Source organism: Muscardinus avellanarius, assembly GCF_963383645.1.
Source record: "Muscardinus avellanarius genome assembly, chromosome: X".
Lineage (NCBI taxonomy): Eukaryota > Metazoa > Chordata > Mammalia > Rodentia > Gliridae > Muscardinus > Muscardinus avellanarius.
Window position 1 is genome coordinate 126,133 of NC_137792.1, and position 142,790 is coordinate 268,922.

Genomic DNA, 142,790 nt, shown 5'->3' on the forward strand with positions numbered 1-142,790 from the left:
CCCAGTGAGACCGTCAGCCTTCAATAGAGACCCTCGGCCTCCGTTAGAGACCCTCAGCCTCCTACTTAGACCCTCGGTCCTGATCGCCCCTCGGGGGCCTTTGCCAAGAAATCCAGGTACATCCGGGTTCCTTAGGAATGCCCCGCCCTTGTTCTCTGCTGTATACTACTCCACGGGTGGTCTACGAAGCCCCCTCCCCGGCCTCCCCTCCCCGGCCTCCCCTCGGCGGCTTTGCACACGGCCCGCCCCGCCCTCCCCGCCCCCGGCCTCTTGCTTCACGTCGGGAGGAAGCTGCGCGGGCGGCGCCGGCTCCGAGGGAAATAAAACTTTAAAACGAGGAAGCTCCGGCGAGGCCGCGTCCGTCCCTCCGTCCGCCCCTCCGTCCGCCCCTCCGTCCGCCCCTGTGCCCGTGGGTCCGGCCGGGGGAGGCCGCGGGCGGAGGCTGCGTCGGCCTCGCCGGTGGAGGCCGGGTCTGAAGGCCGCAGGCGCGGGGGAGGCTGAGCTCGTCCGAGGTTGTTGGGGTCATCCGGGTAAGTGGGGGCGAACCCAGATTTGGGGTGGGGGCGGGGTCAGAGCTCAGGGACCCCGCGGGAATGCTGGGAATCGGCTTCGGAGGCCGGGGAGACTCGAACCCGGGTCCGGTGTGCGGCCTCCGCGCCCGGTGTTATGGTTTCCGGTACAAAAACAGGTCCCGCTGAGGGGCCGAGAGTCTCTTTTATTTAAAAATAAGAAAATGAGGTCTCGCTGGGGGGCTGAGGGTATCTCCCTCTCTCTCTCTCTCTTTTTTTTTTTTCTGAAACAAGGTTCGGCCAGGTGGGCCGAGGGTCTCTGTGCTGAGCGGCGGGTCGAGGCTGGCCTCCCCTCTCGGCCTCCCAGGTGCTGGGGTTAGGGTTAGGGCTTGTCTCCAGGCTTTAAAATCTTTGCTTGAAATAAAACTGCTCAGGATTCCAGGACCTGGGGTGGACCTGATGACCGATATGTTTTTTATTATTATTATTATTATTATTATTATTTTTAATTATTTTTAATTTCATTTTGTTTTATTTTTAATTTCTTTTTAAAAGTAATGTTTTAATTTCTTTATTTTTATTTATTTCTTTATACCTAACTTCTTGATGTTTCATTTCTTTATTTTTAACTTTATTTTTTATTTTTTAATCTTTTTAACTTTTATCGTCTTTTATTTATTTATTTTTAAATTCTTTATTTACTTATTTTTAAATTTATTTATATATTTATTTATTTATTTGTTTTTATTTTTTGGTGGCCCTGGGGTTCCTGGAAGCCCTTCTACCTCCGGGCTACACTCCCAGACCTATTTTATACTTTTTTATTTTTGGAAGCAGGGTCTCCTAAGCCGGCGCGGCCGGCCTCGAACCTCTGCCTCCCAGGCGCGGGGATGACACGCGAGGCCGCCGCGCCCGGCTCCATCTTCCATTTATTTTTCACATTTTAATAAATTCTGGGCTGGCCGGGTGGGCGCCTGGGAGGCTGAGACTGGGGGAAGCGCAGGTTCGAGGCCAGAGACCCTCAGCCCCTCAGTGGGACCCTCGAACTGACTGACGGGCGAGACCCCGCTCCACCTAGCAGGACCTGAAACTTAAAAATAAGATGAATAAAAGTAATTAATCAAATAAAATAAGTTAAATAAATAAAATAAAATAGAAAATATAACAAATTAATTAATTAAAACGAAACAAGTAAAATTAATAAAAATAAAATTAATAATAAAAATAAAATTAATTAAATAAATAAAATAAAAATTTAAATAAAATAAATTAATTAACGAAACAAGTAAAATTAATAAAAATAAAATTAATAATAAAAATAAAATTAATTAAATAAATAAAATAAAAATTTAAATAAAATAAATTAATTAAAACGAAACAAGTAAAATTAATAAAAATAAAATTAATAATAAAAATAAAATTAATTAAATAAATAAAATAAAAATTTAAATAAAATAAATTAATTAAAACGAAATAAGTAAAATAAATAAATAAATAAAATTAATTAAAAGTAAAATAAAAAAATAAAATAAAATAAAAACATAAAATAAATAAAATAAATAAAATAAAACACCACGAGCGGCAGGCATAACTCAGAGGTCGCGTGCGCGGACCAGGAGATGAGTAAATAGGACCCGGTTTTGGGTTTTCCTCCATCACTGTGCTGAGTAATAAAGACAGAGGAAGAATGACGTCAGAGACTCAAAACGGGAACTCGAGGCCGACTTCCCCAAAGCGCCAGAAAAAGCAGAAACAGAAAAGACACCTCAGCAGCGGGGCGTCCTCATCCGGGCATTCGGGAGGCAGACGCTGGAGGACAGCGGATTAGAGGCCGGCCTCCGCCACTGAGCGAGACCCTCGGCGACTCGGGGAGACCGATTTCAAAGTAAGGAATAAACAGTAGGGCCGGGGGTGGAGCTTGGGGGCAGGATGCCCCTGGGTCCCATCCCCAGAACCTAAATAAATTAATAAATTAATTATTAATAAATAAAGAAGAAATAAATAGGGCTACGGGTGTGGCTCGGAGACAGACTGCCCTGGGTTCCATCCCCGGTGCCGCAGAAATAAACTTAAATAAATAAAAATAGGTAAAATAGGAACCTATTTTATTGTGTAAACGATAGAAATTAATTTCGAGCCCGGCGCGGGGGCGCACGGAGGCGGCGGCGCGAGGGCCGCGGGTTCGAGGCCGGCCTCGGCGGCTCGGCGAGACCCCGCCTGCAAATGAAATTAAAACTGGGTCCGGGGTGCGACCTGGAGGCAGGAAGCCCCGGGCCACAAAATACGCGGATTAATTAAAATAAAGTAAAACCATCTGTCTCCCAAGGCCTCCCTGACATCATTTCCTCTGCTAAGCCCCGCCTCCTAAGGGCCAGTCACTTAAGGCTCTCGCCGACGGCACTTCCGCCCACTAAGCCCCGCCTCCCAAGGCCGGCGGTGACGTCACTTCCTCCGGCTTAGCTCCGCCTCCAAGCCCCGGTCACCTCCCAAGACCTCCAATCATGTCACACTCTCGCTCTAAGCTCCGCCTCCTAGGGTCTGGTCACCCTGCGAGGCTTTCCCTGACGTCACTTCCGCCCACCAAGCCCCGCCTCCTAAACGCCTGCTGTCTCCCAGGCCTCCCATGACATCACTTCCTTTTACTAAGCTCCGCCCCCAAGGCCCGGCCACCTCCCAAGGCTCTCACGACGTCACTTCCGCCACTAAGCCCCGCCTCCCAAGGCCTGTGGTGATGTCACTTCCTCCTGCTGAGCCCCGCCTCCTAAGCTCAGTCGCCTCCCAAGACCTGCGATGACGTCACTCTGGCTCTAAGCTCCGCCCCTTAAGGGTCTCCCCACCTCTCTAAATCCGATGACCTCATTTTTCCTGCTAAGCCCCGCCCACTCCTTAAAGGCGCAGCCGCCCTCCCAAAGTCCCCAAAGGCTTCGCTCCCTCTCGTTAAGCTCCGCCTCTTAAAGGGGCAGCCGCCTCCCAAGAGCGCCAATGACCTCACCTCCTCGCCCTGAGCTCCGCCTCTTAAAGGCGCAGCCGCCTCCGGATAGCACCGAGGCTTCAACCCGCGGGCTTCGGGGGCCATTTCAGAGTGAGACCCTCGGCCCGGCGCCCTCCTGGGAGCTTTGTTGTTGATATTGTTGATTTATTTTATTTTTTACTGGTGAAGACGGCTGCAGGGAGGCCCCGGGACGGAGGACTTGAACCCGCCTGTCGGTGCAGGGCGCCCGCGGCCGGCGCCATGCGGCTCCTGCAGACGCTCCTCGTCCTCCCGCTGCTCCTCGCCCCGAGCCAGGCCGCGCAGGGTGAGTTCTGGAACCTTCGCCAGGGCCCAGGCGGGAGGATCGCGGGTTAGAGGCCGGCCTCAGCCGCTGAGCGAGGCCCTCGGCAACTCAGTGAGACCCGGTTTCAGAATAAAGCATAAAACATAGCGCCGGGGGTGCAGCTCGGAGGGGACGTGCAAGCCCGTCATCCCAGGGTGCTCGAGAGGCCGAGACGGGAGGATTCCAGGTCGGAGGCCAGCCGCGGCCACTTAGCAAAGAGACCCTCGGCCACTCAGTGAGACCTCGCTTCAAAACATAAAATTTAAAGAATTGCCGGGGGCGGAACTCGGGGGCATTTTATGTCCGAGCGGCACCCCCAGCCCGATTTTTTTATTCTTTGTTTTGAAGCAGGGTGTCACTGAGTTGCCGAGGGTCTCGCTAAGTAGCTGAGGCCGGGCTCGAACCGCGGTCCTCCGGTCTCAGCCTCCCGAATGCCCGGATGACAAGTGCGCGCCACCGCGCCCGGCTTTAAGGTTTTTTTTTTTTTTTTTTTTTTTTTAATCGGAGGGCCTATTCTTTGCAGATGTGTCGTCCACCTTGACCCCGTCCACCTTGACCCCGTCCACCTTGACCCCGGCTCCTGGCCTGAACATGACATTTGACCCCCGGACGCTGACCCTGGCCTGGAGCTGCGCAGCAAACGCCACCAACGTGACGTGTGTGTTGATCACCGAGCAATTCGGAGTCAGCACCATCCAGGTGAGGGCGGCGCGGGCCCTGGTTGACCCGCTCCTCAGCCTGGGACTCGGGAGGCCGAGACCGGAGGATCCCGGGGCGGAGGCCGGCCTCCGCTACCGAGCCCAGAGACCCTCAGCCCCTCAGCGGGACCCCGTTTCCAAAGTAAAATGAAATAAAATTGGAGCCGGGCGCGGGGGTGGGCGCGCGCTCGTCATCCCGGCATTCGGGAGGCTGAGACCGGAGGACCGCGGTTCGAGGCCGGCCTCGGCTACTCAGCGAGACCCGGTTTCAAAATAAAGAACAAAAAATAGGGCTGGGCGTGCAGCTCGGAGGTCGAAAGGCCCTGGGTTCCATCCCCAGACTTGCAAAAAATAAATGAATAATATATAATATATATAAATATATGTAATATATGTAAACATAAATATAAATAATATAATATATATAAATATAAGTAATGTAAAATTAAAATTAAAATTAAAAATTAAATAAAATAAAAATTAAAATAAAATAAGATAAAAGTAAAATTAAAAATAAAATAAAATAAAAGTAAAAAAAAATTTAAAATAAAATAAAATTTAAAATAAAATAAAATAAAAATAAAATAAAAATTTAAAATAAAATAAAATTTAAAATAAAAATAAAAATAAAATAAAAATTTAAAATAAAATAAAATTAAAAATAAAATAAAATAAAAATAAAATAAAAATTTAAAATAAAATAAAATTTAAAATAAAAATAAAAATAAAATAAAAATTTAAAATAAAATTTAAAATAAAATAAAATAAAAATAAAATAAAAATTTAAAATAAAATAAAATTTAAAATAAAATAAAATAAAAATAAAATAAAAATTTAAAATAAAATAAAATTTAAAATAAAATAAAATAAAAATAAAATAAAAATTTAAAATAAAAATGAGATAAAATAAAAATAAAGTTAAAATTAAAAATAACAAAATAGAAATAACGAAATAAAATAAGAATCTTATTTTCCTCCCCCGGCCGCTGGTCATTTCCGTTTCCGGTTCCGTTTCCCAGCCCCGGGCCGGCGAGTGCGCCTGCGCCTTCAGGCCGGAGCCGCTGCACCGGGGGGCGGAGCTCGAGCTGCGCGCGGTGGTCGCCGGGAGGACGGTGCGGGCGGCGCTGGAGCACCGCAACCCAGGTGGAGCACGGTGCTCTTACTTCTGCTATTTCTTCTCTTTTGTCTTCTGCTATTTCTTCTAGTTTTTCTTCTATTATTTCTTCTACTTTTTTCTTCTGCTATTTCTTCTAGTTTTTCTTCTAGTATTTCTTCAACTTTTCTTCTACTGTGTCTTTTTCTACTTTTCCTCTACTCTTCCTATTTTCTTCTATTGTGTCTCCCATTTTTTCTCCTACTTTTCTCTTACTACTTCTTTGATTATTTCTCCTTCTCTTTCTTCGATCTTTCTTCTACTGTTTCTTCTGTTTTTTCTTCTGTTTTTCCTTCTTCTGCTATTTCTCGACATTTCCCTTCCAGTGTTCCTTCTGCATTTCTCCCGCCATTTCCCCTGTGATTTCCCGCTGTCCCTTCTCCTCCACGTCTCGCGTCCATTTCTCCCTCCTCCGCAGGCGTCGAGGGCTCGGCCGCCCAGAACCTGAGCTGTTTTATCTACGAGGCCGATTTCATGAACTGCAGCTGGGCCAGGGGCCCCGCGGCCCCCGGCGACGTCCAGTATTATCTGTACATCGGAGACAGAAAGTAAGGACCGCTTTTATTTTATTTTATTTTATTTTATTTTTTATGTGTGTGCTACTGGAGACGCAACCCGGGGGCACTCTACCTCCGAGCTGCACCCCCAGCCCTATCTTATATTTATATATTTTATTATTTTATTTTTATTTTTATTTATTTTTTTTGTGGGTCTGGGGCTGGAGCCCAGGGGCATCGGCCCCAATTTTTTATTCTTTATTTTGAAACCGGGTCTCGCTGAGCTGCCGAGGGCCTCGCCAAGTAGCCGAGGCCGGCCTCGAACCGCGGTCCTCCGGTCTCGGCCTCCCGAAGGCCCGGATGACGGGCGCGCGGAATCCGACAGGAGGAAGAAGGACCGCGAGTGTCCCCACTACGTGCGCGACGCGGGGACCCACCTGGGCTGTCACGTGAGCGACCTCTCAGACCTGAACTTCCACATCTTCTTCCTGGTGAACGGGACCAGCGGGGAGACGCGGATCCAGTTTCTGGACGTATTCACGACGACCAAGCGCATCGGTAACAGCGACAGAGGGCCCCGAGCTGCGCCCGCGGCGGGGACACCACCGAAAAAAGAGCAGGAAAATAGGTCTGGGGAAAGCCTCTGGGTGCCACCCCCAGTAACACCAAAAAAAAAAATAATAATAAAAATAAGAATTGGTTTTTGTTAACAGGGTCCCACTGGGTGGCTGAGGGTTTTTTGGCTCAGTGGCTGAGGCCGGCCTCCGACCTGCCAGCCTCCCGTCTCGGCCTCCCAAGTCCTGGATGACAGGCGAGCTCCACCACAGCAAGGCCACCCGAGGGTTGAGACTCCCTGACCCCCCTGGGCTGGGACACATGTTGGACAAGATGTTGGGGTCAAAGTGTGAGGGTCAAGATGTTGGGGTCAGAATGTTGGGGTCAAGATGTTGGGGTCAGAATGTTGGGGTCAAGATGTTGGGGTCAAAGTGTGAGGGTCAAGATGTTAGGGTCAAGATGTTGGGGTCAGAATGTTGGGGTCCAGCTGTTGGGGTCAAAATATTGAGGTCAAGATATTGGGGTCCAGCTGTTGGGGTCAAAATATTGAGGTCAAGATATTGGGGTCAAGATGTTGGGGTCAAGATGTTGGGGTCAAAGTGTTATGGTCAATATGTTGGGGTCAGAATGTTGGGGTCAAGATATTGGGGTCAGAATGTCGGGGGTCAAGCTATTGGGGTCAAAGTGTTAGGGTCAAGATATTGGGGTCAAGGTGTTAGGGTCAGATTTTTGGGGTCAAAGTGTTAGGGTCAAGATATTGAGGTCAGAATGTTGGGGTCAAAGTGTTAGGGTCAAGCTGTTGGGGTCAAAGTGTGAGGGTCAAGATGTTGGGGTCAAAGTGTTAGGGTCAAGATATTGGGGTCAAGGTGTTAGGGTCAGGTTGTTGGGGTCAAAGTGTTAGGGTCAAGATATTGAGGTCAAAGTATTGGGGTCAGAATGTTGTGGTCAAGATAATGGGGTCAAAGTGTGAGGGTCAAGATGTTGGGGTCAAAGTGTGAGGGTCAAGATATTGAGGTCAGAATGTTGGGGTCAAGATGTTGGGGTCAAGTTGTTGGGGTCAGAATGTTGGGGCCAAGTGGTGGGGGTCATGGGGTCAAGATGTTGGGGTCAAAGGGTTATGGTCAAGATATTGGGGTCGAGGTGTGAGGGTCGAGCTGTTGGGGCGCCCCTCCTGAGACGCGGGTGTGCCCGGTGCCCGCAGAGCGCATGAGCCCCCCGCACGACGTGAGCGTGGGGTGCAACGCCTCGCACTGCCGGGTGGCGTGGGAGCAGCCGAGGACCAAGACCCGGCTGGGCCGCCTGGACGTGGAGTACCAGCTGGACGTGCAGAGGCAGGTGGGCGCCCGCGTCTGCGGCCCTGACCCCGCCGCCGCTTTAGCTTGGGCCGGGGGTCTTGGGGATCGAAGCTGGGGCGCCCCGCCTCCCAGCTGCGCCCCCGCCCCACTTTTCTCCTGTTCTTTTGGGAACGAGGTCTCGATGGGTGGCCGAGGGGCTCTGCGCTCCGGGGCCGAGGCCGGCCTCCACCCCGCCGGCCTCCCGTCTCAGCCTCCCGAGTCCTGGAAGGACACCCGCCACTGCGCCCGGCTTGTTTATTTATCAGTCTGCTTATTTACCTACCAATCTATTTAGTTATTTTGCTATTCCGCTAATTATGTATTTAAACATGATTCTGATATTTTTATGTATGTTCAGTATATTGTGTATATTATATTAGGCTAGTCAAGTACATTATGCAAATATGCAAAAATGTGCAAATTAAATGTTAAGGAAATATATTATGTTTATATATTTTTTCCCCCTCCAGAATGTTGAGCCCAGCAGTCACAACCCACCGGTAAGTGAAAACTGAAATTTCTGGGCCCTGCTGACCCCTTAGGAATCCCCATAAAGGGGGGGGGGTCTCTGGCCCTTGGTGGAATCCTCGCGGGGGGGTCCCCTCTTGCTCCTGACTTTCTTGAGGTATTTGTAAAAATTTTATCGCCATCTAATGTTTCCGTTCCCTTCCTCTTCTGTCCTGTTTTATTTTATTTTATTTTTTATTTATTATATCATTTATTTTCCTAATCTGATCTTATTTTGTGTTTATTTTATTTTGTTTTATGTTATTTATTTTAATTTAATTTAATTTAAGTTTTTATTTCGCTTTGTTTTTTTATTTTATTTACTTTAATTTAATTTTTTATTTCACTGTTTTATTTCATTTTATTTCATTTTGTTTCATTTCGTTTTGTTTTATTTTTAATTCTTAATTTCACTTTTTAATTTTATTTTTTATTTCACTATTTTTATTTCATTTCATTTCATTTTATATTTTATTTTATTTTAATTTAATTTTTTATTACACTTTATTTTATTTTGTTTTATTTTATATTTTAAATTAATTTTTATTTCACTTTATTTCATTTTATTTCATTTTTGTTTCTTTTGATTTTATTTAATTTTTTATTTCACTTTATTTTATTTTATTTATTTCACTATTTTTATTTTATTTATTTTATTTTAATTTATTTTTATTTTTATTTCACTTTTTTATTTTATTTTATTTATTTTAATTTAATTTTCTTATTTCACTTTATTTCATTTCATTTTATTTTATTATTTTTTTTTTGCGGGTCTGGGGATGGATCCCAGGGTCACTCGACCTCCGGGCAGCCCCCCCTGCCCCGTTCTTCATTTTGACACCGGGTCTCACTGAGTTGCCGAGGGTCTCGCTGAGTGGCGGAGGCCGGCCTCGAACCGGGGTCCTCCGGCCTCGGCCTCCCGGGCTGCATTACCTTGCGTCCCTTGCAGATCAGCGTGGGCAGCCCCGCGCGCACGCAGTTCTCCTTCCCGAGCCCCGCGCCCCGCGCCCCGCAGGCCGTGCGGGTCCGGGCGGCCGACGCCAGGCTGCGGGCCTGGAGCGCCTGGAGCCGCCCGCAGCGCTTCGGTGAGTCGCCGGGTGATGGACAGGGCGAGGCCACGCCCCCCGCAGGCCACGCCCACAGCCCCTGAGGGGGAGGTTCCACAGGGCGGGACAAGCTCACGACCCAGGCCACGCCCTCACCCCTAGACCACGCCCTCAACAGCTCCCGTCAAAGCCTGAGGCCCCAAACTGGCTGGCCACGCCCACCTCCCAGGCCACGCCCTCTTCCCAGGCCACGCCCTCTTCCTAGGCCACGCCCTCTTCCTAGGTCACGCTCTCAAAAGCTCCCTTTACAGTGTGAGGTCCCAAAGGGCAAGCCACGCCCACCTCCTAGGCCACACCCTCACCGACCAGGCCACGCCCACCTCCTAGGCCACACCCTCACCGACCAGGCCACGCCCACCTCCTAGGCCACACCCTCACCGACCAGGCCACGCCCTCAACAGCTCCCGTCAAAGCCTGAGGCCCCAAACTGGCTGGCCACGCCCACATCCCAGGCCACGCCCTATTCCCAGGCCACGCCCTCTTCCTAGGTCACGCCCTCTTCCCAGGCCACGCCCTCTTCCCAGGCCACGCCCTCTTCCTAGGTCACGCCCTCTTCCTAGGTCACGCTCTCAAAAGCTCCCTTTACAGTGTGAGATCCCAAAGGGCAAGCCACGCCCACCTCCTAGGCCACACCCTCACCGACCAGGCCACGCCCACCTCCCAGGCCACACCCTCATCCTCTAGGCCACGCCCACGCCCACCTCACAGGAGGCCACACCCTCATCGTCTAGGCCACGCCCTCAACAGCTCCCTTCAAAGCTGAAGTCCCAAAGGGGCTGGCCACGCCCACCTCCGAGACCAGCCCGGTGTCTAGGCCACGCCCCCTCACACACCCTCTCATCCGAGGCCACGCCCTCCTAGGTCACGCTCTCAACAGTCTCCTTGAAAGTGTGAGGTACCCAAGCCTCTGGCCACGCCCACCTCCTGGGCCACGCCCTCTTTGGGGCCACGCCCACCCAGGCCACGCCCTCTCCTAGGCCATGCTCAAGAGCTCCCTTTAGAGCTTGAGGTGTCAGAGACGTTAGCCACGCCCACCTAGGACACGCCCTCAAGGCTCCCTTTAGAGAACAACGTGCAAAGGTTAGTCACGCCCACCGCCAGGGCCACGCCCACCTCCGAGGTCATGTCAGTCTTGGAGACACGCCCACCTCATAGGATACGCCCTCAAGACTAGCCACGCCCACACTCACAGACCACGCCCATCTCCTGGGCCCTTAAGAGCGAGGTGCCAGAGGTGTTAGCCACGCCCACACGCAGAGGCCACGCCCCTCCCAGGCCACGCCCCAGGAACTCTCTTTAGAGCGGGAAGCCCCAGAGGTGCCAGGCAGCCCACCCGAGGCCACGCCCACCCGAGGCCCCGCCCACCGAGGCCCCGCCCCCAGCCAGGAAGAGGAGGGAGCGCGGGCCGGTGATTCCAGCCCCGGGGAGGCTGAGACCCGAGGACCGCGGTTCGAGGCCGGCCTCAGCCGTTAGAGGCTTCCAAATAAAGAATAAAATATGGCCGGGCGGAGCGAGGGGGAAGAAGCGGCCTGGGCTCCGGCCCCGACGGCAACAATGATAATGACGATGTTAATAATAATAGTAATAATAACAACGACGATAATAAACGGGGCTGGGGGCGTGGCCTGAACATAGACGGGGGTTCTTCCCGGTACCACACACACATATAATAATAATAATAATAATAATAATAATAATAATAATAATAATAAATAACAATAATAAATGGGGCTGGGGGCGTGGCCTAGACAGACGGGGATTCTTCCCGGTACCACACACACATATAATAATAATTAATAATAATAATAGTAATTAATAATAATAATAATAACAAACGGGGCTGGGGGCGTGGCCTAGACAGACGGGGATTCTTCCCGGTACCACACACACATATAATAATAATAATAATAATAGTAATTAATAATAATAATAATAATAACAAACGGGGCTGGGGGCGTGGCCTAGACATACACGGGGGTTCTTCCCGGTACCACACACATATAATAATAACAATAATACTACTAATAATACTAATACTAATACTAATAATAATAAGAAACGGGGCTGGGGGCGTGGCCTGAACATAGACGGGGGTTCTTCCCGGTACCACACACATATAATAATAACAATAATACTACTAATAATACTAATACTAATAATAATAAGAAACGGGGCTGGGGGCGTGGCCTAGACATACACGGGGGTTCTTCCCGGTACCACACACATATAATAATAACAATAATACTACTAATAATACTAATACTAATACTAATAATAATAAGAAACGGGGCTGGGGGCGTGGCCTGAACATAGACGGGGGTTCTTCCCGGTACCACACACACATATAATAATAATAATAATAATAGTAATTAATAATAATAATAATAATGACAAATGGGGCTGGGGACGTGGCTTAGACATAGACGGGGATTCTTCCCGGTACCACACACAGATAATAATAACAATACTACTACTACTAATAATAATAAATAATAATAATAAATAATAATAACAAATGGGGCTGGGGGCGTGGCCTAGACATAGAGGGGATTCTTCCCGGTACCACACACATATAATAATAATAATAATAATAATAATAATAATAATAATAATAATACATAAGTAGAAACAAATAAATAGCAAACACGTAATATAGAGGAATGAATGGATAGTAAAGAAAGGTAAATAAATTGTAAATATGACCCAGCCGCCCCGCGTGTCCGCAGGCTCGGAGCCCGCCCGCGCCCCGCCCGCGCCCGCGCTCGTGGCCGCCGCCCTCGGGAGCGCGCTGCTCCTCGGCTTGGCCGTCAGAAGGTGCGCCGCCATCGCCTTCCCCGCCGCCATCGCCTTCCCCGCCGCCATCGCCTTCCCCGCCGCCATCGCCTTCCCCGCCGCCATCGCCTTCCCCGCCGCCATCGCCTTTCTCGCGGGTCTCCGGGAGCGCGGTCCCCCTGAGTGGCCGAGGGTCTCTGTGCTGCAGCCCGGGAGCCTCCTGCCTCGGCCTCCAAGGAGGCTGCCGGGCTCCAGCCCTCGCCCCCGTCTCCCCAGGTTCGCGGGATCCCGCGCGTTGTTCCCCGACGTCCCGCACGTCAGAGACAAAGTCACCGAGGAGCACCCGGTAGGCGGAGGCCGGGGATGGAGGCCGGGGATGGAGGCCGACCGGGGCGGCCGGGCCTCCGCCATCTTGTTTGTCCCGTAGGTGGCCTGGGAGGATCTGGCGCCCGGAGGCGGGAAAGGAGAAAACGAAGAAATCCTGGCGGTGAAGGAAATTTCCTGAGATTTCCCCCCAGAATGCTGGCGGCCCCGGAGAGCAGGGACCCCGCCTCCATGTTGGAAGTTTTCTTGTTTGTTTGCCGCTGCTTTTTCCTTACGGTAGCACCCACCCGGGTTGAGATTTTTTTTTAAATTTTTATTATTATTTTTTTTTTTAAAAAAAAGTTTTTGTAATGTAAAATAAAAGAAAAAGTAGCAGAAGATGACGCTGTTACCAAATAAAGAATAAAAATAGGGCTGGGGGCGGAGCTCGGAGGTCGCTGCCCCTGGGTTCCAGCCTCAGACCCCCGCCCCCCCAAAAAAAATAAATAAATAAAGAGAAAAAGAAATAAGCCGCTAGGTTGCAATTAACTTTAAAAAAAAAAAGGTTAAAGTTAAAAAAAATAAAAAGAAATAAAAAAGAAAGAAGAATCGCAAAAAGGAAGAATTAAAGGAAAAGAGGCCGAGAAGTGGACAGGATCGTCCTGGCCCCGCCCCCAGTGACCTCACTTCCGGCCCGCGCTCGAATGCCCTCACTTTCCAGGCCGGCTCAAAACGGCTTCACTTCCGGGTTATGCCTCCCATGGCATTACATCCGGGTCACTCCTTCCGGTGACCTCGCTTCCTCCCGCTCGGTTCTGCCTCTTAAAGGCCCCGCTACCTTTTAATGGGGGGGGGGGGGCATTTTAGAGTCCCCGAGGGTCTCCTTTATTTTTTTATTTTTATTTTTGGCAGCCTTCACAGGATCGCGTTTCTGTAGAAACACAAATATCACACAACCGCGTGTTTATCCTGAGAGGAAACGCGCGCTCTCCCCGCCCACCCCTCTTTCTTTTTATTTTTTTTCCCTCCTCTCAGGAAAAAAAAAAAAAAATCCTATTTTTAGCTGATTTCTGCTTGAGCTTAGGAAGTCGGGGAAACAATTCCGAGCCTGGTATTTGGATAGCGCGTTAATGATTAAATAAATCCCTAATCTCCGACTTCAGGTCCTTAGGAGGCCCAGACGGGAGGCTGGCAGGTGGAGGCCGGCCTTGGCCGCGGGGAAAGAGACCCTCGGCCACTCAGCGAGACTCTGTTTCAAAATCTAAATAAAGCCGGGCGGGGGCGTCGCTCGGAGGAAGAATGAACCTGGGTTCCATCCACAGTACTTGAAATAAATAAAAATAAAATAAAACAAAAATAATGTTAAGTTTAAAAAAATAAATGAAATTAAAAATAAATAAAATGGAGATAGCAACAGGAGCTGGGAGGTTGCATGGCCCTGGGTCAGAGAGAAAGAAAGAAAGAAAGAAAAAAAAAAAGCTCCGATTTCAAAACATTTGTAGATAAAGTGGACCAGGAAACCCCCGCATCTTTCAAAACACTTCCTTCGGGTCAAGAAAATAAACAGAGATAATTTCCGCGGCTTGAGGGTCGGGTTTGCCATCGCCCCGGCGGACCCAGGTGCCCGGTGTCGCAATTCTAAAAGGCCGCCCATCTTGTGGGGGAAGAAATAAATTAAAAAATAAAAAATAAAAAATAATAAAATTAAAAAAAAAACCTTAGCCCATCTTGTGGGGAAATTTAAAAATAAAATAAAAATAAAAAGTAAAAAAATAAAAATCTTATTTCTGGCTGGAAGGATAAGCACAGGAAAGAAAAAAAAAAAAAGGTCTCGCTGGGGTGCTGAGGGTCTCTATGCTTATAAGAACTGAGGCCGAGCACTGTCCCTGGAGTCCACCCGGCCGCGCGCCGCCATTCAGTGAGACCCTCGGCCACTGAACGAGACCATCAGCAGCTCAGCGAGACCCTCGGGAAATTAACGAGACCCTCAGCGACTTGTTGAGACCCTCGGCAGCCTATTGAGACCCTCAAAAAATTAATGAGACCCTCAGCCACTTAGAGAGACCCTCCCCAAATTATTGAGACCCTCAGCAACTCAGTGAGACCCTCGGCAAATTACTGAGACCCTCGGCCACTTAACGAGACCCTGGGAAACGTAAGGAGGCCGTCAGCGACTTATTGAGACCCTCGGCCACTTAGCAAAGCCCTTGGCAATTTATTGAGACCCTCGGCAACGCAGCGAGACCTTGTTTCCAAATTTAACATTATTATTAATATTAATATTAATATTAATATTAATAAAACAGGGCCGGGGTGTCGCTCGGAGCCTCAATGCCCGCGAATCCTCCTCTGCCGAGTCTTAGCGCGGAGCCCGGCCCTGGTGGAGGTTTCCGGGCCCCCTTGAAACCGCCCATTGGAGGTTTCCGGGCCCCCTTGAAACCGCCACTCTTTATATATATATATTTATTTTTTCAAAGCAGATTTAATTTACTATGGAAGGAAGTTGCTCAACCCGGTTCCCGGAGCGAGCGGCGATTGTTGCCAGAGGAGCCGGCTGGGGAGGGCGAGGAGGGGAGCGTCTCCTTGAGAAAAAGAAACATTATTGTTATTATTATTGTTATTATTATTATTATTATTTGTTTTTCCAAGGAAAGACGCCCGCCTCGGTCTGGAGGACGAGCCTCGCCGGACACCGAGGGCGGGAAAGGAGCCAAGACGAGCCGCCCAGGTCAGGGCCCCCAAGCTCTTTTTAATTCTTAATTTAAAAAAAATTCCTTAATTAATTAATTATTTAATTAATTCAATTTTATTTATTTATCATTTTATTGTTTATTTATTATTTTTATTTTATTCTTATTTTTTTACTATTTATTATTTATTTATTTTATCATTTATTTATTTATTGTAATTACTTATTCAATTTAATTTATTTAACTTTACTTAATTCTTATTTTTATTATTTATTATTTATTTAATACATATTTAATTTTATTTAATTTATTTAACTTGTTTCTTATTTTTATTTTTGTTTATTTATTATTTATTTAATTATTAATGTAATTTAATTTATTTAATTTTATTTAATTATTTTTTAAGGGTTTCCTTTTATTTATTTATTTTTTCTTATTTTTTATTTTTTGTGGTTCTGGGGGTAGAACCCAGGGACTTTTCTACCTCTGGGCTATACTCCCAGACCTATTTTATATTTTATTTGGAAACAGGGTCTCACCGAGTTGCCGAGAGCCTCACTAAGCAGCCGAGGCCGGCCTCGAACCTGTGCGATCCTCCTGTCTCAGCCTCCCCAGCGCGGGGATCACAAGTGTGCGCCACCACGCGCGGCTATATTTAATTCTTATTTTTTTATTATTTAATTTGGAAACAAGGTCTCGCTGAGTAGCCGAGGGTCTCTTTGGCCGAGTGTCCGAGGCCGCCTCCGCCCTGCTCGACCTCCTTCATGCTTTTAGACGGAGCTCGAGGTCAGGGCGCCCTGGGACTCAGGGGTCACAGGGAAGCGAGTGACCCCGGGGTCTGGGCTTCTCAGGGGTCACAGGTCACTCTCAGGGGTCACAGGTCACAGGGGAGCAAGTGACCCCGGGGTCTGGGCTTCTCAGGGTCACAGGTCACAAGGAAGCGGGTGACCCCGGGTTGTTAGCTTCTCAGGGGTCACAGGTCACTCTCAGGGGTCACAGGTCACAGGGAAGCGGGTGACCCCAGGGTCTGAGCTTCTCAGCGGTCACAGGTCACTGTCAGGGCTCACAGGTCACAAGGGAGCGAGTGACCCCGGGGTCTGGGCTTCTCAGGGGTCACAGGTCACAGGGAAGCAGGTGACCCCGGGTTGTTAGCTTTTCAGGGGTCACAGGTCACTCTCAGGGGCACAGGTCACAGGGGAGCGAGTGACCCCGGGGTCTGTGCTTCTCAGGGGTCACAGGTCACTCTCAGGGGTCACAGGTCACAGGGAAGCAGGTGACCCCGAAATGCTCGTTTCCTGGGATCCGAGAAGGAGAGGAACCAACCTGGGGGTGAGCCCCATATGGACTAGTATACAGCCAGGAAAAGGGAGCGGGGCTGCGGAACCGCGGGGTGAGTGAAGGGAGATCCTGTTTCCAAGTAAAGAGACCCTCGGCCACCCAGAGAGACCCTGTTTCCAAGTAAATAATAATAATAATAATAGATCCTCAGCCAGCCAGTGAAACCGTGTTTCCAATTAAATAACATCAACAACATCAATAATAATAATAGATTCTCAGCCAGTCAGTGAGATCCTTTTTCCAATTGAATAATAATAATAATTAATAATAAATCCTCAGCCACCCAATTAGACCATTTCCAATTAAATAATAAAAACAACAGACCCTCAGCCACCTACTGAGACCTGTTTAAAATTTAATTTTAATAATAATAATAATAATAATAATAATAATAATAATAGAGACCCTCAACCACCTAGTGAGACCCTTTCTTCACCCCCTGAAATAAAGAGACCCTCGGCCACCCAGTGAGACCTTGCTTCCAAATAAAATAATAAAAAACAGTGTCGAGAGGAAAATTCCGGGCCGGGCGGGGCTGGCGGCGGTTCCCGGATTCCGGCCGAGTTTCCCTGTTTTTCTTTTTCTTTTTTTTCAATTTTATTTTCTTTTTTCGTCCTGAGCCCCGTCGCCAGCCTCATATTACTTTTATTTGGAAACAGGGTCTCGCTGAGTGGCCGAAGGTCTCTATTACTTGTAAAAAAAAAAAAAAAAAAGAATAAAAAAGTCCCAGTCGGGTGCCGAGGGTCTCTGGGGTCGCATCTGAGTCCGGCCTCCGTCCTCGGCCTCCGGGTCATGGCGCTGCTGTGGCTCCCGCTCTTCCTCGCGTCCGCCCAGGGTAGGTGCTGTTTTCTAAATTTTTATTCCGAAACAGGGTCTCACTGGGTGGCCGAGGGTCTCTACTCAATGCCTGAGGCCGGCCTCTAACTTCCGGCCTTGGCCTTCGAAATCCTGTTTTTAAATTTTTAATATCTAATTTATTTTCAGGCCCAAACCCACCCATTAAGAACCTGAGGATGGACCCCGAGTCGCGGAGGCTGACGTGGGAGGTCGGCGCCAACGTGTCCGGGGTCGCCTGCGAGACCTCGCCCGGCGGCCATTACCAGACGGTGAGCCGCGTCGAACGCGGTGAAGGCCCCGCCCACTTTACTGCCGATTACATCATTTAATTCTTCTTCCTGGCTGCATAATATTCCTCAGCAATCTCCTTCTTCCCGGCTGCATACTATTTACTTGTTGTGAAATACCTAAATGCGGCTAGATATGTAAAAAAAGTCTGTTCCCAGCAGCCATCTCGGCGTCTCTGCGTCCTCCGCAGGCGACCGAGAACAAGTACTGCTCCTATGAGGAGCTGCTCCCGCGCTGCGAGGTCACCAACTACACGGTCTCCGTGGAGCAGCCTCCGTTCTCGGCCTCCATTCTCTTCCCCGAGCCAGGTCAGGCAGGGGGAAGGAAGTCCGCCTGTGACGCGAGTCTCCACTTCCGGCCCCTTTCCCGGGAAATGATGCGAGCCCGCCCTTTGTCCGGGCCACGTAATATTTCCCCCGTCCTTCTTCAGGGCTGCATAATACTCCTCGCCTTTGTCACAAATATCCACAAAAACGAGCTGTCTGTGGGCCCGGGATCCGCGCCCCTGGGTGACGTCGCACCTCGGGGTGGGGGGTGACCCCCAAAGGTGACGTCATTTTCCCATCGGCAGCGGGGGACCCCGCGGCGGGCGCTTCCGGGCTGCGCTGCCGGGTGCAGGACGCGGTTTTCCTGACGTGTACCTGGGCGGTGGGCGGCGCCGCCCCCGCCGACGTGCAGTTCCGCGCCTTCCGCCGGGACCCCAGGTGCGCGGCCTCCCCGGGCGGCCTCGGCCTCGGCCTCCGGGCCTCCAAAATGTCTGCCTTTTTTTTTTTTTAATTATTTTTAATTTCCCATCTTTGCAGAAGCGAGTCGTTCCGCGAGTGTGGACATTACGTCACGAGCCCGGGCGGCGTCAACACGGGCTGCCGCTTCCGGGGGGTCTCGCGGGACCCCGGCGTCGCCATCGTCCTGGTGAACGGGACGGGGCGCGGCGCGGCGGTGCCCTGCGCCGAGTTCGCGGCGCCTCTGGGCGACATCGGTGAGGCCGAACCCGGCAACATGGCGGACCCGGCCCCCGCCCAGGCGCTTTGCCCTTCTTCGCGACTGCGTACTATTCCTCGCCTTTCTCCGTCCTTCTTGGGGGCTGCGTAATATTCCTCCCTGTTCGCTGCCCTTTCCGGGTGCATAAAATGACAAAGCGCGCGCCGCCGACGCGGGGTCCTTTTATTTTATTTTTAATACGACATTAATTATTCCCGGCGTCGCCCCCCCCCCCAGAGGACCTGGCGACCCCCAACCTCACCGCGACCTGCAACGCGTCGCTGTCCGCCATGCGCTGGGCCGCGCCCGCCTCCGCCTTCGGCGGCGACTTCGAGTACGAGCTGCGGATCCGGAGGGTGAGGGCGCCGGGGCCGAGGACGAATGGAAAATAAAATACAGGCCGGGGGGCCGGGTTGTAGCCTGGCACCAAAAATAATAAAAATAAAATGTAAATGAGAATTAATAATAAAATGAAAACTAACGCTAAATTAATAGCTCATAGCAAAAGAATGTAATAATAAAATAGTAATGAGAGAGCCCCTCGGCCCCTCAGTGAGACCCTGTTTCCAACCAGAAAAATAAAATAGGGATGGGTAGGGGGTGTCGCTCCGCATTGCTGCGAGCAGTAAAAATGAAACAAAAATAAAATAAAAGTGTCCATTTTTATTTGCAGAACCCGGGGACCCACGAGCTGATCGAGGTGAGACGCGCGGCCCCCTCTGAGGACGCCCGCGGCATTTCCGTAAATCCTGAAAAATCGGGTTTGTGCCCCCAAAGCGGCCAGTTAGAACGCCGGAAGTCCAGGCCCCGGGGGATGAGTTTTTTATTTTGTAACCAGGTCTCACTGGGTGGCCGAGGGTCTCGTTCATTATTATTTTATTTTATTTATTTTGTTTTTGTTTTTAACTCTGGGGTCTCTTTTATTATTATTTTATTTCTTAAAGTTTTAGGGGATGAGTTTTTATTTTGTAACCAGGTCTCACTGGGTAGTCGAGGGTCTCGTTCATTATTATTTATTTTATTTTTGTAAACTCTAGGGTCTCTTTGATTATTACTTTATTTTTTAAAATTTTTATATTACTTTAACTCCTGGGTGTCTTTGATTTTTATTTTAAATTTTTTCTGTTTTTAACTCTAGAAAGTGCGGACCTGCTCCTTCCAGCTGCCCAACCCCGGCTCTTCCTTCACGGTGAGAATCAAAGCCAAGTCGCTGAGCAGAGACGCCCAGAGCGCGTGGAGCGTGGCCCAGCGCTTCGGTGAGCAGAGACCCTCGGCACCCGGCGGGGACCTGCCCCGGCATTCTTATTTAATTTAATTTAATTTTAATTTTATTCTTTATTTTATTATTTTATTTTTATTTATTTTATTATTTTTATTATTTTATTTTCATTTAATTATTTTATTTTTATTTTATTGTTTTATTTTATTATTTTATTATTTTATTTTTATTTATTTCATTTTATTATTTTATTTCATTATTTCATTTTATTATTTATTATATTTTCATTTTATTATTTATTTTATTTTAGTATTTTATTTATTTAATTTTATTATTTTATTTATTTACTTACTTATTTATTTATTTGTTGTGGGTCTGGGGATGGAACCCAGGGGCATCAACCTCCGAGCTCCCCCCCTGCCCTATTTTTTATTCTTTATTTTGAAACCGGGTCTCACTGAGTTGCCGAGGGCCTCGCTAAGTAGCCGAGGCCGGCCTCGAACCGCGATCCTTCAGGTCTCAGCCTCCCGAATGCCTGGATGACGAGCGTGCGCCGCCACACCGGGCATTATTTATTATTTTAACTTATTTTTTTCAGTAATTTATTTATTTATTTATTATTTTTTAAGTATCACAGGCCGGAGGCCATTTTTGGCCACTTATAGCAGAGACCCTCGGCCACCTCTTGAGACTTTCCTTTAAACAGAGCGCGCGCCGGCCGCCCAGGACTTGAGAGTCCGGCCTGGGCGCTTTTAGCAGAGACCCTCGGCCCCTCCTCGAGACTCTGTTTCCAACCCCGTGACGCGGAGCGCCGCCATCTTTGCGCAGGGTGCGGCCCCGCGGCCCGAGGCTGGTGGGCTCCGGCGACGGCGGCGGCGGCGGCGGCCTTGGCGGCCGCGCTGGCGACGCTGCTGCTCTGCAGACGGTGAGCGCGGCCCCTTTAAGGGACATCCGGGGAATTGACGCCTCCGGGCGCTCGCTGAGTGTGCATCCGGGCATCCGGCGCCCTCCGGGCGGGACCCGCCAGCATCCGGGCATTCACTCATCGCGTCGGGCGCTTCCGGCATCCGGGCATCCGCCGCAGCTTAGGGGCGGGGCGGCGGGGGGCGGAGGGGGGTGCATCCGGGCATTCCGCGCGCCCCGCTTGCATCCGGGACCTTTGCTCATCCGGGCACTCGGCCTGCTTTCCCGCCAAGTTTGCAGCCAGGGTCAAACCCGGGGGCGTTTTACCCAGTCACCCCTCACCCTAATTTATTTACTGTTAAGTTTGCAGCCGGGTCCCGCCGGGTGGCCGAGGGTCTCGACGCGGAGGCCGGCCTCCAGCCCGGGCCTCCAGCCCGACCTGACCTGGCCCTCCCCCCAGGTTCTCCCCGCTGCGGAGGGTCTGCCCGCCCATCCCCCGCGTGCGAGACCCCGCGCCCGGCCAGGCCCGCGCCGGCCCGCTGGTAGGGGAGGCCGGCCTCGCTGGAGGAGGCGGGGAGGCCGCGGGTGGAGGCCGGGGAGGCCGGCCTCGCTGGAGGAGGCGGGGAGGCCGCGGGTGGAGGCCGGGGAGGAACCGCGCGGCCCAGCGTGGGGGGCACGCGGCAGGATCGTTCCCCCTCCTGGGAGTATAAAAAGGTTGAACTCGGAGATCGGGTCCCACCGAGTGGCCGAGGGTCTCTGCCAGGCGGCCCGCAGAGTCCTAGGTGACCGACGTCGGCTGACGGAGCCGGTGTAGACCGACCGGGTCGTTCCGGCCTCGCAGGTGCCGTGGGAGGCCGAGGACTGCGCGGTGGCCGAGGTCCAGGAGCTGGAGCCGGGAGGCAGCGGCCGGGCCGCCCCGTCCTGCTGAATCGGCTTTGTCTAACGTAATGGCCGCCGCGGCCTCCGTCCCTTCGCTTCGTGCTCCTGGGGCCGCAAACACGGACGTTTAATAAAAGCTCTTCAGAGCCGGGCGCGGCGGCCACGCTCGGAACCTCGCTACTGGGGAGGCTGAGACCGGAGGACGCGCGGGTTCGAGGCCGGCCTCCGCCGCCGAGTGAGGCTCTCGGCCGCTCAGTGAGGCGCTGTTTACAAATAAAGTATAAAACGGGTCTGGGAGTGCAGCCCCGAGGAGAAAAGCCCCTGGATTCCATACAGTAAAAAATAAAAATTAAAATTATATATATGTTATATGTGTAATGTAATATAAATAATGTAACATAATATATGAAGTAATATGTAATATATAAAATAACATAATATATGAAATAATATATAATATATAAAATATGAAATAATATATAATAAATAAAATAAAATAATATAATATATAACATATGAAATAATATATAACATATGAAATAATATAATATATAATATATGAAATAATATAACATAATATATGAAAGAATATATAATATATAACAATGTATGAAACAATATATAATATATAAAATAACATAATATATGAAACAATATATAATATATACAATAATATATGAAATAACATATAATATATAAAATAAAATAATATAATATATAACATATGAAATAATATATAATATATAAAATAATATAATATATAATATATGAAATAATATAATATATGAAATAATATATAGTATATAATATATACAATAATATATGGAATAATATATAATATATTAAATAAAATAATATAATATATAACATGAAATAATATGTAATATATAAAATAATATAATATATAATATATGAAATAATATAATATAATATATATGAATTAGTATATGAGAGATTGTAATATAATATATGAAATAATATATAAAATAATACATATTATATATGTACATATATATGTGATGCGTACATGTATAAAACTATAACAAAAAAATAATAAATTTTAAAAAAAATCAAAAAATTTAAAAACCTTTATTCAAAGAGGGTCATAGTAGGTCGCTGAGGGCCTCCCCCAAGTGGCCGAGGCTGGCCTCCCGTCCCGGCCTCCCGTCCCGGCCAAGCCAAACACAGGGAAATGGGCTCGGGGTACGTGGCTCCTGGATTCTTTAGGGACAGCAAAAATAAAAATAAAAAAAGGGGGGGGGATGAAGGCCGTGACCTCTGACCTCCTGGTTGAAGGTCGGGCGGATCCCGACCCCTGGATGGACCCAGAGACATCAGGACACGACGCTTCCTGCTAAGGTTTTTTTTCTAATTTCCCTGCGGTCTCCGTTCCAGTTCTGTTTTAATCTCAAAGGTCTCACTGGGTAGCCGAGGGTCTCTGCCAGGTTCCCAGCGCGCACCCACATACACGGCGCCGTCTTTTCGCCCTTCCTGGGGGGGGATTTTTATTATTTTCTTATCAAAATGCCCGAAAATAAACATAAAAAACACAGGAGATGCTAGTGCGTCAGTACGAACAGGAGACATGATTCTTCGGCTTTAAATAAAACTTAAAACACGAGGAGGACGAGGCGGACGCGGCCTAGGAGGGTCTGGGTCGGTGGGTCGGTGGGGCCTGCCCGGCGGGGGCGCCATCGCCATGAGGTGGGAGCCGGGCAGAGACCCTCGGCACCCGCTCGGGACCCCCCACGGCACCTTCTGGAAGGAGGCGCCGCCGTCCGTGGTGCCCGTGTACATTGTGTCAGCTGCGAAGGGCACAAGGTTAGGGGTCATGACCCCAAAGTCGGGTTGTGACCTCTGCCCCCACACTCCCCATGGTGCCCATGTATATTTTGTTCACTGTAAGGGCAGATGGTTAGAGGTCATGACCCCCGAAATCAAGGATCAGGGATCAGGGGTTGTGACCTCTGTCTCCACATCCCCCCACGGTGCTCGGGTATATCACTATAAGGCAGGTTAGAGGTCATGACCCCCCAAATCCGGGGTCAGGACCTCTGCCCCACACCCCCTATGGTGTCCATGTATATTTTGTTCACTATAAAGGCACAAGGTTAGGGGTCATAACTCCAAAATCAAGGGTCAGAGATCAGGGGTTGTGACCTCTGCCCCACACCTATGGTGCCTGTGTACATTTTGTCTGGTACAAAGGGCACAAGGTTACAGGTCCTGACCCCTGAAAGCAGGGGTCGTGACCTCTGCCCCCACGCCCTCCATGGTGCCCGTATATATTCTGTCAGCTGTAAAGGGCGCAAGGTCAGGGGGCATGACCTCCCTGGGAATCAGGGGTCGTGCCCCCTGACCCCGCCCCTTCACCCCCAACCCACACTCGCCTCCCTTGGGCCGACTGCATCATCATGCGCCTGCGCACCGCGCCCAAGGGGTAGGAGACGAACGACCCCGGCCACCGCGGGCACCGATGCGCGGTCAGCTAGCTGACCACGCTGTGCGTCTTCGTGGGGTCAGGGAGCAGGCCTGGGGGACGGGGCCAGAGGCCGGATGGAGGACAGGCCCCGGATGGGCGTCCCCCAGAATAGACGGACCCGGGCATGAGGGATTGTGGGAAAGCCACATGGTAGAGACCCTCGGTCACTCAGTGGCACCTTTTCTAAAAATAAATAAATAAATAAATAAATAATAAGATAAAATTTAAATTAAATAAAAAATTAAAGGTTAAAATAAGATAAAATAATAAAATAAAATTTAAATTTAAATAAATAAGATAAAAATAAAATAAAATTTAAAGCAAAAAAATAAAAGTATTAAAATATATAATCATAAAATAAAATAGGAATAAAAGTAATAAAATTTAAGTTAAAATAAAAAAGTTAAAAATAACAAATAAGATAAAAATATACAAAATAATGACAAAATACAATAAAAATAAAGATGAAAATAAAATAAAAACAAAGATAAAGTAAAAATAATAAAATAGAATAAACATCATAAAAGTAGAAGTAAAAACTAATAAAATAAAATATAAAATACAAATAATAAAATTTAAAGTACAATACAAAATAAAAAATTAAAATAAAATAATAAAATAAAGATTAAAAATAATAAAATTTAAATTAAAAAAAGCAATAAATATAATAATAAAATTAATAAACTAAAATTAAAGTAATAAGATACGATTAATGTAATAAAGCTAGGGCCCCCGTCTGTCTCTATTCTTTTTTTAGTCTTTATTTGGGAACGGCGAGCGGAGGGGTGCAGGCCGCGAACCGCGAGCCTCAGGCCTCGGCCCCGCGAATGCCGGGAACAATGGCGGACGCCGGCAATGGCCGCGGATGCCGGGAACGGTCGCGAATGCCGAGACGCTCGGTCCCGAGCTCGCGCCTGCGCACCAGCCTGCCACTGACGGGCATCACCCGGTTGCCTAGCGACCAGGTGGCAAAACCGCGCGCGCACTCCGGCGTCCGTGAAACTTTTCAACGCATTCGTTGCCTCGGAGACGCCGCCCGCTTCGCTGAGAGAAATTAAAATGTAAAAGGCTCCCGCGGGCGCCCACGAGGCCAGAGGCCGCGAGTCCGGGACACGGGGCTTTGAAAATTCCCGCTCAAGGTCGCGGCCGCCGCGCACGCGCAGTCCTCTGAAAGCGGCGCGGACGCACTGCGCAGGCGCCGCACCCTGCTCCCGGCCCCGCGCAGCGGAAGTCGGCGCGGCGCGGACAGAGCGCCGGGTCCCCGCACTTCCGGCGGCCGCGTGCGCTCCGGCCGGGAACCCGCGCCCCGCGCTCAGCGTTCCGCCACCCGCAGCCGCGGCTCGACGCGCTCACTGGGACATGGCGGCCGCCACGCCCCGGCCTGGAAGTGCTTGGCGAACGACACGCCCGGCCCATCATGGCGGCGGCTCGGCCCCGCCCCCGGCCGCGCTCATTGGCTGCAGTAGTCACACGCCCCAAGTGCCTTCCTCACATGGCCATTGGTTGCCTCCCGCGCCTCTGTCCCGCCTCCCGGCCAAGGCTGTTCACTGATTGGTCCCGCCGCCCGCCGATCAGACTAGACTCGGCCGCGCCCCCGCTCTCCTTGTCGCCCTTCCACTGGTCGCCGCACACGCCTAGGTCCCGCCTCCCAGCCAGTGCGCCACGCTCATTGGATGGGCGGCCCGCCCGTCAATCTCAGCCCCGCCCTCCCTGTGCGCGCCATTAGCAGCATCGCACGCGCACGGCCCGCCTCCCCGTCGTCACTCTGCGCTGATTGGCTGCGTGGCAGGCTCGCGCCCCGCCCCCGCTAGCTGGAGCTCCGCCCCGCCCTGCGACTCCTGGCCCTGTGCCCATTGGCCGCGCCCCTCTCCCCAGCCCCGTGGCATGCTGGGAGCCGGCCCCCTGCTAGGCTTAGGGGGTACCGAGTCTGTGGTGACCCTGACGTGGCGTCTGAGTGGGCGGGGCCCCGCAGGTCACCTCCCTCTTTTGGGGAAAAAGCTCCATGACCTTTGGCTTCCGACCTTTCACCTTCCCCTAAGCTCAGCACACCCTACAGAAGGCTAGGTCCCGGGGTCACCCTGCCGGTGACCTCTGCAGCCTCCTTGACCTCTGACCCTCGGGGTCGTGAGGTGACCCTGCCTGACCCCCTGGGGGCGAGGTACCGGAGCTCCGTGATTGAGGCACTCACAGGAGGAGGTCCCCCATGGCGGGCCGAGGGGCTCTGCGGGCGCAGGCGGAGGGAGGCATGTCCAGGCCCCGGCCGGTCTTCCCCGGGCCCCCTGGGGTCCTCGGCCTCCACCTGGAGTCCGGCCTCCACCTGGAGGCCCCCGACCCGGCCATCCGGGGCCTCCTTTCTACACAAGAAGCGTCGCGAGCTCCCCAGGCGGCTCGGAGAAAAGGGAAAGTGGAACTGAGACGAGGAGCCATGGTGGTCGGTCCTGGCCCGGGGAGGCCGAGTCCGGAGGCCGGCCTCCGCCGCAGAGAAAGAGACCCTCGGCCCCGCGGCGAGACGCGACTGTCCAAAGCCACGTTTTATTCCGTCCTCAGCGACTCCCGCGGGGAGCTGTGTCCGGGGCATGGGCGGAGGCCGCCGGGCCTCCGGGGTGGAGGCCGGCCCGGATCAGGAGGCCGCGCGGGCGGCCAGCAGCAGCTCCAGCCCCGGCGCCGCCTGCACCTGCCCGAAGCCCAAGCGCGCCAGCAGCCTCCGCACGCCGGCCTCCGCGGCCTCTTCATCCTCGGCCTCCGCCTCCGCAGCCTCTTCATCCTCGACCTCCGCCTCCGCAGCCTCTTCATCCTCGGCCTCCACCTCCGCGGCCTCCTCCACCTGCAGTAGCCGTTCCAGGGCGCGGCGCCGGCCCGACCGGGCCCCGAGCGCGTCCACCAGCAGCAGCCCGCAGCCTGCGGGACGGACGGACGGACAGATGGACGATGGAGGCCCGGGGAGGGGGCAGAGGGGGTGGGCGGGGGGCGGTGGACATGATTGTTGAGTGACTGATGGATGGAGATGGTGGGTAATGACGTGATAGTTGACTGACTAATGGACGGAGATGATAATCGACCGATAGATGGATATGATAGTTGACTGAGCAATGGATGGATGTAACTGACTGACTAATGGACGGAGATGGTAGTTGACTGACTAATGGACGGATTAGAAGGTAAATCAACAAATAGGTGAATGGATTAAACAGACGGATAGGAAAACAGATCAACGGATGAACGAAGAAAAAGATAAATGAGTAAAAAGAGAAGGATGGAGGGATGAATACGGAAAAAGAAAGGAAGACAAGTCGATAGCTAGATCAGCGGACGGATGGGAGAGCGCCGAGTAATCGATGGCCCAGGGCCGACAGACAGGCGGATGGACCGATCCCGGGCACACGGGTGGAGCGGAGCAGTAGACGGCCGAGAACAAGAGAGGGCGGCGAAGTGGAGCCATAGACGGCCAGGAAGAGGGGCGGCGGCGCTGACCTGGGCTGGAGGCCGCGGCCACGCGGCGCAGCAGCCGGCGCACCCTGCGGGCCGGCCAGCGGTGCGGGAGGCCGGACAGGACGTAGAGGTCGGCCTCGGGGAGGCTGTCCGCGAAGACGTCACCTGCAGGGCGGGGCGGAGGCTCGGAGGCCGCGGGGCGGAGGCCGGCCTCGACATGGCGCCCGCCCGGCCGCGCCGCCCGCAGCTCACCCGCCTCGAAGGCAACGGCGCCGCCTCCGGCCTCCTCGGCCTCCTCGGCCTCCACGCCCGCCATGGCCGCCGGGGCGTCGAACACGCGGAGCCGCAGCCCCGGGAGCAGCCGCGCCAGCGCCCGGGCCAGGCCGCCGGCGCCGCCTGCGGGGAGGGCGTGAGGGCGGGGCCAGGGAGGCCACGCCCCCAACAGCGCCCCTCCCACAGGGCCCGAGGGCGGGGCAGGGAGGCCACGCCCCCAATCACATCGCCCCTCCCACAGGGCCCGAGGGCGGGGCAGGGAGGCCACGCCCCCTCGTCTCCACATGCACCTCCCACGGGCCCTGGGGCCGGGACCAGCGCGGCCACGCCCCTCTGCGTCACCGCGCAAGCGCAAGCCTACCTCCCACGTGACAGGCCGTGCGGAAGCGGGACAGGTCGAAGGTCACGGTGATGCTGCGCGCCCACAGCCCGGCGAGCGCGTGCGCATGCGCGGAGGGCGAGGGCGGCTCCGGGGCGACCAGGAGGGGGGCGGGGCCGCTGGGCGCCTGCCGGGCACATCCGGGCACCTTCCAAGACCCGCGCTGGGGCCTGCTGTGCACCAATAGCTTGGCGCCTGCTGTGTACCTCTGACTCTGTACTCTTATAAATAGGCGCCTGCTGTGTACCCCTGACTCTGTACTTTTATAATTAGGCGCCTGCTGTGTACCTCTGACTCTATACTTTTATAATTAGGCGCCTGCTGTGTACCTCTGACCCGGCCCCTTCTCTATACGTTAGGCGCCTGCTGTGTGCTATTGACCGGGCACCTCCTACATCTGACGCCTTATGTACACATTTTGGCGCCTGCTGTGTACCTCTGACTTTATGCTTTTATAACTTGGCGCCTGCTGTGTACCTCTGACCCGGCCCCTCCTTTATACTCTCAGAGCCTTCTGTATACTTGCGACCCGCGCCTCAGCTACTTAACGAGACCCTCGGCCACTCAGGGAGACCCGGTTTCAAAATAAAGAATAAAAACTAGGGCAGGGGACCCGCAAAAAAATAAAACAAATAAAATTAAAAAGCCTCCCCCTTCCTCCCGGGGCCGCCGGGGCGGCTGCCTCAGTCTCCCCTTTCGCGGAGGGCCCGGTACCTGCGTGCGCGCGGCCGCCCCGGTCAGGGCGGCGTCCGGCCGGGGGGCGTCGAGCTGCAGGACGAGGGGGCGCAGGGAGTCCGCGCCCGCCAGGTAGGCGGCGGCCAGCGCCGAGTTCTCGTAGCCTGCGGGACGGCAGCCATGGTCAGCACTGTCACCCGCCCGCACTGTAGCTCATCATCCGGTCAAATAAATACCATTTTATATTTTGATATCTATTATTATTTAATATTAATTAATATTAATTAAATTTAATATCACATGTAATATTTAATATTATTTTAATATTATTTTATAAATATTAGACACGGAACCCAGCCCCTTCTGACCTACACCCCAGCCTTAAAAAAAAAAAAAAAAAAATATATATATATATATATATATATAGATGGCAGGTCTCACTGACTGGCCGAGGGTCTCTGCAGCAGAGGCGGAGGCCGGCCTCCACCCCGCCGGCCTCCGGCCCCGGCCTCCCCAGCCCGTCCCGCCCAGGCAGGGCCCCGCGCTCACCCGCTGGGCTCCGGCGCAGCAGCCCCAGCGCCTCACAGGCGTCCAGCAGCCTCCGGGCTCCGGCCTCCGGGACCCCCAGGCGGGCGGCCAGCGCCGGGGCGGGCAGCGGGCCCCCCAGGAGGGCGTCGAACACCTGCAGCCGGCACGCCGCCAGCAACGCCTGCGGGGGGAAGACAGGCATTTACTGTGTGGCAAAAATATTTATTTCTTATTTTCCTAGAAAATTAATTTTTATAAAAAAAATTTATTACTTTTTTATCTGAAAAAATATTTATTTTTTGTTTTCCCAGATAATTAGTTTTTATTAAAAAAAATTTAGTAATTTTTTAATCTGGAAAAATAAAAAAAGTAAAGATTTTTCCAGATAATTGACTTTTGTAAAAAAAAAAAATTTTTAATTTTTAATCTGAAAAAATGTTTATTTTTCTAGATAATTTATTTTTATTGACAATTTTTATTAATTTTTTAATCTGGAAAAAATATTTTTTTATTTTTCCCGAGAATCATCTCCTATAAAAGAATTATTAATTTTTCATCTGGAAAAACATTTATTTTTTCCACATGATATTTATGAACAATTTTTTAAAACTTTTTTAATCTGGAAAAAATATATTATTTTTCAGATAATGAACTTTTATTTAAAAATTATTAATTTTTTTAATCTGGAAAAATTACTAAATATTCCAGATCATTCTGACCAAAAAAAAATTATTTTTTTTAATCTGGAAACAATGAGACCCTCACCTAGATGGCCGAGGGTCTCTTTATTTTAAATTTTTCTTTCTTTTTCTGGGGCGCTGGGGATGGACCCCAGGGTCCTTCGACCCCCGAGCTGCACCCTCCGCCCCGTCTTTTATCGTTTCTTTAGACACCGGGTCCCACTGAGGTGCCGAGGGTCTCGCTCGGCAGGCGAGGCCGGCCTCGACGCGCGGTCCTGAGTCTCGGCCTCCTCACCTGGGCCTCCCTGAAGCCGTCCATCATGTGCAGCAGGCGCGCGGGGCAGGGCGGCCGGGCCTCGGCCTCGGAGGCCGCTTGGGGGAGGCCGGGGGCGGAGGCCGCGGCGCCGGCCCCGTAGATCTCGCCCAGCTTCTTACAGAAATGGTTGAGCGGGAAGCCGACCACGTTGAGGAAGTCGCCGCGCACGGCCTCCACCAGCATGCCGCCCAGCGCCTGGATGCCGTAGCCCCCGGCCTTGTCCCTGGGGGGGGGGGGGAGAAATTTAATTTTCGTTTTTTTGGGGGTCCCGGGTCCCCCCCCCCCCGATCTCCCAGCGGCGCCCCCGGCCCGGTTTTCCCTTCTTTAGCTTGACGCAGGTCCCGCTGAGGTGCCGAGGGGCTCGCCGCGGACTCACATGGGCTCCCCGCTGTCGATGTATTCCCACAGCAGCTCCTCCGACAGCTCCGAGAACCGCACCCGCGTCTCCTCGTAGAACCGCCACACCTGGGTCTCCAGCCCGTGCTCTGGGGGTCAGAGGGCGCGAGGTCAAGGGGCGCGACCCGGGGTCAGGGTGCGGGGAACTGCACCCGCGTGTCTCCTCATAGAACTCCGACACCTGGGTCTCCAGCCCGTGCTCTGGGAGGTCAAAGGGCCCCAGGTCAAGGGGCGCGACCCCGGAACTTTGACATCTGGGTCTTCAGCCCTGCTCTGGGAGGTCAAAGGGCCCCAGGTCAAGGGTTATGACCCTGGACTTTGACATCTGGGTCCTCAGCCCTGCTCGGGGAGGTCAAAGGGCCCCAGGTCAAGGGTTATGACCCTGGAACTTTGACATCTGGGTCTTCAGCCCTGCTCTGGGAGGTCAAAGGGCCCCAGGTCAAGGGTTATGACCCCGGAACTTTGACATCTGGGTTTTCAGCCCTGCTCTGGGAGGTCAAAGGACCCCAGGTCAAGGGGCGCGGCCCCGGAACCTTGACATCTGGGTCTCCAACCCGTGCTCTAGGAGGTTAAAGGGCCCCAGGTCAAAGGGAGCGACCCCAGGTCAGGGTGCAAGGCACGAACCGTTGGCCTTCCCGACCTGCACGCGCCCCACACACCCAGCGCGTTCTGGTGAAGAGAGGCATATTAGACACCAGAGAAAAAGGAGAGCAGGGAACCACTAGAGAATGGCTCGGCTAACGAGGACGCCGGGAGGAGCGGCTCGTGGACGGCCATCCGCTCCCAGGATCTGGGAGGCCGAGACCGGAGGATCGCGGGTCGGATGGAGGCCGCCGGGGCACAGCAGAGACCCGCGGCCGCTCAGTGCGACCTGGTTTGTCAAGAAATAAAAATGAAATATGGCCGGAGCTTGGAGGGAGGCGGCCTGGGCTAGGCGCAGAGACCCTCGGCGGCTCAGGGAGACCTGATTGCTCAATAGATAGAGTCAATAAAATAAGATGAAGTAAAAATAAAATAGGGTAAAATAAAGTAAAAATGGGATAAAATAAAACGGGATAAGATAAAATGAAGTAAAAATAAAATCGGGTAAAATAAGGCAAAATAAAATAAAAATAGGATAAAATAAAATAAAGTAAGATAAAATTTAAATAAAAAAAGAAGATAAAAAAGTAAGAAAGATGAAAATAAGATAAATAAAAAAAAAATAAAATAGAGTAGAGCCCGCGTTCCCTCCCCGGGACCGCGGAAGCCGTTACCTGCGTGTCGGCAGCGCACGAGCGCGACCCCCGTGAACACGCTGTGCTCCTTCCCGCTCAGCCTGCGACACACGCGGCCGTGACCTGGAGGCCCGGGGCGGAGGCAGGGAGGCCCGGCCTCGCCCCGTGGAGGCCCCGCGGGGTCGGCACCTGGACAGCATGCGGTAGGCGTCCTGCTTGTCCACCGGCTTCTCCAGGATCAGCCCGTCCACGGCCTGCGGGACGAGACCCTCGGCCTCCATTAGAGACCCTCGGCCTCCATTAGAGACCCTCGGCCTCCAATAGAGACCCTCGGCCTCCATTAGAGACCCTCGGCCTCCGACAGAGACCCTCGGCCTCCAATAGAGACCCTCGGCCTCCATTAGAGACCCTCAACCTCCAATAGAGACCCTCGGCCACCCGGCAAAGCCTCCTCTGCACGACACCCCCAATAGCCCAGTTTTATTTTTCATTTTGGAAACGGTCTCACTGAGTGGCTGAGGGTCCCGAGCTCAGTGGCGAGGCCGGCCTCCAGCCTCAGCCTCCAGCCTCAGCCTCCAGCCCCCCCCCCCCAGGCAGCCTTCGTTCCTCCGCGTCAGGCCGGCCGGGACTCACCACGATGGTGTCGGCGCCAATGACCAGGTCGGGCGTCCGCAGGTCCTTCTGCAGAAGACAGACAGACAGAGCTCAGCCCGGGCTCGGGAGGCCCAGGCCGGAGGCTGGCAGGATGGAGGCCGGCCTCCGCCACCTGGCAAAGAAGAGACCACAGCCACTCAGTGAGGCCTTGACTCCATTAAGTAGGGCCGGGGGTCAGCTCAGAGGGAGAGTGTCCCTGACAAACTGAAAATAAAGTGTAAAAAATTAAAATAAAAGTGATAAAATAGAAATAAAGTAAATAAGATAAAAACAAATAAAATAATAGAGATAAAATAAAAATAAGAACGAAAATACGATAAAATAAAAACAATAATAAAATAATGAAATAAAATAAAAATGGTAAAATAAAATAGAAAGAAAACAAAATAAAAATGAGATAAAATTTAAAATAAATAAAATAAAATGTAAAAAATAAAATAATAAAATTAAACTAAAATTAAGTTAAAATAATAAAATTAAATTAAGAATAAATAAAATTAAAATAAGTAAAATTAAAGTAATAAATAAGACTCATAAGATTAAATTAAAATTAAATGAAAATAAACGAAAATTAGAGTAATAAATTAATGTAGTAAAATGAAAATAAAATAAAAATAAAAAATAAAGATGAAATAAAAATAACGAAATAAAATAAAAATAAAAAATAAAAGAACGAAATAAATTGATAAAAAATAAAATAAAAATAATATAAAATAAAAAACCAAAAAATCAAATAAAATAAAATAATGAAATAAAATAAAAAATAAAAATGAAATAAAAGCAATAAGATAATTAAAATGAAATAATAAAAAGAATGACATGAAAAAAAAGAAGAAAAGGAAAATAAAAACAGAAATAAATAAAAATAAGGAAATAAACTGCCGACTAGCTCACAACGCCAAGGCACGTGTGAACGCGTGCGTGCGTGACCTCGGGGTCAGGTCAGGCCGGGCGCCGCCTCCCACAGTGCCCCGCGCTCCTCCCACAGTGCGCTCCTCCCACAGTGCGCTCCTCCCACAGTGCCCCGCGCTCCTCCCACAGTGCGCTCCTCCCACAGTGCGCTCCTCCCACAGTGCCCCGCGCTCGCCTGGTGCACCCTGCGCGCCACCTCCAGCGCCTTCCCGGCCGCCGTGTCCATGGCGTAGTCCTGCGGGCGCGCGCGCGCCTGGCTCAGCGTCTCCTTGAACCTGGACGGCACGGCCTCGAAGCGCAGGCCCTGGGGGGGCGGGGGGAACGGAAATATTTTAAGAGAATCTCACTTAAAATATTTCATTGTAAAAAACTTCATTAAAAAATATTTCACTTAAAAAATATTTCATTTAAAAAAATATGTCCCGCTAGGGTGCCGAGGGTCTCTGCGGCGCTCGCGGTTGAGCCCGGCCGGCCTCCCCCCCCCCCCCCCCCACAGCCTCCGGCCTCGGCCTCCCACTTATTATATATGTATTTTTTTTTTTTTTTTGAGCGTCTGGGGCCGAAATCCAGGGGCATGCGACCCCCCCCCAAGCCGCGCCCCCGGCCCTATTTTTTATTTTTTATTTGAAGACCGGGTCTCGCCGAGTTGCCGAGGGCCTCGCTAAGTAGCCGGGGCTGGGCTCGAACCGCGGCCCTCCAGGTCTCAGCCTCCCGGGTGCCCGGATGACGCCCGGCGGGTCTCCCGGTTCTTGTTCCGAAGGGATTAAAATAGGAATGACGGGGGTCCATGGCGGGCGGCCGGAGGCTGAGACCGGAGGACCGCGGGTTCGAGGCCGGCCTCAGGCACTCAGCGAGACCCCGGTTCAAAACCAAGTATAAATAACACGGCCGGGGGCGCGGCTCGCAAGCGGAACGCCCCTGGGTCCCATCCCCAGAACCAGACAAAAGGAAATAAAAGATAAATAGTAAATAAAACGAAATAAAATTTAAAAAGTTGAGTAGAAATACAGTGAAATAAAAATAAAATGAAACAAATTAAATGAAATTAAAGAAAATGAGATAAAACACAAACACGAAATAAAATGAAATGAATGAAAATTAAAACATATACATGAAATAAAAATAAAATACAATGAAATAGAATAAAATAAAATGAATAAAATGAGGAAATAAACAAAATAAATAAGATATATAAATGAAATAAAAATGAAATGAAATACATAATATAGACAAAATGAATAAAATGAGAAAGTAAACAAAATAAATGAATAAAATATATAAATAAAATAAAAATAAAATGAAACAGATAAAATGAATGAGAAAATAAACAAAATAATAAAATATATAAATGAAATAAAAGTAAAATGAGATAGAGAAAATACATAAAATGAATAAAATAATAGAATAAACAAAATAAATAAATAAGATATATAAATGAAATAAAAATTAAATGAAATAGATAATATAGATAAAATGAATAAAATGAGAAAATAAACAAAATAAATAAATAAAATAAAAATAAAACAATTTGCGCGGAGTCCCGCGCTCAGGAGGCGTCCGCGCCCCGCCCCCCCCCAGGGCTGCACCGACCCGGGGTCAGATGTCAGAGGTCGTCCCCGGGTCAATCCCCCGCGAGCCCCCCCACCCCCGCCGTTCCCGGGCCCGGGAGGCCGAGACGGGAGGCCCGCAGGGTGGAGGCCGGCCTCCGCCCGCGAGGCCAGAGACCCTCGGCCGCCCGGCGGGACCTGTCCGCGGCCACGCACCGCGCTGCTCAGGATCTCCCGGCGGCGCGGCGAGGCGCTGGCCAGGACCACGTGACGCCGCTGCAGCTCGCGGAGCACCGGGCTCAGCACCATGGCGCCGGGCGGAGGCCGGACACGCCCCCGGGAGGCCACGCCCACCCCGGCCCGGCTAAGCCCCGCCCCACGCCGTGCGCGCTTCCCGCCGGGACCACGCCCCTGAGCGACGCTGCCTAGGCAACAGCAGAGCGAAGGCCCCAGGAAAGGCCACGCCCCTCAGGCCAGAGCAAAGCCACGCCCCTTGGCGGCGCCCCCTAGGCAACAGCGCGTTAAGGGCCCAAGAGGAAGCCACGCCCCTTTAGTTAAAGCTAAGCCACGCCCCCTCCGTAGCGCTTCCTAGGCAACGGCGTTCGCAGGCGGCAGTAGAAGCCACGCCCCCTGACGCTGCTACCGTGGCAACCGCGGCCGCGCTCAGGCCGCCTCGGGAACGCCCCCCGGCCCAGACGAGGCCACGCCCCCTCCGGCTCGCTGTATCCGTGGTAACAGAGCGCGCCGCTCGCGCCCTTGGCAACGAAGCCCCGCCCCCCGCCCTGGCTGCGCGCGCAGCCCCCTCCGCGCGTCCAGCCCGCGCCCGCCGCGCCTGCGCAGTGGCGCTGTGCGCCGAGCCCGGCGTCCCGCTGCCAATGGGGTCCCCGCTGTGCCACGGGGCGCCCGTGGGGGCGTCTGGCGGTGCATTGTGGGGGATGCGCCGGCTCCGGGGGTGCGGGAGGCCCCCCGGGGAGGCTGCGTGCAGCCGGAGGCCGGCCGAGCTGCCCCTCCAGCCGGGATTTATTTAATTTTATTTATCTTATTCTTGGAAAGAAGGTCTCACTGAGTGGCCGAGGGTCTCACCGAGCTGCTCAGGCGGCCTCCACACAGAAAAGGCACCTCCGGACATTTTTACTTTTCATTTATTTATTTTTTTAATTTTTTAATTTTTTTCTGTGGTCCTGGGGGTGGAGCCCAGGGACTTTCTACCTCGGGGCTACACTCCCAGACCTATTTTATACTTTATTTGGAAACAGGGTCTCACTGAGTTGCCGAGGGCCTCACTCAGTAGCCGAGGCTGGCTTCGAACCTGCGCCATCCTCCCGTCTCAGCCTCCCAAGCGCGGGGATGACGAGCGTGCGCCACCACGCCCGGCCGGCCTGCTGTCTCTTCTGTGCATAAAGAAAAAAATATTGTCTGTTCAGGACTCGCGAGGCCGAGAAGGGAGGCTGGCAGGTTGGAGGCCGGCCTCGGACGCTTGGCAGAGAGAGACCTTCAGCCACTCAGGGAGACCGTTTTGCAAAAAATCCAAAAATAAAATAGGGCCAAGAGACCCTCAGCCACTCACTGAGACCTTTTTATAAAATATAATAATAAAAAAATGGGGCCAGGAGACCCTCAGCTACTTACTGAGACCCTTTTAGAGAATATAACTTAAAAAACTGGGCCAAGAGACCGTCAGCCACTCAGTGAGACCCTTTTACAAAAAAAAAATATATAATAATGAAACAGGATGAGACCCTCGGCCCCTTCGGGAGACCCTTTTGAACAAAAATTAAAAAGCGAAAATAAACGGAGCCGCTTCCTCTGTACCCGGGCGTTGCGACATCTTCCGTCCAGACGTGAGGCCGCCGCGGGCCTCGGCCTCTGGGGAAACTGAGTCAGGGGTCCGGGCCGGCCCGAAATTCGGTCCTGCGGGGAACCTGAGGGGTGGTAGAGTCATTTCAGGGTTTGGGAGGCTGAGGCCGGAGGCTGGCGGGCCGGAGGCCGGCCTCGGCCACTGAGCAGAGACCCTCGGCAGCGCAGCGAGACCCTGTTTCACAATAAAGAATGAAAATAGGGCTGGGGGTGCAGCTCGGAGGTAGAAAAGGCCCCCGGGCTCCATCCGCAGACCTGAAATAACAATTAAATTAGAGAAAAATAAAGGAAAAAAGCCTATTGCCGAGAATAGATTTAAAAATAAAAAGAGCAGAGACCCTCAGACACTCATTGAGACCTTTTTTTTTATTAAAAAAATTCTAAATTAAAAAAAATATGAGCAGAGACCCTCAGACACTCATTGAGACCCTTTCCCCCCCCCTCAGGACTCTTTTTTTTCTAGACTTAAAAATAAAATAGGAGCGGAGCCCCTCAGCCTCTCAGTGAGACCCCCTTTTTTATATCCTGGGGTGCAGCTCCGGGGTCGGAGGCCCCGGGTTCAATCCCTCGTGAAACACACAAGAATCACGCGCATGTCGGAAACAAAATAATGGTGCAAATTTCACCTTAAAAAAAAAAGAATAAAACCGAAAGGAAACATGCACTCAGCTAAAAATAAAAACAAGACAAAGTTTCCCCGTTCGGGTGCTTGGCTGGGTCCTCCCGAGTGGACTGAGCACCAGCACCCTGCCGCGGCTCGGGCAGCACCGCCGGTGGCGATAAGCTTTAATTCTATGAATTAAACCCGGGGCCTATTTATTCTTTCTTTGAAACCAGGTCTCAGTGGGCCCTGAGGGTCCCTCTGTCCCAGCCTCCCGAGTCCTGCGATGACACAGGGTCTCGCTGAGCCGCCGAGGGTCTCGGAAGGTGGCCGGGGCCGGCCTCGAACCGCGGACCTCCCGTCTAGGCCGCGCGGTGAGCGGCGCGCAGGTTCCCGCGGCTGCAAACCCAGCGCGCGTGCGCAGCCCCGCGCCGGAAGCCGGGCGGCCCCGAGCCGCCGAAGCGGCCCCGGGCGGAAGCCGGGGGGCGGGACCCGCGTGCGCACGCGCAGAGCCGTCGCCGGAAGTCCCGCCCCGCAGAGGGCGGGGCCGCGGCGGAGGAGCCGCCGGAGAGCGCCGCGCTTCCCCGGCTCCCGGAAGCGGAAGTTCGTCACAGGGGGCGGCGGCGGCGGCGGGTCGCGTCACGGGCGCCTGTGGCGGACGCGGCGGCGCCGGGCAGGGAGGCAGCGCCCGTCGGGGAGCGAGGGCCGCGGCCGGAGCGCGGGCCGCGGGGCGGCGGCCGGGGACGCAGGAGCCAGCCCGCGCCGGTAAGGGCGCCGCGGGGCCGCGGGGCGGCGGCGGTGGGGGGGGCAGGCGGCGGGGCCAGCGGCTGGGGGTGAGGCGCCTGCGCGGCGCCTGGGGGCGGGGCCAGGGCTGGGGGCGGGGTCAGGAGGATGGAGGGTAAGGCGCCTGCGCGGCGCCTGGGGGCGGGGCCAGGGGCTGGGGGGTGAGGCCACTGCTCTGTTCCTGGGGACGGGGCGGGGCTGTGGGGGCGGGGCCCGGGCGAGTGAGTGAAGGGTGTGAGGGCGGGGCTCACCCTGTGGGCGGGGCCAGGGTTTTGCAGGAGGGGCCATAAAGTGAAAATTCCAAGGGCTGTACTGCGTGGGTGGGCGGGCGGGGCCCGGCGACTGGAAAGCGAGGCGCTTGCGCTGTGCTTGTGGGCGGGGCCAGAGCTGTGTGGGCGGGGCCAGGCGGGTGAAGGTGAGGCGTCTGGATGGTCCAGGGCGTCCTGGGCGGGGCCTTGGCTCTCCTGTGGGAGGGGCCTGGCGTGTAGAAGCTGTGCCTGTGCGGGCGGGGTCCGAGATCTGTGGGCGGGGCCAGAAGGACAGGGCGCGCTGTCTGTGGGCGGGCTCAGGAGCATAGGAGCTGAGCCTATGAGAGGGACTAGCACTGTGTGGGCGGGGCCAGAGGACATGGGGCGTGTCTGTGGGCGTGGCTATGGCCGTGTGGGCGGGACTCTGGCTGTGTCTGGGCAGATCTAAAAGGGTAAACGGGAAGGCATCTGAGCTGTGCTTGTGGGCGGCGCCCGGGCTCTGGGGGCGGAGTCAGGCTGCTGAAGGTAAGGCGCCTTGCTGTACCTGGGGGCGGGGCCAGGGACTCTGAGGGCGGGGCCAGGAGGCTGGAGGGTTTGGAGCCTGCGCTGTTCCTGGGGGCGGGGCCGGGGCTGTGGGGGTGAAGGGTGTGAGGGCGGGCCTTCCCGTGTGGGCGGGGACAGGGTTTTGTGGGCGGGGCCGTAAAGTGAGTCTTTCGAGGGCTGTACTGCGTGGGTGGGCGGGGCCAGGCGCCTGAAAGGCAAGACGCCTGCGCTGTGCCTGTGGGCGGGGCCAGAACTGTTTGGGTGGGGCCAGGCGGGTGAAGGGGAGGCGCCTGGGCGTCCTGGGCGGGGCCCCTGCTCTGCCTGTGGGAGGGGCCTGGCGTGTAGGGCCTGCGCCTGTGGGCGGGGCCAGGAGCGCAGGAGCTGAGTGTGCGGGGGACTGGAGCTGTGGGCGGGGCCAGAGGACAGGGGCTGTCTGTGGGCGTGGCTACGGCCGTGTGGGCGGGACTCTGGCTGTGTCTGGGCGGGTAAAGGGGAAGGCGTCTGAGCTGTGCTTGTGGGCGGGGTCAGAGCTGTGTGGGCGGGGCCTGACGGCCCAGGAGCCCGTCTGGCTAATGGGAGGAAGGGCGCGGGGCTGTGTCCGGTCTGTGCCTGTGGGCGGGCCCGGGCGGGATCTGTGGGCGGGGCTCGGGCGGGATCTGTGGGCGGGGCTAGGGCGGGATCTGTGGGCGGGGCTCGGGCTGCTCCAGAGTCAGGCCTGGGGGCGAGCCATGGTTTTTGGGGGCGTGGCCTGGCTAAGCGCATACGGGGCCTGAGTGATGTCTGCAGGGTCAGGTCCTGTTGGGGGCGGGGCCTGTTGATGTGCATGGGCGTGGCCGAGCGTGTCAAGGGGCGGGGCCTCGCAGTGCCCTCGCCTGGTGTCAGGTGGTGCTCGGGGCTGGGCTCAGCCTACGGGGAGGTCCGGGTTCTGTCCAGGGGGCGGGGCTCCGTAATGAGTGGCGTAGAGTGGGCGGGTTGGGTCCAGCCAGGGGCGGGGTCTTGCTGTGGCCGTGGGCCGGTCGGAATAGTTTGGGGGTGGGGCCTGGCTATTTTATGGGCGTGGTTAGGGTCTCGCTTGGGGCGGGGCGTGGTCTGTTGTTGATGGGATGGGCCGGGGATTTCCGTGTAGGGGCGGGGCTTGTCTAGTTCCTGGCGGCGGGTCCGGGCCGCGCGTATGGGCGGGCTTTGCATTAGGGGGCGGGGCCGGGGTCGGCCTCGTTGGGCGAGGCCTCATGCCTATAGGCTGAGTGTGCCTGGGGGGCGGGGCTCATTCTCGCCTGGGGGGCGGGGCCAGGCCGTCCCTGGGGTGGGGGCCGGCCTCGCTGTGCTGTCGGGGTCAGGCTCCTGTGCTGTCGGTCCCGTGGGTGCGCCCGGTGGGCGTGGCCTGAGCTCAGGGGCGGGGCTCCGCTCTCCCCGGGGGTGGGGCCTGGTTGGGGTCTCGTCCCGGGGGGCGAGGCCGGTCTCCCTTGCGGGGGCGGGGCTCCGCGTTGGGGGCGGGGCCGGTCCCTTTTCCGGGGGCGGGGCTCCGCTCTCCCCGGGGGCGGGGCCTGGCTCGGTCCCGTCCCGGGGGCGGGGCCTGAGTCTCCCCTCCCCCCCCCGCAGGCATGGCGGCGGCCACCATCGTGCACGACACGTCGGAGGCGGTGGAGCTGTGCGCGGCGCACGGGCTCTACCTGAAGCCCATCGCCAAGATGACCATCTCGGTGGCGCTGCCGCCGCTGCGCGCGTCCGGCCGCGCCGTGTCCAACTGGGAGGTGATGGAGCGGCTCAAGGCGCTGGCGCGGCCGCAGCCGACGCCCTTCTCGGCGCTGCGCGTGGCCAAGAGCACGGTGGAGCTGATCCGCTTCGAGGGCGAGCTGGAGAACCGCGCGCTGGCCCGCGCGCTGCTGGCCAGCCTGGACGGCCGCAGCCTGCGGCTGAGCGGCCTGGCGGGCGCGCTGCGCGTGCGCGCCGCCGAGCTCCGGCGCGACCTGCCGGGCCGCCACGACTGGGACGCCTTCTTCCGCGACGCGGCCGGCATGGACGAGGCGCGGCCGGGCGAGCGGCCCGACACGCTGCACCTGCGCGGCCTGCCCTGCCGCTGGTTCGCGGCCCGCGGCGCGCCGCCCGAGCGGCCGAGCGAGGCCGTGCTGGAGCGCGTGTTCCGCAGGTTCGGCGCCATCCGCCACGTGGACATCCCCATGCTGGACCCGTACCGCGGCGAGCCGGCCGGCCGCGGCTTCCGCACCTTCGCGCCCGGCGGACACCCGCACTTCGAGGCCTTCGTGCAGTACCGCGACTACGACGGCTTCGCGCGCGCCATGGCGGCGCTGCGCGGCATGAAGCTCATGTACAAGGGCGACGACGGCAAGGCGGTGGCCTGCAACATCCAGGTGCGTGTCCGCCCCGCGACGGTCCTCCGCGCCCCCGCCGCCGCGTGCGGTCCCCCCGCGGGGCCGAGGGGCTCTGCGCGGTCCCCCCGCGGGGCCGAGGGGCTCGGCGCGGCCCCCATCGCGGCCCCCCCGCCCCGTGCGCTCCGCAGGTGACCTTCGACGTCACCAAGCACCTGAGCGACGCGTCCATCCGCAAGCGGCAGCTCGAGCGCCAGAAGCTGCAGGAGCTGGAGCGCCAGCGCGAGGAGCAGAAGCGGCGCGAGAAGGAGGCGGAGGAGCGGCAGCGCGCCGAGGAGAGGTGCCGCCGCCGACGCGGTTCCCCGGGCCCGGCGGGGCGGCCGAGGGTCTCGTCCCGGGGGCCGGCCGCGGCCCCTTCACGGACCTCTCCGTCTCCCCCGACGCCCCCAGGAAGCTGCGCGAGCAGGAGGAGCGCGAGCGCGCGCGGCGGCGCGAGGAGAAGCGGCGGCGGCGGGAGCAGCGGCGGCGGGAGCGCGCGGCGCGGCGCGGGCGGCGGCGGCTGGAGGAGCAGCAGGCGGCGGAGCAGCGGCGGCTGCACGAGAAGATCCGGCTGGAGGAGCGCAAGCTGCTGCTGGCGCAGCGCAACCTGCAGTCCATCCGCCTGGTGGCCGAGCTGCTGGGCCGGGCCGAGGTGAGCGGCGGGAGGCCGGGGCGGGAGGCCGGCGGGGGAGGCCGGGCGGGGGGAGGCCCGCCCGCGGGGGGGGAGGCCGCCGAGAGGCTGAGCGCCCGTCCGCCCGCCCGCCCGCAGGCGGCGCGCATGGCGGCGCAGGAGCGGCGCGCGGAGCGGCGGCGGCTGCAGGAGGCCGAGCTGCGGCGCGTGGAGGCCGAGAAGCAGCGCGCGCTGGGGCTGCAGCGGCGCGAGCGGCAGCTGCGCGAGCGGCTCCTCGGGCTCCTGCTGGGTCCGCGGGACGCGCCGCCCGCCGCGCTGCTGCAGCCCGTGCTCAGCCTGCTGCACCGCGCCTGCGCGCCCCCGGCGCCCCCCGCCGCGCCCCCCGCCGCGCCCTCCGACCCCGACCCCCCGCCCGACCCCCAGCCCGACCCCGCGCCGCCGCCCGAGCCGCCCCGCGACGACGCAGGAGACGCAGCAGGAGACGCGCCGCCGCCGCCGGCGCCGCAGCAGCCGCGCGGGGACCCGAGGCCGCGCCGCCAGGGCCCGCGCCGGCCCGAGTCCCGGCCCGCGTCCCGCTCGCGCTCCCGCAGCCCCGAGCGCCGCCCGCGCGGGGACCGCGGCCGCCATCGCCGCCGCCGCCACCGCAGCCCGCGCTCCCGGAGCCGCAGCCGCAGCCGCAGCCGCTCGGGCAGCCGCCATCGCGGGCGCGCCCGGCCCTGAGCGCCGCCGAGCGCGCGGTCCCCGCCGGGTGCCGAGGGGCTCGGCCCGGGACCCGGATGTTGACCTCTGGCCTTCCTGTTTTGCTTTCTTTCTGTGAATGTGCAAAGGGCCCCGCCCTTCTGCGTAGAGAGTGTTCGTGCGCTTTTTCTCTTGTTTTTCCCTTGAGCCCTTCGTTTCTGGCTAAGTTATTTTCTACCGGCGGCGCCCACAGACAGACAGACAGACGGACAGACACACAGACGGACACACAGACGGACACACAGACGGACACACAGACACACGCGCGCCGGGCTAGAGCATAAGTACATGGATAAAGCGCGGGGCGCGGGCTCGCGAACCCCGGGTTGCGATTTCGTGGCGCAATAAAGGCCTTTTCCAGCGAGCCCCGAAGTGTCACCGCGAGTTTTATTTACCCGCCCGTCGTTTACGTATCTCCCATTAATTAACTGGTTCATCTTTGCGCGACTGACCGAGCGCGGTCCCCCGACGTGCGCCGCCGCGTCGTCGTCTCCCTCCACCCCTCGGCCTCCAGGTCCCCGATAAATACACATTGTTATTGCTTTTCCGTGAGGGTAAAGTATAAAAGAGCCCCCCACCCCCTTCCCTCCGGCATTTGTGAGAAGCCGCCTGCCTCCCGCATCCACGACAGGGGACCCGCAAAATCTCGATTTACTTGGATTCCCCCCACCCCCTCCGGCCTTATTTTAAGACCTGGGTCTCGGTAGGGTGCCGAGGGTCTCTGCGGCGGCCTAAATCCCCGGATGCGGATGCCGGGCGCGTCGCCGGCCGGCCCGGGGTTAACCTGAAAAGCGTCGAGTCTCCTCCTGCCCGTGATGAGGCCCCGACACGTCACCCTGAGTCTTTTAAGATTCAGAAAAATAAAATGTGACGCGTTCGGGGGCCGCTCGGGCGTCACGGCTGAGAAGGGCCCGGATCTTCCCCCCGTAATCTCCTTAGGGCCCTCGGGAAATCCTGCCGCCTCGGGGGACCGAGGGGGGTTAATCCTCCCGCCCTAATTAAGAAAAAGAAAAAAGAAATAAAAAAAAAAAAACCCAGGACAGACCCTCCTACAAACACAGACCCACCACCTCCTGCCCCCCCACGCAGAGACCCTCGGCCTCCCGCCGAGACCCTGTTTACATAAAAAAAAAATTCTTTTCTTCTTTTAAATAAATAAATAAAAATTGAAAAAAAAAAATCACCCGGGGCGTGTGGCTCAGATTTAGTCCTTGAGACTTTTCCAGGACGCGAGAACAGCCATTGCCGTCAGCCGGCGGCCCCCCGGGTGCGCGGTGACGTCTCTGCCGACGCGGGGCTCGAACCCGTGACGCGCGCTGGGGGCGGGGGAGAGCAGCCATAAGTCGGGGGCGGCGAGCACTGAGCCGGGAGTCCTCGAGGCCGACCCGGAGAGGCAGACAGACATGCTGAGCGCCGCGCACGAGGACCCGGCCTACCGCCTGCTCGCCCAGCACGCCTCGGGCTTCATGGTGTCCCAGGTGAGGAGGGGGCGCCGCCTCCAGCCCCCCGGCCCCCCAGGGAGACCTGACCCTAAAATAAAAATATGGGGTGTAGTTGGAGGCCGGCTTCGGCCAAACCACTCAGAAAAGAGACCCTCGGCCCCCCAGGGAGATCCGTGTCCAGATAAAATGGGCCTGGGGGCGCAGGTCAGAGGTCGGCGGCCCCGGTGGGACCTCAGGGCCAGGGGAGGGCAGAGCCTCGTCCCGCCCCCAGGTCGTCTTCGCAGCCACGGAGCTGGGCGTGTTCGACCTCCTGGCCGAGGCCCCGGGGCCTCTGGACGCGGCCGCCATCTCCGCGGAGCTCGGCACCTCCGCCCACGGCACCGAGCTGCTGCTGGACGCCTGCGTCTGCCTCCAGCTGCTGGAGTCCGAAGGGCACGGGGGCAGAGGTGAGGCCGGAGGGCAAGGGGCAGAGGTGAGGCCAGAGGGGAAAGGGGCAGAGGTGAGGCCAGAGGGCAAGGGGGCAGAGGCGAGGCCAGATGTCACGGGGGCAGAGGTGAGGCCGGAGGGCAAGGGGCAGAGGTGAGGCCAGAGGGCAAGGGGCAGAGGTGAGGTCAGAGGGGAAAGGGGCACAGGTGAGGCCAGAGGGCAAGGGGCAGAGGTGAGGCCGGAGGTCACGGGGGCAGAGGTGAGGCCGGAGGTCACCGGCGCGGAGGTGAGGCCGGAGGGCAAGGGGGCAGAGATGAGGCCGGAGGTCAACGGGGCAGAGGTGAGGCCGGAGGGCACGGCGGCAGAGATGAGGTCGAAGGGCAAGGGGGGCAGCAGTTAGGCCGGAGGTCACGGGGGCAGAGGTGAGGCCGGAGGTCACGGGGGCAGATGTGAGGCCCGAGGTCAAGGGGCAGAGGTGAGGCCGGAGGTCACAGGGGCAGAGGTGAGGCCCGAGGTCAAGGGGCAGAGGTGAGGCCGGAGGGCAAGGGGCAGAGGTGAGGCCAGAGGTCACGGTGGCAGAGGTGAGGCCGGAGGGCAAGGGGCAGAGGTTAGGCCAGAGGGGAAAGGGGCACAGGTGAGGCCGGAGGGCAAGGGGCAGAGGTGAGGCCGGAGGTCACGGGGGCAGAGGTGAGGCCGGAGGGCAAGGGGGCAGAGGTGAGGCCGGAGGGCAAGGGGCAGAGGTGAGGCCAGAGGGGAAAGGGGCACAGGTGAGGCCAGAGGGCAAGGGGCAGAGGTGAGGCCGGAGGGCAAGGGGCAGAGATGAGGCCGGAGGTCACCGGCGCGGAGGTGAGGCCGGAGGGCAAGGGGCAGAGGTGAGGCCAGAGGTCAAGGGGGCAGAGGTGAGGCCGGAGGTCAACGGGGCAGAGGTGAGGCTCAAGGGCAAGGGGCAGAGGTGAGGCCCGAGGTCACAGGGGCAGAGGTGAGGCCGGAGGGCAAGGGGGCAGAGGTGAGGCCGGAGGGCAAGGGGGCAGAGGTGAGGCCGGAGGGCAAGGGGGCAGAGGTGAGGCCGGAGGGCAAGGGGCAGAGGTGAGGCCAGAGGGGAAAGGGACACAGGTGAGGCCGAAGGGCAAGGGGCAGAGGTGAGGCCAGAGGGGAAAGGGACACAGGTGAGGCCGAAGGGCAAGGGGCAGAGGTGAGGCCGGAGGGCAAGGGGCAGAGGTGAGGCCAGAGGTCACGGGGGCAGAGGTGAGGCCGGAGGTCACCGGCGCGGAGGTGAGGCCGGAGGGCAAGGGGGCAGAGATGAGGCCGGAGGGCAAGGGGCAGAGGTGAGGCCAGAGGTCAAGGGGGCAGAGGTGAAGCCGGAGGTCAACGGGGCAGAGGTGAGGCTCAAGGGAAAGGGGCAGAGGTGAGGCCGGAGGGCAAGGGGCAGAGGTGAGGCCGGAGGGCAAGGGGGCAGAGGTGAGGCCGGAGGTCACGGGGGCAGAGGTGAGGCCGGAGGGCAAGGGGCAGAGGTGAGGCCAGAGGGGAAAGGGACACAGGTGAGGCCGAAGGGCAAGGGGCAGAGGTGAGGCCAGAGGGGAAAGGGACACAGGTGAGGCCGAAGGGCAAGGGGCAGAGGTGAGGCCAGAGGGGAAAGGGACACAGGTGAGGCCGAAGGGCAAGGGGCAGAGGTGAGGCCGGAGGGCAAGGGGCAGAGGTGAGGCCGGAGGTCACGGGGGCAGAGGTGAGGCCGGAGGTCACCGGCGCGGAGGTGAGGCCGGAGGGCAAGGGGGCAGAGATGAGGCCGGAGGTCATGGGGCAGAGGTGAGGCCAGAGGTCACGGGGGCAGAGGTGAGGCCGGAGGGCACGGGGGGCAGAGCTGATTTCGGAAGGCAAGGGGGGCAGAAGTTAGGCTAGAGGTCACGGGGGCAGAGGTGAGGCCGAAGGGTAAGGGGCAGAGCTGAGGCTCGAGGGCACGGGGGCAGAGGTGAGGCGGGGCGGAGGCCGGGGATTGAGGCTGGAGGCTTCAGGCTGGAGGCCGGCCTCAGCCAGCGGCTGAGACCGCACCACAGAAGAGAACCTCGGCCTCTCAAGGAGGCCCTATTTTGAAACAAAATAAGAAAAATAAAGGCTGGCGTGTAGCTGCGAGGTAAGAATGACCCCGCGGCGAAAGTAAAATAAAACGCAAGCAGTGGACGGAGAAAGAAAAAGCCAGCTCTGTGCGTGGTTTGAAATTTCTCTCTTTTTTTTTAAATTTATTTTCCTTTTCCTTTTCGTTTATTTTTCTCGTTTCTTTTTTGTTTTTTTCTTTCTCTCTCTTTCTCGTTTCCCTTTTCCCGGCTCCTGTGCCTTCTCCTCTCCCCCTTCCCAGTCCTCTACCGCAGCACGGAGCTGGCCCGCACCTACCTGGCCCGCGCCGGCCCCAAGTCCCAGCGCAACCTGCTCCTGTACTCGGCGGGGACGCTCTACCGCTTCTGGGGCCGCCTGGCCCAGGCCGTGAGGTGGGGGTGGGGTCCCTGGGGGAGGCGCACAGTGCTCCGAGGAGCCCCGACGTCGGGTCCTCATGGCGCTGCCCCGAGTAACGCAGGGCGGGAGTACTATACACCCAGGAAAAAGGCCGGGCACTAAGCCAGGTCCTACTAGCGCCCATCCGAGTAGCTCGAGGCGGGAGTACTATACGCGCAGGACAAAGGCCCGGCGCCAGAGCTGAGCGCGCCCGTCCCCGCCCCCAGGGAAGGGCGGAACCAGCACCTGGAGGCCTTCGGCGTGCCCGCGCAGCCGCTCTTCGCCGCCATCTACAGGTGAGTCGCGGGCGAGGGGCCGAGGGTCTCTTCCCCCGGGCCTCGTCTCCTCCTCCACGCCGTGTCCGGTCCCCAGGTCCGAGGCGGAGCAGCTGCGGTTCATGGCGGCGCTGCAGGAGGCGTGGGGCGTGGCGGGCCCCGGCGCGCTGTCCGCCTTCGACCTGTCGCGCTTCCCGCGCATCTGCGACCTCGGCGGTGAGGACCCGGGTGGACCCCGTGTCCTGGGGGTCGGGAGGGGGGCGGGCGGCCCGGGGCGGGTTCGTCGTCCGCGCAGAGACCCTCGGCCACTCAGCGGGACCTGTTTCCACACTGAGGCCTCCAACGGGGCCGGGGCGCGGTCAGAGGGCGCGGGAGGGGGACACCGAGATGGATGACACGGCCCCGCCCCCCAGGCGGCTCGGGGGCCCTGGCGCGGCTGTGCGCGGCCCTCTACCCCCAGTGCCGCGTGCGCGTGTTCGACGCCCCCGCCGTGGTGCGCATGGCGGCCAAGCGCTTCCCCGCGCCCCGGGGCGCCGCCCAGGTCGACTTCCAGGAAGGTGGGTGTCCCCCCCCCCCCCCCGGGGCGGGCGGGCGGGCGGGTGGGTCGCGGGGCTGAGCTGAGCGCGGCGCCGGCTGCAGGCGATTTCTTCCGAGACCCGCTGCCCGACGCCGACCTGTTCATCCTGGCCCGCGTCCTGCACGACTGGGCCGACGACGCGTGCGCCCGGCTGCTGCGCCGCGTGCACCGGGCCTGCCCGCCGGGTAGGGGGCGAGGGGTCGGGGGGCGCGGCCCGGGCGATGGGATGGCGAAGGGCGGCTCCTGCACCTGCCCGGGGGTTTCCAGAGCACACGTGCACTCTGACCTCTGACCTCGCTCCCTCACACTCTGGCACTCTGACCTCGCTGCCCGCACTCTGACCTCGCTCCCCTGCACTCTGACCTCTGACCTCGCTCCCTGCGCACTCTGACATCACTCCCGGCCCCGCGCACTCTGACCTCGCTCCCCCGCACTCTGACCTCTGACCTCGCTCCCCCGCACTCTGACCTCGCTCCCCTGCACTCTGACCTCTGACCTCGCTCCCTGCGCACTCTGACCTCGCTCCCCGGCACTCTGACCTCTGACCTCGCTCCCCGCGCACTCTGACCTCGCGCCCCCCCCCCCGCGCACTCTGACCTCGCACCCCCGCACTCTGACCTCTGACCTCGCGCCCCGCACACTCTGACTTCTGCCCTCACTTCCGTGCACTCTGACCTCGCGCACCCCCCAAAGCGCACCCTCACCTCGCTCCCCCGCATTCTGACCTCTGACCTCGCACCCCGCACTCTGACCTCTGACCTCGCTCTCTCGCACTCTGACCTCGCGCCCCGCACACTCTGACCTCTGCCCTCACTCCCCGTGCACTCTGCCCTCGCTCCCCGCGCACTCTGCCCTCGCTCCCCGCGCACTCTGACCTCGCCTTCCCGCGCACTCTGACCTCCCTCCCCGCGCACTCTGACCCCCGCCCTCACGGGGCCCCGCCCGCAGGCGGCGCGGTGCTGCTGCTGGAGGCGGTGCTGGCGGAGGCGGAGGCCGGGCCGGGCCCGCTGCCCGCGCTGCTGCTGTCGCTGCTGCTGCTGCTGCAGACCGAGGGCCGCGCGCGCTCCGCCTCCGGCCTCCGCCGCCTCGTGGCCGCCGCCGGCTTCCGGGAGCCCGAGCTGCGCGGCACCGGGAGCGTCTACACCGCGCTGCTGGCGCGCAAGTGAGGAGAGGAAGAAGAACAGAGGTCTCGCCGGGGTGCCGAGGGTCTCTGCGAGCGAATAAAAAACCGGGCGCTGTTGTATCGGCCTCCTTTTTTCCTTATTTATGAACACCAGCGGAGTTTTTTCGATCCGAGCCACACTCCCGGCGACGGGAAACAGGCTCCCAACTTTGTAAAAAAAAATTGTAAAAGGTCTACTTTATTTAAAAAAAAAAAAAAAAAAAAAGTGGAGACAGGGTCCCAACTGAGCTGCCGAGGGTCTCTTGGTTTAAAAATAAAATTGGAAACGGGGCCTCGATTAAGTTGCCCAGGGAGGGTCTCTTTGTGCAAAAAAAAAAAAAAAAAAAAATGGGAAAAAGAGTCTCCATTAAATTTTTTTTGCTCGTGGGACACGGGCCGACTCCCGACGTGCGAAGCTCTTGGGTCGGATCCCAGCAAAAAAAAAAAAAAAAAAAAAAAACGCGGGTTTTTAAAATTTCCCCCCCCCAAACCCCTCTCAAGGCCGCCACGCCCCCCTCGTTGCCACGGCAACGGGAGGAGCACTAGGGGCCGAGTCCTGCCCGCGGCGACCGGCAGGTGGCGCTGCAGGACCGCGGGATCCGGGAAGAGACAACGTTCCCGCCGGAAAAATGTGCCTTTATGAGACCCTCGGCCACCTGCCGGGACCTTTGTTTTTAAACAAAAAGGGGGCGGGGCTCCGGGGAGAAGGGGCCCCTCTGGATCCTCCCTCTTTCTTTTGCAGATGTTTATAAATATTTTTACCCCAGACCAGGGAGCTTCTGCTGAGCCGGGCTGCTCCGCGGGGCCTTCTTATTTTTAAGACAGGGGATCCCGGAGTCAGGGGCCGCCGAACCGCACGACCCTATTTTATTTTATTTTATATTTTCTTTTATTTTTAAAATTTTTATTTTATTTTATTTTTAAATAATATTTTAGTTTTAATTTTTTTATTTTATTTTTTAATTTTTATTTTACTTTTAAAATTTTTATTTTATTTTATTTAAAATTTTTATTTTATTTTTAAATAATATTTTTATTTTTAATTTTTATTTTGGTTTTAAATTTTTTATTTTACTTTATTTTAAACTTTTATTTTAGATTTTATTTTAAATTAAAATTAAAATAAACTTTAGTTAATTAAAATTTTATTTAAATTTTTATTTTAAAATTTTATTTTTTAAATATGGAAACAGAGTCTCCCCGAGTGGCCACTTTTTGCCAAGTGGCTGAGTTGTTTTTCCTCCGAGCGCTTTTTTATTTTTTTTTTATTATTATTTAGAAATATAGGGTCTGTCGTACTCAGTGGCTGAGTCTCTGCAGTTTTCAGTTTTTTTAAAAAAAAAAAAAGTTTGAAATAGGGTCTCATCAAGTGGCCGAGGGTCTCTGCGCTTTTTATTTTTATTTTTTTTTTATTTTGAAATCGGGTCTCGCCAAGTGGCCGAGGGTCTTTGCGATTTTTATTATCATTTTAAATTTTGAAATAGGGTCTCTGCGCTTTTTATTATCATCATTGTAAATTTTGACTCAGGGTCTCGCCCCGTGGCCGAGGGTCTCTGCTGGGCGGAGGCCGAGGCCGGCCTCTGACCCGCGATCCTCCCGGCTCAGCCTCCCCGGCTCCTGAGGACTGCCGGTCCGGAAGGCGGGGCCCTGGAGTGAAGGCGACTTTATAAAGGGAACATTTTCTCTTTAAAGAGCGCGCAAGGCGAGGTGGGAGGCCGGCTGAGGGTTACCAGGGCCGGGCGCTGCGCCGCGTAATTACATATAATTAAAAATGGCGCAAAAGGGAAAATAGTAAAATGTGGAGAAACAAAACGGCAGGAAACCCGGAAACACGAGAAAGGAGGAGAGAGAGGAGGCCGAGCAATGGGGCCTGCGGGGAGGAGGCGCCGGTGCCCGCGGGGGCGTGGCCTCCCGGTGGGCGGGGCCTCCCGGTGGGCGGGGCCTCCCGGTGGGCGGGGCCGCCTCGTAAATACAGAGCGCAGCCCTGGCGGGGCCTGGGTGGGTGGAGCTAGAGGCGTCGGGGTGAGACGTGGAGGGGGCGGGGCGGCGTGTGGGCGTGGCCAAGACGGGGCGGGGCGCTGTGCCCAGGGGCGGGGCGTCTACGTGGGGAGGAGCCTCGGCGCCGGGGGTGTGGCCTGGAGCGGGAGGGAGCCGCGGGAGAGAGGGGCGGGGAGTGGGCGGGGCTGGGCGTGCTGACGACGGCGCAGTGGGTGGGGGCTGGGGCAGGGGCGGGGCCAGGCCCGAGGGCGGGACGGGGTGGAGAGGCTCTCGTAATGGGGCGGGGCCTAAGCCTGTGGGCGGGGCCTAGGCGTGGGTGATGGAGAAGGCGGGGCCTAGGAGTAGGGGCGGGGCCTAGACGTGCGGGCGGAGCCTAGGTCTGTGGGCGGGGCCTAGGAGCAAAGATGATGTAGGAATGGGGTGAAGGCTGGGAGCAGAGGCGGGGCCAGGGCTGTGGGCGTGGCCTAGGCCTGGGGGCGGGGCCTAGGAGCAGAGGCGGAGCCAGGCCTAGACATGAGGGCGGGGCCTCGGCCTGTGGGTGCTATAGTAGTGGGGGGCCTAGGTGCAGAGGCGGGACTAAGCCTGGGGGCGGGGCCTACAAGTGGGTGACAGTGGGGAATAAGGCGGGGCCTAGTGCTGTGGGCGGGGCCTAACAGCAGAGGAGTGGCTTAGGCACATGGGCGGGGCCTAGTGCTGTGGGCGGGGCCTAGGAGTAAAGACGATATAGGAAGGGGGTGAGGGCTGGGAGCCGAGGTGGAACCAGGCCTGTGGGCGTGGCGTAGGCCTGTGGGCGTGGCCTATATCTGTGGGCGGGTCCTAGAAGTGAACATAATACATCAGCGGGGCGGGGCCTAGCTGCAGAGGCGGCACTAAGCCTGGGGGCGGGGCCTACAAGAGGGTGAGGGTTGGGAACAGGGCGGGGCCTAGTGCTGTGGGTGGGGCCTAGGAGTGAGACATTATGTAGGAGTGGGCGGGGCTGGGAGTAGAGGGAGGACTCCAGGCGCGTGGGCGTGGCCTCGGCTGCCCCTAGGGCGGCGCATGCGCGGCGCGGCCCGTCCACGCCGCCCCCTCGCTTCTCCTCCGCGGCCCGGGTTCGAGTCCCGCGCGGGTCTCGGCCGCACCCCGACCTCCCAGGCACCTGCGTGTATTTCCAGGAGGTTGTGCCGAGCTTTGGCGACTCGGGGATATTACATCTCTCTTTTTCTGCGCGTCGGAGAGAGGAGGCGGCCCGGCGAGGGCGGCTGTTGCCTAGCAACCGCGTCTCCATCCGGGTCTCGGCTCTGGGGATGTTTGTTACCGCAGCGTCGCCTCGTCCCCGCTGACCGGTACACTCGCCCCTGGCTCGGTCCCAAGGCGGGGCTTCTCGTCTCCTTATTTTTTGTTTTAATTAATTTATTTTTTCAGCGGTCCCGGGGGTGGAACCAACGCACAGGCATTCTGACCTCCGAGCTACGCCCCGGGCCCTATTTTTCCATTCCTTGTATTATTTAGTTATTTGTTTTTTGGTGGTCCTGGGGTTCCTGGAAGCCCTTCCACCTCCGGGCTACACTCCCAGACCTATTTTTATATTTTATTTTATTTATTTTTATTTTTATTTATTTTATTTTATTTTATTTTTGGTGGTCCTGGGGTTCCTGGAAGCCCTTCTCTCTCCGGGCTACACTCCCAGACCTATTTTAGATATTTTTTATTTGGAAACAGGGTCTCTTAAGTCAGCGCGGCTGGCTTCGAACCTGCGCCATCCTCCTGTCTCCCCCTCCCATCGCCGGGACGAAAAGCGTGCGCCACCACGCCCAGCTATTTTTATTTATTTTTATTTATTTTTGTTTAATTTTAATTTTTTTCTATTTATTTCATATTTTATTTATTTTAATTTTAATGTTTTATTTCTATTTATTTCACATTTTAAATTTTTTAATTTTAAAATTTTATTTGTATTTATTTCATATTTTATTTTCTTTGATTTTTATGTTTTATTTATATTTATTCCATATCTTTTTATTTTTTTAAATTTTAATATCGTATTTATATTTACTTTATATTTTATTTATTACGTTATTTACTTATTTTGTTTTATGCATTTTATTTATTTTATCTTTTTTATTTTTTTATTCTATTTGTTTTTGCGGCTGGGTTTGGAGAGCAGGCATCGGGGTGCCCCGCGTCTCCTTCTTGACTGAGCCGTTTCCGAGGGCGCTATCCCGGTCTCGAAACATTAATTTCTTTTTTTTTTTTAAATTTTTTCGAGCCGGGCGCGGGGGCGCACACTTGTCATCCGGGCGCTCGGGAGGCTGAGACGGGAGGATCGGGGTTCGAGGCTGGGTTCGGCTACTTAGCGAGGCCCTCGGCAACTCAGTGAGACCCGGTTTCAAAATAAAGAATAATAAATAGGGCAGGGGCGCGGCTTGGCGGTAGAGGGCCCCAGGGCCCCATCCCCAGACCCCCAAAAATAATAAAAATAAAAGAAGCGAGACCTCGTGGCCCCTCTCGGGCTCCCGCACCCAGCTCCGCAGAATCTTTCAAAAGGAATAAAAACCAGAATAATCTCAAGACGCACAGAGGAATATCACTGAGCCATGAAGAAGGACGAAGATGGGCGGCTTCTCCCAGAGTCCTGTGCGGGCGGGACCAGCACGGAGCGGAAATGGCGGCGCTGGACCCGCCCCCCGGGCCTCGGGGACCTGCTGGAGGCGGGGCTTGGGTGCTAAGGGCGGTTGCTGGGGGTGTGTGGCAGTCATGTTGGAGGCGGGGTTTGGTTGCTAGGGGCGGTTGCTGGGGGCGTGGCGGCCATGTTGGAGGCGGGGCTTGGTTGCTAAGGGCGGTTGTGGGGGGCGTGGCGGCCATGTTGGAGGAGGAGCTTGGTTGGAGGCGGGGCTTGGTTGCTAGGAGCGTTTGCTGGGGGCGTGGCAGCCGTGTTGGAGAAGGAGCTTGGTTTCTAAGGGCGGTTGCTAGGGGCGTGTCAGCCAATTTGGAGGCGAGTTTGGTTACTAAGGAGTGGTTGCTGGGGCGTGGCAGCCATATTGGAGGCAGGGCTTGGTTGCTAGGGGCGGTTGCTGGGGGCGTGGAAGCCATATTGGAGGCGGGGCTTGATTTCAAAGGAGCGGTTGCCGGGGGCGTGACAGCCGTGTTGGGGGCGGGGCTTGGTTGCTGGGGGCGGTTGCTGGGGGCGTGGCGGCCATGTTGGGGCGTTGCCTGGTTGCTAAGGGCGATTGCGGGGGGGGGGGGGGGGCGTGGCGGCCATGTTGAAGGGAGAGCTTGGTTGATAAGGGGTGGTTGCCGGGGGTGTGACGGCCTGTTGGGGGCGGGGCTTGGTTGCTAGGGGCGTTTTCTGGGGGCGTGGCAGCCATGTTGGAGGAGGAGCTTGGTTTCTAAGGGCGGTTGCTAGGGGTGTGGCAGCCATGCTGGAGGCGAGTTTGGTTACTAAGGAGTGGTTGCTGGGGCGTGGCAGCCATATTGGAGGCGGGGCTTGGTTGCTAAGGGCGGTTGTGGGGGGGCGTGGCAGCCATGTTGGAGGAGGAGCTTGGTTGCTAGGGGTGGTTGCTGGGGGCGTAGAAGCCGTGTTGGAGGAGGAGCTTGGTTTCTAAGGGCGGTTGCTAGGGGTGTGGCAGCCATGTTGGAGGCGGGGCTTGGTTGCTAGGGGCGGTTGCTGGAGCGTGGTAGCCATATTGGAGGCGGGGCTTGGTTGCTAGGGGCGGTTGCCAGGGGCGTGACAGCCGTGTTTGGGGCGGGGCTTGGTTGCTGGGGGCGGTTGCTGGGGGCATGGCGGCCATGTTGGGGCGGTGCCTGGTTGCTAAGGGCGATTGCGGGGGAGGGGGGGCGTGGCGGCCATGTTGAAGGGAGAGCTTGGTTGCTAAGGGGTGGTTGCTGGGGGCGTGGCGGCCATGTTGGAGGAGGAGCTTGGTTGCTAAGGGGTGGTTGCCGGGGGCGTGGCCGCCGTGTTGGGGGCGGGGCTTGGTTTCCGGGGCGGGGCCTATATGACGCCGCGGCCCCCGCTGTCGTCGCTGCTGACGTCGCCGCGGACACGGCGGAGCCCAAGCGCGTCCTTTCTGCTCTGAGCGCATCGCAAGGAGGGGAGGAAATAAAACAATTAAAATAAAAAATATTTATTTTATTTATTTATTTGTTTATTTATTTATTTTTATTTATTTATATTTGGTGCTCCTGGACACCAGGGCTGCACTCCCTGACCTCTTTTATATTAATTTTTTAAAACTGAAAACAGGGCCTCAGTGAGTGGCCGAGGGTCTCTGTGCTCGGTGTCCGAACCCGGCCTCCACCCCGCCGGCCTCCGTTCTCGGCCTCCCGAGTCCTGGGATCGCAGGCCGCGGCCCCCCGACAGGCTGGCTTTTATTTTTACTTTTGAGGCCGGGTCTCACTGAATCGCGGAGGCTGGCCTCGGGCTTGCGAGCCTCCCGCCTCGGCCTCCTGACTCGCCGGGCTGTCAGGCGGGATCATTTTTATGAATTAATTTTTCCAAATTCTTTCGATGTCTGTTCAAATCCCGGTGGGGGGGGAAAAAAAAACGGGACTCCTTTTCCTCTCATCTCCATAAATTTGCATTTCTCTGTTTGCAGAGATCGATAACCCATAAACACATATGGATCTTAAAACAGCTACGCCTCGCCGTCTGTGTTTATTTGCAAACACGCGCGCGCGGCCAGATGGGAAAATCGCGAGACGAATACATTACGGGTCCGTATGGATGCACGATTCGGTGTCTGTTTCACAAATAAGTTTCTCCTTAGTGTAAATTCTCCTTTTTCTGTTTATTTGTGGTCCTGGGGACCGGGGCTTTCTCCCTCTGCACGACACCCCCCAGCCCTGTGTTTTACTCTTTCTATTTTAATTTTTATTTATTTGATTATTATTATTTGCGGTACTGTGGGAGGGAATTTATTTATTTACTTGATTATTTATTATTATTATTATTATTATTATTATTATTATTATTCCTAGGGATGGGACCCAGGGGCATTTCTTCTCTGAGCTACACCCCCAGCCCTATTTTAGTTTTTAATTTCAAAAACAGGGTCTCACTGAGTGGCTGAGGGTCTCAGCCCCATTTTATTTTTAATTTGAAATAAGGTCTGGGTGAGTGGCCGAGGGTCTCTTCGGTCCCGGGGCCGAGGCCGGCCTCCACCCTGCCGGCCTCCTGCTTCTTGCTAAAAAAAAAAAAAAAAAAAATCCTTCTGTGGATTCTGATCATCTTTCTCCAGGCACTTTAAATATCAGATATATAATTATAAAAATTATTATTTTTATGATAGAGAGAAAGGTTTTGTTTTTCCTTCCGAATCTGCAATAACTTCTTTTTTGATAAATATTTTAATTGGCGCGTCGTAATCATATATCAGATTGGAATACAAGACTCGAGGGGAGGATATACAAGTTAAATTTAATTTTTATTTTTCTTATTTTTATTTTTTCTGGCCCTGGGTAGAATCCCTTCGCCGAAAGGTGTTGAGAGCTTTTTTTTTTGAAAAAAAAATTCTGATGCGAAGTTTTCCCGACGTCGGTCAGTTTTATTTGATTTCTGGTGTTTTTTGTGTGTCCCCTGGTGTCCTTGTCAGACCCGGGCACCTGCACGTGCTCAGACCGCAGCTCCGGGCAGGGAATGTCTTTTTTTTTTTTTTTTTCAAACTATATTTTATTTATTTTGGTAGCCCGGATTGAGCCCGGCCTCATTCCCAAGGTCACACGGGGTCAGAGTTCACGTCTGGGATGGCCTTTGACCTGCCAGCCTCACAAGGTCACACGGGGTCAGAGTTCGAGTCTAGGATGCCTCCCAAGGTCACACGGAGGTCAGAGTTCATGTCACACGGAGGTCAGAGTTCACATTTGGGATGGCCTCCGACCTGCCAGCCTCCCAAGGTCACACGGGGTCAGAGTTTGAGTCTAGGATGGCCTCCCAAGGTCACACGGAGGTCAGAGTTCATGTCACACGGGGTCACAGTTCACGTCTGGGATGGCCTCCGACCTGACAGCCTCCCAAGGTCACACGGGGTCAGAGTTCACGTCTGGAATGGCCTCCCACCTGACAGCCTCCCAAGGTCACACGGAGGTCAGAGTTCACGTCTGGGATGGCCTCCGACCTGACAGCATCACAAGGTCACACGGGGTCAGAGTTCGCGTCCAGACCAGCCTCGATGGAGTCTTTTATACATTCACTTGAGGTCCTGAATAATCACTTAAGAATATATCTATGTCTATATCTATCTATCTATATATATGTTTTGTTTCTTTTTTTTGCCTGTCTTGAAATTGCGTCTCGGATTCCCACGCATTTCAAATGTCTATTCGATAAATGCCATTTGCTGAACCCAATTTTTTTTTTTTTTTTTTTGGTGGGGCTGGATTTCAAACAACAAAAAATGACAATTAAAAAAAAATGACAGCCCTGTCTGCGCGTGTAATTACACTCGCTCAAGGAACGCTTTTGTAAATCCCATTTACAATAAAATAAAATGAATGTCGTTAGAATTTGCCCACTAGATGGATAGTTTTGAGTGTGGGGAATATATATAAATTATATATACTGACCCCTGTGCCGCGGGGCCGGTGGCAGCTGGGTGGAGGTTTATTAGTCACTTTACTATCGCTGGAGGAAAATCCCTGAGGCTGGGCCGCTTTATATAAAAAAAAAAAGGTCTGTCCTGGGCTGCCGAGGGTCTCGTCCTGTTTTCAACACGAAATTGGGGCCTCGAAATTAAAAAAAAAAAAAAAAAAAAAAATTGGAAACGCGTTTTGCTTCTCGGCCTGTAGGGGGCGCTCGTGTCCTGAAAATAATTTTCTTTTCTTTTTCTTTTCCTTATTTCCTTTCTGTTTCTTTCTTTTTTTTTTTCCTTTTTTCTCTTCCTCCTTTCAAAACCAATTTTATGCAGGTTAAAAGAAAAAATTTTTTTTTTTTTTTTGGTTACCGGTCAGATTCAGTGTGTCGGGATTGGGTCCACAGAGGCATCCTTCCAGATAGATGGAGAGCGCCTCCCTTTTCTTGCCCTAGTAGTGCTCCGACGCGTGATTTTATTTGTAAAAGCGAATTTCTAATGCGAATAGGGACCCTAGACTCGATTCTCAGGCCTATTTTTATTTTTCCTGTCTTTCCGAGCCCGGGGAGGCCGAGGCAGGAGGCCGGCGGGACGGAGGCCGGCCTCGACCCCGCGGCAAAGAGACCCTCGGCCGCCCGGCGGGACCTGTGCTTCCACATTAAACAAATAAAATAAAATAAAATAAAATATAAAAGAGGGCCGGAAGTTTAATATTTAGGACCAAAAATAAACACGGAATAAAATAGGGCCGGGGGTGCAGCCGGGAGGTAGGAATGTGCCCGAATTTAATATTTAGTCCAGAAAATAAAATAAAAGGAAAGAGAGAGTCAGACACCTCCTTTACAAAAAGAGAATTCACAGAATATAACACAGACGGCGTCTTAGGGTTTTTTTCTTTTTATTTATTTATTTATTTTTTCATTTGCAAACAACCGACTCCCGGTATATATATAATATATATTATATATAAAAATATTAATATATGTAAATATTATATTACATATAAATGTTTATATATAAATATTATATTACATATGAATGTTCATATATAAATATTATAACATGTGAGATATAAATATTAATATATATAAATATTATATATAAATATATATATTTTTTCCCAGCTGGTTTCAAAGCTCTGGGCTTTTCACAGACTCCCCGCGCGGCCGAGGAAATTTAACCCATTTATTTATTTTATTTGTATTTATTTATTTTTCCAGCTGGATTTTCACAGCCACGGATTTTCTCGCCTAATTTGACACTAATTCGACCTGACAATTAAAATCCACCCTGTGTCTCTTCTTTTTCTGCTCAGTCTACAAAAAAAAAAAAAAAAATAAATGAATTAAAAGACCCTTTTAAAAAATTATTATTATTTTTTGCCGTATCAGGGGGCTTTCGACCCCCGGCCCTATTTTTTATTCTTTTTTATTTTATTTTTTATTTTTAATTTTTATTTATTTTTATTTATATTTATATCTATGTATTTATTTATTTTGTAGTGCTGGGCATTCGGCCTCCGAGCCCCACCCCCCGGCACTGTTTTTTTATTCTTTATTTTTTTATTTAATTTAATATTTAAAATTTTTATTTATGGATTTATTTTTTGCGGTGCCGGGTATTCGGCCTCCGAGCTCCACCGCCGGCCCTGTTTTTTTTTTTTTTATTCATTATTTTGAAACAGGGTCTCGCTGAGCTGCCGAGGGTCTCGCTGAGCGGCGGAGGCCGGCCTCGAACCGCGGTCCTCCGGTCTCGGCCTCCCCTGTGCCCGGATCACGCCCCCCCACCCCCAAGGCTCAGAAAACACTTTTTACTTTTATTATTTTTATTATTTATTGCTGGGTGTCGGCTTCGCGCCCTCGCACCTCGGCAGGACCCTGTCACGATAAAAAAAAAATATATATATATATATATATAATTAAATAAATAAACAGATGGCGCTATGCTTTGTGGGAAGAATTTTTCAGGAGCGTTTTCTGAGTTTTTATTATTATTATTATCATTTTAATCCTGGTTTCTTTGAACGAAAATAAATCCTTGTCCTGCGCGAGATTAATCTGAATTCGGGAAAGGAAGAGAGCCAGATGTCTGTTTTGAAGCCGGGTTTGCAGAAAGCTCAGAAATCTTATTAACTTTGCTTTTTAAGCCCAACATTTCATTTAATTTTCATTTATTTATTTTTTATTTTATTTTTTTTGCGGTCCTGGGGACGGAACCCGGGGGCATGCGACCTCCGAGCTGCACCCCCCCCAGCCCTGTTTTAATTTTCATCTTAAATTTATTTTTATTTTATTTTATTCATTTATTTATTTTGCAGTACTAGGGTTGGAACCCAGGAGCATTCTTTCTACCTCCGAGCTGCACCCTCAGGCCTATTTTTATTTTTAATTTATTTTTAATTTATTATTTTATTATTATTATTATTATATTTATTATTATTATTTTGCAGTACTAGGGTTGGAACCCTATTTTTATTTTTCTTTTAAATTTATTTTTATTTTATTCTAGCTCTATCTAAGCCCTATCTTTTTATTTTGAAACCGGGTCCCACTGAGTTGCCGAGGGCCTCGCTGAGTGGCGGAGGCCGGCCTCGAACCGCGGTCCTCCCGTCCCAGCCTCCAAAATGCTGGGAATATAAACCCGGGCCACTGCCGGAAAAATCATCGATTTTTAATTTTTAATTCTGTGTGTGTGTTTTGGGGACCATGTTTCTCCAAGCCGCCCCCACAGCCCTTATTTTATTTTAATTTTTGAATCAGGGTCCCACTGAGGGGCTGAGGGTCTCTGCCCGGGGGCCGAGTCACCTGGGATCAGGGATTAAAAAAAAAAAAAAAAAAAATTTTTATTAAAAAATAAATTTTCGAGAGCTCTGTCGGCGATGAGTACAGACCCTCAGGCACCTACGGAGACCTTGTTTACAAATAAAATAAAATAAGATGAAAGTAGGAGGCAGAGACCCTCAGCCACCCACTGCGACCCGGTTTACAAATAAAATAAAATAAAATAAATAAAATAAAATGGGGCTGGGAGGCAGAGACCCTCAGTCACCTACTGAGACTCTGTTTCCAAATTTTAAAAAATAATAAAATAAAATAGGACTAGGAGGCAGAGACCCTCAGCCACCGACCGAGACCCTGTTTTTAATTTTTAACTTTTTTGCAGGGATGAGGATGGAATTTGACCTCCTCGGCCCTAAATTTTATTCTTTATTTGGAATCAGGGTCCCAGTGAGTGGCTGAGGGTCTCTTTGCCAAGATTAATAATAATGATAATAATAATAATAATGATGAAATTAAAGTAAGCACGCAAACATCTTGTAAGTAAGCAATACTCTTCTATTTTTTTATTTTTTTTTTATTCCCACGGAAGCCGCTCAAAGTCCCCGGATGCAACCAAGGGGGGAAAACACGAAAAAACAGAGGCGGAGGATCGTTTAAAAGACCGTAAAATAAAACAATAAAACACGGAGGTGGGAAATTCGCGGGGCAGAGACCCTCGGCCACTCAGTGAGACCCTGTCTCCAAATTAAAAATAATAAAATTAAAATAAAAATAGAAGGGACGTGGTGGTACGTGTCTATATATACCCAGGAGGCCGAGACCGGAGGACCGCGGTTCGAGGCCGGCCTCGGCTACTTGGCGAGGCCCTCGGCAACTCAGCGAGACCCGGTTTCAAAATAAAGAATGAAAAATAGGGCTGGGGGCGGAGTTCAGGGGTCGAATGACCCTGGGGGTCAATCCCCAGTATGAAAAAATAAATAAAAGGCCTCCAACCTACCAGCCTCCCGTCTCAGCCTCCCGAGAATGCTTAGTGTCTGGCAGCATACGCACCCAGGAAAAAAAATGGGGGAAAGGAAACATACGCGCTCGGGAAAAAGGAAAAGGAAAATAGCGGCGGCGACGATTAGGCACTCTGGGTTTACGCGAGGTGAATGGCGCCGGGTTGAGGCTCGCGGCCTCCACCGGAGGCTCAGGACCCGGCCTCACAGGACGGTGGCGGCGACGTCGGGGACGCCCGTGAGGCGGCAGCTCTCGGCCCACAGCCGCTCCTGCAGCTCCAGGTCGTAGGTGGCGGGCAGCGAGCGCGCGGCCTCCTCGTCGCGGAGGTAGAGGCCGCCGCGGCCCTCCAGCTCCGGGGACGCCGCGGCGTAGACCGACGTCCAGGCGCCCTCGTCGGGGGTCTGCGGGGGAGCCGGGTCCGTCAGCTCGCGAAGAGGGAAGAAAAACCCACTTCCTGTCCCTTTTCTCCAGCGCCTAATACTCCACTCTGCCGCTTCCGCTAGCACTTTTCTCCAGCGCCTACTCCTCCTCCCAGCCGCGTGCGCGTCCTTTCCTTGTTCTCTAGCGCCTAATGCTCCACTTAGCCGCTTCCGCTTTCATTTTCCCCTCCTGCCTACCCCTCCTCCCGGCCGCGTCCGCTTCCTTTTCCTTTTTCTCCAGCGCCTAGTACTCCACTCTGCCGCTTCCGCTATCCCTCTTCTCCAGCGCCTACTCCTCCTCCCGGCCGCGCGCGCGCGCGCGCCCTTCCCTTGTTCCCTGGCGCCTAGTACTCCGCCCGCTGACCTTGAAGAGCAGGCGTCCGCAGAGCCGCTTGGCCAGGCGCACGGGCCAGCAGACGTGGCGGTAGAGGTCGGTGTCCACCACGCCGGGGTCGGCGGCGCTGGCCGTGGCCCGGAGGCCGCGCACGCGCATCAGGCGCTGCAGGCGGTAGGTGAAGAGCACGAGCGCCATCTTGCTGCTGGCGTAGGCGCCGTGCGCGGAGTAGCCGCGGCTGCGGGGGTCGGCGACAGTTTAATTTATTTATATTTATTTCATTTATTTATATTTAATTTTTTAAAATTAAGACCCTACGTAAATACTCTTAATTAAAAAAAAAATTAAAAAAAAAAGGTCCCACTGGGTGGCCGAGGGTCTCTGCGGCGCAGCTGAGCTCCGAGGCCGGCCTCCAGCTCGCGGCCTCCGGGCGTCAGGCGCGCCAGGCATCTTATTTCATTTTATATATTTTCATTTCGTACCGTTCCATGTTTCCTTTGACTGCGTTTTACATATTTTTACCGTCTTACCTTATACTGGTGTGTATTTTACTCTATTTTATATCCTATGTGGTTCTTATTTTACACTATGGTTTTATTTTATTGTATTTTGCGTATTTCCATCATCTTTTATTTCAGTCTCTATTTTATTTATCCTATTTTGTATGCTAAACCTTGTTTTCTGAGTCAGCAGGTTAGCACAGAGACCCTCGGCCACTCAGTGAGACCTTTATTTTTTATTTTATTATTAATTTAATTTATTTATATATTATTTTGGTGGTCCTGGGGTTCCTGGAAGCCCTTCTACCTCCGGGCTACACTCCCAGACCTATTTTATATTTTATTTTATTTATTTTTATTTTTATTTTATTTATTATTATTTTTATTTTTTATTTATTTAAAAGCCCTGGGCGTGCATCTCAGAGGTAAAACGACCCCCGGGGTCCATGTCTATTGCACGTTGGTCATTTCGGGCCCCGGGAGGCCGAGGCTGGAGGCCGGCGGGGTGGAGGCCGGCCTCGACCACCACGCACAGAGACCCTCGGCCACCTAGCGGGACCCTGTTTTTAAAAATAACAAAAAATAAAAGCAAACGGGGGCGGAACGCGCGCGCGGGCTCCGCGCCCAGTGTTAAAAATTCAATCAACTTCGGGCGTGCTCATTTCGAGTCGCCCCCCCCCCCCAGGCCGCTCTGGCGTGGGGCCGCGTTTCTATTTTTCTGTATTTCTATCTTTCTAATAAACTTCTTTAAATGTTAAAAAAAAAAACACTGAATTATTTTTTAAAGGGAGGCAGGGAGGCCGAGCCGGCGGAGGCCGGTGGAGGCCGGGGGCGGCGCACCTGCCCTGGAGGTCGTCCGGGTCGAGGCTGGCCACGTAGTGCGTGGCGGAGGCCACGGTGACCACGCGTGCGCAGCGCCCGGGCGCCCCGCTCAGCGCGTCCAGCAGCAGCGACGTCAGCGCGAAGTGGCCCAGGAAGTTGACGCCCAGGTGCCGCTCGAAGCCGTCGGCCGTCGGGCTCCGCGGGGCCAGCATCACGCCCGCTGCCGGGAGGGGTGAAGTCGTCATCATCGGAACAATAACAAGACCATCGGCGACGGCCGGAAAATGACTGGTAATGATAACAGTAATAACGACAACAGAGACCCTCAGCCCCCCAGCGAGACCTGCCTTAGAAAAAAAAATAATAAAAGTATCAAGGAATGTCAGAAAATAATAATAATAATAATAAATGTATCATAACTATCAATGTCAAAAAGACCCTCAGCCACCCAGTGAGACCTGCCTGAGAATAATGATAATAATAATAATAATAATAATAATAACAACAGAGACCCTCAGCCACCTAGTGAGACCTGCCTGAGAATGATAATATAATAATAATAATAATAATAATAATAATAATAAAGGTGTCAATGAACAGCATAATAATTATAATTAATAATAATAATAAAACCATCAGTGAAAGCCAGAGAATGATATAATAATAACAATAATAATAACGACAACAGAGACCGTCAGCCACCCAGTGAGACCTGCCTTAGAAAAAAAAATAATAAAAGTATCAAGGAATGTCAGAAAATAATAATAATAATAATAAATGTATCATAACTATCAATGTCAAAGAGACCCTCAGCCACCCAGTGAGACCTGCCTTAGAAAAATAATAATAAAATAATAATATCATAAGTATCAATAAACATCAAAGAGACCCTCAGCCACCTGGCAAGACCTGCCTTAGAATAAAAGTAATAATAATAATAAATAATAATAATAAAAATAATAATGATAGCATCATAAGTATCAACATCAGAGACCCCCAGCCACCCAGTGACAACTGGCTAATAATAATGATAATATTAATAATAACATTATTATTATTATAGCTATCAATGTCAGAGACCCTCAGCCACCTAGTAAGACCTGGCTAATAATAATGATAATAATAATATTATTATTATAACTATCAATGTCAGAGACCCTCAGCTACCCAGTGAGACCTGCACAATAATAATAATAATATCATAACTAAATAATAATAATAATAATAATAATAATAATTTAAGGGTCTCACTGAGTGGCTGAGGGTCTCTTGACCTCTAATCTACAACCCCAGCCCTATTATATATATATTTTTTATTTTCAAACAGGGTCTCAGTAGGTGGCCGAGGGTCTCTGCTCAGGGTTGAGGCCGCCGGCCTCCACCCTGCGGCCTCCAGTCTTGGCCTTTCGAGTCCTGGGATGACGGGCAGCGTCGCCACCACGGTCCCGGCATGTTGATAGATTTTAGTTTTATTTTTTAATCAATTAATTATTATTCATTATTTATTATTTTAATTTTAATTTAATTTGTTTTTGTTTTGCTTTGATCGGGGAGATCATCTTTAGCTGTTCTCCATCTTGAGAAATCCCCCCGCTGGAATTACGAGAAGAAATCTGACAGAGATTAAACACGAGTCCGTGTCCAGGCGCCAGAAATAAATAAGTAAAGCGCCAGCTGGATAAACCCGGGGACACCGGGCGGGGATTCCTGGGGCGGCGGAACCCGGCCAGCTGCCTTTATTTTTAGACGAGTTAGCAGATAAAAATAACATTTCATGTCTGATAGAGTTAGCGTTGGCGAGGCCTGGATCGCTCTCTGTAAGGGTAAAAAAATAAAATTAAATGAAAATAAGCCGGGCGTGGTGGGCCCGCGCTCGTCATCCCGGCACTCGGGAGGCTGGGACGGGAGGACCGCGGTTCGAGGCCGGCCTCGGCTACTTAGCGAGGCCCTCGGCCACTCGGTGAGACCCGGTTTCAAAATAAAGAATAAAAAATAGGGCAGGAGGTGGAATGCCCCTGGGTTCCAGCCCCAGCAGCAATAAGTGAATAAATAAATAAATTAATTAAATAAAATGTGCCCACGTCCTGACGCCCAGGGTGTGGACTGAGCAGCGGCCTTAAAGACGGCCACGTCCCAAACCTCGACCCTGAAAGGTCGTCTCTTCCCACGTATCACCCCCGGCCTCTTATGGAAAAAAAAATAAAGATAAATTGAGATGAAAAGGAAAACCCGAACGGCCCCTGTGAGATCTCGGGAGACGGACCCGCTCTGACGGACGGACGAAGGCAACGTGGCTCGGGTCAAAGAAATGTCAAAGAAAGGCCACCTCACAATCCAGAGGTCGAAGGTCAAAGAAAGGCCACCTCACCTCAAAGAAAAGCACCAGAGCACCCAGAGGCCAAAGGTCACCTTACCACCCAGAAGTCAAAGGTCAAAGAAATGCGCCTCCTGGCCAAGAGGTCAAAGGACATCTTACCACCCAGAGGTCAAAGGTCAAAGAAATGCACATCACCACCCAGAGGTCAAAGGTTACCTCACCACCCAGAGGTCAAAGGTCAAAGAAATGCGTCTCCCCAGAGGTCAAAGGTTACCTCACCACCCAGAGGTCAAAGGTCATCTTACCACCCAGAAGCCAAAGGTCAAAGAAATGCGCCTCATGGCCCAGAGGTCAAAGGTCATCTCACCACCCAGAAGTCAAAGGTCAAGGAAATGCGCCTCACCACTCAGAGGTCAAAGGTTACCTAACCACCCAGGGGTCAAAGGTTACATCACCGCCTAGGGATCAAAGGTCACCTCGGCACCCAGGGGTCAAAGGTCAAAGAAATGACATCTCACCACCCAAAGTAGCTAAAGAGACAGAGATGCTGGAAAAATGTTTCCACGTTATCTGGGTGGATCCGGGAGCAATTTTGTCACGTGGCCGAGTCGAGTCCCCGGCCCCGTCCTTCCGCCCTCAGAACTTTCTAGAAATAAATGGGACTGACGCGGCGCAGCGTTCTCTGAGGGTGCACAGTTTTCGCCCGCGATATCTAACTACCGTTTTTATTTCACTAGTAATTTTCCTCTCTGTGTTCAGACTCGGGGCCGAAGCGAGGTGTTCCTTTCTACCAAATAATAATAATAATAATAATAATAATAATAAACAACAAAACAACAAAATAATAATATTAATATAAAAAATAAAATAAAAATGTCTTTTTTGGGTACATTTACTACAGCTCTGGTTCTATGTATTTAAATACTTTGGCTGGAGAAGTTCCTGACTGGACCTTCTTAATGTGGACAGTTCAGGATAACTATTTTATTTTATTTATTTATTTATTTGTGTGTGTAGAACAGGGCCCTTCTACATCTGTGCGATACCCCCAGGCCTATTTTACTTTTTTATATGGAAACAAGGTCCCGCTAGGTGGCCGAGGGTCTCTTTGCTAAGAGGCCTCCAACCCGCCAGCCTCCAGCCTCAGCTACTTAGCGAGGCCCTCGGCCACTCAGTGAGACCCGGTTTCAAAATAAGGAATAAAAAATAGGGCTGGGGGTGGAGGTGGGAGGTCGATTGACCCTGGGTTCCATCCCCAGCACAAAAATAATAAATAAAATAAAATAAAATAAATATCCTCATACCCTAATACAGAAAAATCAATAACATTAACAATAGAGAAAAAGAAAATTGAATATATATACTGAGTATATATATATATATATTCAATATAGAGAGGATATATACAATATAGATATAAAATTGAATATACATATATTGAATATATTCAATATATAATATATAATTGAATACGTATAATATATAACTGAATATAAATAATTGAATATATACATATATATTTATAATCTGGTTTTTAGGCGTTTCCCCCGAACGTACCGTTATTAATCAAGACGTGGAGCGGGATTTTCTTCTTCTTGAAGTTCTCGACAAACTGCCGGATGGACGCCAAGGAAGCCAGGTCGCAGTATAAAAATTCCACTGGGGGAGAAGAAAAATAATTAATAATAATAATAATAATAATAATAATAATAATAGGGCTGGGGATGTAGCCTGGAGGTAGAACACTGTTTAATCCCCAATTTTTATATTTTTAATTTAAATTTAATGAAATTTCATATAAGCACCAATTCAAATGTTTTAGTTTTTACTTATTTGTTTGTATTTATTTGTATATATATTTGTATATTTATTTATATATATATTTATATTTATTTATTTATATTTTAATTTTTAGATATATTTTTTGAGGTCCTGGGGATGGAACCCAGGGGCTCTTGACCTCGGACGGAGCTCCACCCCCCAGACCTCACTTTTATCCTTTATCGTATTTATTTATTTTTAAAATTTTGAAACAGGGTCTCGCTGAGTGGCCGAGGGTCTCTAAGTAGCGGAGGCCGGCCTCGAACCGCGATCCTCCCGTCTCAGCCTCCCAAATGCCGGGATGACGAGCGTGCGCCACCGCGCCCGGCCTTTTTTTCTTTTTTAAAAAAGGTTAAAAGACAATATTTATATATTTATATGCACATATATTTTGGGGCGCCCCCCGAGCCCCCAGGGCGGCCGCTCACCCCTGTCGTTGGCCGTCTCCTCTCGGATTTTCCTGACGGCGGCCTGCGCTTTGTCTTCATTGATTCCGGCTGAAAAGACACAAACGCGGACCCGGGAAATATTCAATAGAAATATTCAATATAAACATTAAACTTTAAATTACTCATTTACAAAGAAATATAAACAAATAATTTAATAAAGTAAATATGAATATAATAAAATAAATATAAATACTTTAATAAATATAAATAAATAGGAATATTAAACATTAAGTTATTCATATTCATTAATAAATATAGATAATATAATTAAATAATATAAATACTTTGATTAAATAAATATAAAGACATTGATAAATATATGTTAAATATAAATATGGAATCACTCATATTTATAAATGAATATAATTAAATACAAATACATTGATAAATATAAATAAATATTAAATGATTCATATTTATAAATGAATATAAATGAGTATAAATAACATACATGTAAATAGTTTGATTATGTAAATATAAATGCTTTGATAAATATAAGTAAATATTAAATATAAGTCTTAAATATCAAGTTATTCATATTGATAAGTAAATATAAATAAATATAACATAAATATAAATACTTTGATTAAATATATATTCTTTGATAAATATAAACAAATATTAAATATAGTCTTAAATATTAACTTATTCATATTTATAAATATAAATCATTAAATAAAAATAACATAAAAATACTTTGATTAAATAGATATATTCTTTGATAACTATAAACAAGATTATATATAAGTCTTAATATTTATATATAAGTCATATATAAGTCTTAATATCTATATTAAGATTTATATATATTTTTATATAATATTTATATATAAGACTTAATATTTACATCCTTCATGTTTATAAGTAAATATAAACAATTAAATAAATATATATAAATATAAATACTTTGGTTAAACATATACATTCTTTGATAAATATAAACAAACATTAAATATAAGTCTTAAATATTAAGTCATTCATATTTATAAGTAAATATAAACAATTAAATAAATATATATAAATATGAATACTCCGATCAAATATGTATAAACGCTTTAAGTAAAGATACTCTGATTACATCAATTAAACGACCCTGAGAACCCAGAGCAGGCAGAGGGCACTGGGGGTGGCGGAGGTCGGAAGTCGGAGGTCAGAGGTCGGCGGTGACCGTGACCCCGTGACCCCGTGACCCCGCGCGGCCTCACCGATGACGACGGTCATGCCGAGCCGGGCGAGCTGGCGCGCGGTGCTGAGCCCGAGGCCCTCGGCGCCGCCCGTGACCACGGCCACGCGGCCGGGCTGCGGCGGGAGGACTGCGCGGGAGACAGAGAAATGGAGTGAAAACGCAGAAATGGCGGCGGGGAGAGCGCGGGAAGGGAAAAAGGAAAAAAACTGGGCCGGGGGAGGCCGCCGCGGGAGGCCGGCGGCGTGGAGGCCGGACTCCCATCCCGGCAGAGACCCTCGGCCGCCCGCGGGGACCCGCGCGGAAACAGGGAATTTGGAAAAAAGGAGCGCGGAGGGGATGAGAATAATATTAATCATAACTAAAACCACGGCAGTGAGGACGACGACGATGCTAATTACCATAGCGATGGCAATAATGACAATCAATAACGACAATAATAATAATTATCATAACGATAATAAAATATAAAGGCTTCACCCGCACCCGGCCGAGTTTGCAATTTGAAATATTTTTAAATTTTTTTTTATTTAATACTTGAAAAAATTATTTAAAAAATTATATTTTTTTTCCCCCTCCAGCAGGACGGGGGCCCCGACTGCAAATCCGTAAAGCCGCTGAAATATTGCGTCGGGGTCGCGAGACCCTCGGCACCTCCCTGCGGCCTCGTTTCCAAATACGAAATGAATGTCAAAATAAACGTGAGAATTAGTACGAAATACAAATATTAAAAATATGAAAATTAACATGGAATATAAATATTAAAATATAGAAAAATGAATGTGAAACGTAAATATTAAAATATAGGAAGATTAATATGAAATATAAATACTAACAAATAGGAAAATTAATGTGAGATAAATATTAAAATATAGGAAGATTAATATGAGATATAAATACTAACAAATAGGAAAATTAATGTGAAATATAAATATTATAATATAGGAAAATTAATGTGAAATATAAATATTAAAATATAGGAAGATTAATATGAAATATAAATATTAAAATATAGGAAAATTAATATGAAATATAAATACTAACAAATAGGAAAATTAATGTGAAATATAAATATTATAATATAGGGAAATTAATATGAAATATAAATATTAAAATATAGGAAAATTAATATGAAATATAAATGCTAACAAATAGGAAGATTAACGTGAAATATAAATATTAAAATATAGGAAAATTAATATGAAATATTAAAAAATAAATATAGAAAATATAAACAGTATAAATATAGAAAATATAAATATCTAGCCCCGGGTTAAATATCAACATAAGAATATATAAAATAAAATTAAAAATAAAACAGCCCCGGGTAGACTCCTGGGGGAAAAAAAAAAAAAAAAGAGCTAAAGAAAGAAAGAAAAAAAAAAGAAAAGAAAAAAGCTGTTTCCAGGCTCCCCATCCCCCACTCCGCGATCCCGCGACCGGAAGTGGGCGCGGGGTCCGGGGCTCGGGCGCCGGGGGCGGGGGGCGCCGCTCCCGGCGGTTTCCAGGCTCCCCGCGCCCTGGGGGTTTCCAGGCCCCCCGAGCTCCTCGGCCCCGCCCTGGCCCCGCGCGACCCTCGCGCCCCCCCCTCCCGGGACGCGCGACCCCGGCCCCGCCCGCGACCCCCGACCCCCGACCCCCGACCCCTGACCCGGCGCCCGGAAGCCCCCGCGGCAGCGCCGCAGCAGCTGCGCCAGCAACACGGCCAGGCCGGCGGTGTAGACGCCCCAGGCCGCCGCCAGCCCGCGCAGCATCGTCTGCGCATGCGCCGCGCGGACCGGAAGCGACCCCCGACCCGGGAGCGCGATGACTGACAGGGGGGGACCCCAGACCCGAGAGGACCCGGATGGCAGAGGAGACCCCGGACCCAAAAGACCTGCCTCCATCTTGTCGTTTTTTCATCTCGGAGACAGGGTCCCGCTGAGGGGCCGAGGGTCTCTTGGCTAAAAACATGCCAAAAAAAAAAATTTAAAATAAATAAAAGGAAATTTACTACGCGGTTCAAAGAGGCGGATCCCAGTTCATCTTTTAAGGAGAAATTAAAATTAATAAATAAATAAAAAATAAAGCTAGAAAGTGCGGAGTCGGAGCGTCAGCAACACGGCGAGAGCCGGCTTCAAAATAAAGATTAAAAAATAGGGCCGGGGGTACCAAAAAAAATTTTAAAAATAAAAATTAAATTAAAAATAAAATGAGAGAGAAGCCCGCGCGCCCCGGCCGAGCTGTTTTTGAACCATTTTATTTCAAATCCCCGCCCGGAACCTGGACAATAAGTTAATTTTTTTTCTTTGTAAATTAAATTATGATTCAAATTTTCCTGCGCATGCGCCCGCCTGACTTTTTAAATTTATTGTCTTTAAATACAGAAGGAACCTAGTTTAATCTTCATTCTCCTTTTTTTTTTTTTTCTCCCCTTTCATTCTCCTTTCTAATATTAAATTAATTCAGGCAGAAGCCTGGCCCCGCCGCCGCCGACGCGCACACAAAAATAAAGATGTTTCCGAGGCCGGAGGACCGCGGTTCGAGGCCGGCCTCCGCCGCCCCGCGAGACCCTCGGCACCTCGGTGGGACCCGGTTTAAAATAAAGAATTAAAGATAGGGCCAGGGGTGCAGCTCGGAGGGAAAATGACCCTGGGTTCCATCCTCAGACCGCAAGATAAATAAATAAGTTAATAATAATAATAATAAAATAAAAGTAAAATAAAAATAAAAAATAAATTAAATTAAATAAATAATAATAAAATAAAAGTAAAATACAAATAAAAGTAAATTAAATTAAAATAAACAAATAAATAATAAAAATAAAAAATAAATTTAAATAAAAATAAAATAAAATAAATTAATTAAATTAAAATAAACAAACAAATAATAATAAGAAAATAAAAATAAAAAATAAATTAAAATAAATATAATACAAAAAATAAAGACTAAAAAATCAGGCTGGGGTGCAGCTGGGAGGTCGAGGGCCCCCGGGTTCCAGCCCTAGTACAGAAAAAAAATTAAAAAATAAAAATAAAAATATAAAAAAGCTTCGTCGTCAAAAGTTTGGTTTCGTAAGATGGTAATGGAGTCGGAAAAAAATCCCGCCGGCCGTCGTTTTGTACGATTTATATTTATTCATATTTATTTATTATATTATTTATATATTTATTATATCATTTACATATTTATTATCATATAGACTTATGTGATTCATTATTTTTATATATTTAGTCTATCATTTATATATTTTTATTATCTATAGTTATTACATGATTTAGTTATTTCTTATTTTATATATTTATTTTATTTATATTTATATATTCATTTATGTATATTTTATACCACTGATATAGTTATCTATTATTTATATATTTGAGACAAAAATAACAAAAAAAGACAGGAGTAATGGGATGAGAGATATATAAACATATGTGTATATATTTATTATTATATTTATATATTTATTATATTAATAATATACTATACATTTATTGTTTATGTATTTGTTATGATAAATATATTTATTATATTATTTATGTATTTGTTATATTATTTGTATATATTTATTATATTATCTATATACTTATAGATTTATTATATTATATATTTGTTATATTAAATACATTTATTATATTATTTATGTATTTGTTATATTAAATATATTAATTATATCATTTATGTATTTGTTATATTATTTGTATATATTCATTATGTTACATACTTATAGATTTATCATATTATTTATATATGTTATATTACATACATTTATTATATTATTCATGTATTTGTTATATGATTTATATATATTCATTATATTATTTATATTTTTATCATATTGTATATTATATGTTTAAAAACATAAAATGACTAAAGCCTATCATTCCAGCACTTGGGAGGCTGAGACGGGAGGATCCCACGCGGAGGCCGGCCTCGGCCTCGGCCTCGTGGCAGAGACCCTCGGCCACCACGTGGGACCTTGTATGTAGATCAAGGTAAATAAATAGAAAGGGCCGGGGCATGCCGGGAGCCCGGCGTCCCAAGGGCATTTGAGAAGCCTGTGCGGGGTCCAGGCTTCGAACCCAGGTGCCGCCAAAAATAAAAATAAATAAATAAAAATAAAATAAACACAAATAAATAATAAATAAACAAATAAGCCAATGAATTAAAAAAAAAAAGAAAATCGCCATAGCATCGATTAGCTACATAGATAGAGGGAGGGAGGAATAGTATACAGCAGAGAACAAGGTGTTTCCCTGTGCCGGCCGCCCACGCAGAGAAGCGGCGCTAACTTCCGGAGTTTACGTCACCGCGTAGCGCGTGACGCCGGGCTTGATCCTTCGGCCGCGTGAGAAACTGGCGGGAACGCGCCACAATGCGCGTTGCGGACATCCTTTCCGTTTTCCTGGCTGTATCGTATTCCTTTAAAGGCGGTTGACCTAAATCGCAACAGGGTTTTCATTTTTCACTTTTTTCTACTCAAATCTAATCCCCAGCCGCCGCTTTTTTTAGTAACTGGTTCATCATCTCTGGGGGTTTTTTTGTGTTTTTTTTTCTTTTTTTTTTCCCATAGTTTCCTGCGAGGAGAAATAGGTCCCATAAAGTCTATTTTTAAAACCTTTTGAAAAAGGCCGCGATGGCCGCCGGGAGAGGCCGGGCTGCGGGGGGGCCGCGGGGCCCGTATTTAAAAAAAAAATTTTTTTTCCATTCAGACACTAAAAAAATAGTTATTGAACCACTTTGTGATTTTTTTTTTTTCAGGAAAAATATAAATTAGCTGCCCCGGGGGCGCGCCACCCCGGAAGGCGGCCCTGTTGGTAAAAAATGGTCAAAATTCCCCCAAAAAACGAACTCCTCCCGCCTCCGAAAATACGAAATTTCTCGCACTTTATCATCGCCCTTCTCTGACCCGAAAATTCAAAATGATTTAATCTCCCGAATTCAAAATAAACCCCGAGTGTTTAATCTCCTCCGGGTCTCGCCGCGGGGCCGAGGGTCTCTGCTCACAGCGCAGGGAACCCGGAGCGGCCAGGCGGGGGCGTGGCCGGCACCCTGGGGGCGGGGCTTGGCTGCTAAGCAACAGTTGCTAGGGTGCGGCAGCCATGTTGGAAGCGGGGCTTGGTGCCTAAGGGCGGTTGCTGGGGGCGGAGCAGTTTAATGGAGGCGCGGCCTGGTTGCTAAGGAAATGTCTTTGGGGAATGGCAGCCATGTTGGGGGCGGGGCCTGGTTGCTAAGAAGCGGTTGCTGGGGGCGTGGCGGTTTTAATGGAGGCGGGGCTTAGTTGTTAAGGAAATGCCTTTGGGGAATGGCAGCCATGTTGGGGGCGGGGCTTGGTGGCCAAGGACCGTTGTTGGGGGCGTGGCGGCCATTTGGGGGCGGGGCCTGGTTGCTAAGGGCGGTTGCTGGGGGCGTGGCAGCCATTTGGGACAGGCCTTACTTGTCAAGAAAATGTCTTTGGGGAACGGCAGCCATGTTGGGGGCGGGGCTTGGTTGCTAAGGGCGGTTGCTGGGGGTGTGGCAGCCATTTGGGGGCGGGGCCTGGGTGCTAAGAAGCAGGCGCTGGGGGTGTGACAGTCATAATGGAGGCGGGGCCTTGTTGCCAGGGAAATGTCTTTGGGGGATAGCAGCCATTTTGGGGGCGGGGCCTGGTTGTTAAGCGGTTGCTGGGGGCGTGGCAGGCATAATGGAGGCGGGCCTTGTTGCCAGGGAATTATCTTTGGGAATGGCAGGCATGTTGGGGGCGTGGCTTAGTTGCTCAGAAAATCCTTTGGGGAATGGCAGCCATGTTGGGGGCGGGGCCTGGTTGCTAAGGGCGGTTGCTGGGGGCGTGGCGGCCATTTGGCGCCTGGTTGCTAGGAGCGGTTACTGGGGGCGGGGCAGGCATTGTGGAGGCGGGGCTTGGTTGCTAAGAAAATGTCTTTGGGGACGGCAGCCATGTTGAGGGCGGGGCCTGGCGGCTAAGGGGCGGTTGCTGGGGGCGTGGCCGCTGCTGGGGGCGGGGCCTGGTTGCTCAGGAGCAGGAGGACCGCGGTTCGAGTCCAGCCTCGGCTACTCGGCGCGACCCTGTATTCAAAATAAAGAATAAAATACAGAGCCGGGCGCGGAGCTCGGAGGCCGAACGCGCCCGGATCCTCCGCAGGACCGCAAAAAGCAAACATGTAAAATAAAATTAAATTAAATTAAATGGAGAGTTCGGCCAGTCTGCTCCCGGCAAGCCCGCGCCCAGGCCGAGGGTGTAAAGAGATTTCGTAGTCGGATATAATGGCGGACACATCTGTCCCGCGCGACCTGGGCGGCCGAGTCAGGAGGAGGACGGCGGGCGGGGTGGAAACCGGCCCGGGTGACTCAGCAGAGACCCTCGGCACCTCAGGGAGACACAGCTGTTAACGGAGGAACGGCCGGCGGAAAGCAGGTCTGGACACGCGGAGGAGTATGACACGGCCGCGAAGAAGGAAAGCCGCGGAATATTACACAGCCACGAAGAAGGAAAGCCACAGTGCTCGGCTCCTGTAGAGGCTGGAGAACCCACCAGGGCGTCGATCCGGGTTACTGAGGCCTCAGATAACTCGGCTCAGGATCCCGCTGTGGCTTCTGGGACGGCGTGGGCTGCGACGCCGCGCCCTCGCGGTTTTCGGTTCGCAGACACCGATCCGTTTTATATGTAATTTACTCAGCATTTTCGGGCATATTTTGTGCGACATTTAAGCCAATCCCGTCCTTAATTCTCCTTTCCCCCTCTCCAATCCCGTTCCCGCTGTCCTCTCTCGTCCTGCATCCAAAATCCGATACAATAATAAAATAAAATAATAAAAAATAATAATAAAATAGAAATAAATATAATAAATACTAATAAAAAACCCAAAATTAAATTTTATAAAATTTAAAAACCGTCCCGGGGGGGGGAAAATGCTGAATTCTGAGGGTGAAATACAAAATGTGGGGGTTTATGGCCACCGACCCCGGCCCCACCTCACATCCGGGCACTTTCATCTCCGTCCTTCTCATTCGTGGGTTTAATCAATTAATCCCCGAGTGTTCTTAACCGCGGTTCCCCGTTATAAATATCCAAAAATGAATCTTGTGCTCACGAGGACCATCAACCCCCGCGCGGCACAACCACAGATTCCTAAATTTATTTTTTATTTTGTATTTTTGGGGGTTTGGACCTACGGGGGCATTCTTTTTCTAAGTGACCCCCCCCCGAGTCTTATTTTATTTTATATTTGAAAACTAGGTCTCACTAGGTGGCTGAGGGTCTCTGTGCTCGTGGCCGAGGCCGTGGCCTCCAAACCTCCCGCCTCCTACGTCTGGATAACAGGTGTGTGCCCCTAGACCTGGCTCCACGCTATATTTTTTTGTTATTTTTGTTTTTCTATATAAAATAATTTTACTTTGCTTTTAGCCTAAGACTCAAAATGCACTGGTGAGCCGGGCGTGGTTATCCCAGAACTCGGGAGGTTGAGACCGGAGGACCTCGGTTCGAGGCCGGCCTCGGCTACTTAGCGAGACCCTCGGCAACTCAGGGAGACCCGGTTTCAAAATAAAGAATAAAAAATAGGGCTGGGGGTGGAGCTTGGAGGTCGAATGCCCCTGGGTTTCATCCCCAGCACAAAAAATAAAATAAAATAAAAATAAAAATAATAATAAATAAAAATACAAAAAATTAGGGCCGGGGGTGGAGCTCAGAGGTCAAATGCCCCTGGGTTCCATCCCCAGACTAAACAATAATAATAATAATAATAATAATAATAATAATAATAATAATACAGAAAATTAGGAAATAATATTAATAAATAAAAGTCTCAAATTAATTCCTCCCGAGTCAGGAGGCTGGCAGGTTGGAGGCCAGCCTCGGCGACTTAGCAAAAGAGACCCTCAGCTACTCATTGAGACCCTGTTTCAAAATAAAATAAAATAAAATAAGGCTGGCCACTTTTAGTATTCACCCCTCCCTCCCCTCAAAAAAATAAAGAAAACCTCCGGGGAGTTGAGAACCCCGTTTCCACGACGACACAGAGACGCGGTTTCAAAAATATTTTATTTTTTCCTGGGAGAGCTGCGTCCCGAGCGGCCGGCCTCCGTGCGCGGCGGCGGAAGCGATGACCCGACGGGACGGAGGCGGCGACGCGCATCACACTCGCACGACGACGACGGACACGAGGACCACGAAGACACGACGACGGCGACGGCGACGACGATGACGAGGATGACGGCCCGGGTGGCGTTCCCGGGACGAGGACGTGCTGGTCGAGAGGCACCGGCCACACTCGTCTCTCACACGACAAAGTGCCCGATGCATTTGAACGGAGCGGAAGATATAGGTATTTTTTGCTTTCGAGAGTTTTCCGGAACCTTCTGGAACTTTCCGGACCCTCCGGAACCTTCTAGAACTTTCTGGAAACGTCTAGAACGTTCTGGAACAGAACCTTCTAGAACTTTTTGGAGCCTTCTCAAACCCTTCGGAACGTTCTCAAACTTTCTGGAACCTTCCAGAACTCCCCTTGAATATTCTGGAACCTTCTAGAATGTTCTGGGTTAGAACTTTCTGGAACCTTCTAGAAGGTTCTGTTCCAGCCTTTCAAACTCTTCAGTTTGAAAGAGAACCTTCTAGAACTCTTCGGAGCCTTCTCCAACTCTTCAGAACATTCTCAACCTTTCCGGAGCCTTCCAGAACTCCCCTTGAATATTCTGGAACCTTCTAGAATGTTCTGGGTTCTTCTTCAGAACGTTCTCAAACTTTCTGGAGGCTTCCAGAACTCTCTCTCTCTCTCTCTCTCTCTCTCTCTCTGGATACTCTGGAACCCTCTAGAATGTTCTGGGTCCTTCCAGAATGTTCTGGGATCTTCCAGAATGTTCTGGAACTTTCCGGAACCTTCTAGTATTTTTTTTTCCTTCCTTTTCTTCCTAGAGTCTTCCCTTTCAGGCGCAAACATCATCTCCGCCTGGTCTTTCCAGAACCTGCTATCTAGGAATTCTTTTCCTGTTTCGCCTCCTCCGGGAACCTCTCCGGCCTCTTTTAGAGAGAGGATTCTTTTCTACCCAGCTGTGATGTCTCCTGTTGGCCACAGGCTGGACTTAAAATAAAGACCTAGCGAGCGGGGGCTCGGAGCCGGCTCGGGGCGGGCGCGGCCGGTCGGGAGGAGGAAGGCTGGCCTCGGCGGTGCATGGCGGCCGCGGCCCGGGGATGGCTTGGCAAGATGGCTGAGGGCGCCGCGGGGCTTCCTCACGGAGGGTCGCGCGGCCGGGCGGCCATGGCGGCGCCGGGCGGCTCTTCAGAGGAGACCCGGGGCCGCGGGCCGGGCTCGGGGCGCCCAGCTCTCCACGCCCGGGCCAGAGAGCCTACGGAGACACAGAAGAATAACAATATCATCATCATCATCAATAAAATAAAACAATTTAAAAGGAAAAATAATAATAAAAACAATAATAATCATAAAATAGGGTCTCTGCTGAGTAGCTGAGGGTCTCTGCTGAGCAGCTCAGGGTTGAATTCCCAGTTACCACACTCAAAATATAATTAATAATAATAATAATAATAATAATAATAGGGTCTCTGCTCAGCAGCTCAGGGTTGAATCCCCAGCTACCATGCTCAAATATAATAATAATAATAATAATAATAATAATAATAATAATAATAATGAAAAATGACAGGAGAAAACTTTCATGGTGACCATATAATAGGTCTTTTTTTTTGGTACTGGAGATTGAACCCAGGGCATTTAGATATTTTTTTTTACTCAGAAGTAGGGTCTGTGCTGAGCAGCTCAGGGTTGAATCCCCAGTTACCACGTTCAAAATATAATAATAATAATAATAATAATAATAATAATAATAATAATAAATAATAATAATATAGAGTAAGGGTAAAAGTTTCATGGTGTCCATAGAACAGGTCTTTTTTTTTTTTTTTGGTACTGGAGATTGAATCTAGGCCATTTAGTTACCATGCTCAAAATATAATAATAATAATAATAATAATAATAATAATAATAATAATAATAATATATTTCCCCAAACATATGTGTGTGTGTGTGTGTGTGTATACATACAATTTTTTTTTTGGCTATTTTTATGGTCCTGGGGTTCCTGGAAGCCCTTCTACCTCCGGGCTACACTCCCAGACCTATTTTATATTTTTATTTGGAAACAGGGTCTCCTAAGCCAGCGCGCGCGGCTGGCTTCGAACCTGCGCGATCCTCCTGTCTCCGCCTCCCAAGTGCGGGGATGACAAGCGTGCGCCACCACGCCCGTCCGAATTATATTTTATTATAAAATTTGTCATTATATATTATAAGTTACATATTTCTACAATTAGGTTCAATTCTCACTCAAAAATGTTATTATCATATATTATGTTACAGAGTTATATTTATAACTCATATAATTATATTTGTTATTTATTTATTATAATTATACTTTTCTTTTAATGCACTAAATTTGAGTGATTATTCTTTGATATTGGTTGGGAATTGAATTCGGGGGCCTCCTACCTCCCAGCTGCTCCCCCAGCCCTATTTTATTTGGAAACAGGGTCTCACTGGGTGGCCGAGGGTCTCTTTCCTCCATTGCTGAGGCCGGCCTCCCAACCTGCCAGCCTCCAGTCCCAGCCTCCCAAGTGCCGCCTGGCTCTTAAGAGAAAATCCTGTTCCAAAATAAAAAATATAAAATAGATCACAGGGAGAGCGGACCCGGGTTCAGCCCTCAGCACAACCACACGCACGCGCAGAAGAAAAAGGTTAAAAAAAAAAATCTATTAAAACTTGGAGCACAGCCTGACGGGCATTAAGTGGTTAAGAAGTACTAAGTACTATGGTTAAGAAGTACCAAGCACTAGCACTCCTCTGGACAGGACCCTGAGCCCTGTCTCCGGGGGGGTGAGCACTGGTCCGTGAGTCCTCGTCCAGGGGGCACAGGAGACGCAATAGAGGCCTAAGAAAAGCGCGGGAACTGGCTGGAGAATGTGCGCATGCGCATTAGGGTCCCCGAGGGGTCTGTGCGTGTGCGCATGCGCGTCATCGAGGCGGCTGGGCGCGTGTGCGCATGCGCAGGCATATCGGAGGGTGTGCGCATGCGCGGCAGCTACGCGGCTGACACGTGTGCGTGGGCTGTCCCGTCGCCAGCAGGTGTGAGGAGGTGCGCATGCGCGGTTCTTCACCTGGGCCTGCCTGTGCGCATGCGCGCATGCGCAAGTGTGCGCATGCGCGCCGGGGCCTCCGCCTCGCGGCTTCGCGTGAGGCGTGCGCACATGCGCGCTGCAGCCATGCTTTAGTGTGCGCATGCGCCTCCTCTGGGCTTGCCGGGCCGTGTGTGCGCATGCGCCTTGGCGCGGGCGCGTGTGCGCATGCGCGCTGAGTGCGCTCGGCGTTTCGAACACGAATCCCGCTTCGAGGTCGCTCCCGGAACCGAGGCTTCCCCGCCCCTCCGGAGGCAATTTTTTTTTTCTTTTCTTTTTCTTTTCCTTTTTTAAAATTAAAAAAAAAAATTACATTTTTAATGTTTTTCGATTTAAAATTTAATATTTTTAAAAAGTTTTTAAATATATATATTTTTCGGGTGCCAGGTTTTGAATTCAGGGGCGTGTCTTCTCTCCCCTGTGGCCTTCGGGGGTCTATTTTATTTCCGAATGCGCATGCTCGTTTATTGCAGCGGTCTGCCCGAGTGGCCGAGGGTCTCTCTCTGCTCTTGGTGGAGGCTGGCCTCCAAACCTGCGGGCCTCCAGTCTCAGCCTCCCAAGTCCTAGGAGGACAGGTTCTTTTAAATATGTAAAAAAAATTAAATAAATAAAAGGCCGTGGACAGCCTTGGGTTAAATCCTGAACGCCACCAAAAGATAAATAAGCCAGAAAATATATAAAAATAAACGGAGCGGGCTCTTTGGGTTCGCTCCGAGGTCCCGTCTCCACCTCACCTTGTCCTCGGGCTATTTTTGAGCTAAAAGCCACACATTTACTAAATTGCCTTCTAAAGTTAGCAGCGCCGGCCTTGGCTCCGGAGGAGAGCGTTCGGATTTTCCAAAAAAATAAAAAAAACCCTTGACCTCAGTCTGTCTGGAAAGCTCCGGGCAGGAGGAGACTCTAAAATAAAATAAAATAAATAAAAATAATATAATAAAAATAAATTACAATAAAATATAAATTAAAATAAATTAAAATACAATTAAAATACAATTAAAATTAAAATAAAAAATAAATAAAAGTAAATTAAAATAAATTAAAATAATATAATAAAAATAAATTACAATAAAATAAAAATATAAATGAAAATAAATTAAAATACAATTAAAATTAAGATAAAAGTAAATTAAAGTTAAATAAATTAAATATAATATAATAAAAATAAATTACAAAAAATATAAATATAAGTTAAATAAAAATAAAATTAAAAAATAAAAGTAAATTAAAATAAATTAAAATAAAATAAAGGTTCCTGGGAGCAGAGACCCTCGGCTCAAGGTCACGGACACCCCTTTCTAACGGGTTTCTCTGCAATTTGGAATAAAATATAAAATGTCGCAAAAACCCTCTTGGGGATTGAACTCAGTGGCTTTTTTTTTTTTTTTTTTACCTCCAAATTCACATTTTTTCCCCCACCCCCAAGCCAGGTTTCACTCTTTATTTTAAAACGAGGTCTCAATAAGTGGCCGAGGGTCTCGAACCCGCGACCCTCCTGTCGCAGCCTCCCCGGGCCTGGGATTTTTAAGGACCCGGATTCTCGTCCCCCTGGGTCATTGAATTTGAAATAAAAAAAAATGCTGAATTTTGCCAACAAACCTGAATTTTCGATATTTGAGAGTCGGGGAGGTGTGAACACGAGTCACTGTGGCCCCCAACAACCAGCACCTCCCCTTTTTTTCTTTTTCTGTGGTGCTGGGGATTAAGTACAAGAACATTTTACCTCTGAGCTAAACTAAAACCCCCCAAAAGCTCTTTGGATTTTGTTTATTTTTATTATTTCTTTTCTTTTCTTTTTTTTTTTTTTTTTGGAAACAGGGTCTCACTGAGTTGCTGAGGGTCTCAGCAAATTGCAAATCCTGGATTCAACAGGCGCCACATTAATATTATTATTATTATCATTTTTATTATTTATTTGGAAATATAGTCTCACTTGGTGGCTGAGGGTCTCTTGGCTGAGCGGCCGAGGTCGGCCTCTGACCTGCTGGCCTCCTGCCTCAGCCTCCCAGGGACCCGGATGACACCCAGCCCAATCCTTTCTCCTTGATATACTTAACCACTTTCCTCTGCAAAAGTAATAATAATAATAATAATAATAATAATAATAATAATAATAATAATTTGTGAGACCCTGTTTCTAAGTAAGACTTAGCAAAGAGACCCTCGGCCACTTATTAAGACCCTTTTTTTCCTAGTAAGAATTTCCAGAGACCCTCAGCTACCTGTTGAGACCCTTTTTTACTAGTATGACTAAGCAGAGACCCTCAGCCGCCCATTGAGACCTTGCTTCCCATAAGATTTAGCAAAGAGACCCTCAGCTATTTTTTGAGACCCTATTTCCCAATAAAAACTTACAAAGAGACCCTCAGCCGCCTATTGAGACCCGTTTTTCTTAGAAGGAATTTTCCAGAAACCCTCAGCTCCGTATTGAGACCTTTTTTTCTTCTTTTTTTACTAGTACGACTTAGCAAAGAGACCCTCAGCCACTTACTGAGACCCTTTTTCTTTTTAGTAAAAATTTCTAGAGACCCTCAGCTCCCTATTGGGACTTTTTTTTTTTTTTTACTAGTACCACTTATCTAAGAGACCCTCAGCCACCTACTGAGACCCTTTTTTTCCTAGTAAAAATTTCCAGAGACCCTCAGCTACCTGTTGAGACCCTATATCCTAGTAAGAATTTCCACAGAGACCCTCAGCCACCCATTGAGACCCTGTTTTCTAGTAAGATTTAGCAAAGAGACCCAGTCACCGGCCGGGGTCACCTTTCCGTGACCTCGTGTGTCAGGCTGAGCTTTTAATTTAATTTTATTTATCTTATTTACATTTGTATATATATTATTTATTATTTATACTTTATTATTTATTTATGTATTTGTTTATATATATTTATTATTTATATATTTATTTATTATTTATTTATTTGTTTATTATTTTTATTTATTTTTATTTTTTTGTGGGGCGGCTCCGAAAAACCCTTCAGGGTCCGGGGAGCAGAAAAAGAGATTGGGATTTTTTTTTTCCTCCCCCGTTTTATTGGGTCCCTGTTTCCAAATAATTGATAAAAAGGGCCGCGGGTGTCGCTCGGACGTTGGACGCCCCTGGGTTTTTAATCCCCAGCACCTCACGAGTAGTAAAATATTAAAAAAAAAAAAAGAAAATGAATTTTTAAAAAATCCCGAAAAGAAAAAAAAAAAAAAACATCTTTGAACCCGAAAGCTTAGCGAGACCCTGTCTTGTCCAATTAAAAAATAATAATAGAGAGACGTCACTGCAGGTCGTCGGCGTAAAATGTAATAATTTAAAATCCCCGCGGCGAGTTACGTAAACCTTTATTTCGCTATTTCTGATTATGTTTTAATCCGCCGGAGGATCAAACCCGAAACCCACAGGAATAATCTCCTTCTCGCCTCGCGATTGGGGGAGAAAAAACATTTAAAAAAAAAAAAAACCTCAAATTAAAAGACAAAAAAGAATTGGGCTTCAACGAGTGATGTGCGCGCGTCTGCACACAAAGTTTTTTTTTTTTTTTTTTAACCCCCAAATGATGCATGAGTGTAATGCCCCCATAAAAAAATTTAAAAAAGAAAAAGAAAAAAAAAAAGAAAAGAAAACGTCTGCAAGTATCAGGCCGGGTTGTGATTTCTAAGGAGACCGTGGGGGTCTTTTTTAATTTTTAATTTTTTTAAAAATTGGTGCACCGCGTTCACACGTTATAATGGGATTAAAAAAGAAAACTCGTGTGCCTTTTGAATTTCTTTCCGAGGGCGCGTCTGTACTAATTTTGGGGGCTCGTCCGGGCCGCGCCCCGTCTCGCCTCCGTCCCTCCCCCCGCGAGAATTAGTATTTATTGAATCTGTGCATTTTCCTCCTTTTTTTCAATACTCGGGGCTCCGCGGGCTCGGCTTTAGGAAGGAGCGCTTGGTCTGAGCTCCCCGGCGGCCCGGGAGAAAAGTGCCCCTGTCCCGGGTGACCCCAAGTGACCCCGTCCTGGGTGACCCCAAGTGATCCCATCCTGGGTGACCCTGTCCTGGGTGACCCCGGGGACAAGTGACCCCCCATCCTGGTGACCCCGGGTGACAAGTGACCCCGTCCTGGGTGACCCCAGGTGACAAGTGACCCCCAACACGGATGACCCCGGGAATCAAGTGTCCCCGTCCTGGGTGACCCCGGGAGACAAGTGACCCCGTCCTGGGTGACCCCAGGTGACAAGAGACCCCCGACCCGGGTGACCCCGGGTGACAAGTGACCCCGTCCTGGTGACCCCGGGTGACAAGTGACCCCGTCCTGGGTGACCCCGGGAATCAAGTGACCCTGTCCTGGGTGACCCCAGGAGACAAGTGACCCCGGGAGACAAGTGCCCCCGTCCTGGTGACCCCGGGAATCAAGTGACCCCGGGTGACTAGTGACCCCGGGTGACAAGTGCCCCCGTCCTGGTGACCCCGGGTGACAAGTGACCCCGTCCTGGGTGACCCCGGGAATCAAGTGACCCTGTCCTGGGTGACCCCAGGAGACAAGTGACCCCGGGAGACAAGTGCCCCCGTCCTGGTGACCCCGGGAATCAAGTGACCCCCGGGTGACTAGTGACCCCATCCTGGTGACCCCGGGTGACAAGTGCCCCCTGACCCGGTGACCCCGGGAGACAAGTGCCCCCGTCCTGGTGACCCCGGGTGACAAGTGCCCCCTGACCTGGTGACCCTGGGAATCAAGTGACCCCGGGTGACTAGTGACCCCGGGTGACAAGTGACCCCGTCCTGGTGACCCCGGGTGACAAGTGCCCCCTGACCTGGTGACCCTGGGAATCAAGTGACCCCGGGTGACTAGTGACCCCGGGTGACTAGTGCCCCCGTCCTGGTGACCCCGGTGACAAGTGCCCCCTGACCTGGTGACCCTGGGAATCAAGTGACCCCGGGTGACTAGTGACCCCGGGTGACAAGTGACCCCGTCCTGGTGACCCCGGGTGACAAGTGCCCCCTGACCTGGTGACCCTGGGAATCAAGTGACCCCGGGTGACTAGTGCCCCCGTCCTGGTGACCCCGGTGACAAGTGACCCCGTCCTGGTGACCCCGGGTGACAAGTGCCCCCTGACCCGGTGACCCCGGGAGACAAGTGCCCCCGTCCTGGTGACCCCGGGTGACAAGTGCCCCCTGACCTGGTGACCCTGGGAATCAAGTGACCCCGGGTGACTAGTGCCCCCGTCCTGGTGACCCCGGTGACAAGTGACCCCGTCCTGGTGACCCCGGGTGACAAGTGCCCCCTGACCCGGTGACCCCGGGTGACAAGTGCCCCGTCCTGGTGACCCGGCCGCTTCTCACTCACCGGCGTCCGATCCTCGGGGAAAATGGAAGAAACATTTTCTCTCTGGAGCCGAGACCTGGAGGGAGAAGAAGAAGAAGAAGAAGAAGAAGAAGAAGAATCCTCCCGGGAGCGGCCGAGGCGGCGTCGCCCGGGGCCGCGGCCGCCATGTGTCTGTGCAAAGAGAGGGGGAAAAAAGACAAAAATAGAATATATATATAAAATATATAAAAATAGAATTATATAAAATATATAAAATATTATAAATATAAATAAAAAAATATATATATGACTCTCTCTATGCCCATTACGCAGACAGACAGGGCGAGAATCGTGTAGGACTCGATGTTTTAAAAATTCCGGGTCGGCGTCTGAACCCCCAAATTCCCCTTTTTAACACCCCCAAAATCGGATTTCTCACTCACTATTTATTTAAAGACGCCTCCGGGGTCCAATTAGGGATTTTAATGCACCCGGGCCGTGTGTGTGTGTGAATGCGTGTGGATTGAAGCCATTTTTATTTTTTATTTTTTGAAAAGAAGGGTCTCACTGAGTGGCCGAGGGTCTCTTGGCTAAAATGTCCGAAGCCGGATCCCAACCAAATATTTTTTGTTGTTGTTTTAGGTTAAAAGAAAAAAACTGTGTAAAAAAAAAAAAACCTATTTATTTTTCTCTCTCCCCTCTGCACCTCTTGCTGACACATCGGCTGAAGGAAAAAACGTGTCAGAGGCTGCGGAATCGGCTCGACACCTATTTTAACTACAGAAAATAACACGCGCCGCCCCCACCCGCCCCCGGGACAGAGTCTGGGGAAGGGTCAGGGGGATCCGGGCTCAGGACACACAATTTTAATTTTTAGAAAATTTTTTTTCCTTTTTTAAACCCGGAAAGGGGCTTGAAAATTGTTTTTTTCCTAGAAGAAAAAAAAAAAAAAAAGAAGAAACAGCGTCTCACACACAGACAGGCGCCTGCCCTTGGCCCAGCCCTGGCTGCCCTCCTTAGCTGCAAAGGCTTCCCGCAGCCGCCGCCGCCAGCCCTGGCTTCATAATAATAATAATAACAACAATAATAAAAATAATAACAATAGCAATAATAATAACAATAATAATAGTAATTTTTTACAAATTATTTTTGTAATAGTAATAATTTTTACGAATTATTTTTATAATAATAGTAATAATTTTTACAAATTATTTTTATAATGATAATAGTAGTAATAATTTTTTACAAATTATTTTTATAATAATAGTAATAGTTTTTAAAATTATTTTTACAATGATAATAATAACAGTAATAATTTTTACAAATTATTTTTATATTTTTTACAAATTATTTTTATAGTAATATTTTTTACAGATTATTTTTACAATAATAATATTCTTTACAAATTATTTTTATAATGATGATAATAATAATAATAATTTTTACAAACTATTTTATAATAATTAATAATAATAATAATAATAATAATAATAATAATTTTTTACAAATTATTTTCCCCGGCACCGGCTTCTAATAATAATAATAATAATAATAATAATAATAATAATAATAATAATAATTTTTTTTACAAATTATTTTCCCCGGCACCGGCTTCTAATAATAATAATAATAATAATAATAATAATTTTTTTTTTTTACAAATTATTTTCCCCGGCACCGGCTCCTTTTTCACCTCCGGAAATACCACATTCTCAGAAAAAATAAAAAAAGAAAAAAAACCGCAAAGAACCTTTGCATTCTCCGTGCCTCTCGCCGACCCGCCGCATTCCCTTTATTTATTTATTTATTAAAAAAAAAAAAAAACTCCCTGCTGTCAACTCAGACACCCAAGTCCCTTCAATTAAAATTAATGAATCAATTAATTAAATTTTCGGTGCCCCAGTGCCGGGCTCTTTCCGGTGACCTCGCCTTTTATTCCGTGTCCGTCGCGCCCCGGCGGAGGGCGCACCGCGGGGAGCACTGCGCGGGGAGTCCTGGGCGCGAGCACTGCGCGGGGAGTCCGCGACCCTCCCCTTTGTCCAGCGACTTTCTGGGTTTTTTCCCCCCCGCCCCTCCCTCACCGTCAGAGCCCGTGGTCGCAGTCCACGTCGCGGCAGATGTACCAGAGGATCACGTAGAGGATGAGCAGGATGGCGAAGATGAACAGGGCCACCAGCACGGCCTTGCTCACCGGCGAGATGAGCGCCTGCATGGCCTCCGGCCTCGCGCGCCCGGCCTCGCGCCCCGGCCTCCGCGCGCGCCCATGGGCGGGGGGCGCGCCTCCCGGGACGGCGCGCGGGACGGAATGCCGGCGCCTGGAAATAAAGGCCAGCCCCTAGAAATAAAACGCGAGCGCCTAGAAATAAAACGCGAGCCCTTAGAAATAAAGGCGAGCGCCTAGAAATAAAATGCGAGCCCTTAGAAATAAAACGCGAGCGCCTAGAAATAAAACGCGAGCGCCTAGAAATAAAATGCGAGCCCTTAGAAATAAAGGCGAGCGCCTAGAAATAAAACGCGAGCGCCTAGAAATAAAATGCGAGCGCCTAGAAATAAAGGCGAGCCCTTAGAAATAAAGGCGAGCGCCTAGAAATAAAGGCGAGCCCCTAGAAATAAAATTCGAGCCCCTAGAAATAAAGGCGAGCCCTTAGAAATAAAAGGCCAGCCCTTAGAAATAAAATGCGAGCCCCTAGAAATAAAATTCGAGCCCCTAGAAATAAAATGCGAGCGCCTAGAAATAAAATTCGAGCCCTTAGAAATAAAAGGCGAGCGCCTAGAAATAAAAAAAAAAACCCGCACGGCCTCCTGAAATTATATATATATATAATGCACGCTCTCCTGGAGAAAAAATCGGAATTAAAATAGGGGTGAAGACGAGGAAATTGAGATGCAGCCGGGAAGGGGAGGGACCTGCGGCCGCGGACGGACGGAGGACGCGACTGCGCACGCGCGCCCCCGCCCGGCCACGCGCGGAACTGCAGCCGGCGGCGCGGGGGGGACGGCGCGGCGGGAAGTAAAGGTTGTGTGAGGGTTTTTTTTTTTTTTTTTTTTTTTTTTTTGCTGCCCCTCACCTTGGGAAAATGAATAAATAAAATAAAATATAAAAGGAATGAAAATAAAAATGAATAAAAATAAAATAAGAGAGGAATTAAAATAAAATGAATGAAAATAAATAAATATAAAATATAAAATGAATGAAAATAAATAAATAAATATAAAATATAAAAGGAATGAAAAATGAATGAAAATAAATAAATATAAAATATAAAATGAATGAAAAAATGAATGAAAATAAATAAATAAATATAAAATATAAAATGAATGAAAATAAAATGAATGGAAATAAATAAGTAAAGTAAAATATGAAAGGAATTAAAATAAAATGAATGAAAATAAAATATAAAATGAATGAAAATAGATAAAATAAAATAAGTAAAATTAAATGAATGAAACATTTAAAATGTCCCCCTGCTTCTGAGGAGATTATATATATATATATATATACCTAGAGAAAAAAATCTAGCCACTGTGGAATATAAAAATATTTTTTAAATATTTTTTAAAAATCCTAAACATTTCCCCTTCCCCCTTCCAAAATAAAGTTTCCCCGTAAAAGCAAAAGAGGCCGCAGTGTAGACAGGACAGCTCTGGAGGCTCTTGCGGTGTCGACGGAGCCACCGCTGGGATTCTGATCCTTTGACCCCGTGGGGTCAGGGGTCAGGGGTCAGGGGTCAGGGGTCAGGGTGCGGCCCTTGGCCTCCCTGACTCCGGGGCACCACCGGGATTCTAATCCAGCTCTGGAGGCTCTTGCGGTGTCCGCGGAGCCACCGCTGGGATTCTAATCCTTTGACCCCGTGGGGTCGGGGGTCAGGGGTCAGGGGTTAGAGGTCAGGGTGCGGCCCGCGGCCTTCGAGTCCGGGGAAGCCACAGAGAAGGAGCCGGCCGGGCTCGGACTCGCCGAGCGGGTTGTTTTATGGATTTTATTTGATGGTTTTTATTTGGTGGTTAATTTGCTTTTTCGGATCCGGACGGTGCGCGGGGCCAAAGAAAGAAACCGGAAAAAAATTTTAAAAAGAAAAATATAGGGCTCAGAGGTAGAATGTCCCGGTTTCAAGCCCCTTAGCGAGACTGTTTTAAAATTAAAAGTAAAAAATATTTTTATTTCCAAACAGGGTCTCGCTAGGTGGCCGAGGGTCTCTTTCCCAAAGCGGTAGAGGCCGAGGCCTCCGACCCGGGGCCTCCTCGCCCCGAGGATTTGAGTTTCCCGCGAACTCCGTCTCCTTTCATTTATTTTTTAAAAATGTCCCTTCTTTATGTTCTTTGTGCCATTTATTTTTTTTTAGAATAAGATTTTAAAAGATAACAAAGTTTTAAAATGATTTTTAAAAAATAATTTTTTAAAAAGTGATTTTTAAAAATAATAATTTGGCGCCACCTGCTGGCCGCGAGGCGCCAACGCCGCCGCTATTTCTATTTTTTATTTATTTTGATTTTTTAAAAAATCATTATTTTGTGATTTTTGTGATTTAGCGTGCGTGGTCCTGGCGGTGGAACCAAAGGACATTTTATCTCCGAGCTGCGCACCCGCCAGCTTTAAAAATAAAATTTAAAAAACCCCCAAAATTTAAAAAAAAAAAAAAAAAGTAATTTTGGAACAGGGTCTCCCTGGGTGGCCGAGGGTCTCTTTGCTAACAGTAAGGGTGAGCTATGGTTATTATTTAATTCCGCCGATATCAGTTAACATTATTTAAGTATTTATTTAATATTAATGAATTCATTTATTTAATATTATTTAACTTTTTTATTACTTTAATTTTCTTTGCCTTTATCATAAATAAGTAGAAAAGAAAATAAATAAGATAAAATGAAAATAAAATAAATAAGATGAAATAAGAGCCGGGCGCGGTGGCGCGCGCTCGGCATCCGGGCACTCGGGAGGCTGAGGCCGGAGGACCGCGGTTCGAGACCCTCGGCAGCTCAGTGAGACCCTGTTTTAAAATAAAGAATGAAAAATAGGGCAGGGGGTGGAGCTCGGAGGAAGAATGTCTCTGGGCTCCATCCCCAGACCCTAAAAAAAAAATAAAAATAAAAAAACAAGATACAATAAAAATAAAAGAAATAAGATACAATAAAAATAAATAAAATAAGATGAAATTAAAAGAAAAAATAAGATAGAATAAACATCAATAAAATTAAATACAAATAAGTTTAAATAAAATAAAAATAAGATGAAATAAATAAAAATAAATAAAATAAATAAAACATAAAAAAGATGAAATGGAAATAAAATCAAATATATAGAATAAAATAAAAATAAATAAAATGAGATGAAATAAAAATAAAAATAAGATAAACCTAAATAAAATTAAATATAAGTAAGATAAAATAATAAAATAAACAAGATAAAAGAAATAAAAATAAGATAAAATAAAATCAGCTAGGCAGGCGGTAAAGCCCCGGGTCCGACGCTCCCGGGTTCCATTCCCATCCTCCCCGCCAACAAATACCATAAATAAAATAAATAAAATAAATCTTAAAACCCAAAAGTCCGGGTGTGGAGTCTGGTGTTGGGGGGGGGGGGGCTAATTTTTTATTTTCTACGGTCCTGGGGATAAAATCCAGGGGCATTTGACCTCCGAGCTGCACCCCCAGCCCTATTTTTAATTCTGAAATAATAATAATTTATATATCACCATATTATAATTTATATTTATATAATTTATGTATTGTATTTACACCATTCATATATGATAATAATTTATATTTATATAATTTATACATTATGTTTATATAATTTATATAATATATAATTTATATATTATAATAGTAATCATTTTGTTTTTATTTAGAACCCGGGTCCCACTGAGCTGCCGAGGGTCTCGCTCCGCGGCCGAGGCCGGCCTCGAACCGCGGTCCTCCGGCCTCAGGTCCCGAGTGCCCGGATGCGGATCGCGCCTGCGCGCCGGGCGCCTTGTTTAATTCTGTTTTCGGCGGCGCCGCCCCGGGGCGGACCCGGGTCGTTTCTGACTTTTTCCTCCCGGGCGCACTCGGGCGGGATGGCGCGGGCGCTGGCGGTGCTGGCCCTGGCCGTGCTCAGTACTCTCGTGCGGGCTCAGGGTAAGCGGGGCCCCGGCTCCTTTTATTTTTATTTTATTATTATTATTTTTTTATCTTTTCTCTCTCCTTCTCCAGCTGCTTTTAATTTAAAATTTAAAATTTAAATTTTATTTTATTTTTTTAAAAATCAGGGTCCCGCTAGGTAGCCGAGGGTCTCGACTGTCCGGACTCAGGGTCTGAAAAATCCGGAATTTTCGAGTTAAAAATTGTTTTTCTTTTTCTTTTTTCTTTCTTTCTTTTTTATTTTTATTTTTTTGGCTGCCGTCCCCAAGCCCCGCCCGGCCGCCTAAAATTGGAATCTCGTTCTGGGCGGGACGAGGCCGAAATGGGGGAGGGAAAGAAAAGAGAGAAAGAAAAACAAAGAAAAAAGGAAAAAAATAAATAAAAAGTTTGGGGAGAGAAGGAACTTGACTCTAAAAATCACTTTTTTGTGATTTTTTTTTTGGGGGGGGGGATCGCAGGGCGGTGGGCCGGGCGGCGCACTGCGCAAAAAAATAAATAAATAAATAAAAAAGTTTATAAAATAAAAAAATATAGAAAAATAAATACAAAACCGGAGGGATGGCGGTAGAAAGAGGTAGGAAAACGCCGAAAATGAAGATAATAAAAGCGGGGTCCCGCCCTCGAGGCCGCGCCCGGGATTTTTATGAAGTGAAAGTCACGGGGCCGGGCGGCGGCTTTTTAAATTTTATTTTTAATTGTGTTGGGAAAAAAAAAAAAAAAAAAAGGTCTCCCGGGGCGGCCGAGGGTCTCTAGGCTTGGCTTGTGTTTGGGGGGGGGGAGGGCAAAAAGGTTTAATTCTTTTTAATTAAATTCTTTTTAATTTTAATTTTTATTCTTTTTTTGGCGTGGGTTCCTCCCAGCCACGCCCTCAGCTCGATTGTATTTTTTGTTTTATTTATTTTATTTATTTATTATTTTATTTTATTTATGTGGAAACAAGGTCTGTGGGTTCCAGACACCGATCCCGGCCCAAAGAGAAACCCAGCCTCGCCCAGGGGTCCTGGGAGACCGGCTCAGGGTGCTGGGTGCTCGGTGATACATTCAGTTTTCTGTGTGAAGCGGGCTCAGGGTGCTGGGTGCACAGTTATAGCTCAGTTTTCTGTGTGAGACGGGTGCAGAGTGCTGTGTGCACGGTTATAAGCTCAGTTTTCTCTGTACGGTGGTTTAAGGGTGCTGTGTGCACGGTTATGAGCTCAATTTTCTGTGCGAGACAAATTCAAGGTGCTACGTGCACGGTTATTCATGCCCAGATTGGGTGAGACAGATTCAGGGTGCTGGGTGCACAGTTAAAGCTCAGTTTTCTGTGTGAGACAGATTCAAGGTGCTGCGTGCACAGTTATAACCTGAGTTTTCTCTGTTGGACAGATCCAGGGTGCTGTGTGCACGGTTATCTATACTCAAGTTTGTGTAAAATGGATTCAGAGTGCTATGTGCACGGTTTTAAGCTCAATTTTCCGAGTGAGACCGATGCTGGGTGCTGTGTGCACGGTTATAACCTCAGTTTTCTGTGTGAGACGGATGCAGGGTGCTGCGTGCACGGTTATTTAGGTCCGGTTTGTGTGAAACTGGTCCTGGGTGCTGCGTGCACGGTTATAAGCTCAGTTTCCTCGGTGAGAGGGATGCAGGGTGCTGCGTGCACGGTCCTAGGAGCCGGATGTAGGGTGCTGCGTGCTCGGTCATCAGCTCACCTCTGTGAGACAGACTCGGGTCGGCGGCGCCGTTTCAAATGACATGAAATAAGATAAATGAAATAAATACTAAACGGAGTAATGAAAATGAATAAAATACAATAAACAACAAAAATGAAATAATAAAAACCGAAATAAAAGGCAATAAGAAATAAAAAATAAGTGAAATAATAAGATAAATAAATACAATAAGTAAATAATAAAATAATAAATAAATAAAATAATAAAATAATAAACACAACTAAAATTAAAATAAATAAAAATAAAATAGATAAAAAATAAAAAAGTAGAAAGGAGGCCGGCAGCTTGGAGGCCGGCCTGGGCCGCTGAGCCGAGAGCCCCTCGGCCACTCAGTGGGACCCTGTTTCCAAATAAAATGAAAAAAATAAAATAAAATAAATACGCGGAGCCGCGGCCTCCGCACAATCTCGTTTTTCAATCTGTTTTTCCAGAGTTGACTCAGCGCCGTGACTCATCCTGCCGGGGCCGAGAAACCGCCCTGGGGAGCCTAGAAACCGCCCCGGAGCTTAGAAACCATCCAGGAAAGCCTAGAAACTGCCTGGAAAAACCTAGAAACCGCCAGGGAGCCTAGAAACCACCCCAGGAAGTCTAGAAACTGCCTGGGGGAGCCTAGACCCTTCCCGGGAGCCTAGAAACCGCCCGGGGAGCCTAGAAACTGCCCCGGGAGCCTAGAAACCATCCGAGAGTCTAGAAACCAGATGAGGAAGCCTAGAAACCGCCCGGGGAGCCTAGAAACTGCCAGAGAGCCCAGAAACCACCCCAGGAAGCCTAGAAACTGCCCCGGGAGCCTGGAAACCATCTGAGAGTCTAGAAACCGCCCGGGGAGCCTAGAAACCATTCGGGGAAGCCTAGAAACCATCCGAGAGTCTAGAAACCACCTGAGGAAGCCTAGAAACCGCCCGGGGAGCCTAGAAACCACCCAAAGCCCAGAAACCACCCTAGGAAGCCTAGAAACCGCCTGGGGAGCCTAGACCCTTCCCGGGAGCCTAGAAACCACTCGGGGGAGCCTAGAAACCACCCAGGAGTCCAGAAAACACCGCCGGCGGCAACTTGAGCCTAGAGACCCTCGTTTCCAAGTAAATAATAAATAATAAGTAAGACCCTCGGCCGCTCAGCGGGACCCGGTTTTCAAATATAGAAAAAAAAATAATAAAATAAAATAAAAAATAAGGTAAATCCGGCCGGAGGAGGCGCGATGACGCGGCCCCGCGGAGCCCGCTGTTGTGCGGTTTCCCTGGCGACCGAGTTATAATCACTGAGGCTGCGGAAAGAATAAAGAGTCTCACTGGGTGGCCGAGGGTCTCTGCTTGTTTATTTTTTAAATTTGGAAACAAGGTCTCGGTAAGTGGCGGAGGGTCTCTTTGATTTATTTATTTATTTATTTATTTATTTATTTATTTATTTATTTTGGAAATGGGGGTCTCCCTAGGTGGCCGAGGGTCTCTGATTTTTATTTTTTAATTTGGAAAAAAAAAAGGTCTGACTCGGTGGCTGAGGGTCTCTGCTTTTTTATTTTTTATTTTTTAAATTTGGAAACAAGGTCTCAGTAAGTGGCTGAGGGTCTCTTTGCTTTTTATTTTTATTTACTTTTATTTTTTAATTTGGAAATCAGGCATTCCTAGGTGGCTGAGGGTCCCCTTTATTTTTATTTATTTTTTATTTATTCGGCAACGGGGTCCCCCTGAGTGGCCGAGGTTCTCTTTTCCCGGGCACCTGAATCTGACCTTCGAGAAAATGAAAAATAAACCCCGATATCCTTTGCCTCGATGACCTATGGGAAGGACTCGCCGCGGACACATGTGCTCCGTGGAATACTATGCAGCCACGAAAAAGGACGCAGCCCCGCCTTTTGTGACAACGAGGCCGTCGGAGGCTAAAAACGTCGGTCTGGTTCGTTCGAGGGCTCCGGTCGGGAAGTGTAGACACGGTCTATGCTCGCTGGGTACTAAGTTCTAAGTACCCCGAGGGAGGACTTAGTTCGAGAGATTTCGGTGCCACTTGGTAACTAGGTGTATTTTATTCCCGGAAAGGGCCAGAGGAGTGCTCATGCGGATCAGTGTTAAGTACCTGAGAGAAATAAAAATAATATCCGAACCCGGAACAAATGAGTCAGTCAGTGTAGACGGACCCCGGGAACGTCGGCCGTCACGGAAGAGACCCTCGGCCGCCCAGCAGGACCGTGTTTCCACATTAAAAATTAAAATATAAGAAGCAGAGACCCTCAGCCACCGACTGAGACCTTGTTTCCAAATAAAAAAATAGAAATAAAAATTAGAGACCCCCCACCCACCTAGCGAGACCCTGTTTTGAAATTTAAAAAAAAATGAAAAGTAAAAATCAGAGACCCTCAGCCACCGACTGAGACCTTGTTTCCCAATTTAAAAAATAAAAAAGAAAACGCAGAGACCCTCAGCCACCTCGTGGGACTTTTGTTTTCTTTTTCCTTCCGAACTTAAAAAAAAAGAAAAAAGCAGAGACCCTCAGCCACCTCTCAGGACTTAAAAAAAAATAATTAAAATAAATAAAATAAAATAAAAGGAGCCTTTTCTTTTAACCTCCCCGCGTCTCTTTTCCCTCCAGGCGACTTCGACCTGAGCGACGCGCTGGGCGGTGAGTGACACGGAGGTCGGAGGTCATTTTGGGACTCGGGAGGCTGAGAAAGGAGGCTGGGTGATTCGAGGCCGGCCTCCACGAAAAAATTAATGATAATAATAATGACTGATGGATTTATTTATTTTTTCCAGGGGATGAAGAAAAGAAACCCACGAAAAGACCCAAAACCCCGATTTTAGGTAAGAATTCGGGGCGCCCGACGCCGCAAGGGAAACAAAAATCGTGTTTGTTTGCATTTTATTTCATATTTATGTTCATTTTCATCCTATGTTTATTTATATTTCATTTATACTTATATTTGTATTTGTTGATATTTTATTTCACATTTTACATTTATTTGATTTTGATATTTTATTTTACATTTTACATTTTACTTTACATTTTACATTTTTAAATTAATATTTTATTTTACATTTTACGTTTTATTTTATTTTACACTTTACATTTTATTTTATATTTATGTTCATTTATATTTAATTTTATACTTATGTTCATTTTTATCTTATATTTATTTATATTTCACTTTACAGTTTATGTTTTATTTATATTTACATTCATATTTTATCTTACATTTTATGTTTTATTTATATTTATATTTACTGACATTTCTATTTTATTTTATTTTTATTTATATTCACATATATTTACATTTATTTAAAATTTATTTCCTATTTAATTTGTGCGGTCCTGACGCCTCTGATTTTCCCCCTAGGCGACGACTTCGACCTCGGCGACGCCCTGGGCGGTGAGTAAAAAAACATATTTTATTCACGGCCCTATTTTTTTTTTTTTATTCTTTATTTCGAGACAGTGTCTCGCCGAGGTGCCGAGGGTCTCTGCCGCCGGCGGCGGAGGCCGGCCTCGAACCCGCGAGCCTCCCGGCTCAGCCTCCCGAGCGCCCGGATGACGAGAGCGGGCGCCTGACTTATTTAATTTCTTGAAATACAGTCACCCCTGACCCCTTTTTAAATTTTTTTTAAATTTAGAAACAAGGTCTCGCGGAGGTGCCAAGGGTCTCTACTCAGTGACCTTTGACCTGGGATCCTGCCCGGTGACCTTTGACCTGGGATCCTGGGGGCACTGGTTCCGCCTCCGAGATGACCCCTCCTCCCCGACCTCCCCGACCTCTGTCTTTTTATATTTTTATTATTTTGAGACAAGAGTCTCGCTCGGAGGCCGAGGGCCTCTTTTCTGACTTTCCGAGGCCGGCTCGTCTGGACTTGAGAGGCTGAGAGGGGAGGAGCGCAGGTTGGAGGCCGGCCTCTAAAATAATAATTTAAGAAAATAATATTAATAATAATAATGATAAGTAATAGATGTTGGAGGCCGGCCTCTAAAATTAATAATAATAATAATAATAATAATAATAATAATAATAACAATAATGATAAATAATAGATGTTGAAGGCCAACCTCTGAAATAATAATAATAATAATAATAATTATTATAATAATAATAGATGTTGGAGGCCGGCCTCTAAAATAATAATAATAATAATAATAATGATAAATAATAGATGGTGGAGGCCGGACTCTAAAATAATAATAATAATAATAATAATAATAATAATAATAATAATAGATGGTGGAGGCCGGACTCTAAAATAATAATAATAATAATAATAATAATAATAATAATAATAATAAATATAATCCGGGCAGGTTTTCCTGATAAATCCTCTGTTTTTTCTTCCCAGGACACGAAGATAAAAAACCCACCCAGAGCCCCCGGCGGCCGCCCATCGGTAAGAATCGGCGCGTTTCCTGGGGTCGCAGTGTAGACGGATTTCCTGGCCGTGTGGCCGGGTTTTAATTTTTCTCCCTCGTGGCAGATGACCCGGCGCCGCCCAGACCGAGGCCCAGGCCGAACCCCGACCCGCCCGGCGCCAACGGTGAGAGGGGGGGCGGAGACATATACAGCCCCGAACACGCCGCGCTCGGCCTCACCCGCTTAAATTCCCCCCATCCTGCAGCGAACGGCATCGCTTTGCTCTTTTTTCCTGGCCGAGTAATATTCCTCCAGCTGCGGAAACCTATACAGCCCTGAACATCCCCGCATGGAACTCACAAAATGGATTCCGCCAAAGGCGCGGGTATCAGGCCGCCGCCGCCTGACAACAAAAAGCCCCGCGCCCGCCTTTAATTTAAAAAAAAAAAAGCAAGCTTCTATTTACCCGATTTTGTGAGTTTTGAACTCATTAAAAAAAAAAAAAAGGATCGACTTTTGCTGAGGTTTTTTAAAATTTTTATTTATGTTTTAAACATTCCTCTGCTTGCGGCGGGTCCCGCTTGATTCGGCGTGAATTTTTCCCCCCCCTTATTTCTATAACCTCAGGATTCTGACAAATAACGCGCTTTTTAAAAGGAAAAAAAATTTGTCTTTTAATTCCGCAGGTGGATTCTCCGATGCCGACCTGGCCGACGGGATTCCAGACCGAGACGGTGTTGTTCATTTTATTTTTTTTCCCCCTCTCATCACGTAAACCCCGCCGGGACAAATATCAGCACCGAGCGATAGAAATACGAAAAATATAAATTGTAAAATAAGATATAAACACAAGCATCGGCCAGTAGGAATACCAAAGAACATAAAATGTACAATAGAAGATAAACAAATGGAAACATAGGCCAGAGGCCCACAGAAATACGAAAAAATATCTAAAATGTAAAATAAAATATAAATGTAAGCATTGGCCGGTGGAAATACAGTCTAAAATAAAATATAAATAAATAGAAGCGTCGGGCGGTATCAAAATAGACAGAAAATCGGGCCAGAGACAGAAAAGTTGGGCTTTGGGCTCAGAGAAGCTTCTAGAGCACGAAAAAATAAGTGAAGCTGTTGATTTTATGACCAGAGACACGAAAGAATTAGGAAAAAAGGAAAAAAATAAATAAATAAAAGCCAAAGAGGAGCCCGGGATGGAGGCCACGCCCCCAGGACCTCACGCTCTCCCGCGAGGCTCCGCCTCTTAAAGGGGCCGCGACCCCTTAAATAGCTCCCGCAGGAGGACTAAGTTTTCAGCACCCGGGCATTTGCGGGCGCAGCCCGAAGGCTCCAATTTGGGGGCGGAAACGGCCGCGTCCATTTTGGGAGTTTTTGCGTCGAAAATAAACAGGCTTTTCGTGCTTAGGACGCGGCGGCGGCGACGCGGACGGAGGGAGCCGCGGGCAGGGCGCGCAGGACGGTACGGGCCGCGCGGGCATCCTCCGCCTCTCTTCCTGTTTCTAGTTTTTCTTTCCCCCTTTTCTTTTTTCTTTTTCTCTTTCTCTTCTGTTTTCATTCATTTTCTATTTTTCCTTCTTTTTTCTTTCTCTTTCTTCCTTTTTTCTTTTTGGAATTTTTTTTCTTTTCTTTTTCTCTTCATTTTAATTCTCTTTTTCTCTCTTTTTTTTCTTTTCTTTTTCTTTCTTTCTTAAAAATTGGATTGGAGGTTCGAGACCCGGGTGACGGTGTCCACAGCCTCCTCTGCCAACAACTGCCAGAATGTAGACGCCCATTTTTACTTTTTAATTTTTTTTTTTTTTTGGCTACAACCCAGGGGTGCATGTTCGTTTTTCTCCGTGGCGCAAGGTTGGGCCCGTCTGTCTGTCCGTCCGTGCGTCTTTCTCGTCCCCGAGCCTCTCGGGTCGCTAACCTAACCCGTAACCCTAATCTCTAACCCCCAACTCTAACCCCTAACCTCTAACCCTAACCTGTAACCCTAACCTCGAACCCCTAACCCTAACCTCTAACCTCTAACCCCTAACCCTAACCCTAACCCTAACCCTAACCTCTAACCCTAACCCCTAACCCTAACCTCTAACCCCTAACTCTAACCCCTAACCCTAACCTCTAACCTCTAACCCTAACCCCTAACCCTAACCTCTAACCTCTAACCCTAACCCCTAACCCTAACCTCTAACCTCTAACCCTAACCCCTAACCTCTAACCCCTAACTCTAACCCCTATTCCTAACCCCTAACCTCTAACCCCTAACCCTCACCTCTAACCCCTAACCCTCACCTCTAACCTCTAACCCCTAACCCTAACGTCTCTCCCCGCAGACGCTCCCCAGGGCGTGGTCCCCGGCATCGTGGGCGCCATCGTCGTGGCCGTGGCCGGCGCCATCTCCAGCTTCATCGCCTACCAGAAAAAGAAGTTTTGCTTCAAGGAACACGGTAGGGCGCCTCCTAACCACGTCCGGGCCGCGGACTCCCAAAACAGTGCTCCTCAAAAAATTATTTTATTTGTTAATCTTTTTTTTAATCTTATTTTGTATCCTATGTTATTTTTTATTTTATCTTTTTATTTTATTTAATCTTTTTCTTTTTCTTTTTTTTTTTGGCAAACGCTCCCCAGCCTCCCTGCTGGGAACCAAGATACCTGATGACCACGGCTTATATGAAGACAGATTATATTTTGCTCACAGATTTTTTTGTTTTTTTAAATTTGCCCCAGGGATCCGCCTTCTCTGCCCACGGGTCACTACACGGTGTATTTTTCTTTCATTTTTCTTTATCATTTATACTCGTTTTATCCCCCGATGAGGCAACGACCCTCACGGCTCAGTGAAACCCACTCTGAATTTTATTTTATTTTATTTATTTATTTTTGTGGTACTGGGCTTCCTGGAAGCCCTTCTCCCTCCGGGCTACACTCCCAGACCTATTTTATATTTTATTTGAAAACAGGGTCTCCTAAGCCAGCTCGCTTTGAACCTGCGCCATCCTCCTGTCTCCGCCTCCCAAGCGCGGGGATGACAGGCGTGCGCCGCCACGCCCGGCTCTTATGTTTACTTCTTTATTTTTATTTTTTACTATCATTAATTTTTTTATTTTTTTAACTTATTTCTATTATTTATGTTTATTCTTAATTTTTATTTTTACTTATTTTTATTTCTTATTGTTTTTTATTGCTTATTTTTATTTATTTTTTATAATTCTTAATGTTTCCTTCAGCAGAACAAGGCGGGGTGGACATTGAAAATCGCAACGAGGTCAACGCAGAACCTCCTGGTAAGAAGTTTTTCAGAAACTCTCCCGGTCCCCGGAATCCTGGGGAAAAGCCCCAAAATGCGAGCATCCCGGGGCTCGGGAGGCTGAGGCAGGAGGCTGGCCGGGTGGAGGCCGGCGTCCGCCGCTTAGCAAAGAGACCATCAGCCACTCAGTGAGACCAGGTTTTTTTTAAAAAAAATAATATTTATATATATAAATAGGGCTGAGGGTTCGGTTTGGAGGCAGAATATTCCCGAGTTTAATACCCAGTACCAAACATGAATGAATGAACGAACATTTATTTTTTCTTTTATTATTCTTTTTTACTATTTACTTATTTTATGATTCAATTTGATTTTAATTATTTATCACTTTTAATTATTTACTTATTTTATCATTTAACTTAATTTTGATGTTTTATTATTTTTTATTACTTGTATTATTTTACTTAATCTTAATTTTTAATTATTTTTATTATTTATTTTATCATTTAACTTAATTTTGATTTTTTATTATTTTTTATTACTTATATTATTGGACAATTTCATCTCATTTATTATTTACTTATATTATTTTACTTAATCTTAATTTTTAATTATTTTTATTATTTATTTTATCATTTAACTCAATTTTGATTTTTTATTATTTTTTATTACTTATATTATTGGACAATTTCATCTCATTTATTATTTACTTATATTATTTTACTCAATCTTAATTTTTAATTATTTTTATTATTTATTTTATCATTTAACTTAATTTTGATTTTTTATTATTTTTTATTACTTATATTATTGGACAATTTCATCTCATTTATTATTTACTTATATTATTTTACTCAATCTTAATTTTTAATTATTTTTATTATTTATTTTATCATTTAACTTAATTTTGATTTTTTATTATTTTTTATTACTTACTTGTATTATTTTACTTAATCTTAATTTTTAATTATTTTTATTATTTTATCATTTAACTTAATTTTTATTTGTTATTATTTATTATTTACTTATTTTACTTAATCCTAAATTTTTATTATTTTTACTATTTACTTATCCTGTTTTTCTTATTTTGTTTTATTTATTCTCTTTTGGTGGTGCTGGGGTTCCTGACTCCCAGACCTATTGTTTTTATATTTTTATTTGGAAACAGGGTCTCCCGAGCCAGCGCGGCCGGCCTCGAACCCGCGCCGTCCTCCCGTCTCCGCCTCCCGAGCGCGGGGACGACGAGCGCGCCCACCGCGCCCGGGTTATTTTATTATTTTGTTTAATTCTAATTTTTTATCTTCTATTATTTACTTATTTTATTATTTAACTTAATTTTAATTTTTTATTATGTTTTACCATTCACTTATTATTTAATTTTAATTTTTTTTAAATTTGAAAACAGGGTCTCACTGGGGGGCTGAGGGTCTCAGTTTTGGGGGAACAAAATTGCAATTGACTCGTCCGGTCCCTGTTTTTCCCTCCGCAGTTCAGCGGACTCTTTTACAAAAATAAAAGGAGGATCCGGATTTCGAGGCTACGCGCGGTCTCCTCCTGACGGCGACGGCGGCTCCGGCTCCGACCCTCGTGTCCGAGAACAAGGAATTTTGCAAGCCCGAAGACGGTCTTTTTATTTTTATTTTTTTTTAACCTTTTTATTTTACAAGCCCAGGGTCTTGTTATTAACATTTTTTTAAATTTTTAAACTTTTTCCAATTTTTATTTTACAAGCCCGAGGGTCTTTTTAAAGAGTTTAAAAATTAAAAAAAAAAAAAATATATATATATATAACCCCAAGTGTCGTCTTACTATTTTTTTTTAATTTTTTAACCTTTAAAAAATTTTAATTCTTTAAAGAATTTTTATTTTACAAGCCTAAGCTCTTTTTTTTTTAATTTTTAAATTTTTAAAATTAATTTTTTTTTGTGTGTCCCCGCGACTCGAATCCCAACTTGAAGCCGGTGTCGGATCTGGAACTCGGGGCCGTGGGCAAAGAAAGAAAAGAAAAGAAAAGAAATAAATTAAGTCAAAAATTTAAAAAGGCCCACAAACTAAGTAAATTCAAATTAAAAAAAAATATATATATATATGTATATAAAAGCGCCCTGTCCGAGTGGATATGAAGTTTCTGTGTGGACTTTTTTGTAAACCGAGGTCGGCCTTCCGGGCCCTTCCTCCAACTATCAGTGTTATTGGATATTTCGTTTGTTGGTTGCAGACTAATAAACAGAAAATTCGAAACTGCGTTGGTTTTATTGAAATCTTTGCACCCGGCAGGGTGTTATTATTTTTATTATTATTATTATTATTATTATTATTATTATTATTATTATTAATTTTATTTCTAGGTTCAGCCCACGGGGGTGTTTCCAAATAAAATATAAAATAGGTCTGGGAGTATATAGCCCAGAGGTAGAAAGCCCTTGGATTCCACCCTCAGTACCAGGAAAAAAAAAAAATAAATAAATAAAATAAAATAAAAATGCACGTGGGAGGCTGAGATAGGAGGACTTCACGGTGGAGGCCGGCCTCGATCTTGGAGGTAAGAGACCCTCGGCCACTCAGTGAGACCTAGTTTCCAAATAAACCATAAAAATAAGATTTTTCTTAAAGTTGTTCAATGCCTGAAACAAAAAACGTCATCTTCAGAGGATTTTTTTAATTTTACGCATCGAAAAAGCCGACCCCCGCGGCCCGTCTACACCGCGAGATTCTTTTTTATTTTCATATTTTAATTTTAATTTTTTTTATTTTTTGTTTGTGCCTTTGAACCTGCGAGGCTCCCACGCCCTCGGAGATACATCAGAGCCGCCTCCGGGAGAACCGGTTTTTTTAATTTTAATTTTTTTTTTTTTTTTTTTTTTTTTTTTGGAGGAACCTGCGAGCACTTGTTCGGGAGCCTCCGGGAGTCGCGCAGTTTAATTCTGAGCTTCTGCGGCCGGTGGTTTTTTTTTTTTTTTAATTTTACTTTTAAATTTAATTTTTAAATTTTATTTTATCTTTTTTTAAATTTAATTTTTAAATTTTTTAAATTATTTCTTGGCAGAGGGAGCCGGCGCCCGCTCACAATTCCCGCCCGGCGGCCGGGTAGAGACTGGAAAGCGGGCGGAGGCCGAGGATGGAGGCCCGGAGGCTGCTCGAGCCTCAGCTCTGGCTCCTGTCGCTTCTGCTGTTGGTGGATTTTCCGGCGACAACCCGAGGTAAGAGACTCAATTTATTTTTATTTTTATTTTTGCTTCGGGAAAAAAAAAATAAAAAATAGATTTTGTGCAATGGGATTATTATTATTATTATTATTTTAAGGGGGGGAATTGGATTCTGAGAGCCGGGTGGACAGAGAGAAATTTTAAAAATTATTTATTTATTTATTTATATTTATTTATTTATTTTTAAAATTTATTTAAATTTATTTTTTGTTTGGGAATTAAAGTTGGGGTTTTTCTTTTCTTTTTTTTTCTTTTTCCTTTTTCTTTTTCTTTCTTTTTCTTGTTTTTTTTTTTTTTTTTTGGACACGGTTCTGTTCTGTGTTTCGTGTCTAAGACGGAAAGAATTTTGTTGGGCGGGTGAGGAATTTGCCGATCCGGCGTCTGGGTTGAAAATGATTGTCATCGACTTGGGAGGAGGCCGACGGCCGCGTCGGGAGGAAAGAGACCCTCGGCCACCCGGCCGGACCCTGATTTTAAATTGAAAAGTAAAGTTAAATAGGGCTGGAGGGCCTCCACATTAAAAAAAAAAAAAAAAGAAAAGAAAAAAAAAGAAACAAAAACCAAAAAAAAAAAAAAAAAAAAAAGGTTTTGATTCAATCGTGAAAATACAGAACTTTATATCTCACCTGATGGCTCTGAATTTTTCTTGTTCTTTTTTCTCTTTTCTTTCCTTCTTTTAATTATTTATTACATTTTATTTTTATACTGCGCCCTTCTGGAGCACCACACCCGGATTTTCTTTTTCTTCTTCTCTTTTATTCTTTAATTTAAATTTAATTTAATTTTAATTTTCTTTACTTTTCGCTTTTTACTTTAGTTTTATTTTTGTCCTAGAGATTGAACCCAGGCGGCTGAGCGACGCCCCCCCCCTCTTTTTTCTTCTTTACTTGGAAACAGAGTCTCACTGGGGTGCTGAGGGTCTCTGTGCCGAGCGTCTGAGGCCGACCTCCGGCCTCCGACCTCCCGGCCTCCGCTCTCAGCCTCCGAGTCCGGGGCTGCTTGATCTCGAGTCCGGGGCTGCTTGATCTCGAGTCCGGGGCTGCTTGATCTCGGCCGGAGGAGCCGGTTGTTTTGCTTTTTGGCCTCTGTCATTACCATGGTAACGAGGGCGAGGTCCTGACTTGGCAAAAAAGGGTGTTCTCACTGCCTCCGCTTGTGAGTTTCGGGAGATGCAAGGATTTCAGGGAGAGAAAACTCCAGAAAGTTCCAGAAAATTCCAAAAAATTCCAGAAAGGACCCAGCGTGCAGCCTGGGCCGCTGCGGAGTAGAGACCCTCGGCCACCCTGTGAGACCTTAACCACTCAGCAGAGGCCCAGAAAACTCCAGAAAACTCTAGAATATTCCAGAAAACTCCAGAAATTTCCAGAAACTTCCAGTAAGGACTCAGCGTGCTGTCTTGGTCGCTGAGCAGAGACCCTTCCTTGGCCACCCAGTGAGACCTTAACCACTCAGCAGAGACTCAGACCCTTCCAGAAAAACACTAGAAAGTTCCAGAAAACTCTAGAAACTTCCAGAAAGGACCCAGCGTGCAGCCTGGGCCGCTGCGGAGTAGAGACCCTCGGCTACCCTGTGAGACCTTAACCACTCAGCAGAGACCCAGAACATTCCAGAAAACTTCAGAAAACACTAGAAAATTCCAGAACATTCCAGAAAGTTCCAGAAATTTCCAGAAAGGACCCAGCGTGCAGCCTGGGCCGCCGAGCAGAGACCCCCGGGGCCCGATCCGACCCGGGGATTAACTCTCTTCTCTCCGAGCTCCACCCCCGGCCCTGTTTTGTTTTATTATATTTTTGAAATACGGTCTCGCTGAGTGGCCGAGGGTCTCACCGTGTGTTCTCCGGCTCAGGATCCGCTTCCGCACGACCGTGTCGTGAATCAGTGGCCGGGTGGAGACGGACAACACACACACACCGGGTTATTTTGTGCGGCGGCGCCGGGGGCGGAGTTCACAGGCTGGATGCGAGGGTGACTGGGCGGAGGCCGGCAGTGTAGACGGGAAGCCGCTGGCGTTGTCGCTGTGTAGATGAGTAATCCGACTTGGCAGCGTCTGCCTCTGAGCCCCACCCACAGCCCTAGTTTTCTATTTTCATTTGGAAACAGGGTCTCGCTAGGTGGCTGAGGGTCTCTGATAAGTGGCTGCAGGAATCCGGCCTCCAAACGTGCACGGATCCGTCTACGCAGCCCTCCATACGTACATGAATCTTCTTTTTCACCCTCTAACGCACCGTCTACACGGCTGCGGGCTTTTTGTTCGGATACGGGGGGCGGGAGGGAGCGCAGAGGAAGCGGTGGAGAAGAGAGAGGGGAGTACTATACAGGCGGGAACAAGGAGGACCCTCGCGTTCTCCGCCCCGGTCCGACCCCATCTCATCCGGGCATTTCTCACGCTGTTTGACCCCACAGGTCAAGGGGACTTCGACCTGGCCGACGCGCTGGACGACCCCGGTGAGTGTCGGTCCTCATTCATTCGTTCATTCCATCCATAAATCATTAATTCATTTTGGGGGAGCTGCCAGCATATCTCTGCTGATTTTAATTATTATTATTAATTATTATTATTATTATTATTGTTATTATTAATTTTTATTTTTAATTGTCTGTTGACAGACCCCACCAAGAAGCCGAGCTCAGGTGAGCGCGTCTGAGCCTCTTGGAGGCCGCGCCCGGGTCGGAGGCTCCAAAGGAGGCCGGGGCCGAGGCTCGAGGAGGCCGGAGGAGCGGAGGCCACCGGCGAACCCCGGGCGCCAGGGACCGGAGCGAGGAGCCCGAGCCCGGCACCCAGGGGCGCGGGAGGCCTCCTGGGCCTCGAAGCGGGTTGAGGGTCTCTGCGCATTCTGGAATTTTCTAGAATTTTCTAGAGATTTCTGGAAGTTTCTAGAATGTTCTAGAGTTTTCTGGAAGTTTCTAGAGTTTTCTGGGATATTCTAGACTTTTCTGGAGGTTTCTGGAATGTTCTGGGTCTCTGCCCAGTGGTTAAGGTCTCACTGGGGGGCCAAGGGTCTCCACTCGGTAGCCAAGGCTGCACCCCGCCGGCCTCCGGCCCCGGCCTCCCCAGTCCCGGGTCTCCGGCGGCGGCTCCACGACTGTATTTTCTTTCCTATTTCTACAAATTTGTTTCCACGCAGATGTCTACCCCAGGCCCAAGCCGCCAGCTCGCCCGGATTCGGGGTTTCCCGAAAATAGTGGAAGTAAGAACGAGAAAAAAAAAAAAAAATATATATATATATATATACACTTACATATATTTCTATTATATAGTATTTTTATAAGTTTATATTATATAATATATTTATGTTTATACATTTATATTATATATTTATATATTATATTAATCCTTTTACATATATATTATATATTATATTTTATTATATGCTACATATATTATGTAATATATTATTTTATGTAATATTATTTATGTATATATCATATATTATATTTTATTATTATGCTATATATATTATGTAATATATTATTTATGTAATATCCTCTATATATTATATATTATATTATATTATTTGCTACATATATTATGCAATATATTATTTATGTAATATTATTTATATATATTATATATTATATTTCATTATATGCTACATATATTATAAATTATTTTATGTAACATCATTTATGTATATATCATATATTATATTTTATTATTATGCTATATATATTATGTAATATATTATTTATGTAATATCCTGTATATATTATATATTATATTTTATTATTTGCTACATATATTATTGTAATATTATTTATATATATTATATATTATATTTCATTATATGCTACATATATTATAAATTATTTATGTATATATTATATATTATATTTTATTATGCTACATATGTTATGTAATATATTATTTATGTAATCCTTTATATATTATATATTATATATTATATTATTTGCTACATATATTATGCAATATATTATTTATGTAATATCCTTTATGTATTATATATTCCATTTTATTATTTGCTACATATATTATGCAATATATTATTTATGTAATATCCTTTATATATTATATATTCCATTTTATTATTTGCTACATATATTATACAATATATTATTTATGTAATGTTATTTATATATATTATATATTATATTTCATTTTATGCTACATATATATTATTTTATTTCATATTACTTATATATATTTTATATATATTATATGGGTAATATTATTATTTTCCTAAAACGACACACATTCCCTCCGCAGACATCTACCCACCGCCGAAGCCACAGCCTCGTCCGCAGCCCGGCGGAGGTAAGAAGAGAAATCATCCATTTTCTGTTCGAAAGGGGATTCGGGCGCAATATCCCCCTTTCCTTGACTGAAAATTAAATCCAGACTCCGCGATGGAAAACTAAAAATTTTCTTTTTCTGAGAGAATTCTGCGAGAAGTCCTATTTTTAAAAATTTTTTTAAATTTTATTTATTTATTTATATTTATTTTATTTTTTAAACTTTTAGTTTTTTAATTAATTAATTTATTTTTAATTTTTAATTTATTATTAATTAATTAATTTATTTATTGTTTTTGACCGACTGACACCCGGGTGTGACGTCCGCCGCCCACCGGAAAAACGGACCCCAGATTGCAGCGCGTTAGAAGCTGCTGCGATGATGGTGGAAAAAAAGAAAAAAAAATTATTATTACAATTTTCTTTTTATTAGTTTCTGTGTTTTTTTTTTTTTCCGTAGAATCCCGGGTGCCTTTTTTTTTTTCGTTGCTGTCACAAAATTCTCGAGGTCAGATTCCTTATCAAGCAAAAAGGTTTATTTTTAATTTTTAATTATTATTATTATTATTATTTAGTCTGGGGATGGAACCCAGGGGCATTCGACCCCCGAGCTCCACCCCCTGCCCTATTTTTTATTCTTTATTTTGAAACCGGGTCTCACTGAGTTGCCGAGGGCCTCGCTAAGTAGCTGAGGCCGGCCTCGAACCGCGGTCCTCCCATCTCGGCCTCCCAAATACCCGGATGACGAGCCTGCGGCACCACGCCCGGCTAGAAACTATTTTATTTTTAAAAATTACACTCAGGGTCTCTTTGAGTGGCCGAGGGTCTCTTTGCCCAGGGGCCGAGGCCGGCCTCCACCCCGCCGGCCTCCTGTCTCAGCCTCCACTCTTGATTTTCTTTAATTTTTTTTTTTTTTGGCGTCTGTAGTTGCAAAAATGTCGGGCTCAGGGTTTGGGGTGTTTTCAGAGAATAAGTGTGAGCCGCGGTGTCGCCGCCCGCAGGTCACCTCGACGGTGTGGACGACGGACACCGCCCACCGCGGCCCCGGCCGCCCCCGGGTAGGTGCCGAGGCCCAGGCGTGGTGGCGCGCGCTCGTCATCCGGGCATTCGGGAGGCTGAGACGGGAGGATCGCGGTTTGAGGCCAGCCTCAGCTACTTAGCGAGGCCCTCGGCAACTCACCGAGACCCGGTTTCAAAATAAAGAATAAAAAATAGGGCAGGGGGTGGAGCTCGGGGGTCGAATGCCCCTGGGTTCCGTCCACAGTATTGCAAAAATAAATAAATAAATAAATAAAAATAAAATATGCAAAAAAAATAAATAAATAAAATAAATGAAAATAAAGATTTAAAATAATAAAAATAAAGATTAAAAGAATAAAAATTAAAAATAATAATAAAATAATAAAAATGAAAATAAAATAATGAAATTAAAAATAATAAAAGAATAATAAAAAATAACAATAAAATAAGATGAAAATAAAAAAATAAAATTGAAAGTTAAATAATAAAAACAAAAATAAAAATAAGATAAAATGAAAATAATAAAAATAAAATTAAAAGTTAAATCATCTAAAAACAAAAATAAAAATTAAATTAAAAAATAAAATAAGAAAAACAAAATTAAAATAAAAAATAATAGAAATAACAAAAATTAAATTAAATAAAAAAATTTGGAATCAGGTCTCACTGAGTGGCTGAGGGTCTCTTCGCTAAGTTGGACATTCCTAAATTCTCTCTTTTTTAACAACAGGAGGTGGCGGCTATGGTGGTGGCGGCGGCGACTCTGACAGTTATGGAAACTCGCACGGTATACACCCGGGATGGGCGCTGGGAGGCCGCGGGCAGTGTAGACGGGAGGCAGAAATTAAATTTGAATAACGGCATTCATCCCAGGATACTTGAGAGGCTGAGATGGGAGGCTGGCAGGTTGGAGGTCGGCCTCGGCCACTTAGCAGAGACCCTCAGCCACCCAGTGAGAGTGTTTTATTTTTATTATTTTTGTCATTTTTATTATTTAATTTTATATTTATTTTTATTTTTATTAATTTTTAATTTTATATTTATTATTTCTATTTTTGTTATTTTTATTATTTAGAATTTGATTTTATATTTATTATTTTTATTTTTATTATTTAAATTTAAAATTTTCATTTTTATTTTTCTTATTTTTCTTATTTCTTTTAAAAAACGTTTTTGTTTTATTTCTGCGGGTCCGCGGATGGAACCCCGGGGGCTTTCAACCTCCAGGCTACACCCCTGGCCCTATTTTTCATTCGTTATTTCTAAACAGGGTCTCACTGAGGTGCCGAGGGTCTCTGACCTCTCCCCTACGACCTTCAACCTTCTGGACGTTCCTAATTTCTCCCTTTTTTGTCTTTCAGGAGGCGGCGGCGGCGGCTATGACAGCGCCGGGACCTCACAGGGTATACACTGCGCTTCCTGGGCGGCCGGCGGTGTAGACGGGCGGGGCGGCTGCGACTTCTAACCCCCTCAGGAGCCCCACGCTTCGTGTCTGGGTCTTTTCCCCGGTATTTCCTGGCCTTTTTTTTTTTTTTTTTAGGTTTATGATTTATTCCGGTTCACTGAGCCTCCAACCCGCAGAACCGCTTTATTTGGGGGGGACAAACAGGTCTCACTGAGGTGCCGAGGGTCTCTTTCCCCGGCCGCAGTCGCCTCTCGTCCCGCGCTCGAGTTCCCGCCAACGCGGGCACGGTTTGCACACCTGTGGGGGTGCACGTGTATGTGCATGAGTCGCCTCTCCCCGGCTCCGGGCCGGGTTCGGTTCGGGTTCGGGCCCGTGACCCGGTGTCCTGTCCTTTCTGGGCCCCATGACCCCGCTCTCGGTCCTCCCCGGCGGGTGGAGGCCCACGGGGACGCGGTGGGCTCGGATGCGCTCGGTTGCTCTGGGCTCTACTCGCCTGGTCTAGGCTCTGGGGCTCGGATGGGCTCGGTTGCTCTGGGCTCTATTCGCCTGGGCTCGGATGGGCTCGGTTGCTCTGGGCTCGGCTCCGGGGCTTGGCTCTGTTCGATTGCTCTGGGCTCGACTCTGTTGGGCTGGGCTCACTCCTTCCGGTTCCTCGGGGCTCGGATGAGCTCGGCCCCCTCCACTTCCGTTCTCCGGGGCTCGGCTATTTCCGGTTCCGGTCGCCTGGGCTCGCCCGGGCTCGGCTCTCTCGGCTCGGGCCTGTTGGGCGGGGCTCGCCCGGGCTCGGATCGTCACTTCCGGCCATGGCCAGGGGGCGGGGCGGGGGGGTCGCAGCTGGTTTTTTTTTACTCCCCCCCCATCAGGTCGACGCGTCTTTAAGTTTTAAAATCCTCTTTCTTTCTTCCTGGTCTGTTTCTGCCCCTGCAGACGCCGCCCCCTCCGAGCCACGCCTCCCGGGTTCTCTAATTACTTGGGCGCAGGGTCTCGCCGGGGGGCCGAGGGTCTCTGCCGAGTGCGTGGCGCAGGAGGCCGGCCTGTAATCTGCCGCCCGCCCGTCCCAGCCTCCCACGGACTCGGCCGCCGTCGGCTTTTTTTTTTCTTCTTCGTGGTACTGGGCTTCGAACGACCCCCAGACCTACTTTATTTATTAATTTCACTATTACTTATTTATTATTTATTAGTTTCCCTATTATTTATTTCTTATTTATTTAATTTATTAATTTCTCTATTATTTATTTATTATTTATTTTATTCATTAATTTCCTTTTATTTGTTATTTATTTTATTCATTTCTTTATTTCTTTATTATTTATTTTGTTTACTCATTTCCTTATTATTTATTTTATTAATTTCCTTATTATTTATTCATTATTTTATTTATTAATTTCCTTATTATTTATTCATTATTTTATTTATTAATTTCCTTATTATTTATTCGTTATTTATGTATTTCCCTATTATTTACTCCTTTTTTTATTAATTTCCCTATTATTTATTTAACTTATAAATTTTCTTCTCATTCATTATTGATTTTATTTATTCACTTCTTTGTTATTTATTTTTTTCAACAGTAATTTCTAAACCGCTCTTGGCCGGGTCTGGGGAGGCTGAGACGGGAGGTCGGCAGCTGGGAGGCCAGCCTCTTCGGCTTCCTTAGCGAAGGCAGAGACCCTCGGCTCCTCAGTGAGACCCCGTTTGCAAATAAAAAAATGTATAAAGTCGGGCTGTGTTTAAGGGACGCCCCTGGGGTTTAACCTCCGGGCCCGCCCGGCCTCCGCCCCGGCCTCTACCCCGACCTCTGACCTCTGGCCTCCCGCAGGCAACACCGTGGCGCGAATCGTGTCTCCCATCGTGTCCGTGGTGGTCGTCGCCTTAGTAGGTGCCGGGGCCAGCTACTTCCGGTCCAATCACAGGAGGAACTGCTTCCGGAGCACAGGTAGGGTCACCTCCCCGGGGACCCCCGCACCCCCTAAGTCACCCCCTTGGTCACAAACCCCGATTTAGTCTCTTTTGTTTCTTTTCTTTTTAATTTTGAAACAAGGTCTCACTAGGTGGCCGAGGGTCTCTGTTTTCGATATCTGAGGCTGGTCTTCAAATAAAACTATTTTCCCCAAAGCTTTTTCGTATAGTTTATTTTCCCCCATGTTTTAATTTAATATTATTTATTATTATTTCTATTTTTTGGGTGCATTATATTCATACATCATATTGGGGTAAAAAAGAACTTGTGTTTTTTTTTATAGATTTAAAAAAAATTATATTTTCTTTGTTTGGTTTTGATTAAAAAAATCCTAAAACCGACAACCCGTGAGCGCCCTCTGCTGGTTGGTTTATGAACCAAAAAAAAAACTCATCCCGGGCTTTTGCCCCCACCCTAAAAATAAAAAATTATTTTTATTTATTATTTAAATTAAATTGTGTTTAATTAATTTTTATTTAATTAATTATTTTTATTTAATTAATTTTCATTTAAAAAATTTAAATTATTTTTTATTTGTTATTTAAAATTAACTGTTGGGAAAACGGTTAATTTAAAAATAATAATAAATAAATCATCAGCGACCTGCATCGTGAACGGATTTGCAGATGTGTTTGAGCCCGGGGCCTCTCGCCGCCGCCAAAATGTCGGTCGAGGAGTCAGTCGACAAACCCGATCCGACCCGCCGTCCGTGTCTGCGGATTCGGGATTCGCGGGTTCGGCGCCCCTCGGGTGGAAAATAGCTGTTAAAAATAACTTTTAAAAAATGGCGCCTGGGCCCGTCATCCGGGTACCCGTGGGGAGGCCGAGGCGGGAGGCTGGGGGCGGAGGCCGGCCTCGGCCACTCAGCGAAGAGACCCTCGGCCACTCGGCGGGACCCCGTTTACGAAGAAAAATTCAAAAAATAGGGCTGGGGAGGTAGACCTGTGGGAAATGGTAGGTTATATGTGTCATTTAAAATATATAATTACATATATTTATTATTTGACATATAATTCTATATTAACATTTTATATATAATTTTATACTAAATATGTTTTTATACATTTAATGTGTACCGAATATATATTTAATATACAATCATGTATATTTGATATATAATTACATATGTTTAGTATATAATTTTTATATATGTAATATAATTATGTATACTTAATAAATGGTTATATATTATATATAACTTTGTATATTTTATATATAATTATATATTTAACATGTAATTTTTTATTTAAAATATAACTTTATATAATTATATGTTTAACATATTTTAATATATTTAATATATAACTATGTATACTTAATAAATTATATATTAATGTATTATTATGTATATATAATTATATTTAACATATAATTATACATTTAACATATAATTGTATATTTAATATACAATTATGTATTTAACATATAATTTTAATATATTTAATATATAATTATGTATACTTAAGAAATACTTAATACTTAATAATACTTAATAAATGATTATACATGAATACATAATTATACATTTAGCATATAATTGTATATTTAATATATGATTATGTAATTATATATTTACCATTTTAATATTTAATATTTATTGAATATATAATTATGTATGCTTAATAAATTATATAATTATGTACTTAAGATGTATAATTATATGTAATATTAGAATACATGTTATATATATTTTTTATATTTCATATTTTTTAATATATAAAAAGAAATATATTTATTTTATATATTATTATGAATATATTATGTATAAAATAAATATATATTCTTTATTAAACATTTATTATGAATAAATCAATATATTAAACATGTTTATATTTATTATAAACATCATAAATATTTAATATTTATAAATACTATATTTAGCTGTTGATATTTCATTTATTTATATATGTATATATACGGAGGAATTCAAGAATGTGTGAAAGTGATTTACTGAGCTGTTTTTTCCCCGGCTTTGACCTCTGGCCTCTCACCTCTCCCGCAGACTCCGCGGAGGTCGTGTGACGGCATCAAAATCTCCGGATCGTTTTGAGAAAAAAAAAATTATTATTATTTTTTCAATGAAGACGAGAACCCGGTTCGCGGCTCCAGAGGAAACTTGCCTTTTTGAAAATTATTTTCAGAGTCTCGCTCGGTGGCCGAGGGTCTCTGCGCTCAGGGTCGAGGCCGGCCTCCGACCTCGGCCTCCCGTGCGTCCCGGGCTGTCGGGTGTAAAATTGCAAAAAAATTGCATTGATAATTTCTAAGAAGCTGCGGGTCGGGAGCTCAACTTTTGCTCGATTTTTTATTTTAATTTTTTTATCCAAAAAAAAAAAAATAATAATAACCGAGCATTTTTTTCCCGGACCAAGGTTTCTTATATTTTTAGGCTTTGACGCTGTCACGGTTTCTTTTTGCTTGACATATATATGTTTTTCTTTTATTTACGAGAGTATACATTTTTTTTTCATATAAAAATATCTTAAAAGTCTGTTAGAACCAGGTGTGGGGGCACAGAAATATCTTTTGGGTCCTTGGGAGGCTGAGATGGGAGGCTGGCAGGTTGGAGGCCGGCCTCAGCCGCTTAGCACAGAGACCCTCAGCCACTTAGTGAGACCCTGTGTCTAATAATAATAATAATAATAATAATAATAATAATACTCTCAGACACCCAGTGAGACCCTGTTCTCAATTAAATAATAATAATAATAACACTCAGCTGCCCAAGAGATCCTGTTTCCAATTTAATCATAATATTAATAATAAATAAGAGACCCTCAGCCACCCAATGAGACCCTGTTTCCAAATTTAAAAAAATTTTTTTTAAATAATAGAGGCCCTCAGCCACCTAGTGAGACCCTGTTCTTAATAATTAATAATAATAATAATAATATAGAGACACCAGCCACCCAGGGAGACCCTGTTTCCAATATAATAATAATGATAATAATAATAATAATAATAATAATAATAATAATACACCAGCCACCCAGGGAGATTTCTAATAATAATAATTAATAATAATAATAATAATAATAATAATAATAAACAACCCTCAGCCACCCAGGGGGACATTTTTAAAATTTTTTTCCCCCCAGAATTAATTAAAAACCCCCCGGGGCGTGTCGACCTGCGCAGAAGCGCCCGGAGCCTCTTTTTCTGTTTTATTTCCGTGTCTCCGTCCCGAGCCTGGTCGTCCGCAGGTGGCCCTGGCCGGAGGCGAGGTGGAGGCCGAAGTGGAGGCCAAGATGGCGGCCGGGGCGGAGGCCAAGATGGCGGCAGTGGGAGGAAGTCCGCGCCGACTACCTGGGCCGCCCGCCGTGCCTCAGTTTACCCCCGTCGACATCCAGGAGCTCATCATCCACCCCCCACTCCTCCCCGCGGCCTCCGCAGTTCTAGAAAATTCTCCCAGGTCCCAAGTGGGTGCCGAGGGTCTCTGCCGAGTCCTCGCCAATCAGGAGAGGGAAGAATGTCGGGTCACTGGGCTACCGGGCTTCAAAAAAATAATAATAAAAAAAATAAAAAAACCCCAAAATACCCAGAAGCTCGCGGTGGCTTTGGGTATTTGGAGGAAAAAGAAAAAAAAAAAAAAAAGAGGATTCGCATCCGGTTGAAGAACTCACATTTCCGGGCTACGCGTCAGCCCCGGGGTTGGAATTAAAAATTTTGAAACAGCCGCGTGGGGCGCGCGTATGTTTTTTCCCCATTTCTGGGTCTTTTAAACAAAAAATTTTCCCCCAAACGCCGGCATTTTGGAGGCCAGGACGGGAGGATCGCGGTTGGAGGCCGGCCTCGGCTGCTTGGTGAAGTCTCCGCGCTCTCCCGTGAGTCTCCGCGCTCTCCCATGATTCTCCGCGCGCTCCCATGATTCTCCTCGCTCTGCTGTGAGTCTGCACTCTCACTCCCATGATCCTCCGCGCTCTCCCATGATGCTCCGCGCGCTCCCGTGGTCCCCCGCGGTCTCCCCGGAGCAGTAGCATCGCGCGTGCTCTCTCCAGGAAGCAGCCCCGCCCTTTTAACTTCGTTTCTTATTCCGGATTCCGGAGCGGGTGGGTCCCGCGCGGCTGCCGAGGGTCTCGCGCGCCTGGCGATGACGGCGACCTGCTCTCCTCTCTTTGTCCTTTTTATTCCCTCATTTCCTGCAGCCGCCGTTTCTTTTCTTGTTTTTTTCGGTCTTTATTTCCTGTTTCCCGGCGGCCCCGGCGCCGCTGTCACTCACCGACTTATTTGCACGGGGTCGACCCAGGCCCGTCCCGCCGCCCACATTTTATTTCTTTTTCTTTGGAAAGGCGCGTTATTTAGCGATTTATTAGTAGCGGGGGCTGACTCCAGGCCCTTCCGCTCCCTGGCTTTTTAATTTATTTTATTATTTATTTATCATTATTATTTATTATTTTATTTTATTATTTATTTATTTTTATTTTTATTTATTATTAATTTATTATTACTTATTTTTATTTTATTTATTTTATTTATATTTATTTATTTATTTATTCGTGTATTCGTTTGTTTATATTCGTAAACGCGGTCCGGCGCAGGTGCCGAGGGTCTCTCTCTCTGCCAAGCGGCCGCAGCTGGGCTCCTGGATCAGTCCCGAGAGCAGGCGCAGGGTTGCTTTAAGAGCTGCGGCAGCGGAGGACCCGGATGTCCTAGCGGGCGGGGCGGGGCTGAGGGAGCGTGGGCGTGGCCAGGTCCATAAGGGGGCGGGGATAAGGGAGCATGGGCGTGGCCAGGCCGCAGGGGGCGGGCTTAGAGGCTGAGGGGCGTGGCCAAGCCCAAGAGTTGCCGGGCGTGGCTTAGCGTGGGGGCGTGGCTTGGGCTCAGATCTTTGTATGGGCGTGGTTTAGAGAGGGTGGGCGTGGCCCGGCCCTCAGGGTCGGGGCTTTAGACTTAGGGGCGTGGCCTCATCCATGAGCCTAGAGGGGCGTGCTTTAGAGTGCATGGGCGTGGTCAGTCCTAAATGGGGCGTGGCTAAGGCCTAGAATCTGGGCATGGCTTGGAGTTTGTGGGCGTGGCCAGGCATAGAGGGCGTGTCTTGGAGACTGCGGGGGCGTGGCTTGGGCTCAGTCCACACAGGGCGCCTTGGAAAGTCCGGGGCGTGGCCAGGGCCGAGAGTCGTGGGGGGCGTGTCTTTGCGTGTGTGGGCGTGGCCAGGCGTAGAGGGCGTGTCTTAGCGTGGGGGCGTGCCTGGGGCTTAGTTCCACGTGGGGCGTGGCTTAGAGTATGGGCGTGGCTTGGACTCAGTTTCACATGGGGCGTGACTAGGAGGATGTGGGCGTGGCGAGGTCAAAGGGGCGTGTCCTTATATGTAGGGGCGTGGCCTCGGCCAAGTGTTCACAGGGGCGTGCCTGAAAGTCCGTGGGTGTGGCCAGGACACAGGTCCACACGGGCGTGGCTTGGAGAATGGGGGCGTGGCCTCCGCTCAGAGTTCTATGTGGGCGTGGCTTGGAGCGTGTGGGCGTGGCCAAGCACAAAAGTTTGCATAGGGCGTGTCTTAGCGTGGGGGCGGGGCTTAGGTTCAGTTCACTGTGGGGAGTCATACGTTTTCTGGGCGTGGCCAGGCCCACAGGGCGTGTCTTAGAGTGTGGGGGCGTGGCCTGCATTAAGAATCTCTGTGTGGGCGTGGCTTGGCCATCAGCCTGCGTGGGGCGTGCCTTCGCTACTGTGGGCGTGGCCTGGGCCTAGAGTTTAGATGGGGCGTGGCTTAGAGCACGCGGGGGCGTGGTCAAGAGAAAAAAATGCATGGGGCGGGGCTTGGGTGATGGGGGCGTGGCCAGATGGGCCCAATAGCGCACGAGGGCGTGTCTTTGGGCGTTCGTGGGCGTGGTCAGGACCAAGCAATTAACTGGGGCGTGACTTGGAGGGTGATGGGCGTGGCCAGGGCCAAAATCTACATATGTGGCCTAGATCTCTTGGGGGGCGTGGCCAGGATAAATTGTCCAGGAAGGGCGTGGCTTAGAGCATGTGGGCGTGGCCAGCACCAGAGACGCAGGTCTGCGCAATGTGGGAGCGTGGCTGAGAGCGGGCGTGACCAGGACAGGCCATCGGATGGGGCGTGGCTTAGCTTGGAGGCGTGGTCAGAGACAACAGCTTTAGTGGGCGTGGCTTACTGTGGGGGCGTGGTCAGGGCCAACCGTCAACGTGGGGCGTGGCTTAGAGGATTGAGGGCGTGGTCAGGGATAATATTCTATATGAGGCATGACTGAGAATGGGGGAATGGGGCGTGGCTTAGAGCGTGGGGCGTGGCCTCAGCCTAGAGCCCTCATTGGGCATATGTTGAAACCTGTGGGCGTGGCCAGGGCTACAAATCGACATGGGTGTGGTTCAGAGGTGTGGGCGTGGCCTCAAAGCCCCCTACTCAGCTCGTCTTAGTGGTGTGGGCGTGGCCAGGACCTAGACGATACAGTGGGCGTGGCTGAGGGAACGAGGGGGCGTGGCCAGGGCCAGTATTAACATGGGGCTTGGCTTAGAGGATTGGGGGCGTGGCCAGGGCAATACTCTACCCGGGGTGTGGCTTTCAAATATGGGCGTGGCTTACCATGTGGGCGTGGTCTCCGCCTAGGGCCCTTACTGGTTATATCTTGCAGACCGTGGGCGTGGCCAGGGCTACAAATCGACATGGGGCGTGGTTAAGAGGGCGGGGGCGTGGCCAGGGATAATATTCTACATGGGGCGTGGCTTTGAGAATTAGGGGCGTGGCTTAGAAGGTGGGGGCGTGGCCGCGATCAGATGCCTATGTCGGGGCGTGGCTTAGCATATGGGGGCGTGGCCTCCATCTAGAGTCCCCCACTGAGGGTGTCCTTGCGTGTAGGCGTGGCCACGGCGCTCCATCCACGTGGGCGTGGCTTAGAGAGTAAGTGGGCGTGGCCAGGGCCAGAGGCGCCCGTTGGCTGCCTCGGGGAGCGTGTGGGCGTGGCCAGTGCCAACAATCTGCAATGGGATGACGTATAGAGCGGGTGGGCGTGGCCAGCGGGGAGTGGGCGTGGCCGGGCATGCCTCGTTCTCGCTGTGGGCGGGGCGCCGGCGGTTTTCAGGGCGCTGGGGGCGGGGGAGCCATTTTGAAATTAAAAAATAAAATAGGGCTGGGGAGTAGCTCCAGTCTTTAGGGCTCAGGAGAGGGGTCCCGGCCGGGTTTGGGGGTCTAGCATTTCCATTTTTATTTTATTATTTTATTTTGTTTTCAGTGTTACCCAGGACCCCCGGCCCGATTTGTAATTTACTTTTATTTGGAGGCAGGGTCCCACTGAGCGGCCGAGGGTCTCTTTGCTGAGCGCCTGAGGCCCGGCCTCCGCCCTGCCAGCCTCCAGCCTCAGCCTCCCGGGGCCCGAGATGTCAAGTTCTTTGTCTTTAATTGGAAAATTTCATTTATTTTTTTTGCATTTTCGGGTGCGCCCGGGCTTCAAGTGGGGACCACGGCCCGAGACCCCGCCCCAGGCAGCGTAGTCGGAGTTTCTCTGGTATTGAGTGGGGCCCTGCAGATGGAATCCCGGGCCCCTCTATATATTATTATTTTATTTATTTAATTTTTTTTTTGGGGGTCTTGGGGTGGAACCCAGGGGCATTTGACCTCTGACCTACACCCCCAGCCCCATTTTTTATTCTTTATTTTGAAACCTGGTCTCACTGAGCTGCCGAGGGTCTCTTTGCTACATGGCGAGCCAGAGGTCCAAAGCTTAGCAAAGAGGCCCTCAGCCACTTAACCTGACCCTGATTTAAAAAAAAAAAAAATATATATATATATATGAGATATAGTTCAGTTAAAAAATAATAAAAATTAAAATAATTATATATATATATATATATATATATATATATATATGGCTGAGGTATAGTTCAGAAGTTCAATCGCCAGTACACACACACACAATAGATATATTAAAATTATATTCTAATACATAATTATACTCCCATATATAATTACCGTAATTATGTTAGTGACGGGATATATAATTACCGGTATATATTTTTACGTTGGACTCTATATCCTATAACCTCTAACCAGGCGACACTTTATTCCTATCTTGGTAGAGATCCCTCTGCCACACTCGGGCCCCGGATGTGACAGACACACGCTCGGGTCTGCGCGGCGTAGACTTTGACTTCTGACCTCTTCGCAACGCGGCTGCGTCGCTTCGGTTCCCGGAGGTACTTGCTCGCCGGCTGGCTGGGTAGTCCAGGTGCTGGCATCCGGGTACCGGCTAGGGTGTCTCTCTCTCTCTTCCTTTTTCCCGGCCTAGTAATATTCCACCGCGCTTCCTTTTCCCCGGCCTAGTAATATTCCTCCGGTCGCCGGGCGCGGCCGTCTACACCCGCGCCGGCTCGGGCTCGGGCTCGGGCGGCTCCAGCCGGTCGCACCCGCAGAAGGGGAAGAAGGCGCCGCCGCAGCAGGGCTGCAGCCAGGGCTTCCAGGCGTTGTGCGGCGCGTCGAGCTGCGGCGGGCCGGCGCGCAGCGAGCTCCGGTGCGTCCTCACCGCCCGGCGGACTCGGTCCAGCACCGCGCGGAACAGCGGCTCCGTGTCCGGGCCGAGCGCGCGGGCCTCGGCCGGGTCCGCGCTCAGGTTGAAGAGCAGCGGCGGGTCGTGTTGCGTCACGCCCGCGCCCGCGCACGGGCACGCGCCCCGGCCGTAGCACGCGCCCGCGCCCGGCGGCCCGAACCGCGGCGTCGCGAAGTGCACCTTCCACACCGTGCGCCCTGCAACACAGCCGCCCGCGCGGAGTAGTACTCAGCCCCGAAAAGGAACGCGCGCGTGCGCGGTCCCGACGCACTGTGGAGTAGCGCTCGGCCCCGAAAAAGAGCGTGCTGAGGAATATTACTCACCCGTGAAAAAGAGCAGCCACAGCGCGGCCCGGCTACGCTGTGGAATATTACTCGGCCAGGAAGAGGAACACTTAGACACAAAGCGGTCCGGTCACGCTGTGAGGTATTACTAAGCCCCGAAAAGGGCCTGATTTCCATTAAACCTCCGCGCTCTGCCCGCAGCCCTGCTTTATTTATTTATGTTTGTTTTTTTAAATTTGGAAACTGGGCATCACTGAGCGGCTGAGGGCCTCCCTGTCAGGGGCCGGCCTCCAAATGGCGATCCTCCTCGGCCTCCTGAGTGCCATTTTCAGGACCTGGGGTGCCGTCTGCCGTATGTACGGCAGTACGCGCCCCGCTTAAAATCCTCCAGGAGGGGGAAAAAAAAAAAAAAACATGTCGCCTACCGTATATATCGAAGTAGCGCGCCTCTTGTGCGCCCTCCAGGCCACGTGAAGCCTACCGTATATACGGTAGCGCATGCCCTGTTTCGGAGCATGCCCTGTTTGGGATCTTCTAGGAGAAAGCGGAGTGTACCGTGTATACGGTGCAATACGGTAGTGGATGCTGGGATGCCTGGATTCTATCTGGAAGTGGCGCCTACCGTAAATATCATAATAGCAAACACCCTGAGGTTCAAAGCAGGGGCCTGCCGTATATATTGTAATACACGCGCCCTGTCCAACTTCTGGCTTGGGAAGCCTAGAGGACTACCGTATATGCGGTAGTATATGCCCCCACCCCGCCTTCCAGGGGAAATTGGCCTCTACCGTATATACCGTAGTATATACGATGCCTCTCTTCCAGGCGGGAAGGGGGGCCTACCGTATATATAACAGTATACGCCCCGTATGTGCTATTTAAAACTGGGGCCTGCCGTATATGCCGTAGTAGACACCCCGTAAAATTGGACTCTACCGTATATATGGTAATATATGCGCTACATTTGGTGTTCTATTTGGAAGCGGAGTCTACCGTAAATTCCGTAGTATATGCCCAGCATGAAGCCTTACAGGTGAATTTGGAGTCTACCGTAAACACGGTGGTTATGTGCCCCAGGCCATTGCTTCTATCTGGAAGTGAGGTTTACCGTAAATACCATAGTATATGACTTGCGGGTGAAATCGGAGTCTACCGCATACACAGTAGTACAAGCCCTCTGTTCCGCCTTCTAGCTGGAAATGGAGCTTACCGTATATGTTGTAATATACGCCCTGCGTGCATCTTCCGGGTGAAACTGGAGTATCAAGTGTTCAGGGTGGAAGTGGGGCCTACCGTATATATGGTAGTATACGCCCCGTGTGCGCGCTTCTATTTAAAACTGGGGCCTACCGTATACACCATAGTATACGCCCCGCGCACAGCCTTCCAGCTCATATCAGAATCTACCGTAAACATGGTAGTATATGCCCACGGTTTCAGTTGGAAGTGGCGCTTACCGTATATGTCTTAATATATGCCCTACTTCGCCTTTCAGGTGAGATTGGAGCCTACCGTATATATTATAGTATATGCCTCTCAGCAAAAACTTCCAGGTCAAATCGGAGCCTACCGTATATAAACATAGTATATTGCCCATGTCAAGCCTTCCAGGTCAAAACGGAGTCCACCGTATATACTGTAGTATATGCACCAAGGCAAAACTTCCAGGTCAAAATGGAGTCTACCGTAAACACTGTAGTATATGCTCAGAGAAATTGGACTCTACCGTATATACTGTAGTATACGCACCGCGGCAAATAGAAGCCCTGCAGCAAGACTTCCCGGTCTTGTTGGAGTCTACCGTATATACTATAGTATATGCTCAGACAAAAAAAAATCGGAGTCCACCGTATATACCCTAGTATATTGCCCATGCCAAGCCTTCCAGGTCAGAATGGAGTCTACCGTATATACGCTAGTTTCTGCCCGGGGACCTTCTTCTCCACGGGCAAAACGCCCCGAGGTCTGAGGAGGATCTGAGGAGCGTCCGACCCCCAAAGCCCCGCGCTTTTCCTTTCTCTGGAATATACGACCCTCGAGAATCTGAACCATCGGCCCGGCGCGGTCATCCTGGGAGGCGGGAGGCCGGCGGGTCGGAGGCTGGCCTCAGCCCCCGAGCAAAGAGACCCTCGGCCACTCAGTGAGACCTTGTTTATCAATAATAAAATAAAAAAATAGGGCCGGGGTTGTCGCTCAAGCGGTAGAAAGGCCCACGGGGTGTTTTTCTACTCACTCTCCCACTGGTTCCAGCGCACGGCGTGGAGGAATACTTCACAGTAATGAAAAAGGAACTCGTGCTCCGAGTGCTCAGCCGTCCCCAGGAGCAGGGGCATCAGGTCCCGGCCGTCGATCACTCTACAAGAAAAAAAAAAAATACATTAATCAATTACAACTAGCGGCTCAACTTGTGGGTTTTTAAAATCATATAAAATCTGTAGAGATGTTTTCTAGTACATCTATGACATACTTTATATGTAAAATCCATGCAGATAAAATTGAAACCGTGTGACGTAGGCATGTATCACGCACGGTGGAATATGTAATTTGTTGTGGGTGTATATATGTATCTAATGGATCCATTTTAAATATCTACTTACTCATTTAATCTATTTAACTATTTCATCATTTTATCTATTTCAGCTGTTTATTTCATCCATTTAATCTGTCTAGTTCATTGTATCTAATCCATCACTTGACCTATATACTGAATGCATCTATTCCATCTCTTATCTATTTCGTGTATTTATTTAATATATTTATTTATGTATTTATCTACTTTATTTATCTAATCCATTTTATTTAATTTAATCTATTTAATTTCATAAATATAAATACCTTTATATATGCATACTCATAAACATATTTAATATACTTATTTAATCCTTTTAATCTAGTCTATTTTATCTACCCTATCTAATTAATCTATATATTTTATCTATCTAACCTATTCATCTATATATTTATCTAACAGTGCTTGTCTTTGGGTCAAGATCATATATAGATCTGTACATACTTTTGCATAAACTTACATATGTAAAAAATATACCTAAATCCACATCAATCTGCCCCTATCTGCCGATCACCCGGGTTTTTTTTCCTCTTTTATAATACGGGGATTCGCCAAAATCCCGCCGTCCCGCGTTCTCCCTCCACGCCGAACCCGCGGCCCCACTTTCATTTCCCGGGGTCCCACTGAGGTGCCGAGGGTCTTCTTTCGGCGCGCTGTCGGGGCCAGCCGCCCTCCTGGGCCTTCTGGGGATGATTGTCGGTTTCTAGGCCCCCAAGGTCATCACCAGCCTCCCCCCTGGGCCTTCTGGGATGGTTGTCGGTTTCTGGGCTCCCCAGGCCGTCACCAGCCTCTGCCGTAGGCCTCCCGGGATGATTATCTGTTTCTAGGCCCCCTAGTCTGGCCACCAGCCTCCCCTGTAGGCCTCCCGGGATGATTGTCCGTTTCTAGGCCCCCAGGCTGGCCTCCAGCTTTCCCCCTGCCATTTCTGGGCCCCCCCAGGCTGTCACCAGACTCCCTCCTGGGCCTTCCAGAGATGATTGTCGGTTTCTAGGCCCCCAGGTCGGCCACCAGCTTCTCCCCTCTGCATCCCGGGATGATTGTCAGTTTCTAGGTCCCCCCAGGCCGTCGCCAGACTCCCTCCTGGGCCTTCCAGGGATGATTGTCAGTTTCTAGGCCCCCAGGCCGGCCACCAGCTTCTCCCCTCTGCATCCCGGGATGATTGTCAGTTTCTAGGCCCCCCCCAGCCGTCACCAGTCTCCCCCCTGGGCCTTCCAGGGATGATTGTCGGTTTCTAGGCCCCCCAGGCCGTCACCAGCCTCCTCCCTCTGCGTCCCGGGATGGTTGTCGGTTTCTAGGCCCCCCACGTCGTCGTCACCGGCCTCCGCCCTCCGCCCCGGGGGCCGGCCGTCGGTTTCTGGGCCCCCCCGGCCGGCGGCCGCTCACCTGTCGCGGGGCTCCCGTCCTCCGGCCAGCCGCACCACGGTGGGGAAGACGTCCATGAGGCTGGTGGGCTCGGACACGGAGCGGCCGGCGGGCAGCACCCCCGGCCAGCGCAGCAGCCCCGGCACGCGGATGCCGCCCTCCCAGCCGCCCATGCCCTTGCCGCCTGCGGGAACCAGACAGGGAGGCCGGAGGCGGAGGCCGGCCTCGAACCTGCGGCCTCCCTCCGCACCCACCCGACGCTGTCAATATTAGTCTATTTTAATCGGAAACAAGGTCCCGCTGGGGGGCCGAGGGTCTTGTTCGCACTTTTGCTCGGAGACGGAGGCCGGCCTCTAGCGCGCCGGCCTCCCTTCTCGGCCTCCTGCCGAGGATTTTACAGAGCCCGGCCTCACCTCTGTAGATCCCGTTCCAGCCTCCATACTGCCGGTCTCCGACCCGGGCCTCCAGGGAGCCGCCGTGGTCGGAGGTGAAGTAGACGAGGGTGCGGCCGGCCAGGCCCAGCGCGTCCAGCGTGTCCAGGACCTGCCCTGGGGACACACGGGGCGGCTGTCAGAGGAGAGCCGCCATTTTTTATGTCGGTCACTCTTCAAAAATAGCTTTTAAAATTTTTAGGGTTCTGGGGAGGGAACCCAGGGGCATTCGACCTCCGAGGTACACCCCTACTGCTATTTTTATTAATTAATTAATTAATTAATTAATTATTATTTATTATTAATTTGCAGTATTATTAGGGATGAAACCCAAGGGGCATTCGACCTCCGAGGTACACCCCTAATGCTATTTTATTTATTATTATTAATTATTATTATTATTATTTATTAATTTGCAGTATTATTAGGGATGGAACCCAAGGGGCGTTCTACCTGCGAGCAACACCGCAGCCCGATTATTTATTTAATTTTATATTTTATATTTTATTTTTGATTTTTTGGCGGGTCTGGGGAGGGAACCCAGGGACATTCGACCTCTGAGCTATACCCCCAGCCCAATTATTTATTTATTTATTTATTTATTTACCTAGTATTTCTTATATTTTATTTATGTTTATATTTTATTTACTTATTTACTTATTTTTGTGGTTCTGGGGATGGAACCCAGGGGCATTCTACCTCCGAGCCACACTATTTTCTATTTATTTCTATTTTCTATTTTTTAAATTTATTTTCTAGCCCTATTTTCTATTTATTTATTTTTATATTTTATATTTTATTTTATTTTATTTTGTGAGTCTGGGGATGGCACCCAGGGGCATTTGACCTCCGAGGTACACCCCAACCCTATTTTTACTTATTTAATATTACTATTGTTATTATTATTATTATTATTATTATTATTATTATTATTTGCAGTATGAGGGATGGAACCCAAGGGGTGTTCTACCTCTGAGCTACACCGCAGCCCGATTATTTATGTTTATATTTTATTTAATTTATTTTCATTTTTATATATTATTATTATTATTATTATTATTATTATTATTATCATTATTATTTGGCAGTTCTGGGGTTGGAACCCAGGAACCCTTCGACCTCCAAGCTCCACCCCGAGCCTGATTATTTATTTTTATTTTTAATATTTTGTTTTATTTATTTTTATTTCTAATATTTTATTTATTATTATTATTACTATATTTTTTGGCAGTTCTGGGGCTGGGACCCAGGAACCCTTCACCCTCCGAGCTCCACCCCCAGCCCGATTATTTATTATTTATTTGTTTTATATTTTATTTTATATTTATATTTATTTTTATATTTTATTTTCTTTGTGGTAGCCCTGGGGCCCTTTGCCCTCGCAGCCCTATTTCTCCTCCCTTTTCTCTTGGGTCTCGCTGAGGTGTCGAGGGTCTCTGCACCTGCGTGGCTGGGTAGAGGCTGGCCTCCGCCCTGGAGCCTCCTTGTTGGGCCTCCCCGGGGCGCACTCCCCGACCTCCCTGGGCGCACTCCTGACCTCAGAGCGCACTCCCCGACCTCAGGCTGCACTCCCTGACGTCCCTGGGCACATTCCTGACCTCAGGGCACACTCCCTGACCCAGGGCACACTCCTGACCTCTGGGCACACTCTCTGACCTCAGGGCGTACTCCTGACCTCAGGACGCATTCCTGACCTCAGGGAGCACTCTTTGACCTCCCTGGGCGCACTCCTGACCTCTGGGCGCACTCCTGACCTCAGGGCGCATTCTGACCTCAGGGTGCACTCTTTGACCTCCCTGGGCGCACTCCTGACCTCAGGGCGCATTCTGACCTCAGGGTGCACTCCTGACCTCAGGACGCATTCCTGACCTCAGGGAGCACTCTTTGACCTCCCTGGGCGCACTCCTGACCTCTGGGCGCACTCCTGACCTCAGGGCGCATTCTGACCTCAGGGCGCACTCCTGACCTCAGGGCGTACTCTTTGACCTCCCTGGGCGCACTCCTGACCTCAGGGCGCACTTTGACCTCAGGGCGCACTTTGACCTCAGGGTGCACTCTGACCTCCCTGGGCGCACTCCTGACCTCAGGGCGCACTCCCTGACCTTATTCTGCACTCCCTGACCTCTGGGCGCACTCCTGACCTCTGGTTGCACTCCTGACCTCTGGGCGCACTCCTGACCTCTGGGCACACTCTCTGACCTCAGGGCGTACTCCTGACCTCAGGACGCATTCCTGACCTCAGGGTGCACTCTGACCTCCCTGGGCGCACTCCTGACCTCTGGTCGCACTCCTGACCTCAGGGCGCACTCCTGACCTCGGGGCACACTCCCTGAACTCAGGGCGCACTCTTTGACCTCCCTGGGCGCACTCCTGACCTCATGGTGCATTCTGACCTCAGGGTGCACTCTGACCTCCCTGGGCGCACTCCCTGACCTCTGGGTGCACTCTTTGACCTCCCTGGGCGCACTCCTGACCTCTGGGCGCACTCCTGACCTCAGGGCGCACTCTTTGACCTCCCTGGGCGCACTCCTGACCTCAAAGCGCACTCCCCAACCTCATTCTGCACTCCCTGACGTCCCTGGGCACATTCCTGACCTCAGGGCACACTCCCTGACCCAGGGCGCACTCTTTGACCTCCCTGGGCGCACTCCTGACCTCAGGGCGCACTTTGACCTCAGGGTGCACTCTGACCTCCCTGGGCGCACTCCCTGCCTCCTGGGCGCACTCCTCGCTGACTCACCCACCATCCAGTCCAGCTCCATCACGTGGTCGCCGTAGAGGCCGAAGGCGCTGCGCCCCCTGAAGGCCTCGGCGGTCGGCAGCGGCACGTGCACGTGCAGGAAGCTGAGGAGCAGCAGGAAGGGCCGCCCCGCCGACCTGGGCACATGGAGAATTTCAGCCACTTCCGGCTCAAACCAGCACCGCGGGGCGTTTTCTTCCTTTTTCCCCTCCGAGACCCCGGGAGGCCCGGAAGGGAGGCTGGGAGGGTGGAGGCCCGGCCTCCGCCTCCGCGAACAGAGACCCTCGGCACCTCGGTGAGACCCGGGATCCAGGTAAAGGAGGGGCGAGGTGAAGCGCGGGCCCCGGGTAGAGGGGAATGAAACGAAATTAAACTAGGTCGTAAGCAAAATGAAATAATAGATTGGGAAAATAAGAAACTAAAATAATAAATGCGATAAAATTAAAGTTTGAGATAAATAATCAATGACAAAATAATGTATGGAAGTAAAATAACATTATTAAAGAAATGCAATAAATAACAAAATATTAAGTAAAATAATTAAATTAAATGACATATAACAAAAAAATAAAGAAAATGGAATAGTATAAATAAATTAAGAAAATAAATAGAATAGGTTCAATAAAAATTAAGTATAAGTAAAATAGTAATAAAATAAGAAAGTAAATGAGTTCAATAAAAACTATTAAATATAAATAAAATAGTAATAAAATAAGTAAATGAGTTCACTAAAAACTATTAAACATAAAATAGTAATAAAATAAGTAAATGAGTTCACTAAAAACTATTAAACATAAATAAAATAGTAATAAAATAAGGTAAATGAGTTCAATAAAAGCCATTAAATATAAATAAAATAGTAATAAAATAAGAAACTAAAGAAGCTCACTAAAAATTATTAAATATAAAATAGTAATAAAATAAGAAAGTAAATGAGTTCAATAAAAACCATTAAATATAAATAAAATAGTAATAAAAAACTAAATGAGTTCACTTAAAAACTATTAAATATAAATAAAATAGTAATAAAATAAGAAAGTAAATGAGTTCACTAAAAACTATTAAATATAAATAAAATAGTAATAAGAAACTAAATAAGTTCAATAAAAACTTAAATATAAATAAAATAGTAATAAAAACGTAAATGAGTTCACTAAAAACTATTAAATATAAATAAAATAGTAATAAAATAAAAAACTAAATGAGTTCACTAAAAACTATTAAGTATAAATAAAATAGTAATAAAATAAGTAAGTAAATAAGTTCAGTAAAAACTATTAAATATATAAATAAAATAGTAATTAACAAAATACGAAAGTAACTGAGTTCAATACAAACTATTAACCGGCCCCTCCGCCGCCCCCAGTCCCTTGTCCCGCGCGCTCCCGGCCGGCCGGCCTCCGGGGTGGAGGCCGGCCTCCCCGCTCGGCCTCTCTCACCGGCGGAGGAAGGCCTGGGCCTCGCTGAGCATCACGGGAGCGGCCCGGGCCAGGCGCAGGGGCTGCTGGACGACGCGCTGGTCGCTCATGAGGACGCAGTCGGCCAGCTCGACCCAGGCGCCCAGCGCGGCGGAGGCCGCGGCCAGGAGGCCGGAGGCCGCGAGCGCCGCCGCCACGGCCGGCCTCCGCGCGAGCCTCCCGGCGGCCAGGGAGAGCGCGGCCAGGCCCAGCGCGCATGCGCAGCCGCCCAGCGCGCGCTGCAGCCCGCGCCGCTTCTCCGAGGGCTCCGCGCCTGCGCAGTCGGCCATCAGCGAGAGCGGGACGCCCAGGAAGCGCGCGAAGCCGTGGCGCGCCGGGTGGTGGCAGTGGTCGCCCGCGCGTGCGCAGTTCAGGCCCAGGTGCCACTTCCCTGGGGGTGGGGGGAGCCAATGAGATCGCAGTGAGTGACCTTCCGGAAAACATTAGTGAGAAATGCAATCGCCTGCCCCAGATTAAAAAAAAAAAAAATAAATATAAAAAAAATAAATGGGATGAAACAATCTGATTCCCTCCCCAAAATAAAATTAAAATATAATTCCCTTCCAAAATAATTTAAAAATCTAATTACCTCCCAACAAATAAATAAATAAATAAATAAATAAATAAAAATCTAATCCCCTTTCTAAAATAAAAAATAAATAAGCTAAAAATCTGATTCCCTTCCAAAAAATAAAATTGAATTAAAAATCTAATTCCCTTCCAAAATAATTTAAAAATCTAATTACCTTCCAACAAATAAATAAATAAATAAAAATCTAATCCCCTTTCTAAAATAAAAAATAAGCTAAAAATCTAATTCCCTTCCAAAAAATAAAATTAAATTAAAATATAATTCCCTTCCGAACAAATTAAAATAAATAAAAATCTAATCCCCTTTCTAAAATAAAAAATAAATAAGCTAAAAATCTAATTCCCTTCCAAAAAATAAAATTGAATTAAAAATCTAATTCCCTCCCCCCAAAATAAAATTAAATTAAAAAGCTAATTCCCTTCCAAAAAATAAAATTGAATTAAAAATCTAATTCCCTCCCCCCAAAATAAAATTAAATTAAAAAGCTAATTCCCTTCCAAAAAATAAAATTGAATTAAAATATAATTCCCTTCCGAACAAATTAAAATAAATAAAAGTCTAATTCCCTTCAAAAAAAAATTTAAAAGTTGTTTCCCTCCCCTCTTAAAAAAAAAAAAAAACAAACTTAAAACTTTAATCTGGAGGGTGTGGTCCCTGATAAGGTGCCAAGGGTCTCGTTCTAGCCGCTGGGTTTCAAATAATAAAGAAAATAATAAAGAATAAGAAAATGAGAAATAATAAAGGAAATAATAAGGAAAAGAACGACGGGGCAGGCGTGTACTGAGAGGCTGGCAGGGTGGAGGCCGGCCTCAGCCGTCGAGCGCAGAGACCCTCGGCCACTCAGTGAGACACCTCATTTGCAAATTTTAAAAAATTAAAAAAAAATAAAATAGAGATGGGGGTGTACTTCAAACTTTTTTAAAAAAAATAATTTATTTTTTAATAAAAACCGACCCCGGGGTGGGGGGAGCACCCACCGACGAGCGCGGTGCTGTATCCTCGGTCCTGCAGGACGCGGGCGAAGGTGAGCTCGGAGGCCGGGAGCCCGCCCGACGCCGCCGCCCACTGCAGCACGCGCGCGCCGCCGCTCGACGTCATGCCTGCGCCGGAAACGGAAGTGGCATTAGTTTCCACCATCCATTTTCATTCATATTTATGTTTTTCATATTTACCGAGGATTATTAATTTTCATTTTTACCAAGAAATATTAATTTTCATTTTTAACCCAGAAATATTAATTTTCACTTTTTAACCAAGAAATATTAATTTTCATTTTTAACCAAGAAATATTAATTTTCACTTTTTAACCAAGAAATATTATATTTCATTTTTAACCCAGAAATATTAATTTTCACTTTTTAACCAAGAAATATTAATTTTCATTTTTAACCAAGAAATATTAATTTTCATTTTTTACCAAGAAATATTAATTTTCATTTTTAACCCAGAAATATTAATTTTCATTTTTTACCAAGAAATATTAATTTTCATTTTTACACCAAGAAATATTAATTTTTATTTTTTACCAAGAAATATTAATTTTCATTTTTTAACCAAGAAATATTAATTTTCATTTTTACACCAAGAAATATTAATTTTCATTTTTAACCAAGAAATATTAATTTTCACTTTTTAACCAAGAAATATTAATTTTCATTTTTACCAAGAAATATTAATATTCATTTTTCACTTAGAAATATTTTCATTTTCATTGAGAAACAATTTTCATTTTTTTTCCAAGAAATACTAATTTTCATTTTAACCAAGGAATATTTTCATTTCTACGAAGAAATATTTTCATATTTTTACCAAGAAATATTTTCACTTTTAGAAAGAAATGTCAATTTAAAAATATTAGCTTTCGTTTTTACAAAGAAAGATTTTCTTTTTTGAAAGAAATATTAATTTTTATTTTCGCCGAGAAAAGTTTATTTTCATTTTCCAAAGGAATATTAATTTTCTTCGTTTCCTAAAATATTTTCATTTTTACCAAGAAATATAAATTTTTATTTTCACCAAGAAATGGTTATTTTCAGTTTTTCTTGGCGTCTCATTATTCTTTTTAAAACCTAGAGTATCTGAGGAACTTTTGTTATTTTGTGGGTCAGGGACATTTGACCCCCGACCTCCACCCCCAGCCCTATTTTTTTTTAAAAAAAAAGTCCAGGAGGAAAAAACTCTTCCTCTCAAAAAGTCTGATATTATGACGTGTAATTGGAGCGCGCCGATAAATGTTTATATTTTTATAAAAGGCCAGGAGGGGAAAACTTTCCTTTAAAAAAAAATCTGATATTCTAATTTCTAACTGGAGCGCGCCAAAAAAAATGTTTATTTATATATATATATATATATTTTTTTAAGAGGCCAGGAAGGAAAAACTTTCCTTAGAAATATATTTTTTTATCGGAAAAAAATTCATTTAAAAATATATATTTTTAATGGACGCAGCCCCGGAAGAGCGCAGCGCCCCAACCGCAAAAGGAGAAATGAAGGAACCGCAAGGCGGGCGCGGTGACGTCACGGTGGGCGTGGCCTCATGGGCGTGGACTGAGGCCGGGCCGGCAGTCAGTGTGGGCGTGGCCTGCGTTTCAACGTGGTGGGCGTGGCCTGCACCTAGGCGTTGTGGGCGTGGCCTCCAGCTAGGTGAGGCGGCCGTGGCCTGCAATTAGGCCTTGTGGGCGTGGCCTAAAGTGAAGCGCTGTGGGCGTGGTTTGGAGCCAGGGCTGTGGGCGTGGCCTACAGTCGGATTCTATGGGCGTGATTGTCAATTAGGCGTGGTGGGCGTGGCCACAGATATGCGTTGTGGGCGTGGCCTGAAGCTAAGCGCTAGGGGTGTGAACTGTAGTTAAGTACTATGGGCGTGGCCACAGTTACGCATTGTGGGCGTGGCCTGCAATAGAATGTTGTGGGCGTGGTTTGAGCTAGGACTGTGGGCGTGGCCTACAGTTGGAGGTTATGGGCCTGTCTGTTAGGTCTTGTGGGCGTGGCCACAGTTTCGCGTTGTGGGCGTGGCCTGCAATAAAATGTTGTGGGCGTGGTTTGAGCTAGGACTGTGGGCGTGGCCTAAAGTTGGAGGTTATGGGCCTGTCTGTCAGGTCTTGTGGGCGTGGCCACAGTTACGCGTTGTGGGCGTGGCCTGAAACTAGGCATAATGGGTGTGGTCTGCATTTAGGGATTGTGGGCGTGGCTGAATTTAAACGCTGTGGGCGTGGCCTGCAGTGAGGTGTTATGGGCGTGGCCTGAAGCTAGTCACAATGGGCGTGGCCTGCTCTTAGGCGCTGAGTGAGGCCTGAATTTAAATTTGGTGGGTGTGGCCTGACGTGCGCTGTGGGCGTGGTCTACAGTTAGATACTGTGGGCGTGGCCTGCACTTAGATGCTATGGGCGTGTTTGCACCTAGGCAGAATGGGCGTGGACTGCATTCAGATATTGTGGGCGTGGCCTGAAGTTAAGCTTTGTGGGCGTGGCCTACAGTTAGACCTGATGGGCGTGGCCTAGAGTTAGATGTTATGCGAGTGGTCTGTAGTTAGGCGCTGTGGGCGTGGCCTGGAGCTAGATGTGGGCGTGGCCCGGTGATGGGCGTGGCTTGGAGAGGGCGGTTTACAGGTCTCTAAGTAAGGCTCGCCTTTCTTTCTATTTCTTTGTTTCCTTTTTTATCCTCTTCCTTTATTTATTCTTTCTTTTCTTTCTTTTTTATCTTCTTCCTTTCTTTATTTTATTTATTTATTTTTTTTTTAAATTTCAATCCTGGGGATGAACCCGGGGCTCGGCGCTCCACCCCCGGCCCTATTTTATTTTCTTCTCTATTTAGAGGCGGGTCTCGCTAGGCTGCCGAGGGTCTCGCCCCGTGTCTGCAGGAGAAACGGCAGGCCAGTGCGAGGCGACCCGCGGCTCGAACCCGGGCCTCACCTGAGCGCACGGGGTACCTGCCGGTGAGCAGCGCGGCGCGGCTGGGCGTGCACACCGACGCCGCCGCCAGGTGCTGCGTCAGCCGCACGCCCTCCGCCGCCAGCCGGTCGATGTTCGGGGTCCTGGGGCGCCGGAGACAGGAAAGCAGGCCGTTTTTGACAATTAATCCGGTTTTCAAACATAAAAAAAAATTATATATCTTATATAGAGAGAGAGGAATCAGGCCGCGTGGTGGTGGTCGTCGCCTCATCAGGGGATAAAATCCACCACCGCAGGGCATTTGCGGGCGCCCCCCGGGGGCTGGTGGGGTGTAGACGGGCAAGGCGGGTCCCTGGGGCCCGGGGATCCGTGAACTCACACGGACCGGACCCCCCCCCAAAAAAAAAATTATATGTAAATATAAAAGTCACCAGCACCGGGGGGCGGGCTTCGCCAGATTAGTCATCGCGGTTTCCTGGTGTCAGGAGGCGGAGGAGCCCGGAGATTCCCCGAGAGGGTGCGCGGTGACCCCCCAACCCCCGTCTGACCCCTGGCACTTGACCCCTGACCTGAGCGTGTGGTTCCCGTAGCAACCCAGGTCGCCGATGCCCAGGTCGTCGGCCACCAGGAGCAGGAAGTTGGGGCGCGGGTCGGGGTCGGAGGTCACCGCGGGGGACGCGAGCAGCAGAGACGCGGCCAGGGGCAGGGGCCTCGGAAGGAAAAAAGCAAGTAAATGAGGAAATAAATGAAGTAAATGAGGAAATAAAGTAAATGAGGAAATAAAGTAAATGAGGAAATAATAAAGTAAATGAGGAAATAAAGTAAATGAGGAAATGAATTAAGTAAGTTATATAAGTAAATAAATACATTAAATAAATGACAAGTAAATAAGCTAAATAAATAAGTAAATAAAATAAATAAGTAAATTAAATAAACAAGTTAATAAATTAAATAAATAATTAAAATAAATAAGTAAATTAAATAAGTTAAATAAGTAAGTAAATAAATAAGATAAATAAGGAAATAAATTAAGTAAATAAAATAAAATAGAAAATAAAATAAATAAGTAAATTAAATAAATATGTAAATTAAATAAATTACATAATTAAATTAAATAAATAATTAAATTAAATAAATAAGTAAATTAAATAAATAAGTAAATTAAATAAAGTAAATTAAATAAATTAAATAAGTCAATTAAATAAATAAGTAAATTATATTATATAAGTAAATTAAATGAATAAGTAAATTAAATAATTAAATTAAATAAATAATTAAATTAAATGAATTATATAAGTAAATTAAAAAATAAGTCAATTAAATAAGTCAATTAAATAAGTAAGTAAATTAAATGAATGATATAAGTAAATTAAATAAATAAGTAAATTAAATAAGTAAATTAAATAAATAATTAAATTAAATAAATAAGTAAATAAATAAGTTAAATAAATTAAATGAGTTAATAAATCAATAAGTAAATAAATTAACTAAATAAGTAAATTAAATAACTAAATAAGTTAAATTAATTAATTAACTGAGCAAATTCACTGCGCTTCAGAGGGAGGAGGGCAGAGGTAGAGACAGGATCGAGTCCACCCGCTTCTCACCACGGGAGCCGCGGCGCCGCCATCTTCCCCGGTTTTTCCAGAAGAAATGAAGGATCCCGGGTCACGTGGCTTCTCCGCTCAGCCCCGACAGAGACCCTCGGCAGCTCAGTGCGACCCTCTTTCCAAAAAAAAAAAAATAAAATATGGCTGGGGAGTCACTCGGGGACGCAGTGACCCTGGTTTCCATCTCTGGCCCCAAAACAACAATAACATACGATATTAAATCACTTTTTTTGGTGCAGGAGCCCGGATTTGCAGGTCTGGGCGAAAAATTCCTGTCCTCCACCTTCTTGGGATTTTTTTTTTTTAAATATCTAGCTCTGTTTTTAATTTAATATTTTATTTGGAAACAGGGTCTCACTGGGTGGCTGAGGGTCTGTTTAGCTTATAAATCTGAAATCCGTATTTTAACCAAATTTTTTTTAGCTTCTAAATCTGAAATCCGTATTTTAATAGAATTTTTTTAAATTTTAAATTTTAATTTTTTTTTATTTAAGAGGAGGAGGAGGAGGAGGAGGAGGATCTGTTCTGGGAAAATCATTCTGAGCCGGTTTCGTGTTTGTGCAAAAATCCCAGATAAAGATCTGCCCGGATCGCAGGATCCGCACCTGGCTGCCCTCGGGGAGAATTTGTTGCTTTTGAGCAAAAAAAAAAAAAACAAAACCTAAAAAACCCATGTTATGCAGTTGCTCACGGCAGCCGAAGAAGTTTATCTTCTTGATGTATTATCTAGATATTAAAGAAGAAAAAAAATAAAGTGCAGGAAATTCAGCATGATTATTCGAGACTCGGGAGGCCGAGGTGGGAGGCCGGCGGGGTGGAGGCCGGCCTCGGATACTAGGAAAAGAGACCCTCGGCCGCCTGGGGAGACCCTGCTCCAAAAATAAAAATAAAATAAAAATAAAATAAAAATAAAATAAAATAAAATAAAATAGGGCTGGGGTGTAGCTTGGAGGTTGAAGTCCCCTGAGTTCTATCCCCAGGACAATTAATAATAATATTATTATTATCATAATATATAATATTTTATGTTATAATATTATGATAATATTTATTATTATTATTATTATTATTATTATTTAGAATTTTAAGAATGAAAAGTGTTGGTGTAGTCTGAAGGTTCTCCTGGGTTCAGTCCCCAGGATAATATATGATAATAATAGTAATAATAATAATAATAATAATAGTATAATAATGTTTTACATTTAAGAATATTATATAAAAATAGGTTATACCATATTGTAGCAGATTACCATTATATAAAATATCCCATAAAATTTCAAAAATAAATAGGGCCCAAGGACAATTCCCAGGACAATAAATAATAATAATGATGATAACAATAATAATAATAATAATGATGTACAATGTTATTACATATGATAATATATAATAATATAGCATATTGTAGTATATTATCATTAGATAAAATATTCTGTAAAATTTCAAAAATAAATAGGCCTGAAGGACAATTCCCAGGACAATAATAATAATAATAATAATAATAAATGACGTATAATAATGTTATTACATATAATACTATATAGTAATGTCACTACATGTGATAATATATAGTAATATATTGTAGTATATTATTATGTAACACATTCTATAAAATTTCAAAAGTACATTGCAATATATATTGTAATACGTTTTGTAATAATAGATATTAATAACATATATCATAATGCATTATATTTATTAATATATGTATTAATATTATATGCATTAATATATGTATTATAACATATATTATAATATATAATAACATATATTGTAATCGCAGTTACAATAATATATATCAATAACATTTATACAATATATTATATGCATTAATAACATATAATGTACTGTGTTGCAATAATGTATATTATTAACATATATTTCAATGTATTATATGTATTAATAACATATAACAATATTTATGTATTAATGACATATATTATGATATATATTAGTGAAATATGTTACAATATATGTATTAGTGACATGTATTATATTATATATTAATAACATATTACATGTATTAATGAGATATATTATAATATATGTATTGATGAAATATATTATGATATATTAATGAAATATGTTACGATATATGTATTAATGACATAATATATATGTAATAATGACATATTATAATATATGTTAATAACATATAATATATGTATTAATTAGATATATTACAATATGTATCAATGACATATATTATGATATATTAATGCAATATGTTACAATATATGTATCATTGACATATATGTATTAATGACATATATTAATAACATATCATATATGTATTAATGAGATATATGTATTAATGACATGTATTACAATATTATATATTAATAACATATATTATATGTATTAATGAGATATATTATGATATATTAATGAAATATGTTACAATATATGTATTAATGACATATAATATATATTAATAACATATATATGTATTAATGAAATATGTTACGATATATGTATTAATGACATGTATTACAATATTATATATTAATAACATATATGTATTAATGAGATATATTACAATATATGTATTAATGAGATATATTATGATATAATAATGAAATATGTTACGATATATGTATCGATGACATATATGTATTAATGACATATAATATATATTAATAACATATCATATATGTATTAATGAGATATATTATGATATATTAATGAAACATGTTACGATATATGTATTAATGACATGTATTACAATATTATATATTAATGAAATATTATGATATATGTTAATAACATAATATATGTATCAATGGCATATATTATAATATATGTTAATAACATAATATATGTATCAATGAGATATGTCACGATATATGTATCAATGACGTATTATAATCTGTTCCGTGCATTAACGACATATCACAATATACTATATATTAGCAACACGTAACATTATATAATGTCATTATATATAATATAATATAATTTATTAATAAATAACATAATAATATTTATTAATAAATAATCTCACAACGAAATCTAAGCCACGCGGCCGTGCGCGCTGCAGCATAAATTATAATGAATGTTTCACCGTAATATAAATACACATCGCAGTAGTCATGATTGACAGGTGCCAATCAACATCGCACTATCGCTACTTCTACCGCGCAAGTGAATTCGACGGGAACTCGGCATTTTTTAAAAAACGGATTTCCCCCCCCCTTTTTTTTTTTCCCCCGCCGAGGAGAATTCTAGAAAAAGACAAACAAACAAAAAAACCCCAAAAACCCACAAAAATCCTTTTCAGGTCCGAACCGTAATCGCACCTTTTGATTTTCCTCAAAGAAAGGAAATTCCTCGGAGACGCCGCAAAATTCCAGCTGCTTTTTTCTTTCCCTCCAGCTTCAAAATAATAATTATTTTTACAGAGAGAGTCTGTAACCAAAAAAAAAAATAAATAAATAAAATAAAATAAAATAAAATAAATAATAATATTTTTTGTGACGGTTTCAAGTACCCCCCCCCAATATAAAATAAAATAAAATAATTGTGACGGTTTCAAGTACCCCAAAATATAAAATAAAATAAAATAAAAAATAATTGTGACGGTTTCAAGTACCCCAAAATATAAAATAAAATAAAAAAAGAAAAGAAGTTTCTAGACCCCCCCTCTCCCAGGCTCCTAACATGATCGCTTGTGTCGGTTTCAAGGGCCCCCGACCTCTCATTTTCTGTCACATGTTCCTTTTGTGCCTGATTTTTAGAGCTTTAAAAGAAAATGTTTATTTTCTTTCTTTTTTTTTTTTCTGAAAGAATTTTTAAACAATGTCCAGAGTCAGGATTTTTTTCTTTTTTTCCTCCCGGCAAAGAAAGACCCGGGCTTTAGGATCAACCGTGTCTGGCGAGGAAAATGAAATAAATAAGATATTTCAGCGAGGAAAATGAAATAAATAAGATAAAATAAATTCGGGTGAAGGAAGATAAAAAGGAACCTAAAATAAGAGAAAGTCAGATAAAGGGTCAAATAGGAGAAAGCCAGGTGAGATACGATGAAGTACGATCTAAAAAAAGTAAAAAATAAAGTAAAATAGATAAAATAGCAAGTAAAACCGAAATAAGAATTAAGTCAAATAAGCATAAGGTAAAATGAATAAAATTAGAAATAAAGCAAGATGAAATTAAGAATAAAGTAAAATAAGATAAAAATAGACTAAAAAATAAGGTAAATAAAGTAAAATAAGATAAAATAAAATAATATAAAATAAAAATAAGATAAAAATGAAGTAGAATAAGGTAAAATAAAGTGAGATAAAATAAAAATAAAATAATATAAAATGAAGTAAAATAAAAATAAAATAATATAAAATAAAAATAAGATAAAAATGAAGCAGAATAAGGTAAAATAAAGTGAGATAAAATTAAAATAAAATAATATAAAATGAATATAAAATAAAGTGAGATAAAATAAAAATAATATAAAATGAATATAAAATAAAATGAAGTAAAATAAAAATAAAATAATATAAAATAAAAATAAAGTAAAAAATACAAATAAAGTAAAAAATACAAATAAAGTAAAAAATACAAATAAAGTAAAAAATACAAATAAACTAAAAATAAAATAAAGTAAAAAATAAAAATAAAGTAAAAATAAAAATAAAATATAAAATAAAAATAAAATATAAAATAATAAATTTTAAAGTAAAATAGAGTAAAATAAAATAATGTAAAATAAAAACAAGATAAAAAAGAAGTAGAATAAAGTAAAATAAAAATAAAGTAAAAGTAAAAACAAAATAATATAAAATAAAAAAGAAAGTAAAGTGATATAAAATTAGAACTAAAATGAAAAATAAAATAAAAATATAAAATAAAACAAAAGCAAAGAAAATAAAGTGAAAGAAAATATAGATTAAATTAAAATAAAAGTAGATGAACCCGGTCGCTGTTACCTGGAGTCCCGCCGGCGGCTCCTGGGCGCAGGCCCGTCTGTCTGTCTGTCCGTCCGTCCGTCCGTTTCTTCAAAGAGCTTTTCTGTTCTAACTTGCAAAAAAAAAATAAATAAATAAATAAAAAAAAAAAGCAAAATACACGGCGGAGCCTGGAAGGAAACCGCCGGAGACGCCGGCCCGAGGCCAAAACCACACCCGGGGATTTTGTTGGCGTTTTTTTCCCCAGAGGAAAAAAAAAGTCTCGTAGTTGCCTGAAAAAGGAGAAAAGGAGGAAAAAAAAAGAAAAAGAAAAAGAAAAAAGTAGTAGTTATCTGAAAAAGGAAAAAAAATTTTTTTAAAAATTAAAAAAAAAATTTTTTTTTTCTGGCCGACGGGACAGAGACCCTCGGCTACCCAGTGAGACCTGTTTTTAAATTAAAAAAAAAAAAAAAACCAAAAAACATGAAATTGGACTGGAGGGAGGATGAGCCCGGATGGGAAAGAAACCAAAATAAATAAATAAATAAATAAATAAATAAATAAATAAATAAATAGAAAAAGAAAAAGAAAAAAAGGGAAAAAATAAGAAAAAACACAAGAAACTCCTATTTTATTTTATTTTATTTTTTTAGTGACTTGATGTTTCGCCGGGTCCTGGTTTTTATTTTTATTTTTATTTTTTATTTTTTTTATTTTTAATTTTTTTCCCCCCTGCGAGTTCGCGGCGGCGCCCAGCCCGGCTGCTGAGCCAGCGGGTTTTGTTTATTTATTTATATTTTTTTTACGACACAGGCTTTAGCTTTGATGATTTTAAGATAAAAAAAAGTGCTTGGCGACCGAGCGCCCAGGCGGCCGCGAGTTCACCTGGGAAAATTGCCCGGACAGAGAGGGGTGTGTGTAAAAAGGGGGAAAAAAATCCAATTAAAAAAAAAGCTGAGTAAAAAAACAATAATCTGATTTAAAAGAGAAAACTCCGATTCAAAAAGAAAAGAGAATACGATTTAAAATAGAGAAAAAAAAGCCTATTTTAAAAAATCTGATTTAAAAGAGAAAAAAACCCGATTAAGATATGATTTTTAAAAGTTTAAAAAAGAAAAAAAAATCGGATTTAAAAGAAAAAATTCTC

The 142,790-nt window shown here is 47.6% G+C and overlaps 7 protein-coding genes across 7 annotated transcripts; 3 read left to right on the forward strand and 4 right to left on the reverse strand.

Annotated features, from left to right (window-relative positions):
- Nucleotides 1-17,568: 17,568 nt before the first annotated feature.
- On the forward strand, nt 17,569-21,932 carry LOC308279429 (interleukin-3 receptor subunit alpha-like; the record flags this gene model as incomplete). Its single annotated transcript, XM_080719532.1, has 11 exons — nt 17,569-17,611; nt 17,761-17,882; nt 18,092-18,214; nt 18,332-18,428; nt 18,473-18,605; nt 18,705-18,880; nt 19,120-19,238; nt 20,021-20,138; nt 20,930-21,026; nt 21,465-21,546; nt 21,846-21,932. The coding sequence occupies 11 exons, from the start codon at nt 17,569-17,571 to the stop codon at nt 21,930-21,932; spliced, it is 1,197 nt and encodes a 398-aa protein (XP_080575658.1).
- Nucleotides 21,933-26,985: 5,053 nt separating this feature from the next.
- On the reverse strand, nt 26,986-29,851 carry LOC308279431 (acetylserotonin O-methyltransferase-like; the record flags this gene model as incomplete). The annotated part of the gene is made up of 6 exons (XM_080719534.1): nt 26,986-27,263; nt 27,837-27,959; nt 28,047-28,190; nt 28,429-28,573; nt 29,161-29,285; nt 29,671-29,851. The coding sequence occupies 6 exons, from the start codon at nt 29,849-29,851 to the stop codon at nt 26,986-26,988; spliced, it is 996 nt and encodes a 331-aa protein (XP_080575660.1).
- A 619-nt stretch (nt 29,852-30,470) lies between these two features.
- Nucleotides 30,471-35,680, reverse strand: LOC308278692 (putative bifunctional dTTP/UTP pyrophosphatase/methyltransferase protein; the record flags this gene model as incomplete). Its single annotated transcript, XM_080718631.1, has 7 exons — nt 30,471-30,868; nt 31,022-31,130; nt 32,298-32,359; nt 32,448-32,512; nt 32,892-32,939; nt 34,000-34,128; nt 35,588-35,680. 7 exons carry the CDS (start codon nt 35,678-35,680, stop codon nt 30,535-30,537), a joined length of 840 nt encoding a protein of 279 aa, XP_080574757.1. The 3' UTR covers nt 30,471-30,534.
- A 5,324-nt stretch (nt 35,681-41,004) lies between these two features.
- On the forward strand, nt 41,005-43,120 carry AKAP17A (A-kinase anchoring protein 17A; the record flags this gene model as incomplete). The annotated part of the gene is made up of 4 exons (XM_080719535.1): nt 41,005-41,772; nt 41,922-42,070; nt 42,181-42,421; nt 42,539-43,120. 4 exons carry the CDS (start codon nt 41,005-41,007, stop codon nt 43,118-43,120), a joined length of 1,740 nt encoding a protein of 579 aa, XP_080575661.1.
- Nucleotides 43,121-44,541: 1,421 nt separating this feature from the next.
- Nucleotides 44,542-52,824, forward strand: ASMT (acetylserotonin O-methyltransferase; the record flags this gene model as incomplete). Its single annotated transcript, XM_080719536.1, has 8 exons — nt 44,542-44,616; nt 44,852-45,026; nt 47,357-47,486; nt 47,718-47,786; nt 47,863-47,981; nt 48,405-48,527; nt 49,291-49,504; nt 52,533-52,824. The coding sequence occupies 8 exons, from the start codon at nt 44,542-44,544 to the stop codon at nt 52,822-52,824; spliced, it is 1,197 nt and encodes a 398-aa protein (XP_080575662.1).
- A 1,718-nt stretch (nt 52,825-54,542) lies between these two features.
- On the reverse strand, nt 54,543-71,425 carry DHRSX (dehydrogenase/reductase X-linked; the record flags this gene model as incomplete). Its single annotated transcript, XM_080719537.1, has 9 exons — nt 54,543-54,701; nt 57,537-57,594; nt 62,034-62,227; nt 62,610-62,817; nt 63,920-64,121; nt 67,776-67,877; nt 68,468-68,536; nt 69,694-69,801; nt 71,323-71,425. 9 exons carry the CDS (start codon nt 71,423-71,425, stop codon nt 54,543-54,545), a joined length of 1,203 nt encoding a protein of 400 aa, XP_080575663.1.
- A 50,211-nt stretch (nt 71,426-121,636) lies between these two features.
- ARSL (arylsulfatase L) lies at nt 121,637-136,780 on the reverse strand (the record flags this gene model as incomplete). The annotated part of the gene is made up of 10 exons (XM_080719538.1): nt 121,637-122,025; nt 124,346-124,467; nt 126,065-126,227; nt 126,457-126,591; nt 129,215-129,587; nt 130,689-131,062; nt 132,241-132,363; nt 135,172-135,293; nt 135,720-135,860; nt 136,758-136,780. The coding sequence occupies 10 exons, from the start codon at nt 136,778-136,780 to the stop codon at nt 121,637-121,639; spliced, it is 1,965 nt and encodes a 654-aa protein (XP_080575664.1).
- Nucleotides 136,781-142,790: the final 6,010 nt, after the last annotated feature.